Source organism: Gorilla gorilla, chromosome 22, assembly GCF_029281585.2.
Source record: "Gorilla gorilla gorilla isolate KB3781 chromosome 22, NHGRI_mGorGor1-v2.1_pri, whole genome shotgun sequence".
Lineage (NCBI taxonomy): Eukaryota > Metazoa > Chordata > Mammalia > Primates > Hominidae > Gorilla > Gorilla gorilla.
The window spans coordinates 33,542,490-33,686,668 of NC_073246.2; the positions used below are offsets into that span (position 1 = coordinate 33,542,490).

Sequence of the window (144,179 nt, forward strand, 5' to 3'; positions counted from 1 at the left end):
TCATACCTGTAATCTCAGCACTTTGGGAAGCCGAGGAGGTGGATCACCTGAGGTCAGGAGTTTGAGACCAGCCTGGCCATGATGGCAAAACCCTGTCTCTACTGAAAACACAAAAAATGAGCCGGGTGTGGTGGCAGGTACCTGTAATCCGAGCTACTTGGGAGGCTAAGGCAGGAGAATTGCTTGAACTTGGGAGGTGGAGGTTGCAGTGAGCCGAGATCGTGCCATTGCACTCCAGCCTGGGTGACAGAGCGAGACTCTGTCTCAGAAAAACAAACAAACCAAAAAAACAACTACCACAAACTGAGTGGCTTATATAACAGACATTGTCTCATAGTTCCAGAGGCTAGGAGAGATGAAGGTGTCAGCAAGGCTGGTTCCTTCTGAGGCTGTGAAGAATCTGCTCCATGCCTCTCCCCTAGCTTTTTGGGGTTTGCTGACAATATCCGGTGTTCTTTGGCTTGTAGAAGCACCACACCTATCTCTGCCTTTATATTCACATGGGGGTGTTCTCCCTGTGTGGTTATGTCCAAATTTCCTCTTTTGTAAGGACACCAGTCATGCTGGACTTAGGGGTTCATCCTACTCCAGTATGACCTTATCTTAACTAATTACATCTGCAAAACCCCATTTCCAAACATGGTCACCTTCCAAGTTATTGGGGGTTAAAACTTCAGGGCTGGGCGTGGTGGCTCATGCCTGTAATCCCAGCAGTTTGGGAGGCCGAGGGGGGTGGATCACAAGGTCAGGAGATCGAGACCATCCTGGCTAACATGGTGAAACCCAGTCTCTATTAAAAATACAAAAAATTAGCCGGGCGTGGTGGCGGGCGTCCCAGCTACTTGGGAGGCTGAGGCAGGAGAATGGCATGAACCTGGGAGGCAGAGCTTGCAGTGAGCCGAGATCGCGCCACTGCACTCCAGCCTGGGCGACAGAGCGAGACTCCGTCCAAAAAAATAAAACTTCAACATACGTATTTGGGGATGGGACACAATTCAACCCATAACACATCCAAATGTCCCTCAGCTTATGAGCGGAAAAACGATCTGAGATACAGTCTATCCATGTAACGGAATAGTATTCAGATATAGAAAGGCACAAATTACAGATAAGTGCTATAACATGAACTGAGCTCTAAAACATCATGCTAAGTACAATAGGCCAGATGCAAAAGACAGCGTATTGTATGATACTATTTACATGAAATGTCCAGAAAGGGCAAATTTATTGACAGAAAGCAGGTTAGTGGTTGCCTGCAGCTTGGGGTGGGAGAAGGGATTAAGCAAAAACTAGCATGAGGTAAGTTGGGCTGATGGAAATGTTTTAAAACTGCATTGTGCTGGTAGCTGTCAACTACATAAATTTACTTTAAAAATCATTAAAGTGCATGCTTACAAAGGATGAATTGTATGGTATGTAAATTGTATCTTAATAAAACTGTTAAAAAAAAAAAAACCAAACCAAACCTCCCAGGTTGCGGAGCAGCAATTTTTTTTAAAAGAACAATAACAATAAACCAATGCCTCTTTTTTTTTTTTTTTTAGGCAGGGTCTCACTCTGTTGCCCAGGCTGGAGTGCAGAGGTGCGATCTCAGCTCACTGCAACCTCTGCCACCTGAGTTCAAGCAATTCTGCCACCTCAGACTCCTGGGTAGCTGAGACTATAGGTGTGTGCTACCATGCCCAGCTAGTTTTTGTATTTTTTGTAGAGTCGGGGTTTCACCATGTTGCCCAGGCTGGTCTCAAACTCCTGGGCTGAAGTGATCTGCCCGTCTCCGCCTCCAAGAGTGCTGGGATTATAGGGCTGAACCACCATGCCCAGCCCCTTTCCTTAAAAACAGAAAGAAGTTGTGAAGCAGAATCATCCTGTCATGATAAAGGTATGACTAAATAACATTTACGTGAAAAACATGCAACTCATTAACTCTTCACAAGTGTAATGATCTCAAATAAAATATATTATCCTTCATCTCAACTTAAATATCAATCTTCATGCAATAAGTAAAATCTGCACTGATGAGACTTTTAAAACAGCAGCCCCACCACATATGAGGCCTATAACAAGCTTGTCCAACCCACAGCCTATGGTGCCTGTGGCCCAGGAAGGCTTTGGATGCAGCCCAACACAAATTCATAAACTTTCTTAAAACGTGAGATTGCCTTTGCGATTTTTTTTTTTTTTTTTTTAGCTCACCAGCTATCATTAATGTTAACGTATTTTATGTGTGGCCCAAGACAATTCTTCAAATATAGCCAATGTAGTACTGGTCCATGGCCCAGGTGATGGGGACCCCTGGGGTTTAAACTGCACAAACTTTAGGCATTATCATTTCAAGTTTAAGTCTCACCCAACTCCTACCCACCTAATAGGGTAGAGGTTCATTCAGAAAATTATGTGCCTTAAAGGGAATAGATAATTACATTTTTAAAAAACAACTTTGAGGCTGGGGGCGGTGGCTCATGCCTATAATCCTAGCACTTGGGGAGGCTGAGGCAGGTGGATTGCTTGAGCCCAGGAGTTCTAAATGAGCTTGGGCAACATAGGGAGACCCCATCTCTACCAAAAAATAAAAAAAATTAGCCGGGTGTGTGGGTGCTCACCTGTAGTCCCAGTGAGAGGTGACAGCGTGCTGGCAGTCCTCAGAGGCCTCACTCGCTCTCGGCACCTCCTCTGCCTGGGCTCCCACTTTGGCAGCACTTGAGGAGCCCTTCAGCCCACCGCTGCACTGTGGGAGCCCCTTTCTGGGCTGGCCAAGGCCGGAGCTGGCTCCCTCAGCTTGCAAGGAGGTGTGGAGGGAGAGGCACGAGCGGGAACCGGGGGTGTGCGGGCGCTTGAGGGCCAGCTGGAGCTCCACGTGTGCGTGGGCTTGGCGGGCCCCACACTCGGAGCAGGCGGCGGGCCCTGCCGACCCCACGCAATGAGGGGCTTAGCACCAGGGCCAGCGGCTGTGGAGGCCCCGTACTCGGAGCAGGGCCGCCTACCGGCACTAGGCTCGATTTCTCGCCGGGCCTTAGCTGCCTCCCCGCGGGGCAGGGCTCGGGACCTGCAGCCCGCCATGCCTGAGCCTCCCCCTCTCTGTGGGGTGCTGTGCTGCTGGAGCCTCCCCGACAAGCGCTGCCCCCTGCTCCACGGTGCCCAGTCCCATCGACGACCCAAGGGCTGAGGAGTGCGGGTGCACGGCATGGGAGTGGCAGGCAGCTCCACCTGCAGCCCAGGTGCGGGATCCACTGGGTGAAGCCAGCTGGGCTCCTGAGTTTAGTGGGGACCTGCAGAACCTTTATGTCTAGCTAAGGGATTGTAAATGCACCAATTGGCACCGTGTGTCTAGCTCCGGGTTTGTGAATGCACGAATCGACACTCTGTATCTAGCTACTCTGGTGGGGAGGTGGAGAACCTTTGTGTCTAGCTCAGGGATTGTAAACACACCAATCAGCGCCCTGTCAAAACAGACCACTTGGCTCTACCAATCAGCAGGATGTGGGTGGGGCCAGATAAGAGAATAAAAGCAGGCTGCCTGAGCCAGCAGTGGCAACCTGTTTGGGTCCCCTTCCATACTGTGGAAGCTTTGTCTTTCTTTGCAATAAATCTTGCTGCTGCTCACTCTTTGGGTCCACACTGCCTTTATGAGCTGTAACACTCACCACGAAGGTCTGCAGCTTCACTGCTGAAGCCAATGAGACCACGAACCCCCCGGGAGGAATGAACAACTTGAGACGCGCTGCCTTAAGAGCTGTAACACTCACCACGAAGGTCTGCAGCTTCACTCCTGAGCCAGCGAGACCACAAACCCACCAGAAGGAAGAAACTCCGAACACATCTGAACATCAGAAGGAACAAACTCCGGACACGCCACCTTTAAGAACTGTAACACTCACCGTGAGGGTCCGCGGCTTCATTCTTGAAGTCAGTGAGACCAAGAACCCACCAATTCCGGACACACCAGCTACTGGGGAGGCTGAGGTGAGGGGATCACCTGAATCCAGGAAGTCGAGGGTGCAGTGAGCCGAGATCACGCCGTTACACTCCAGCCTGAGTGACAGAGTGAGATCTTGTGTCAAAAAAACATAACAAAATAAAACAAGAACGTTGAATAGGCTGTGTGTTAATTCTGAGATGGAGTCCAGACTTAAGAATGATCCTGAGGCTTAGACCCATATCCAAGAGGACGATTCCAGCCTGGCACTTATAGGTTCTTCAGGCACTTCAGATGCACCCTGTCCTGAATTAAGCCCTTTGTCCTTGAACCTGCTTTCCTTGGTAAACAGCACCAAGGGGGCTAGAAACCTGGGGGCTGCCCTTACCTTCCCTCTCTCACCATGCACCTGCAATGGGTGGCTGGACTTGTGGTTGCATTTCCGTGATCTCCCAGCTTTCTTCCAGTGATGGCCTTAGGTGGGCTCTTATCCTGTCTCCCAAATGGCCTCTCTGCCTTGAGTCTCACCCCATCTGCTCTCAGTCCACCCACTCAGCTATTCCAGAGACCATTCTGCCTCCCTGTGGACACCCCTCTGGTGGCTTCTCATCTCTATCAGTTAGAAATTGCTTTTGACTGCATGTAACAAATCTGGTTACGCTATTTAACCAAATAAAGGTTTATTTTTCTCATGTGATGAAAAGTACACAGATAAGCAGCCTACTTCCATCGATAACCATTGAGGGTTTCTTATGACTCTTACAGCAATGAAATGTGTATTTACAGTATAAAGATATACAATTTTAAGGTTTTAATATAATTGGGCCTAAGCACAGTATTTTTTGTTTGTTTTAGTTTTCAACTGCCCAGGTGATTCTATTGTGCAGCCAGGGTTGATAAACACTGCATCTAGGCCCAGTGCCTTTGATTTTTAGCTGAGGTCTAGACAGAATTATTGAAACTGCAGTCCCAGCTACTTGGGAGGCTGAGGTTGGAGAATCGCCTAAGCCCAGCGGGGTGAGGCTATAGCGAGTCAAGACTGCACCACCGCACTCCAGCCTGGGCGACAGAGCAACACTCCATCTAAAAAAAAAAAAAAAATTCTGGTCTACCTTTTTGCCCACCTTTTAACCACAGAGGTCCCCAAACATGAATTTTCACTCTCAGGAAGGCTGGAATGACACATTACAAGCGGTTTAGTCATCTGCATGTGCCACCATCTGATTTGAGGCATCTATTCCTCCTCACCATCCCTGACAAAGTTGAACTGTCTACATGTGCCACATTCTCCTCTTTCTCTAATTCCTTCCCTCCTCCCTTTCTTCCCTCCCTCCCTCCTTCCTTTTTCTTTCTTTCTCTTTCTCTCTCTCTTTCTTTCTTTTTCTTTTTCTTTCTCTCTTTCTCTTTCTTTTTCTCTCTCACTCTCTTTTCTTCTTTCTGACAGGGTTTGCCTGTTCTGCTTCTTTAAACCCTGGGGTTCAAGTGCAAAGGTCCCTCTCATCTGATTTCCCTATTTTATTTTATTTAAGTTAGATACTCCACGATGATGACGATGATTATTGTTGAGACAGGATTTCATTCTGTTGCCCAGGCTGGAGTGCAATGGTGCGATCACAACTCACTGCAGCCTCAACCTCCTGGGCCCACGCGATCCTCCTACCTCAGCCTCCCAAGTAGCTTGGACTACAGGGGTGTACCACCATGCCCGGCTAATTACATGTGCCAGATTCAACCCACGTTGCAGGGTTCCAAACAACCAAGGCTCTATCATCCTGTCTTAACAAATATACCTTCATAAAGACCTGGAAGGCAGGTTGAAATGTGGAATTCTTGGACTTCTTTCAGTTCTATGTAGAAGGGTAGCAGTGGAGAGCCGGCTGCCTGCCCGCCCCTGACCTTTCCTCCTTTCCCCACCCCTGCTCCTTGTGGCACTGGGCAGGGCCTATGTTCAAGGCTAGCAGTGTACTCAACAAGGGACAGTCCCTGTGTGGCCTGTTCAGGATCCTATACACAGGCTCAGGGCTCTTTGGGCAGGAAATTCCAGGATCCTGGTACTCAAGTGGTGTTCTAAACAGTGGTTCTTGGCCGGGTGTGGTGGCTCACACCTGTAATCCCAGCACTTTGGGAGGCCGAGGCTGGCAGATCACTTGAGGTCAGGAGTTCGAGACCAGCCTGGCCAACATGGTGAAACCCCATCTCTACTAAAAATACAAAAACTTAGCCAGGCATGGTGTGCACGCCTGTAGCCCCAGCTACTCGGGAGGCTGAGGCAGGAGAATCACTTGAACCCAGCAGGCGGAGGTTGCAGTGAGCCGAGATCGCACCACTGCACTCCAGCCTGGGTGACAGAGTGAGACTCCATATCTAAATAAATAAAAACAGTGATTCTTAACTGGGAGTGATTTGGCAACGTCTGGAATTATTTTTGGTTATCCCAGCCTGGCAGGGAGGGACAGGGTATTACTGGCATCTAGCGAGTAGGGGCTAGGGATTCTACTGAACATCCCACAGTGTACAGGACAGCCTCCACAGCAAAGAACTGTCTGGCCCAAAATGTCCATGGTGCCCACATTTGATGCCCTGCATTAGGAAGATATAAATACTCTTAAATATCACAGAGTTAAAATCCTTACCCCTGTTCTAGCAGAGATGATATTCTTGGGGGGAGCATCTTCTTGGCTTCAACACATTCTTTTCTCCATGGGAGATGATGCCAGAAGAGGGACAGAACAGGGCCCAGTAAAGCATGGGGCCCGGGGCCGGGGACCCCCTTGTTCAGGTGTGATGACCGTCCTACGAAGGCACCACCCAGGCATCATTAGACCGTCTCAAAAGAAGAGTAATTCACTGTCCCAAAGCAGCTCTCTCGTGTCTGTGGTCGGCTCCCTTGGCAAGTTTACAATGAACTGAAATCTGCCGAACTTCCTGGAACCCAAAGAAACTTTAGCCTTGGGCAAAGGCCCTTTGGCCAGCATTTGCACTGTTTATGCAACCGTTTAGAATATACGAATTATCTGGAGGCTACTACCAAATACAACAGGCAAAACTGCAAATATGTATACTTCCTAGAGGATGATAAAAAAATGTGAATTGTGTTTCTCTGATACAGGATGCATCAGAGTCTGAGGGTCTAAATAGCGTACATAATAAATAAGCAAATAAATCGATAGTAGTGTACTCCCAACGAGGCTGGAATAGCTTCTATTGTTGTTTCACACTGGACTTCAATTAAGTCTCAGTATTTTGCCATGCTCAATATTAAGTACTAGGCTGGACGTGGTGGCTCATGTCTGTAATCCCAGCACTTTGGGAGGCCGAGGTGGGTAGATGGCTGGCTTGAGCTCAGGAGTTTGAAACCAGCCCGGGCAACATGGTAAAACCCCATCCGTACCCAAAATACAAAAATCAGCCAGGTGTGGTGGCACATGCCTGTGGTCCCAGGTACTTGGGAGGCTGAGGCAGGAGGATGGCTTGAACCCAGGAGGTCGAGGCTGCAGTGAGCTATGATGGTGCCACTGCACTCCAGCCTGGGTGACAGAGTGAGACCCTGTCTCAAAAATCAAATAAACAACCCCCTCGCCCCGGACAAAAGTAGTTTGCACTATTTTCTCATTTCACAATATGTTTTTGAAATATTTCCCTTGAAAGGTAAGTCATATTTATCATTCCTGTTGTATGGAGGCATCATAAATTATTTCACCATTCTACCCTCCTTGAGTGTTGTGGCCTTTAGGCCAGACAAAAACGCAGGCGATGCCTAGAAGCCAACTAGTTGCCGTTTGGTTATCTGTAGGGTTGTGGCCTTGCCAAACAGGGAAAATATAAAAAGAATACCGAATTCTGCCAACCAAATAAGAAACTCTATACTAAGGACTAAGAAAATTGCAGGGGAAGAAAAGGTAAGGCCCGGGATTGAGGTGTAGCGACTTTCTATACCCTCAGAAAACTAAAAAACAAGACAAAAAAATGAAAACTACAAAAGCATCCATCTTGGGGCGTCCCAATTTCTGAGTAACAAACGAGACGCTGTGGCCAAACTCAGTCATAACTAACGACATTTCTAGACAAAGTGACTTCAGATTTTCAAAGCGTACCCTGTTTACATCATTTTGCCAATTTCGCGTACTGCAACCGGCGGGCCACGCCCCCGTGAAAAGAAGGTTGTGTTTTCTCCACATTTCGGGGTTCTGGACGTTTCCCGGTTGCGGGGCGGGGAGAGTCTCCGGCGCACGCGGCCCCTTGGCCCCGCCCCCAGTAATTCCCGGCCACTCGCGACCCGAGGCTGCCGCAGGGGGCGGGCTGAGCGCGTGCGCGGCGATTGGTTTGGGGGCCAGAGTGGGCGAGGCGCGGAGGTCCGGCCTATAAACTAGTCGCGGAGACCTGGTGCTGGTTTGCGGCGTAGTCTCCTGCAGCGTCTGGGGTTTCCGTGGCAGTCCTCGGAACCAGGACCTCGGCGTGGCCTAGCGAGTAATGGCGACGAAGGCCGTGTGCGTGCTGAAGGGCGACGGCCCAGTGCAGGGCATCATCAATTTCGAGCAGAAGGCAAGGGCTGGGACGGAGGCTTGTTTGCGAGGCCGCTCCCGCCCGCTCGTCCCCCCGCGCACCTTTGCTAGGAGCGGGTCGCCTGCCAGGCCTCGGGGCCGCCCTGGTCCAGCGCCCGGTCCGGGCCCGTGCCGCCCGGTCGGTGCTTTCGCCCCCGGCGGTGCGGTGCCCAAGTGCTGAGTCACCGGGCGGGCCCGGGCGCGGGGTGTGGGACCGAGGCCGCCGTGGGGCTGGGCCTGCGCGTGGCGGGAGCGCGGGGAGGGATTGCCGCGGGTCGGGGAGGGGCGGGGGCGGGCGTGCTGCCCTCGGTGGTCCGTGGGCCGCCGCCGCGGGGTCTGTCGTGGTGCCTGGAGCGGCTGTGCTCGTCCCTTGCTTGGCCGTGTTCTTGTTCCTGAGGGTCCCGCGGACACCGAGTGGCGCAGTGCCAGGCCCAGCCCGGGGATGGCGACTGCGCCTGGGCCCGCCTGGTGTCTTCGCATCCCTCTCCGCTTTCCGGCTTCAGCGCTCTAGGTCAGGGAGTCTTCGCTTTTGTACAGCTCTAAGGCTAGGAATGGTTTTTATATTTTTAAAAGGCTTTGGAAAACAAACATACGCAACAGAGACCGTTTGTGTGACACTTTGCAGGGAAGTTTGCTGGCCTCTGTTCTAGGTTGTGATTGGACTGCAAGGGCAGAGAAGGTAGCCTTGAACAGAGGTCCTTTTTCTCCTCCTAAGCTCCGGGAGCCAGAGGTTTAACTGACCCTTTTGGGGATTTTTGAGGGCGGTGATCTTAACTTTGGGTGCACAGTTAGCTTATTTGAAGATCTTACTAAAAATACACCAGAGCCCAACCTCAGACCAATTACATCAAAACCTGTCCTAGTGCAGGGTGAGTATTGCTGTTTTTTAAAAGTTTCCAAAAGTGATTTTGATGTGCACCTACGGTTGAGAACTGTCGTTTGAGGACAGTGGGTGGGGTTTCGTATTTGGAAATTAGAAGACCTGGAGTTTCCATTACACCGAATTGGCACTTAATAACTGTTGTCGGAGCATTTCTTAAGCCACATTTTCGTAAAGTGGCTTTAAAATTGCTCTGCCAGTAGGCAGGTTGCTAAGATGGTCAGAGACAAACTTCTGAACGACTCTTGTAAAATATACAGAAATATTTTCAAAACTGTTAGAAGTAAAATTACAAAACGTGTTGCAAGGAAGGTGCTTGTGATAACACTGTCCCCAGAACCTTAGTGAAGTTACCAACTGGTGGAAAATTTTCTCTTGCGCTCGGCTTAAAAATCATGAGGGAATATTTACTATATGAATGAGATTCAGTCTTTAAAGGGGTTTACAGAAACGTGAGAGGACAGGAACAGTTAGTCTGTGTAAATGTCTGAAATGTATGCGAGGGAGATAATGAGTTTAGCCTTTTTCTTTAATAGGTCTCCAGATTTTCTGGAAAAGGTTCTTTGGCATTTGACTCCATTTTGCTGTTTCATTTGTCAGACTTCTTTTTGTCCCTCTTTACTTCTCCCCACATAATTCACCAGTACTAGTGTTTTGTTTTTCAGACCAAGTCTCGCTCTGTCGCCCAGGCTGGAGTGCAGTGGCGCGATCTCGGCTCACTGCAACCTCCGCCTCCTAGGTTCAAGCAATTCTCCTGCCTCAGCCTCCCGGGTAGCTGGGACTACAGGTGCGCGCCGCCACGCCTGGCTAATTTTTTATGTTTTAGTAGAGACGGCGTTTCACCATGTTGGCCAGGATGGTCTCGATCTGTTGACGTCGTGATCCACCCGCCTCGGCCTCCCAAAGTGCTGGGATTACAGGCGTGAGCCACCCCGCCCGGCCACCAGTGTTAGTCTTAAGACGCCTCTGAGGAATCCCTTCTCCCTGGCCATTGAGAATCCATGCATGAACCCAGGTTTCTGTCATTTTCCACCTTCCCTGAGCAGCTTGCGTAGTTCCTTCTTTTAAGCGCCTGACTTCGTTTTGTTTGGTGCCCGTTGTACCTGAGAATGAGCCTTGGATAGTGGAGCATTCCAGCTTTCCAGATATGCAGAGATAATACATTGGCTATAAACTACTTGGCTTGGCCTATTCCGTGTTTAAAATCTTGGACTCTTTGCTAGTTTTTACAAATCAGAATTTTTCACGTATTAATCCAGTTTTCCTAGCTTCTCTTGAAGAATTTTTGGAGATCTCTTCATACTGAGCCTTCCTTAGCCCAGGACAGTACTGCTGTAGCAGTTCATGTATTTTTTCGCTTCCCAGGCCTGTGTTATTCACTTAAGTTCATAGCCTGGTCCCTGTAGGGTTGTACCCAAGCACAGCTACTTACATGTCCCGAATGTATTACCGGTTAAATGGACGTTTCAAAGAACCTGCTGTTTTTGGCCCTGTGCTCTTGATAACAGAGTGTTTGAGGGACAGCTTTCACATTTGAGTTTTTCCAAAATTAAAGGTTATAGAAGAGTCACGGTATCTATTGTCAAAAAGAAAAGAATTTAAAAAGGCAGCAATTGCCAGGATACTTCATTTGAGCAATGGTATTTTCCAGTGGAAAGTCACATCTTAAGGGTTAATGCCCCTTAACTGTTGGCCGTATTTGAAAACAAACCAAGCTAAAAACAAGAGACACTGACATGTTGTATGACGGTGTGGTGTGGATGTTGTGTTTATTTTAGTCCTGAGATCTAGTTGTAACTTCCTTGATTTCTGTATGTAGCCACGGAGCACCATTACCTGTCACCATTACCTGAATGGCGATACTGCTTACTTTCATTTTGGTAGAGTGGAAAGGTTACCTAGGTTTCAGTGCTTGAAAAGATTTCAGAAAGCAGTAGTACCTCTGGTTAGACTAGAATCAGTCCTCTCCTGGGGGCCGTGGAATAGAATATTTTCTGACTGCTAATTAAAAATACCTGTGATAGCCGGGCGTGGTGGCTCACGCCTGTAATCCCAGCACTTTGGGAGGCCGAGACGGGTGGATCACGAGGTCAGCAGATTGAGACCATCCTGGCTAACATGGTGAAACCCCGTCTCTACTAAAAATGCAAAAAAATTAGCCGGGTGTGGTGGTGGGCGCCTGTAGTCCCAGCTACTCAGGAGGCTGAGGCAGGAGAATGGCATGCACCTGGGAGGCGGAGCTTGCAGTGAGCCGAGATCATGTCACTGCACTCCAGCCTGGGTGACAGAGCGAGACTCGTCTCAAAAAAAAGAAAAAAACTTATGATGGACACTTAAAAACACTCACTGAGTGGGGAGTGGAGAGCAGGGGTCCCAGGGTAGCCTGTTGGACATTTCCAGGGCGACTTTTTCTTTTTTTTTTTTTTAAAGTCAAGTGAGTATGCCATATGGAAAAGGGTGTATGTGGAGAAAAAGCAAGGGGCTCCAGAGTGTAGGGTGAGACATACACCTTTTGGGTTAAAAAGGCTGAGGTGGGAGAATGGCGTGAACCCGGGAGGCGGAGCTTGCAGTGAGCTGAGATCATGCCACTGCACTCCAGCCTGGGTGACAGAGCGAGACTCTGTCTCAGAATAAACAAAAAAGGTTTACATGTACATGTATATTCAACATGTACAAATATGACCTATTCAAAAGTATTTACTACATAAATAGGTACTTACATTACCTATTTACTGTAATAGTCAAAGCCTATGAAGTGTCTAACACTGATGTGTAGGTACTCACTTTGCTTGCCACTCTATTAGGTGCTTTTTATGTTATTTAATCACGAAGCCTGGCCACAGGGCGCTTGTGCATTGAGTGTGGGAACAAGATTACCGTCTCCCTTTTGAGGACACAGGCCTAGAGCAGTTAAGCAGCTTGCTGGAGGTTCACTGGCTAGAAAGTGGTCAGCCTGGGATTTGGACACAGATTTTTCCACTCCCAAGTCTGGCTGCTTTTTACTTCACTGTGAGGGGTAAAGGTAAATCAGCTGTTTTCTTTGTTCAGAAACTCTCTCCAACTTTGCACTTTTCTTTAATTAAAGGAAAGTAATGGACCAGTGAAGGTGTGGGGAAGCATTAAAGGACTGACTGAAGGCCTGCACGGATTCCATGTTCATGAGTTTGGAGATAATACAGCAGGTGGGTGTTGTGCTGTGCTGGTGACCCATACTTGTTCACCCTAGTTAGATAAACAGTAGAGTAGCCCCTAAACGTTAAAACCCCTCAACTTGTTTTTGTTTTTGAGAAAGGGTCTTGCTCTGTCGCTCAGGCTGGAGTGCAGTGGCGCTGTGCGATCACGGCTCACCTTAGCCTTGACCTCCCAGGCTCCAGTGATCCTCATGCCTTGGCCCGTAGCTGGGACTACAGGTACACACCACCATGCCTGGCTAATTTTTGTATTTTTTTCTAGAGGTGGGGTTTCATCATGTTGCCCAGGCTGGTCTTGAACTGCTGGGCTCAAGTGGTCTATCCTCTTCGACCTCCCAAAGTGCTGGGATTACATGTGTGAGCCACTGTGCCTGGGAAAACCCTCAACTTTTCTTTTAAAAAAAGAGGTCAACTTTATTGTATATAAGCACTGTGCTAAAATTGCAGGAACTGGGACCATATCTTGATTTTTGTAATAATGCCAGCAGAGTACACACAAGAAAAGTAACTGCACTAGATTGTGAAGACTGGGGTGGACCTGCTTCTGAAGGTCCAGTGCCCTTTGTCTTAAGATTTGGTGTAGTGTATCTTTAGAAACCAAAAAAAGAGAAGTCAAGTTAAAATATCTTTGAAGATCAACCTTAAGATTAGCCACAAAACTGGGCTTTGATACCTAGGTGTGGAAAAGAAAGGGAAAGAGTTGATGTTTTGTCTTACAGCATCATTGTAGAAGAGGATGTTTTTTTGTTTGTTTGTTTTTTTGAGACGGAGTCTTACTCTGTGGCCCAGGCTGGAGTGCAGTGGCGCGATCTCGGCTCACTGCAAGCTCCGCCTCCCGGGTTCACGCCATTCTCCTGCCTCAGCCCCCTGAGTAGCTGGGACTACAGGTGCCTGCCACCACGCCTGGCTAATTTTTTGTATTTTTAGTAGAGACGGGGTTTCACTGTGTTAGCCAAGATGGTCTCTCTCCTGACCTCGTGATCCACCCGTCTCGGCCTCCCAAAGTGCTGGGATTACAGACATGAGCCACTGCACCCAGCCAGAAGAGGGTGTTTTTTAAAGAAGGCAAATAGGAAGTAAAAACTTGGGCTCTTAACTTTTGTAATGATCCCAGGTGTTTGAGCTGGGGGTTGAGGGTGGGTGCCTCAAGCAAAGGGGCTGCATTTATTTGCATAATGCCATGTAAGAGTAGCTCTACACCCCAAACACAGGCTCCTTAGTGGGACCAAAGTATGATACAAACTGAAGATGGAATGCAGAGGATTACTGGTACTTTGGAATATGCTTTAAAAAAATTTTTTTTAAAGTATTTTTAAAAAAATCAGGCAACCCCTGAACCAGAGTAGGTTCAGAGAAACTGCCAAATTTTATTTTCTTAATTTGGGATTGGAAGCAAGTTAACAGAAGTTTATGAGTTAAGTTGCATTTAGTGATCTTTTGCCATATTTGAGTAATAATCTGATTTTTTTGTTTATAGATTTCTTCTTAAATTAACTTTATTCATCTTGCTAATTTAGTTTCAAATAGTGATTTGTAATGATCAGATTTGATCCATTTCTGTAATTGCTGAAATTCCCCCGAGTTGCTTTTAGGCTTTACCGCCTCTGGTCTGGGAGGTGATTGCTCTGCTGCTTCCTGTAACTTGCCTGCCTTTCTCCCTGTGTGGGACTCCTGCAGGTGAGAGCGCTGCTGAAGACAGCTGTGTTATGAAAGGGCCTCCTGTGCTGTCGAGGTTGTGCTCTGTGAATGTCATCCCCTGGTGCACAGGAGCACCTTCTACACAGGATACAGTTGGAATGCCACCCCCTCGAGTTGTGTAAGGCAGCAGCCTTGGCCCTTGCACATAAGATGCTGTTGAATATTCTGCCTGCACCAAGTAAAGGGCACAGATAGAACTGCTTGGCATATGCTGCTGGGGAGATGAGTTTTTTGTAAAGTATACTACGTTTTTTTAAGAATTTGGATCATAACCATGGGATTTTAATAATAGAAAAACTGTTGAAGATCAGTCTGGTCCCTTATTTTTACAGTGAAGAAGCCAAAGCCCAGAGAAGGGTGTTAACTTTACAAGTGTCAGACAGTAGTTAGAACTTGGTGGGAGTTTTTTTTTTTTTTTTTTTTTTTTTTTTTTTTTTTTTTTGAGATGGAGTCTTGCTCTGTTCCCCAGGCTGGAGTGCAGTGGTGCGATCTCAGCTCACTGCAACCTGTGCCTCCCAGGTTCAAGCGATTCTCCTGCCTCAGCCTACCAAGTAGCTGGGACTATAGGTGCGCACCACCACGCCTCGCTAATTTTTGTATTTTTTCAGTAGAGACAGGGTTTTGCTATGTTGGCCAGGCTGGTCTCAAACTCCTGACCTCAGATGATCCAGCCACCTCAGCTTCCCAAAGTGCTGGGGTTCCAGGTGTTAGCCACCATGCCTGGCCATAGACTTGTTTCTGTTCCCTTCTCACTGTGGCTGTACCAAGGTGTTGCTTATCCCAGAAATCATGATGCAGGTCAGCACTTTCTCCATGGGAAGTTTTAGCAGTGTTTCTTTTTAGAATGTATTTGGGAACTTTAATTCATAATTTAGCTTTTTTTTCTTCTTCCTGTAAATAGGCTGTACCAGTGCAGGTCCTCACTTTAATCCTCTATCCAGAAAACACGGTGGGCCAAAGGATGAAGAGAGGTAACAAGATGCTTAACTCTTGTAATAATGGCGATAGCTTTCTGGAGTTCATATGGTATACTACTTGTAAATATGTGCTAAGATAATTCCGTGTTTCCCCGACCTTTGCTTTTGAACTTGCTGACTCATCTAAACCCCTGCTCCCAAATGCTGGAATGCTTTTACTTCCTGGGCTTAAAGGAATTGACAAATGGGGACACTTAAAACGATTTGGTTTTGTAGCATTTATTGAATATAGAACTAATACAAGTGCCAAAGGGGAACTAATACAGGAAATGTCATGAATAACAGTACTGTCAACCACTAGCAAAATCAATCATCATTGTGAAACATAGGAAGCTTCTGTAGATAAAAAAAAAATTGATACTGAAAACTAGTCGAGACTCCATTTGTATGTGTATGTTTTCTGAAAGCCTTTCAGAAAAATATTAAAGGACAAGATTTTTATATCAGAGGCCTTGGGACATAGCTTTGTTAGCTATGCCAGTAATTAACAGGCATAACTCAGTAACTGAGAGTTTACCCTTTGGTACTTCTGAAATCAGGTGCAGCCCCATCTTTCTTCCCAGAGCATTAGTATGTAGACGTGAAGCCTTGTTTGAAGAGCTGTATTTAGAATGCCTAGCTACTTGTTTGCAAATTTGTGTCTACTCAGTCAAGTTTTAATTTAGCTCATGAACTACCTTGATGTTTAGTGGCATCAGCCCTAATCCATCTGATGCTTTTTCATTATTAGGCATGTTGGGGACTTGGGCAATGTGACTGCTGACAAAGATGGTGTGGCCGATGTGTTTATTGAAGATTCTGTGATCTCACTCTCAGGAGACCATTGCATCATTGGCCGCACACTGGTGGTAAGTTTTCATAAAAGGATATGCATAAAACTTCTTCTAACATACAGTCATGTATCTTTTCACTTTTGTTAGTTGCGGTTTCTAAAGATCCAGATAAACTGTACTTGCAGTTCAAATTAGGAAAAGCAATTTTATTGGACAATTACGGTGAAAATGAATTATTTTATCTAGGTCAGTTAAGAACACTGTTCTGCTGAGATGCAGTAAAAAGCAGGTTACATTTGACCATATTAGATCTGAGTTTGGAAAACAGAAGTAGTCTTTAGTTTTAAAATGGCCAGATTTTCTTGCCAGGATTGGGTTTCTCACTTGTTAAACAGAACATTTTGTTAGGTTTAAAACCTGGGATGGACTTAAGTATTCATGTTCATTCAGGACTGCAGGTTATCATGACTTGTTTAACTTGTGGGAAGCTGTTGTCCCAAGTTATCCTGGGGAACTGCATCTGGTTCATGCAAAACACCAAGTAGATAGGTTCTCTTTTACCTCCCCTTGAGGGCATTAACATTCAGTAGTCACTTCCATTCAGTTAACCCTTTATTTTTATGGTTTTCTTGAGGCATAGTTGTAAAGCAGAAAAATCATTTATAAAGGTTTGTTGAACAAAATTCAAAATACTGTTGCTAAAGTATTAAGATTTTTTAGGATTATACCTTAATTATAGGCCCGTCATTCATTTGGCATGAAATTTTGAGTTTTATTCACTTTCACTTTCCTTTTTTTCCAAAGCAATTAAAAAAACTGCCAAAGGAAGAGTGACTGCGGAACTAAGGTTACTGTAACTTACCATGGAGGATTAAGGGTAGCGTGTGGTGGTCTACAACAGTTATTTGGGTTTTAGTATTTCATTTAGACATAGCAACACTTACCTAATGTTTAAAGGTAATGTCTTTGCAACACCAAGAAAAAGCTTTGAGTAGTAGTTTCTACTTTTAAACTACTAAATATTAGTATATCTCTCTACTAGGATTAATGTTATTTTTCTAATATTGTGAGGTTCTTAAACATCTTTTGGGTATTGTTGGGAGGAGGTAGTGATTACTTGACAGCCCAAAGTTACCTTCTTAAAATTTTTTACAGGTCCATGAAAAAGCAGATGACTTGGGCAAAGGTGGAAATGAAGAAAGTACAAAGACAGGAAACGCTGGAAGTCGTTTGGCTTGTGGTGTAATTGGGATCGCCCAATAAACATTCCCTTGGATGTAGTCTGAGGCCCCTTAACTCATCTGTTATCCTGCTAGCTGTAGAAATGTATCCTGATAAACATTAAACACTGTAATCTTGAAAGTGTAATTGTGTGACTTTTTCAGAGTTGCTTTAAAGTACCTGTAGTGAGAAACTGATTTATGATCACTTGGAAGATTTGTATAGTTTTATAAAACTCAGTTAAAATGTCTGTTTCAATGACCTGTATTTTGCCAGACTTAATCACAGATGGGTATTAAACTTGTCAGAATTTCTTCAATTGTCATTCAAGCCTGTGAATAAAAACCCTGTATGGCACTTATTATGAGGCTATTAAAAGAATCCAAAGTCAAACTAAATTAGCTCTGATACTTATTTATATAAACAGCTTCAGTGGAACAGATTTAGTAATACTAACAGTGATAGCATTTTATTTTGAAAGTGTTTTGAGACCATCAAAATGCATACTTTAAAACAGCAGGTCTTTTAGCTAAAACTAACACAACTCTGCTTAGACAAATAGGCTGTCCTTTGAAAGCTTTAGGGAAATGTTCCTGCTTAGTCATTTTAGCATTTTGATTCATAAAGTACCTCCTCATTTTAAGAAGATATTACGATGTAAGAGAGCCATTTGATAACTTTTTAGTGAGCTTTAAAAGGCAAGTTACAGCCTCGGCTAGCTAGTAAGATTATCTACCTGCCAGAATGGCACAAATTCTACATTCAAGGGTAGACGCTGGCACAACCTACTTACAGATTAGCCCTTTAAAGCAATCTGTAGCATTAGAAGATGGAACCAAGGAAATGTTTGACTGTGGGTTCTGGCTGTTGATAAATAATTTACACACCGAATTAGTGAAATGAGTCACTTTCTCTTAATGTATTTATGTACCTGAGAGAATGCTTTTCAATGTTAACCTAACTCAGGTTTGGCTAAATTATTCAATTGGAAATTGTAGAATATTATTTCTGATAAACCAGAAATAAGTGAAATGCTGTTTGTTCATAAATATGTACTTTATCAAATGTAGGAGAGATCATTTAGGAGAGGAAAAGCTAAATTGGAAGACAAATCTGTAGTGTTTCCAAAGTTTTAAAATTATGGTAAACAACAGTATGTTCACAGTAAGTGGTTAAAACAACCATTCTTTAAATCTCAGAGAATTTTTAAAAAACAGTATTTAACACATTTCCCTAATGTAGTTTGTTGCCTATGTGGAATAACTCAATTAGAGACTCACGCCTTTTGAAACTTCAAATATAATTACACTACCAGTTTTTACATGTGCATATAGGATGGTCCCAATACTTTAAATTGGAAATACAGGCTGTAAGTCCTTCAAGTCTGGATGTTGGGTAATCACGTTTTCTTCCAGAAGCCATTTATTTGTTAGGACTTTTAAACTTCTCAGTGGGCCAGTGTAAAATTAAGGACAAGTTTTATAATTTAAATTTACAGATATAAAACAATTTTCTCTCATTTTCTAAAGGCAGGAATATTAAGGACATTGCCCTAGATATATTCTCCCCATCAAACCAAAGGTCTTGCTGCTGAGTATTATTTAAAAACCAGAGTAATAAAGCAGCTTCGCCTGAGGATGAAGGCAAAAAGACAAAGTTAACTGCTCAGCATACTGAAACCAGGAGTTTAAAAAAGTAATTCAAAACAACTTCAAGGCCATAAATACTTGGATACTGTGACATCAGGTCTTGGCACTGGATTTCCTGCAATTTCAGATGAAGGCTTGACTTGGCTTTGGATGTTTTCATGTGATAATTCTTGGATAACCTACAACGATTTTTCCTATTTAACCCACCAACTTTAAGCAAAAGAAATAAAGTATATGTGGGGGAAAAGTTCGTTTACCTCTGCCCAGCAGGGGAATTAAAAAACTGGTGAAGAAAGGCAACAGGCAAGGCTTATATAAGGAAACAGTAATAGGTTGCATTGAAGTCCTCAAACACAACAAAAAGCTTTTAGGTTGCAAATGTTAACCTTGATTCTTTTACCCTTTTGAAAAATTCAATGGGATGGTTGGAAAAAAAAAAAACACAGACACACACACACACACACGCAACCTTCTAACGTTAATACCCAGGCAGTCAGATAATTTATAGTACAACGTGTAACACTGGGATCCAACTTTTCACCCAGCAAAATCTCCTTACAAATTAGGGCAACATATACCACAAAGCCAATGGAAAAGAAAAGAAAACCTCGATTGAATTGCAAACACAGCTTTTCAATTGACATTAAAACAACTAACTTTTACCTTATGACTGAAACACTAAAAATCAAAAGTATTACATATGAAAGTGAGAATAACTACATAAAATGTCTATTTTCATCAAATAAGTCTAATTTAGACTCCAATACAGTATTAACAGCTCAAACTTTGATGGTGAACAATCCTTTTCCACCTTAATGCAGTGTAGGAAGAATAGCACACATTAAAGTTTGTTACGAAAATAGAGTTTATTAAAAACATCCCTATTGTTTTGAGGAGCTTTCACCGTTACCTTGTCTTAAATTAAAAAAAAAAAAAAAATAGCACTTCTAATTACGATTTGTAAACTTTTTAAAGTCAAAACTTTTAAAAAGTTACAGCAAAAAGGGTAATATTTATTCATATTTTCAGTATTTTTTGTTATTTTGTGGCTATTTTTAAATAGAAGGGAAGCAATCAAATTGCTTACAGTTCCCCACCAGCTGGCGCGGGGCTGCGGTACAGCGGGAGCGGATATAATACAGCATCTGTACACCTCAAGCTCTACACTCCAGGAAGTGTCACTGTCACATTTTCACAAATTCCAGTCTCTAACGAGGAGCCTCTGCTGCTGAGCCAGAATCCTTTTCGGGTTCAACGGATGAGGTAGCCTCAGCAGGTAACTCTTCAGAAGGCTTTAGGACTGCAGCCTCAGACACCCCCTTCTCAAGGTCTGAAGCAGTGTCTACATTTCCCACTTGGCTAATGGGAGGTTCAACGGTTTTGTTACCACCTGCCCTCTCTGTCACCTCAGGCTTTTCCTTTCCTCGGGCTTCTTCCTTCTCTCTACGAGACTCTCTATCTCTAGAATCTCTCTCTCTGTCTCGATGCCCACTAGAGCGTCTATTTCTCTCTTCCAAGTCTCTGTGCCTGTCCCGGTCAGGGCTCCTTCTTCCCCACTCTCTCCTGTCACGGTTACTATTATCTCTATCATCATTACGGTTCCCATACCGTTCCCGGTCATTTTCCACCCTATTTCCAAAAGATCTTCTTCCAAACCTTTCTTGGTCTCTACCTGAATTGAACTGCTGCCTGTTATCATTTCTAAACTGCTGTGGCTGCTGCTGTGTTGGTGGAGGCTGTTGTGATGGTGGCTGCTGCTGCTGCTGCTGCTGTGGTTGCTGGGGCGCCTGCGGCTGTGGCTGCTGCTGCTGTGGCTGCTGCGGCGGCTGTTGCCTTCCGTCTCTGTCTTCAGGACCCCCTGGGCCTGGCCCTGGGCCCCCGAGCCCTGGCATTCCACCAGGCCTAACAAAGGGGCCATGCGGTGGGAAGGGACCTTTCATTCCATGAGGTGGAGGCATCGCAAAGCCCCCTGGTCCTGGCGGTGGGCCTCTGTGCATCATGTGCGGTGGCATGGGACGGGGTGGCATCAAAGGGAACCGCTGTAAGTGAGGTGGGGGCATTCCTGGAGGGCGCTGGAGTGGGATGAGACCGGGCCGGGCGCCAAGAAGACCAGTAGATGGTGCCTGAAGTCCAATTACAGGACCAGGGGCAACTCCTTGAGTGCCTAAAGACGACAAAAATAAAAATGTAAACACCACTGAAGATGGCACTCCAGTTTCAGCTGTGTTCTGTGGCGCTTAAAGCAAAATAAAATTCAACCCACAATCTTCAAATTTCATACTGTTTGCCACTCTACCTGTCACAAACCCAGTGTGAGGCCTAGTAACAACCTAAGGCAAGCAATTGCAAAGACATTTTTAAAGTATCTAATACAGGTAGAGGCCAGAATAAACTGGGAAATAAAATAGTAATGGTAATACCAATTTTCAAAGAGTATGTCAAAATCTCCTGTAGCTTTCATTAGAAGCTGTTTTCCCACTCCAAATACATTTGAGAAACACAGTGTGCTAAGTCCTAATGAGATAAATACATTCACTATCAGTAACTATTCAAGCTAACTAAGCATACTGCACGTGCACACTTAGAAAATTTACACCCCGTCTTCTTATTACTAGAAAAAAATGAGGTCACTGACCTAGAAAACCCAGGAAAGAGGAAGATCTCTTTGACTTCATGCTACACTTAGTCCATATTATTAAAATGCCTCATGCAGTTATTATGCAATGTGCATCAAACAAACACTAATGTCTACAAAACAAAGATCCATACGCAAATGTGAAGTTTATTGTTACAGTTCCTTTTTCAAGGCACAGCACGATATTTAACTTGCGAGGCCATCACGACCTGAATAATGCTCAATGTTCAGCTGTTCACCTTCTATTCATTATTTCTATTCATTCTTCCAAAGGTGGCAAGTCTGGTAAGGTTGGTGCTGCTGAAATAACAATGACTTCTTGGTTTTATTTTCCCATCTACATGAGGGTTTGCTCATACTGATATAAGAGTCACGCAAGTTCAACAACCTGTCATTTTCTGCTTGGGGTTCACCACTTAGGTACAGAAAAGCATTGGAATCTCTCAATTTATTCTTTTGCAAATATAAATAAGACAAATACTATAATACTATGACTGAAAGGAGTTATTCTGATCATGGGAAACGTTCCAGGTACTGTTAAGAACATGCTATTCACCCATGTGCTGCAGAAAGGTCTTTGAGCAAGTTATGGGTTATGATCAGTTAGCAATGATAAGAAAAATACTTGGGTGACACTGACAGAAAAATGACCAATACTTTAGTACTAGTTTTCTTTCTTCCCCAACATCATGTTATTTTAGATTTACAATTTGAATAAACTTCTTCCCACCTACTTTAGCAAATTAACAAGTCCTGTTTCTAGATTTTATGTATTAATAATTACATCATGCTAAATAAGAACTTCTACTTTAGTTTTTGCTACCCACAACGTGTTGTCCAATAGTACTTGTCACACTTCAGCACTAAAGTGGACCTGAAAAGGTATGCAAACTAGTTTATAATACTCTTTTAACATAAAGACTCACCAGGTTTGGTATTTACATAAAAATATCTTCTTCTAAATGCTTAAAGAGAAATATACTATGTTCAGTGAAATACAATCTTGGACATGTGCCTCAGTATTCTGGCTTATAAAATGGGCATAGTAATAATACCTGCCACTTGTTGAGATCAAATAGGATAAAATACATGAGAGTGAGTTCAGTGTTTGGCTCATGTAACTGCTGAAATTATTCTGCATATCTATTTAGGAAAGTAATAAATATCCTAATACTAAACATTTGATTTTGCAAAAAACAAACACAACATTTTCCATTTCTGATAATTAAAATCTTAATCAACTCCTCCTGCTTCTTCGACACCTGCCATAGTTTAAAGTACTTCGGTAACCGGAAAAAATACATTGAGCTTTCATGTCAGCTCTAAAGTTGGGAAATGCTGATTACCACAGCAAAAGCGCCAGAAATTGTGAAATGGATGAGGTGATGGCTCTGTCCCTTCACAGGCTCTTCAGACACTTTGGGAAAATCCCAATGAACAAGTACAGGACACCAGCTACACTGTATCTCAGATCGAAATAAAACACTCTTCACATCATTTGGGAAATATTTACTGAGTATATACCATACACTGGGGCAACAGAAGCACATGTCCTTGCTTTCACTTTGTAAAGGAATAGTGTAGTTCCAACACCTGTGGACTTTAATCCAAAACATAAAATGTATATGCCCAGGCACAGTCTCTTTTAATAAAGGGATCATTATATAGAAACACCTGAAACAAACTGAACTTTACTTTCCCATCACCTTTTATCAGTAAAGATTTGTTTTCCAGGACTAAAATGACCAACGTTTACTGTTACGGAGGTCAGCATAGCACATTCTGGTGCCTATCTATAGGTTCAAGTGGCCAAGCCAAATTATAAAATAACACCAGAAAAACGGGGGAAACAGTTTCAAAGCATCTTATTATAACAAGAGAATTTAGTTGAGATGAGTCTTCAAAAGGAAAGTGATTCCTGAAGGGCAATGGGAAGGTCCTACTCCTGACTGCCCCATGACTTGGCTTCCTCAAGTATCTGACAGTGGCCAAAGGATGCAAAGCCATCTCAACTTTGTACAGAAGAGAGAAAATGGGCCCTGATGATAAAATACAAACCCCAGTCTGAAGGACCACATCTCTTAAGTACTTTACTGCATTCATTTGAGGGTATAAATTAACAGGGTTAAAATTTACAATAATCATAAACCTTATATAAAAGCACATTTTTTATAAAGAATTGCCTACTTGTTTGATACATGTGGATATTTGTGTGTGGGATTTGCTTAAAACATTATACACTCAAATCCTTTCCCTTCTTCGTAAATAAAGCTAAAAAGATGTGGCCAGCTGGGTTTCCTTACAACCCTTTGAGAGCCAACTAAATTTATAGATTTCTGATAGAATATGCCCATAGCCCCAGATGGCCTTCAGACCACAAAAAAATTTTATCTGTAGTTCCTTTTATTCCCTTTTGCAGTGAACATGTAATGCTTTTATAATCAGTTATATTAAAAACACATTAGGTGGCAGAAGACTGGCAAGCATGCTGGCTAGGAAGTCCTTATTAGGAAAGCTGGCATTAGGCATAAACCATCAGAGTATATTGTGAGTTACCCAGGTGAAAAGGGCATTCAAAGCAATTATTCATTTCATCTGGAAATATGACGTGTGATATCACTGACGAGTTTTCTAAAGTTATAAATTTTTTAAAAACCCAATTCATTCATATTATGTATTAAATATGTGAATTTTCTATTAACTCATTTAATAGTCCTTTCCTTCAAAAGGGACAAAGTTTGGTAGAAATAGACAAATTTCAATTGCTGTAGGAGATGGCACAAGCTAGCATGGTGGTATAGAGGTGAGACTCATAAAGCTGGTGTGTGAATCTGAGTGGCAGTCATCGGGGGTGTCTGAATTGGATCTCAAAGGAAAATGGACAAGGCCAGTGAGTTAAGGAAGGACGTTACTATCAAGACATTACTAGCAGCTTTTGAAAAGGCATATAGCAAGGTAAAGCAGTGGTGTGTGTGGTTCAGAGAACCACAATAAAATGACTTCATGAAAACTAAGAAGAAAGGAGAAAATACAGTGAGGTTTATGAAGCTGAAGAGATAAGTCAGGGCAATTCAGAGGCCCTATATGCCATAAGGAGGAACCTGGACTTTGACCTCTAGTGGTGCAGAAAACCAAGGAACTTTTAGCAGGGATAAATGATTCTATGATTGTTTTTGATAGATCCTTCTGGCAAGTAGTGTACAGGATAGCCAAGAGGGGAAGGCCCCTCGAGAGTAGTTAGGTACTTATTCGAAGAATCCAGCAGTGACAGTGATAGTGACAAGAGACTGAAGTGAGAGGTGCTAGAGATGGAGGACACGCTGAAGACATTTAGTGGACAGGAAGGACAGGGTGTAAGCGATGAAGGAACACAGCTCTCTGCCTTAACTGAGCGGATGCAGCTGTCAACGCAAGATCAGAAGAGTGATGGTGTTAACTCCCCTGGAATATAGGTGAAACAAAAAAGGGCTCAGACCTGGGAAACAAATTTTTAATACAGCGAGGCGTTAGGGCAGACCAAAACAGTGATGGCTCTAAGTGCCTGAATTCAAATTTGGGAAGTATGGAAAACACACTGGAGTTTAACTAAAAATAATCAAGAATCTGTAAATATTTCCTATGACGATCCAAAAAACAGTTGTTTTACAATTACAAAAGGGGGTGGGGAGACACCATTGCCATCTACAGCAAAGATGCCTGAAATGGTGTGAAATAAAGAACAAGTACATTAAAGGGCTACGGGGGAGGTGGGAGAAAGGAAGGTTGATTTCACAGTTGGAGTCCAACGTGGACCTTGAAATCTCCGGAGAATGTGCATAAGGGATACAAAAGGCATATAAATGAATAGGGTGGCTTTCTGTCAAAGACCACAGAGTGTACGCAGTCAGGGAGACAGATATAAAACATAAAATGTAAAAGGTCTGATTTAAATACTGTGGGAGTGACCAACTGCATCAGTTGCAGAGGATTTTGCAGAGGATGCAAAATTTCAGTGAGATCTTTACAGAAAAAGAGGAACGACTCAGTTCCTCTACCTGTTTTGGTCAACAACCCTATCTTCCATTCTACCAGAGCCACCATCTCTAGGAGCTCTAGATGTTTGATCACTAATAAAGTCATTACTTCCAAATTCCCAATTTCAAGTACCCCACTCTTTACCTGCTTCTCCTCTTTCCAGGTTATTCTCTCCAGATCTCCTTTCCCCAAACAATCTTCAGTCCCACCAGGCTCATGCCCCACAAGGCCCTTCATGTTTTTATCTTAATCCTTACCTGCTTTGGAGTCCATGGCTCTCCCTCACCATATCTGCCTGGAAAATCCCCAACATTGGTTTTAAATGCAACTCTTCTGCCTAATCTCCACCTGGACGTGGAGTATGCTGACTGCTCTCATTTCAAATTTCTGTAACTACAACCCAAGTGGACCCTTCATTCTGGCCAGTAATCTAACATTTTCCTAGTCAATCCACATTCTCATGTCCTGGATGAGGACACATGTTCAAGGTCCTCCTTAATCCTGTCTACTCTTAGTTGTTTTGTTTGGTTAATTTCAGTAAGGTAAAATTCACACAGCCTGTAATTTACCCACATAAATGTACAATTCAATGGTTGTAGTATATTCACAGAATTGGGCAACTATCACAATCAACTTTAGAACATTTTTATTACCCTAAAAGGAAATCCTGCATCCGTGGGCCATCTCTATTTCCCCAGCTTTCCCCTCATCTGTCCCAGCCCCAAGCAACCACGTAATGTTTTCTGTCTCTGTGGGTTTACCTATTAACATTCTGTATAAATGGAATCATAAAATATGTGGTCCTGTGTGACTGACTTTTGCTTGGCGTATCTTCTCAAGGTTCATCCATGTTGCATGTTTAAGTCCTCCATTTTTTATTACTAATATTCCGTGATATGAATATACCATATTTTAGTTACCCTAGTTGGCTTATCATTTTTTTAAAAAGGTCTTTAGAAAAAGACTTTTTCATTCACCCACATGCCACCAAATCTACCAATTTACCTGCACCTGAATCCACATTACTCCTACTGTCTGTGACTGTCCGTGCTCCAATGGTTACACCTGTTATTTGTACCCTGGATCTGTCCCCTCTCACCTAACATAACAACCGAGCACATAGCCCTTCTTGCTTGCACCAACATTCTCCCCTCTACTGGGCTTCCCAATGGTAAGTATGCCGTAGTTTTTGCCCATCTTTCAGAAACAAGAACAAAAATTAAAAACTCCCTCACCCTGCATCTCCTTTCAGGTATCACCCCATCTTGTTTTTCTCCTCTATAGCAAATCTCCTGAGATGTTCAAAATCCTTAACTGTATCCTTCATCTCCCAGTCTCTCACAACCCTATATAACTGGGCTTTTGAACTCATCAATCCAATGAAAGCACTTTTCTCAGTCACCAGGGGCCTTCATTTTGCTAAATCCAGCTGCCAAGTCACAGCGCTCTTTCTTGATCCATCAGTGTCATCTGATAGTTCACCTCTCTCCCCCTCTTTCCTGCCTAGAAACTCTACTTGGCTTTCAGATTATCTCCCTCTACATTTGTATCCTAGCCCACGGGCTGTACCTTCTCAGTATCCTTTGCTGGAGAGTACAGTATAGATAGTGGTCAAAAGCACAGGCTCCTGTTGGAGTGGGGCTACCTTGAATTCTAACACGGCTACTTGTAGCTATGTGACCCTTGGAAGGTTACTTCATCTCCAAGTGCTTCAGTCTCCCCATCTATAAAATGAAGATAACCCTGAGGGCTGCAAGGGTTAAATGATTAATATACACAAACTGCTTAAGAGTTTCTGGCACGTGGAACTATGTCTACCTTAGTGTCACAGCATCATATTCTTAGCTGCCAAATGCTGAAGAATTCTTGTCCTCAGACCTCTCACCACTTCTCTATTTACATTCTCTCCTTAGGTAATCTCACAGGCTCCTGCGGCTTTAAATATTATCTTTATCTGCTGAAGATGCCAGAATTTGCAGCTCTATTAGATGTTACCAGTAGTTTACTTGACATCTGTACCTGGGTATCAAAGTTAGAATATCCAACATTTTAATTTGATAGGCTCCCCTCAAACCCACTTCTACAGGTTTGCGCATCACAGGAATGGCAATTACATCTACCAGTTGCTCACATAAAAAACTTGAGTCATTCTTGACTCTTTGTCGCATTCCGTATTTAAGTAATATGGCAATTCTGAAGACTCTATCTTCAAAATATCTTCAGACTGTAACCACTTATCACCTCCATTGCACCAGCCCAACGTGGGCTAGCTCCCATCTCATCTGCTGCAACAGCATCAGAACCGGTCTCCTTTCCACTCTTACCAACTTCTAGAGTGTTTCTCTAACCGCCACAGTAATACTTTAAAAACTGCACATCAGATCATCATCAGATCATGGCATGGATAAAAGACTCTACACCATTTCCCACTGCACTCAAAGCCTAGTGCTCAACAACCTTCTCTAAGCTCATCTCCTGCCACTTTCTTCCCTTTGCTCTCCCTTCCTGCTGTGGTCCTTCAACAATCCACGCCCCATCTCAATTCAGGCCCCCTTTCCTTTGGTCCTCACTCTACATTCCTTTCCTCCGTATTTACATGAGGGTATTCTCTTCATTACTGGTTCAGATGCCTTCCCTAGCAATCGTATTTAAAATTGTACATATCTGTGTTACACCCTTATACTGCCTAACTGTCCTGTTTTACTCTCTTCATAGAAACGTCTCCATGTTAAATTATTAGCCCAGGTCTGCGAAAATATAAACTCCAGAAAGACAGGTTTTGTTTTGTTCATTCTGGTATTTCTAGTACCTAGAAGGGTGCCTGGCACACAATGGTTATTGATTAGATATTTATTGAACATATGAGTGAATGGTGTTTGCAGAGGTGATGACCAAACTCATCAAGGAGAAGATACCTCTCAGGGGATTAAGAATAGAGGCTACAAGCTCCAGGTCTTTTCCCAGGGTGGTAAGAATCTTTCCAGCATAAACCTAGGAGGACTTGAACTTTGAGAAAGGATGAGTTTTCTTTCAACCTCCTTTTCTGTTCTTTGTTGCAGTTCCACCGTTTTGATTTGATCTCTACAGAATGAGTGTCACTGTGGCATTTTGCATGAACTAAACATGAACTTTTCCCACATGAAGAAAAAGATGTATCAACCACTCATCTCTTTCATCAATGCCTGAAGATCCCTAAGCATATATCCCTAGTTTTTTTTTTTTTAATCAGCAAGTATTATCCTTTTTCCATTTCAGACCTGCAGAAAACTGAAATAACAGTACAACCAACATGTTATTTCCTTTGCCTAGATTCACCAATAACATTTAGGCCTATTTATTCTGAAAACACTCCTAGGTTATTCTTATAGAAGGCACTATGTTCTGAGAGCTGGGGAAAATGGAAGAATAAGGAGCCAATTTTCAAAGAATGAGAAAAAGCATCTTTCAGATTGTATTATACATTAAGATTATATTTTAAAAATGATGCTTAGAATGTTAGCAAGAGATTCTTAAGAGAAATTTGAGTTTTCAATAATATATAATGCAGATATACTGAGATGTGACTCATCTATTTTTGGCATAAGGGTATATTATGTTATAAGTGAAATTGGAGAATGATTATCTTTTTTAAATGCTTGGTTTTTTCAAAATAATGTACAGTAGGCTCTGCATGGTCAACTTCCTACAGATTTGCTTTTTGGAATTTCAGTTAGCATAATAATAATTACTTAAGTATGTTACTATAATTGACAAAGTGCAATAGCTATGAGTTAAAATTTCACTATTAGAGTCAATAAACTTGAAATCTAAAGTTAACTTTCTATCACTGAATGAGATTATCTGTAGGCAATTTTATTTTCAATATTAGCTGGAAAAAAAATCTTACCTGAAATTCTTTACAGCAATTAACTTTGTCTACCAAAATCAATCTAGAGCCCAGAGTTACTGCCCCTCCCACCTTCCTCAAGATGTCCCTCAGAGAGATTTAAATTTAAGACATTCTTCAGACTTGCACTCTGGAGCAGCCTAAGAAGTGACAGCCCAGGAGAAAGGGAGACAATGTGTTAAAATATTTCAAGGTTTTCTGCAAGACTTTCCCCACGTTTCATTTGAAGTGCTTTGCCTTGTGAGAAACTATGGTGTGTTCATGTGTAAATTCATATCCACGCCAAGTATTTGTTCTAGATTAATCACTATTTTGCATTATCCACTGTATCCAATGAACAATGTTATATACTAAGTTGAAGGTACTGTAATTCGTATTTAAGAACCATTTCTACTATATAACACTAATGGAATAACATAATACAATAATTAGAGTACCAATTCAAATATTTTAAAGCTTTCAAAGAAGAACACTTTTATAGGATAAGTAAACAGGCTTTTTGGGTACCAAACTAAATACCTGATATATCACTCTAGCTTATAATTTAATGTAACCAAACATCAAAATTCAAACAAAATTAAAACACAAAAATTGTTTTTTAAAAAATTACGTATTATGTTAGTACTTTGAAAACTCTACTTTCTAGAATTTTCTTCAGGCTTCCTTTTAATGTCAGTGGCTAACTAGTGCATTACTAGTAGACTGGTGCTTTAATATTCTAGTAAGTGTTGCTAAAAATGAGCTACTAAAAAATCTAAAATTCTAGACAGAAACTGGGCAAAGAAATCCAAACTTAAGTGAAATCATCAAAATCAAATTCCTATTGATATTGCTGGCAAAGTTATTCATCTTTTAGGCAGTTTCAGGGATCATAACGATAGCATAAAAACATTTGCGCTTGTTTAAATATAATTCACAAACCAATTCTGTCCCCACAATTTCCTGAGGTGTCCAAATCTGGAATCATCAACTCAAATGTCTACTGAAGCCATGCCAGGACTGCAGCGCAGCACACCCCTGCCTAGTAATTTAGCCGCAGGCCACCAACTTGTGACTCTTGCTTTAAAACCTTTGGTAACAAAAATTACAAGTAGGAAGTGATCTTACAAATACTCAACTCTTATTTATAAATTTTACCATCAGCTACAGTAGTGTGACAAAAACTGGTGGTAATCTCTTCATATTGATAATTAATGAATAAACATACTTGTCAAGAGGCTTTAATTTTCCATAAAAGGAATGAGTTCGACCTAGAACAGTTTTTGCTTGAAAAGATATTTTGGATATACTGGTAACACAGTAGAGATAGGTAACACAAACAAACATTTTTTTGTGTATTCTTTTTTATTGTTTGGAACACCAAAGTAACCCAAACTTTACATTTACAATGAACTTTTTAATAAAAATAGGTTGTACATATTAGAGATACATGTTATACAAAAGTTTTTGAAAAGTAAACACAAACACTTATACAGTAAAGAGAATGAACTGAATTGCTATCATTTGTAATATTCCTTCTCTCCTAAGTGACCAACAACTGTAGAATGTTACCTTTAGCTTTTATGAAACTACCACCACTGTAGCTACTTTGGTGTGTGAGATTTCTTTAAAATCAAGTAATAATCAATTATTGTGCATCAAGTAATTTTATATTTTCAGATTATCAGTATTACTAAAAGAATCAAAATCTCTAAAAGTTGGTTTTATTCCCTCCAAATTCAGTAGTACAACTCAACTAATTACTCCCAAACTAACACCCGCACTTAAGTCTGATGATACAACCAAACCATCCTTAAGGCACCCACTGCCTCTTTCCAGTATAATCAGGCTTCACTACAGAATTTTTGGAGACCCACTGAACAACTGTTTGGCGCCTAGTACTTTAAAAATATTGCCACATTTCACAAATTAAGATCCAAGAACTCAGTTAAGTCTCGCTCACTGGAAAAACTACAGATATCTAGTAGGTGTGCTATTTATCACTAAACTGACACGTTTTCTCATTAAGCCAACTGATGGAACTTCAATATGTGTAAATTTATGATCTAATCTATCTCGAAAATATCTGAGGCAACTATGTCAAGATAAATTTTTTCCTAAAAAGTAGGCCAGGTGTGGTGGCTCACGAGGTCAAGAGATCAAGACCATCCTGGCCAACATGGTGAAACCCCGTCTCTACTAAAAATAGAAAAATTAGCTGGGCGTGGTGGCACGCGCCTGTAGTCCCAGCTACTTGGAAGGCTGAGGCACGAGAATCGCTTGAACTTGGGAGGCGGAGGCTGCAGTGAGATGAGATTGCGCCACTGCACTCCAACCTGGCGACAGAGTGAGACTCATCTCAAAAAAAAAAAGTTTGCTTCCTCTGTCTGCCAATATAACAGTTTAAAACCAATCACAGATGAAGTAATATAATTTTAGAATTGCAAAAGATATTCTTCTCTAGGTCTTATAAATACCATCTATGACATTTCTTACCTGTAATATAAGCACCCACCATTCACTAAGTGCCTGCCCTACAGCAGGCCCCAAAGCAAGTGTTTTATAGATGTTAGCCCATTAAATCATCGTGACACCATTGTGTTTGTCATTTTTCTCCCCCTTTAGAGATGAGAAAACTGAAGTTTAGCATCAACTTCTAGACTTATAGTTTTCTGGTGAGCATAACAATTCCTTTTATTATCTTAAAAGAAAACATTAGAGCACCAAGAGGAAATACCAAAGCATCTTAGTTCTGGGATTCCATCACTTGTTATCCCAACCTAATTACTGATCCTTTAGTACTGCAATACTGCAGTGTGGTCACCACATTCCTTTATCAAAATGATAAAACTGGTTAGTCTTAGATGAACCCTTCTTAACTTGCATACACATTTAAAACTCATTCCTCTATAAGGTCAAAATTCCTGTGATATTCTTTTCAAGACTGCTGACGGAAGGCTTTCTTTCTCATGACTGAACTAACATATTGCATTTTAGTTCAAAGTGCTTATTTTAACAAAATTGTTTTCACTTTTCTTATGTCAAATTCTAAACCCTTCTGGATTTAGAATAGCCTTCAATTTTAAAATTTTGTTTTAGAACGAAGATAATCATCAGAAGTAAAATATGAACAGTCCTGCATTGAAAACCACCCGCTCATGTAACAAATGTTCCCCTCTCATGGGTCCATCTAGTGGGAGGAAGATGGACATGCAAACAGTATGTCAGGTGATGATAAACGCTACGACTGATTCAGAATTTAATTACTTTTCTAGCCATGCCTAGCTTACTATGTTTTTCCAAGCTCACCGACTTCTCATCTGTGTTTGGTTGCACATGTTGGATGCAGAGGTTAAATTGTATGTTCAGTAGCGATAAGAAATAACAGGCAGGGTCTTCAAGACCTAAATGTTAAATCACAGGCAGGCTACTTACTACGCTTCACAGTTGCTTGAAAGCAGTGGTTATTAAACTCCTGGAGTTCATGAGATCTTTTCACTCATTCAACAAATTTATTAAACCCAGTAAAAAACACAAATGCAGCAATTTTATAAATAGTTTCAGGTAGTCTAACATCCATGGACCTTAGACTAGGATTCATAATCAAGGGTGTGTATGTGGGATGTGAAGAAGGGGTTGCTATCCAGATTCTGTGATTCTTGTGCAATCATGTTAATATGAAAAAAAAAAAAGCATAACAAAACAGATGCAAAGATGTTCCCTGGTTCCTAGTCCAATGTTCCTTCTATGATATGACTTCTATTGGAAGGTAGACCTCTTAAGCAACTTCCTCATTAAACAAATCATTTTCCATCATTATGGTAACTGCACTCCTGTATCACTTGTGATAAATTTTAATCCCAAATCCTCTTTTACCATTACCCAATCTGTGTACTAAGGGAAATAAACTCAAGGCTATTATCAGCCTAAGCTTAGTCTAGGGGAGGGCAGAATACAGTATACCATTTAAAAACAAATTGTTTTTTATTATAAATATAGTACATGCAAAAAATAAAAAATTCCAACAGCACTGAATAGCATAGGTGAAAAGTAAAAGTCCTCCATTACAAACCAATGTCTCACAGTCCTACATCTCAGAGGTAATCAATAGGTTCTTTCCTAAAACAACTCAGATTATGAAAGCAAACAGGCATATGCATATACCTTTGAAAAATACTACGGGCTCACAGGACTAGAACACTGTAATGCTCTCAAGATATTAACTTCCAATTAAGGGATTCCAGTGTTAATTATATTTGGCAATACCACTTCAAATACAACAATTTGTTAATTTAAAAGATGGTCTACTGTAACAAGCATATGATGTATTTATTCATAATTTAAGCAGGCAAGAGTAAGCCTGCTTAAAGATGTAAAAGATCTAAGTCACATCGCCCTTGATCACAGTATTGAAGTTGTGGGTAAAAAGTACAACAGATAAACTCCAGCCAAGTAAACTGAGAGTGAGTGGGAAAGTGGTACCTCAGGCTGTGCAACTGTTACTTAGAAAACAAAGCCATTTTATTGGAATGTATCAAAGATGATTTCTTTGCTAGCCCACAAAGAACGCTACCCAAGTCCAGGGGTTTCAGATAGATAATAACTGCTCCAGACAGAGAAAAACCTATGCTGTTAAAGAAGTATCTCCTAAAAGCTGGGAAGAGACTAAGGTTAAGTGACTCTGTACCAATTCCTTTGCACAGAGATTACTTTTAATCATTTTTCTATACCAAATAAGGATGTGAAGATCCAAATTTTATTCAAGACAGACAAACATGATTTTGTCTTTGAGATTATCTCTTGGTAAAGATCAAGTACACATATTTGACTTTAAGAGGAAGATCTTCCTCAAAAACAAACAAAAAAAACAACCAAAAAAGCCAGTCTTGGAGATAATTTTACCAAAATTAACATTGTTTTTTAAAAACCTAACTTGGGGATGGGTGGGGGGTGGGTGGGGGTGGGGCAAGGAAAACTAATGATAAAAAAAAATAACTTACCAAGAAGTGAAACAGGCTGGGTTACAGGAGGGGTGGGCAGATTCGTGGGTGCAGCAGGTGGCACAGCAGAGCCATACATTTTCACGCTGTCACCAGACTCGGCGTTTCCTCTAGCCCCAGACACCACTGTTGGAATGGGATTTCCAATAGATAAGTCTTTTGTAGTGTCTTCATTTATACCAGCGATAGTAGCTAAGGAATATAATTATATCAACATGTGAAGCTGAATAATTAATTATCTCCGGTCAACATTCTTCTGCCATACTATAGATCCTATTACCGGTTCACTCTCCCTCCTACACCCAGCTCCAAGAGGATAAGCAAACACAAAGAAAAAAACATGCTTACAGTTTGGGATGCTTATTGGTGGAGTGTGAGGAGGAGGAATGGATACTGGTGGAGTTATAGGAGGTGGGGGTCCAGGAGGCAGAAAACCTAGAATAAGAAAAATAATGTCAACTTATGCTGTATCACTCCATCGCAGGCTCTAAAGTATGTTCACAGACAATTTAGTGTACCTGGTGGTAAATGCATTGGGTTGAATCCTGGGCGCAAAAATGGTGGAGGAGGAGGGGGAGGAGGAACACCAGGACCAAAGCCTGGAGGCGGTATTCCCAGAGGAGGCGTGAAAGCAGGTGGCTGGAGAGCACCAACTACAGGTGGACCCGGTTGATGTGGTGGGACCTAGAAAGAAAGATAAAAGAATAAACCACCTATCTAGACACCCTCCCATCCATGCAGTAAGCACAGATAAAAGAGCATACTGTTGAAAAAATAGATGTTTCTTAATTTGTGCTTATTAGACCAGTCAATTTATTAAATAGCAGGTGGTAGTTAACTTCTATTCATACCAACGGATAGATATCAAAGCTGTGGGCCGGGTGTGGTGGCTCACACCTGTAATCCCAGCATTTTGGGAGGCCGAGGCAAGCGGATCACCTAAGGTCAGGAGTTCAAGACCAGCCTGGCCAACATGGTGAAACCCTGTCTGTACTAAAAATACAAAAATTAGCTGGGTGTGGTGGCAAGCACCTGTAATCCCAGCTATTCCGGAGGCTGAGGCAGGAGAATTGCTTGAACTCGGGAGGTGGAGATTGCAGTGAGTCGAGATTGCACCACTGCACTCCAGCCTGGGCGACAGAGCAAGACTTGGTCTTCAAAAAAAAAAGGAAAGAAAGAAAGAAATCAAAGTTGTGCTCTTCACTTTATGACAGCAATTTCACACTATACTTCACCAGAGTTTATTGGTGTTCTGACATCATGTAATACATTTTAAAATGTTCCATGGTCCTTTCAGCAATACAGCTTTAAGACAGGCTACTTGGTAATTTACACAATGGCTAAGATCACAGGTCCTGGAGCCAAATTGTCTGCTTCTCCCACCCGCTTTAGTTAGCTGTGTGACCTTGAGCAAGCTATTTAAATTCTCTAAAACGGCAAAGTGCCAACCACACATAATTACGCAGATTAAATGAGTTAATACATACTAAGTGCTGGTGCCTGGCACTTAAATACCCAACAAACGTTAGCTATTTTTTTTCTTTTTAAAGATAAATTTTAACAACCCCCACCAGCCACGGACCGTTACCAGTCTATGGCGTTAGGAAATGGGCCATACAGCAGTGGGCAAGCAAGCACCACCGCCTGAGCTCTGCCTTCTGTCAGATCAGTGGCGGCATTAGATTGTCACAGGAGTATGAACCCTATCGTGAAATGCACATGTGAGGGATCTAGCTTGTGCAGTTCTTATGAGAATCTAACTAATGCCTGATGATCTGAGGTGGAGCAGCTTCATCCTGAAACCATCTTCCACTCCAGTCCACGGAAAAACTGCCTTCCAAGAAACCGGTCCCTGGTGCCGGAAAGGTTGGAGACCACTATCTGAACAAATCAGGCAGCTTTCTGTAAATGAGTGCTGACACACATTGAATTTTGCTTAGAACCTGCACTGGAGGGGCATATCCAGAAGGTCAGCTGAAGAGTTTGCCAACTAGGGGAGTCCATTTAAATCACAGCCAAGAATGTACCAAAGCATACAGTTTTCCCCTCACATTGAGAAAATGAAGATACAATTCACTTTCATGATAGCTCAGATTTATCTGATTCAGATTTAATGTGAGAAACTGAGGAAGGAAGACAAGAAAAATCCAGTAGATCACACATAGAACTATGGCTCAAGTTCTTATAATTTTCAAAGGGTTTTTCATTTTTCGGCTCTTATGACGTGACAAAAAACATACTGAGTACTTAACATGTGTTATCTCATTTAACCCTCAAAACAACTCTAACACATGAGGAATGCCAAAGCCAGGAAAGGGAATTTGCACATTTACAAATAGGAAACTGAAGCTTATAGGTGAAGTTACATGCCAAATACCATACTGCTGAATATAAACAACAGAGTTGAGAATTAAACCCAGTTCTACCAGAATCTAGTATTGCTTTTCAAGTAACAGGTTGGCTGACTAGACAGCAAATATTTTATAATAAGAACACATCTTCATGTTAAATGGCATTTATTATGAAGTTTTCAATCCATTTAAAAATTTCATAAGGATAGCATCCAAGGTGAAAATTAAGAAAATCCCTGTCCCTCAAAGCAGCAGCTTATTGGGTACATATCCAAGTTTCTTCAGGACACAAAGTCCCTGAAGAATGAAGACTCAGAAAAAAAGTAGGCAGAACCTATGAAACTTGATACTGAATAATCTGGATGGATAGATGTAAGACAATATACATTTATTTTGGTTGTATAAACATTTATGGGCCAGGCACGGTGGCTCACACCTGTAATCCCAGCACTTTGGGAGGCCAAGGCAGGCAGATCACTTGAGGTCAGGAGTTTGATACGAGCCTGGCCAGCATGGTGAAGCCCCGTCTCTACTAAAAATACAAAAATCAGCCAGGTGTGGTGGCAAATGCCTGTAATCCTGTAATCCCAGCTATTCAGGTGGCTGAGGCAAGAGGGTCGGCTTGAACCTGGGAGGTGGAGGTTGCAGTGAGCCGAGATCACCACCACATTCCAGCTTGAGCAACAAAGAGAGACTCTGTCTCAAAAAAAAAAAAAAAAAAAAAAGTGAAGAATATAAACTTTAAATCTGACAAAACATGAAAAATTTAATATGCACATATATGTACTCATGTTTTTTACTATGAATCCAGACATGTATCTACAGTAACATTTAGAAAGGGACCTTTCAGGCACTTTAAGTCATGTCCCAATATTCTCACCTGTGGAGGTGGCACTGTTATAGGTGCAGGAACAGGAATAGGAGGGACAGGCACAGGTAATGGTTTAGGTATGGGTGATACTGGTTCTGTGTGTGAGGTTTCAGCACCTCCATTTTGAGCAACTTCATTTTCAGGCTTCTTAGGAATTCCTTTCCAATCTGTGAGCGTGAAAGAAATTTAACAAGAGTTTACCATTTTCAGTTTGTAACTTTAAATCTAGAAATGAAAAATGTTGATTATAAAAACCTAGCCCAATTATTAAAGAAATTCCCATGCTAATTTTAGAAATAGTAATTATTTAAATTAACCACAATAGAAACATGTAAAAGAATGCATACTGTGTGCCAGGCACTGTCACAAGCACTCTATTTATATTAGCTTATTTAGTTCTCACAACCATTTACAAGTAGATACTACTATTATTCCCATTTTACAAATGAGAAAAGCAAAGACAGCTTGCCCAAGATCACATTCTTGGTAAATGGCAGGGATGGATTCAACTCAGACACATTTGGTTCTAGAGTCCATGTTCTTAACCACAAGAATGTATTATTTAAAGTATTAAAAATAAAGGATAATGAAACACCCAATATTTCCTGAACAAAATTTCACTAATATTAAAGAATAACTTAAACCTCCCACCTATTTCCACACATCTTCTAGTCAAGTGAAAACAAAACCGTCTTTCTGCTCTGTCCGCTGAGGCTCTGGCTCCATTGGATTCTCCTATATTCTTGAGCTTTTCAATACATTCTCCACTGGACCATGAGCTCCAAGATTACACCATCTTCTTCTTTTTACCACTGTCTAGCGCCTCCCAGATGTCCAGCACATAGTAGGCCCTCAATACCTGATTGCCTTAACACAAATCTAGCTCTATCCTTAGATGAAGGCTTTGTACATCCACGGAGGGAGTGGGATGTGGGAATAGTACAACATTGTTTCATCTCTTTTTGGGTCTCAAACCGTCACTCCTGCTTGAAGCTTCCTTTATTTTATTTTAATTTTTTGAGACAGAGTCCTGCTCTGTCTCCCAGGATGGAGTGCAGTGGCACAATCTCAACTCACTGCAACCTCTATCTCCTGAGTTCCAGTGATTCTCCAGCCTCAGCGTTCCAAGTAGCTGGGATTACAGACACCCACCACCACATTCAGCTAATTTTTTTTTTTTGTATTTTTAGTAAAGATGGGGTTTTACCATGTTGGCCAGGCTGGTCTCAAACTCCTGACCTCAAGTGACCTGCCTGCCTCAGCCTCCCAAAGTGCTCGGATTACAGGCATGAGCCACCGTGCCTGGCCTTGAAGCTTCCTTTAAATGTTCTTTCTGAGGGCAGTGAGGGTGAGCATGGTGGCTCACGCCTGTAATCCCAGCACTTTGGGAGGCTGAGGCAGTAGGCAGATCACCTGAGGTCAGGAGTTCGAGGCCAGCCTAACACGGTGAAACCCCTTCTCTACTAAAAAAAATACCAAAAAAATTAGCAGGGCACGGTGGCACGCGCCTGTAGTCCCAGCTACTTGGGAGGCTGAGGCAGGAGAATCACTGGAACCCAGGAGGCACAGGCTGCAGTGAGCCAAGATCATGCCACTGCACTCCAGCCTTAGTGACAGAGCAAGACTCCATCTCAAAACGAAACAAAAAACAACAAAAAACATTCTATACTGCCATGCCATCCTATGCTCCTCCTCGTTCCTCTGTCTAGCAATCTCCAGGTCATGCCCATGCATTCTGCGATTTTCCCCCCTGCAATCTCACTGTCAATCTGGCATTTTAAATATTTATGCCCACAAATAACTGCAATTCCTTGTCTTACACATTTACTTTAGATTGCTTCTCTGGACATCTAAAACTTTCCAAGGTAATTATCATGAAGCACTGGATTAAAACCCAATACCAGGCCGGGTGCAGTGGCTCACGCCTGTAATGCCAACTCTATGGGAGGTCGAGGTGGGCGGATCATCTGAGGTCAGGAGTTCGAGACCAGCCTGGCCAACATGGTGAAACCCCGTGTCTATTGAAAATGCAAAAATTAGCCGGGCAAGGTGGCATGCGCCTGTAGTCCCAGCTACTCGGGAGACTGAAGGAGGAGAGTGGCTTGAACCTGGGAGGCAGAGGTTGCAGTGACCCAAGATTGCATCACTACACTCCAGCCTGGGCTACAGAGACTCCACCTCAAAAAATAAATTAAAAAAAACATAATACCAAAGATCCTCAGTTAAGACCTATATGATTTATTAAGTTTCACAGGAAAAGTTCTACTTAATTTTGTAATTCATAGATCCCATAATCAGTTAAGTATTTCACTTGTGTTTGCATCTCTTTTGTCTCATTCACTATTTAACCCTCAGTTTATAATGGAGATACTGACACAGGAGGGATCCTAAAAAATCTCAAAAATCACGTCCTAATGCAAGGAACAGGACATTCGATTTGTCATATGTACTACCAAGCAAATAACTGAACTGTAAGAGAAATTAAATACTGCTTTACCTGGGTTAAGTGTGTCACTGTCCAACATTCCTCCTTCACAAAAACTCTCCAGTTCCTCAGGCTTGACTTTGTCCCATGGAATATAAGTAACACCAAGTTCTACATCCCAATACTGCTTATAATCTGCCTTTATTCCTTTGTTTAAGGCCCAGGCAATCTATTTCACCATTAGTGAAAATATAAAAAGAAAACAAAGCAAGGTCATAAGTCTTGAGAGTATTATTCTTTATCATTCTATCCATTCCGACTCGGGCAGCAAGGGAGCAATCTGGACCAGCTAGGCTTGGATCTCATTCAAAGCCTTATTCTCACTACAGAACTGGTTACCCTTTAATTCTCACTTTGTCCTAGGATGGAAATTTCACTGGCATCTTCTCCTTACCAACTCTCACCCAACCCAGCCAACATAAAACTTAGAGAAAAGGAAAAAGTTTAACAGGGAAAGGCTGAAGTTCCCTGAATAGCCTAGTAGTATACTGGGGACTACTTTTCCAAGTCTAGGGGTGCCTTGTAATTACTTAACATCAGACAAAATCTTTTTGCAGTGCAATCCAACGGTAGAATGGGGTGTTAAGACACTGAAGAAACACTGACTTTAGCTCCTTAGGGGAAAAATACCCATGTACCTATATGTTTTTCTCCACCTTTGGTGAATATTTTTCAGTTAATTCTAAGACGGCAAACTTTAAAAATACAGTATCCAAATTTTTTGAACAGGACAAAACATATTGCTAAAAGACATTATATTTAAAGCACTAATTTACCATGATGAACCCATCTACATTTAGGAAAAACAAAACAAAACAAAACAAAACAAATTCTACCATGCACGTAACATTTACAATTTTATGTTGAAACACTGGAGTTCTTTTAGGAAACAGTCTTTAAAAAAAAAAAAAAAAAAAGATGCACATGAAATGCCTCAGTGTTGAAAGTCATTTCGAAGACCCAAATTAGTTTTTATATGCCACATATTATTCCCCTTCTGCCTATTTAAAAAAAAATTAATTATAACATATAAGACTGTACCTTTATGGATTTCTGGTTCACTTTATAGTTTCCTCGGCTCAGTTTCTGCAGGGCACGATAGGCATCTTGCCTATGAACCATAACAATATAGGCACAACCCCTGGGAGGAATCATCTGCTCCAAAACATTTTAATATTATAAAAGATAACAAAATTGAAAAGCAACAAGATACAACACCAAGTAAGCAGTTCCAACAATCCCATCCCTCACCCCATGTTATATAATGTAAGGTTAAATTCATTTCTAAGTTGGCAATTCAAGTTTGGTCTCAACTGAGTTCTCCAAGCTTTGTTATATAAAGACTTACCTAGAAATGTTTGAAATTAAACTTGGTTATCCAAGAAATGTTAAATACAAAGAATTCTAAGAAATGTTAAATACAGATAATTCTAAACGTGGACTCTGAACACCTAAATTCTAGTCACATCTATAAACCTGGGCAAATTGTAACTTTGGTCTCAGGTCCTCCATTTCATAAAATGACATTAATCACACCTGTCCATCGTACTTAAAAAACTGAATAAACACTCACATTAATTGATTCAATTGGACCAAACTCTTCCAAGAGACTGGCAACATCCTGCTGAGTAGTTCTTTTGTCCAGCTGCCCCACCCAGAGGGTAGTACTGCAAACTTAAAATAAAATTACAATCATAAAGAGATTCACATTTGATAATGAGCAGCACTGTAGCTTACATTAAAAAATTACACAAAATATTCATGAACTATATTACAACACCACAAGTTTAAATAGTAAATCTCACATACATTTTAAAAATTCTAGAAAACTGCATTAGTACTTCCAGAAAGAGAACTGGGATAGTGAAAGGTATACATAAAAGTTGGAAAAAACTGGTTTTTTTGTAGATGGATCTAAAGATTACATCTATAAAAACTGAAGCCAGGGAAGCAATAACTTGCCCACCTCACCCTGCCAATGAACAGCAGAACTAGGACTGGAGCTCAAGTCTCTTGATTACCAACCAGCTCAGTGCTTTGTTCACTTGCATGTAACTGTCCTTTCTCCACTCTTAAGTGTTGACGGTTTTTCTTTTATGTTGTGTCCTAGGTGATAAGCCTTATGGAATCAGAAATCTTACATATGCCCTAGTCATATTATAAATTAAAATCTTAGTCATCTTAATAGTTACTGATTTATATCAAATATATGTCTAGCACACCTTACTAAATGTATTCTGAAGACATCTGATGAGATTCAGAAAATAACGCAAGTGAATACATTCTGTAAATTTTTGGTTCACTCCTTACTGCTGCTTTATAGCTGGTTTAAGGTACGAAAGCAAATCTAAGGGTATACATCAATGAATAAACAAGGCGCAAGAAAGCGATATTTCAAATAAAAATCAACACAGTGGTAACATTTCTTTTATAGTTTTGCTAACAGTTATAAAACACTTTAAACCCAAGACATGAAAAAATAGTACATGAGGTTTGAATATAAAGGTTGAGTTACCACTTGCAGTTTCCGGTTTCACTTGAGGGAGGCCTTTTTGTCGACGTTCTCTCTCTTTTTCTCGATCCCGTCTTTCTTGGGATCGAGATCGGGGAGAATGTCGGCGTCTATCCCTGGACCGAGATCGAGAACGTCGATGCCGAGACCTTCGAGATCTAGAACCAGATCTAGATCGCCTCCTTTTTGGTGACCTAATGTTTTCAAGAGAAGGGAGAATGCATAGCATATAGACAAAAACCAGAAAATACAAGCACATACTAATTAAAACAAAACAAAACAGAACAAAAACTAGGTAATTTAATGTTTGGGTATGTAAGAATGCAATACCTGAGAATTCATTTTACAAATTTAGTATGTCCCAAATTAGAAATCATGCACATTATTTAAATAAAATACACAATGTTGACAGCTTATATAAGTATCTGTCATCTTCAGTCCGTCTGGTACTATATAAAATTACATCCTTGTAATTTAAGTAGCTAATTTTCATAGTTGAGATACACTGCTACTACTGTTACCTATCTTCTTAGTAAAGTCTTTTCTGCAGCAATTAAAAACATTCTCTGATTACAGCATTACTGTGATCTTTCCACTTTTGCTGGCTGATAAAGCTGTAATGGAACTTTGAAAATATAGTTCTTCTAATATCACATACTGATTACCTATGTATAGAATTATATCTTCAAAATTCCGTTACATCTGAGCAACTCAAATATAGGGAAAAAAAGTAAGATGAACGATGTAGTTTTTTTTTTTAAATCAATACTTCACCTGCCCCCTTCTACACACATATACAAATACAAACATACCGACTGTTATTTTACTAACATTCTGAATATCTGAAAATAACCCAATCTAATTTTAATTTCTATGTCCCCTAAGACATACAGGGTTGGAAAAAACATTTTCTATAAATTACCTGGATGCTGACCTAGATCTTGACTTTCTGTTATCAGACATATGTCGCTTAACCTCTTGAATACAAGGTTGTTCTACTTCCATTTCCTTAAAAAACAAAAACCATGATAAAATGAGATATTTAAAAAGTATAAAAGCAAGAGGACAAAATCTAACAAAAGCTATATTAAAAATCTCCTGCCCTGAAGCAATTCTCTTTTGGTTGCCTGGGACCAAATTACTAGTAACAATTGGCCATCACTGGGGGAAAAAAAAAACCAAAAAACCACTTTTATATTGTTTAAAAGATTAAAAGAAATATTTCTCTACTTCTGGTAAAGTTACTTTGCTTAAATTACATACCATTTTAATAAACCATTATCTAATGCAGTGAAGTAGGCACTAGTTAAGCCTTCAACACTCTATATCAAACCTCACAGAATCCTATGGAAGTTGGCAGTATTAGTATGTCCACTTTCCAGATGAAAAACCTGGAGCACTGAGAGGGTTTAATATGTACCCAGGTCTTTCTTCATATTCAAAAATGAAGACAGCAAGCAAATAAGGAGAAATCTGCATATAAGTCAAGGCAACAAAAAAAGATACAACTATCTGAGAATATAATTTTACCTGCTGATGTGGCTTCTGTGTAAGTGGTTCATTTTGTGCCTGAAAAGAAGCTTGGAAAGGCTGCTGCACTGGTGGAGTTGGAGGAATCACAGGCTGAGCCATGGGAGGAAATGGAGGTGTAGGAAGAAGTCCAAATCCTGGCATTTGTCCATTAGGAGGAAGTGGAACCTTTCATTTTTAAAGAAAGTGTATGAGTAATAGCTATCAAAATAATTTGGAAAACCTTTAGTTATTATATAAAACTAAAATATCCTCAATAAAGTTTGATCAAGGAAAAGTTACAACGACATTCAACATTGTTTAACAATTTCCATATGTACAATTTCCATGCAAGAATTGTTACATACCAAGTATATAGGTTAAAAATCCTGTAACTCTTTTTAAAATTATGAACATACAGGTTTAGTTTTAAATATTTAAAGAAATACCTTCATTTACATAAGGAAGCAATGTGATAAACTGAACTTCAAGTCAGAAGTACTCCATTGCAAATGGTCTCTTTTCAGCTTTAAAGACAATTAAGCCTTTTGGGGGGAAAACTGGCTTTCTAGAAGCAATGACTTCTAGGTTTACTTTAAAAAAAAATAACCAAGGGGGAATTTCAACTAACATACCCAACTTTTAAGAGTTTCAAATAAAGTATCATAATAATAATGAAAGTAAACTACAATCTAACATATTTCTGCATGTCAGTTTAAACACAAATAAAACTATAAATATAATGCTTTAAGTATTCTTTCTAAATTATTTATGAACTTTCAGTAATTGTTAAACACTTGAAATAACAAAAATGCTTCCCATCCCATCCCCATAATTTAGATACAGAATCAAGTTTAAGAAACACTCAATGAGAGAATTTACTGGAACAAATTTATCTCTACTAACTTCCTGCAACTCTCCAGTGTGCTATGTATGCTCCTTTTATTGCGGATTTCAAACTATATTCCTGAATGTTCAGAGCTCAGAGCCCTCTAAAGTATCTAACCACACAAAATACAGAAGAAAGGCCCTTCCAAGGGAAAAAGCTGTATAACTAAACAGGTCGGTTTCTTCAAATAGAACTGTAATCTCTACATTATTTTAACTAAAAAAATGCCTATTATTAAAATATGAGCATGTGGTTTTGGCATCCTTGTTTTAATTACAGAAAAAAGCAACTCAAAATAGTTACGTGTTCAACAGCTTTTATCAGAGATATAGTACGACTTAGCCAATTACATAGCTGCAGAGTGTTCTGTGGAATGCAAACCATATGCTCTATAATTAATAGATCTTTCTTTCAACTGCAAGAAAAATGCTTGTACCTGATGGTGCATTGGATCCTGTTGTATTCCCATCATTCGTGGCTGGAACTGATCCATATTTTGATGCTGTGTGTATGCTGGCTGCTGCATGCCATCTCCAGGAAAACCACTAAAAAAAGTGGATAATCTTTTACCCATTCAAAAGCACAAGCTTCTCAGCCACACTTAAATTACAGAAACAGAGTGTTGTTTCATGAGTCATTAACATTTTACTGAACCATATATTTACCTATATATTAAATTTAATTTATAAACTCAGTATTATTCCCAACATAAAAGCCATTTTTTGGTTTTAAATCTTAGAGGATCCCTTCCTCATTCAAGAGAAAATACCACAAATTTTACAAAACAACTTCATAGAACATTGTTGTCATTGCTAAATGTTACTTAGGTTATGCCTTACAACTATTACCAATTTTCTATCTGCTGAGGAATAAAAAAAAACTAACAATGGTGCCTGTGGAGGAGGAGGAGAGGCAGCAGCGGGTGCAGCAGCAGCAGGCACGGTGGCGGTGGGTGCAGGGGGTACAGCGGCAGCAGGTGCTGTCGTGGTGACGGCAGTGGTATCCTCTTTCTTTGATTCTTCCACAGCTTCTGGCTCATCATCATAGTCAAATCTATCAAGCAACTTCTGGAATAATTATGTCAATATTTCATTTTAAAATTTAGACTGATTCACTGCACAAAAAACTTTATAAAAACAAGGGATGTTTACCACCATCTAGAAACCCACATTGTCAAGCACAATCTTATTTTCCCTTATGCCCCTCAGGACCTTGGTTTGTAGATATAAACAATTTTTACACAGATGCCAGTTTGGAAAACACACAGTGTTTTCATTCTGTTTTCCTTCCTCAATTGTAAGTACAGTGCTTTCTATTTTCTATTGGTGTATTTCACAAGTAATTTAGCAGCATACATGTTTTTCTAAAATACTCATTTCCCTAGACTAAAAATGTTTGGAACTTTGTGCACATGAAAATGGGTATACATTTTCAGTCAGCATAAAATGTACAAAAAGACTGTCTTATCCAATCACCATAATGCATATAGAAAAGTGTCCATATACTGCTTCCTCAAGAATATACTAATATAAAAAAAGAAAAAAATGGCAAGGACACAAAAAAGTCACTAGCAGTTCCTAAGAGGTTCACTTGCTTCTTTCTCATGACTTCACAGCTTACCAGAAACTTTCATGTAAAAAAAATTCAGGAGACTTAATGAGATCACATATCTAGAAGAACAATTTTAAGTAAGATTTATTCAGAAAAAAGATAATGCTTAAATACCTAATGTGTATCAGACCATACAGACTTCATCACAAGAACACTGCAATGTAGATAGTTTCTTCTTTTTTACAGACAAGGAAACAAAGGCTCAGGTGATTAAGAAACATGATTAAGATTGCACAGTCAGTGAATGGTAGAATCAGGATGCGGACACTAGTCCTTTTGACTTCAAAGCCCTCAGTCTCTGGCTTTCAATAAGCAATCTTTCCTTTCAAGCTGTGCTCATTCTGCTCATAGACTTCAACCTTAAATTCCTGAACCTTGTCATTCTATAATAGTTCTGCCTAGAGATTCTGGTTTTGCTTTATTGAACAACAGATTTCTAAATCAAATGAAAGTTCCATCCTTAGACAACACAGTATATAGGACTAAACTAAGTGTAAAGAGTGTTTTGGGATAGAGCTAACTTATGTTTCTTTGTAGTTCTAGGCCAAGTGAGTAAAGTTCTTACAAATGAGCAAGTTAGTATTTTCTGAACAGGAACCATCATAGCCCAGGTACCTTGCTGTTTTACATATTTTTATTTAACCCTCATGGCAACAATAAAATATTTTTACTACCATCTTTATTTTACACTACTGAACACTAAACATTAATTCAACAACAGGACAGTCTGTAAGTAATTGGAGCCAAAATTAAAATCTGGTCAAAGTCGCCTACAAAAAACAAAACCTATGATCTTCACAGTTTATTACATATTAATATGTTCTTTAAAGTTTGAAGAATACTGCTTTAAAATACTTAAAGCAATTAAAAAATTAAAATGGGGTCTACCCAAAAAGAAATTTTAGTTGCTTTTTAGGAAACTGAAGATCTATAAAGCAGCTGAAACAGACAAATTATTTCCGGTGAGAAGCCTGAAACAGACCTTTTTAGTCAAAGGAAAAGCACAGAATTCCTTTTTCTAAACTTATGGGCCAATCCACTTAAGGTTAAATACTAGAGGAATTAGAATTCACAGTAATAAGAGAAACATGCTCACTATCATGGCTTTTCCTAAATTTACCTATAAATTCAAAGGAATTCTATACACTGACATAGAAATGTACAGAGTTTTCCAGTTCATCTGGAAAAGTATGCTGTGACTGTTAATTTTGTGTCAACCTGCCTAGGTTATGTAGTGCCCAGCTGTACAGTCAAACACTAATCTAGGTGTTGCTGTGAAGGTGTTTTTTTAGATGAGAAGGTGTTTTTTAGATGAAAGTAACAATAAATCAGTAGACTCTGAGTAAAGCAGATTACTCTCAATAATGAGTGGGCCTCAATCAATCAGTTGAAGGCATTAAGAATAAGAACTGAGATAGAAGGAATTACCCTCAGCAGTGCAACAGAGAAACCCTGGCCTGAGTTTTTAGTCTGCTATCCTGCAAATTCAGACTCAGGCCTACAATGTTAACTCCTGAATTTCCAGCCTGCTGACCTGCCCTGCAAATTTCAAATTTGCTAGTCCCTACAACTGCGTGAGCCAGTTTCTTAAGATAAATCTATCTTTCATTCAAGAATCTAGATAGACAGATGCAGATGTAGATTCAATTGCTGGTTCTGTTTCCCTGGAACTCTTGACTAATACACTTCACGATAAATGAACAAAGTTTGAAAAAGTATGAGGGGGAGTTTGAAAAAGAGTGAAGTGGGAGGGGGAGAGACGGGATACCAGGAAATGAAAGACAGTCTGTTACAAGAATTATTATGATGCAGAAATAAACAAACATATTAGTAGGATAGAACAGTGTCCAGAGATAAGACACAGAAACATACAGGAATTTAGTGTATAAAAAAGTAGTGAGGGAGAACTGGCTATTTTCAAAAACATAAAGGTTTAACTATCTTCAACCATATTCTAAAACAGATTCCAGAGGGACTGAACAGACAATCATAAAAAAAACCTTACTAGAATATAGAATTCTTTTCTAATACAAATGAGGAGTTTTCCTAATCACAACATAAAACAAAAAACTAGGAAAACCAAATATGTGAGTTTATGTTCGTATGTGCATGCAAACAAGAGTGCAAGAATATACACAAACAAATCTGTTCAAACTGCAGTGTGGAATTCTTTCCTTATTTTATAACTTTCTGTATTATTTGTTTTTTTTTTCTGCAAGTATATATTTCCTTTTTACTCAAAAAAATGTACCCAACTTTTGTTTAATCAGTCATCACTCATAAATCACTAAGATATAATGAAAACTGGTATTTACTAGGTGGATTTTTAATTTAGACTATTGGCAATAAAGTCCTTCTGTTTTTACAGTTAGGATGTTGGAAAGAATCAGATATTTTAAAGATGATGAAACCAAAGTCATCAGTTCTGATTTTCAAACTTTTGAGTTTTTTTGCAGTGAAAACCGAAAAGTCAAATGAAGTTTTATAAAGCCATAAACCAAATAAAACAGACAAGAGTGGAGCTGTTAGGGTTAAATTTCAATGAGAAGCTCTAAGCTGTTCAGCATACCCATATCCTTAGCGGCAGCTTCTTAAACATGCCTAAGAAACCTATAAGCCCGACAGAGCAGCTGAGACACTGACCTAACTCAAATCCTCTTTTTTGTTGTTGCTTGTTTTTTAGAGACAGGATCTCATTCTGTTGCCCAGGCTAGTGGCACAATCATGGCTTACTCCAGCTTTGAATTCCTGGGGCCAAGCAACCCACCCACCTCAGCATCCTGGGTAGCTAGGGCTACAGGTGCACACCACCATGCCCAGCTGGTTCCCAAACCCTCATATTATATATATGGTAACTAAGGTTAAAACACACACACACACACAATATATAATTTTATATATTATTAATACACACACATATATATTAAAAATAAATAAACACAGACAGAGTCTCACTATGTTGCCCAGGCTGGTCTCAAACTCCTGGGCTCATGAGATCCTCCCTTCTCGACCTCCCAAAGTGTTGGGACTATAGGCGTGAGCCACCACACTTGGCTGTCAGGTTTTTTTAACAGCAAAAAACTGAAAGCAATTTGAATGTCTATTAGTAGTGGAATGGCTGAACTGTAATGTGCCCATGTAGTGGAATACTATGTATTACATGCATTCAGTAAAAATGTAGATCTAAATCCACTATTAACCTTAACAACAAAAAAGATACAAGAGTATTAACACCAAAACAAGTGGGTATGTATTATACTCAATTAAAGAAAAGCATATATCTGTAGGAAATTAATTCTGAAAAGATGTAAGGCAAAATGTTACACAGTAATCCCCAAGTATTGGGGTTAATGAAGAATTTTCTGTTTCCTTTACTCCCTAACTTTTTCTTTTTTTTTTTTCTTCACTTTTTTCATTTTACACTAGTAAATTCAGCTTCAAAGCCTGGAAATTTTTGCAGTGAGCACATATCACATTTAAAACCAGGGAAAATAATCGATGTTTTCATGTTGAGGGAGAAAATCTCTCAAATTACAAAACGACATAATGAACAATCCACAGAAGGGATACAGAAGTGATAATTTCCATAATTCAAGTTGAGTGATATAAATGGTGAGGTGGGTTATGTGAGAGAAATATACCTTGTCAAATGCAGTTTTCTGTTCAGGTGGGGGGAAAGCAGCTTTTTGTTCAGATGGTTGTGTAGGAGTTGTCTTTAACTGAGCTGTGATAGCCTGAACCTGAGCCATCACAGCATTGTCAAGGGCAGGAGACTGTGGTTTTGGAGGCTGCTGAAAAGTCTGAAGGATCTGCTGAAGCTTAAAGAATGGGAAAACCAATAAATCACAGAACAAAGTATAATCATACTATCAAAAGTTAATTTAATAAAAAATGTCTTAAAGGTGACTCAAAGTAGCACAGGCACAGAACAAATTGGGGAAAAAATCCTTTTATGAATGGTTAAATTTGTTGTGAATGAATATACAGAGATACAATGTGCATTGCTTAAGGTTAAAAATGTATGCTGACAATGTCAATGATATGATGGTCAAAAAAAGAGAAAATACACTAAATTGTGAACAAAGTAAGCATAAGTTTTCTAGAAAAATGGAAAAATTCTCTCATTAAAAATAATTTTGAAATCCATCAGAAATGCTAGAATTGTGAGCAACATGAGCCACTTAGTAGTTCTAAAGTCCTCTTCAAAGAGGTACTGTCATTTCTAAGTGTGTTGTTCCCTTGTTTATCACTTCTACATTTTCCCTATTCCTCTTACATTACTTCTCTTGTGAAGGCTTTTCTAGTTGAAAAGCAGACGTATTTTCTCCTTTGAATGTGCTTATTAATGAAGAATAGAAAACAAGAAGTGACAACAGTACCTAGTCCTGCAAACAATTTCACTTTTGAGTAGACAGTTTACCTGTTGGCCTTGAGTTGTCTGAAACAGCTGAGCCACAGCAGCAAAAGCATCAGAGCTGGGCAACTGTGGTACAGCTGGGACGGAGTTTGGAGTGGCTTGTGTGGGAGGTTCAGAAGAAACTTTTACTGGAGGTGGAGGTGAGCCTAAAAAAGAAAAGGGCATTAAGGCCTAAAAAAAAAAGTTAACCTACAAGTTTTCCTAATTAAGCTTCTTTGCTAAAATAACATTTTATCCAATTTAACAAAGTATAAAATACATAGATTGTGGCACTAGAGTTTATACTGTAACAACTACCAGAAGAGCAGACCTTTATTATAAACAGGAATTATGGAAAGAAAATCATACCTTCCAAGATGTAAACTCAAGTTTCCTTCTTATAGAAAAATTCCTTCAATACAGATAAACTCTAACTGTTTCATGTGCAAAAAATTATGCCATTGTGTGAGCTCACAGATACATTTGACCATACCTTCATTATTGGTAACATTTTCTGCTACTGGGGCTGCATTACTGGTTCCTGCTGCCATGTCCAAAAGAGGTTGAATAATTTCAATTTTGAACACTCCATTTTTTTGCCAAAGGTTCAGCACACGAACAATTTTACTCTGTTACGCATGAGGAACACAAATATACAATAAATATTTGCATAAATAACCGATTATACTCTTACAAAAAGAAGAGAGGAAAACTCCCTAGGCTAATATTTCCATACTATGTGTGTTTCATAAACAAGGAAAAAAAAATCAGAATTACAACCTGGTTAAACTAATTAGTCTTTCTTCAGTGGTATCATCTAGAGGAAGGAACAGAGACGGACTATAGACCCAGACAATAAAAAGAAATTTATTATTTGACATTTTCATTTTATTTTACTTATGGTTACAAATAAACTATCACTGACCCCCCCCCAAAAAAAAAAAAGCTACCTTGAAGTAAATGAAGGAGAATTTCTTCAGAGTAATTATAACAGCTAAAATATTTAAGCAACTGGCCTGTAATCAAAATTTAAATTATGTGGCCAAGCAAATATGAAGATCCAGAGAATATATGTTATTCATGGGCACAACTTTTATCTTTATTCAAGGAATCATCTTGGTTTTGGGTGTATTTTTCCCACAAGAGCATTCCTCCAAGAATATAAAAACAGCATCTATGACACTGAAATTTATATGCTGTTTACTGTAAATGTCTCCATTCTTCATTATTCTGAGTATGTTTACTAGTATAATTCCTCCTATCTACTTATAGTCAGCTACTATATCTGTAATGTTTTTCTACTTTTATATAGTATGTTGTAAAGCCAACTGTATATATAAGGAATTAAATACTGTAGTCTGATTGCTAATGAATACCACTTAAGCTTTAGTATCTCTATATGTTGGGGAAGAACATCTATTATTGGCTCTTTCTTTCTGGAATAACCAGCAATCAGATGATCGCTGTCTTTTCCTACTGCACAATTTCTTCCTTACTCAACTATACAAGCACATCTTTCCAACGATATCTTCTTTAAAGATGATGCGCCTTTCATATTATTTTTTAAAAATTTTACTTTACTGTGGTAAGAACACTTAACATGAGATCTACTCACTTAGCCAATTTTTAAGTGTACAATACAGAATTGTTAACTATAGGTACAAGGTTGTTCAGCAGATCTCTACAACCTATTCATCTTGCTTAACTGAAATGTCATACCTATTGATTAGCAGCTCCTAATGTTTCCCTTACCCCTAGTCCCCGGCAACCACTATTAAACTCTTTGATTCTATAAATTTTGTTCCTGTCATATTTCAACAGTATGACTGATAATCCTGAAGAACTCATAAGAAAATAAATGCGAAATGACCACTGAAGAAAAAAACTGTTTTGTTTCAAGCTCACAGACATCGCTACATGACAATCTTATCTAGTAATATGGTAGGCTACAAATATCTAACATACATTTAAAATAATATTTTTTAAAGAATACAAGTTTTAGTTTAAAAATTAATTATACCTTATCTTCAGATGGACAAAGATATAAATATTGGAATGTGGCAGTTATGTTTTTAGAGAATCTTGGCCCAAAAACATCTTTATCAGTTCCAAACTGATGACGAGACTGTCGCACAATTGAGTCAATTACATATAATCCCGGAACCTTGTATTCTGGTTTACACTGCAAGGATAAAGATGTAAGATCAGTACAGAAAAGGCAAAGTCACAATCTGACACCCATTATTTTCACATTTATGAAACTTTTATATATCCATCCAATGATTGCTTTTGTTTAAAAACTACTTGAATGTTTCAGCTCTCTAAATGGCTAACTTGTCAAATTTCCCATGTCTATAATGGAACTACCATTCTCTTGATACTACTGACCCCCAAGATTTTACTCTTCTTTGATTGCTCTACTTCCCTACACCCAATGTCCCAAAATCAACATTACTTTACCAATCCTTAAGCCAGTTCCATATAAATTCACTTATTATGATAGTCTCTACAATTCACCCTGCTCAAAAAGGTAATTTTTATCTTTCAAAATTAACAAAACATTTTTTAACATGTCAATTTTAATTCTATTACAGTACCAAATAAAAATTAAAAACGAGAAGTAGTTTTTGGCTAACCGAACTGACAACAGCAGAGAAAAGCAGAGAAACAAGACACCTATATATATTTCTGGTGGTAGTGGAAACAGGTATAACCCTTTATGGAAGACAATTTAGCAATAAAAGCAAAGTCTTATTTAATCCACCAATTCTACATCTAGGAATTTATGCAAAAAAAAAAAAAAAAAATTAGGTCTAACAACTCAGAAAATGGCTGTGTGCATCACTGCAACAACCGCAGAGGAGTATTTTGCAAATGTTTATGATAAACTCAGTGGGAAAAGCAGGCTAACAACCAGTATTATGTCCATTTTTACTTTTATAAATGTATATGTACATAAAAAATAAATCCAAATGTATTAATAAATATTGCAGTTAATTTGGTGACAGTGCCTATAGGTAATTTTTTCCATTTTATTTATTTGTACTTTGATGTACTACTATGCAAAGCATCTACTAACCATCTTTTTTGCCTGTTGGAACTTTAACTTTTATACCTAAGCCAGTATACAAGGGCCATGGATTAGAGACATTTTTATAAACACTGATTAGTAGGTACTACATGTCACAGCTCCAGGTCAGGGGTTAAGACAAAGATGTCTCAGTCTCTGTTTTCTATTTTCTACTGAGACAGATGTGTGCCAATCACACAGTTATAAAACAACAAACAACTGAACTGAAAATTTTATTCTGATGGGAAAAGGGAAAAATTGGGAAAATTTGACAAAGTAATTTCATTTGAAATACTCAAAGGTGACTTAAACACCTAAATGTCAACGGCAGTCAGGGAAAGGGGGTAGAGTAAGCACTTCAGGTTTCACAACATATAAGAAACTGCTGTGAGTTTAGTGCTAAGTTCACAGTAAGTTAAGTACCAATTAATGGTACTGCTAAAAATTTGTTTTTATAAACTTCTAGTGATTAAAAAGAACCTCTAGTGACTAAATTTTTATGAAGTGGTTTAGAAACAAGCATTGAGATTAAAATTTACAAAGTAAATTACAAATCATATTGTAACTAAAATGAGGTTATAATGAGAGATAGTTACCTTTTTGATGAACTTTTCTACTATTTGAACTACATGCTTATAAAGCTGAAAAGAATTAAGAGAAAATTACTGTTCAGTTTACTTATTTCTACATTTCCTATAATTAGAAAATTCTTAAATCTCTGAAATCTATACAATCTAAATATTATCAATACTGAATGAACCATGAGAAATACATAATAAAAAATTTTAAAAAATATTTAAAAACTCAGAGAAAAATAAACTAAAAACAGAAAACTACAAAAATTCCCCAAACAGAAGATCCCTTTTCTTAAATTTTACATCAATAAACCTTCATGAAGCAGAATATTTGGCAACCTTATGGGACAAAACCAATGGATTAGAGCTAAACAATGTAGTTTCTAAAATAAGTCACATTTTAAAGTGTGATTTTGGGTAAGACATTTAACTTCATGGAGCTTGAATTTTTTCTCTTTAAAAATGAAACTAAATAGTTGGTTTATGATAAGGAATAAATGAAAATTTAAAAAACTGCTTTGAGGCTGGGCGTGGTGGCGCACACCTGTAATCTCAGCTACTCAGGTGGCTCAGGCATGAGAATCACTTGAACCCGGGAGGGTGAGGTTGCAGTGAGCTGAAATCGCACCACTGCATTCCAGCCTGGGTGGCACAGTGAGACTCTATCCCCCTACCCCCACCAAAAAACCACACTGCTTTGAAACAATATGTTACAATGCAAATGTATGCTTAACATGTACCTTCAGCAAAGGCTGGTTAGGGCTCTTTGATTTAGGCCTGAACTAATTCACAAGTTGACTTCTCATGTTTAAAAGTAATAAATATTTTCAAAATTTCAAAAATATTTCTCAAATTGCTTTATTTTATCATTACCTTAATAGCTTTAATAGCAGCTTTAGTGATGAGAATCATCTTGGCTCTAGAGATGGGAGGTTTCATATCCATAAGCGAAAAGAGCTTAAAAGACAAAAAACAAACAAACAAAAAGTAAAGTTTAACTATTTGGCTAGTAAATAACCACCTTTCCTACATATCTGCATCACCACTTGGAAAATACAAACGGGGCGGGGGTGGTGAGGGGGGTCTTAGCAGCTAGGGCAGCAGGAAGAGCTTTGGTGGCCAGGCACCCAGCACACACCCTCCCCACTGCCATGATACCCAAGAAGAAGGTCAGCTTTGCCAAAGGGGTGGCGAAGGGGTGGTGAAATGAAGGAAAAGCCCAAGAGGCAATCGGCATGGCTGTCAGCTAAACCTGCTCCTGCAAAAGCAGAAATGAGGCTGAAAAAAGGCAGCAGAAGTATAAATCCTTAGACAAAGATGTGCAAACAAAAGGGAAAGGGAGGGGGAGCAAAGAGAAAACAGACTCAAGTGACTAACCAAGAAACTAAAGATTTACCTGCAGAAAACGGAGAAACTAAAACCAATGAGAGTCCAGCCTCTGATGAAGCCAGAGAAAGAAGCCAAGTCTACTCAGTACATACCATGTCTTATCAGTGGTCTCTGTCTCCCCTCTCTTCAATCCAGAGGAGTATTTTTATCAACTATTTTGTAAATGCAAGATTTTAGTAGGTCTAGAAACATTTTTAAGGAGGGAATCCCAGTTCATCCCATTTTTTATGTATAAATGCTTTTTTTTTTTTTTTAAGAGGTAAAATCATTCACTGGTTGTTTACTTTATTTTTTGGTACAACCAGAACAGAGTGTGGGATGTTGTATTATGGGAGGCTTTGACTGTCTTGGGTGTCAGCTTAACATTCCATAGATGGGGGGGTTACTTTTTATATCCTATAATGTCTCTACTAAATATACAAATATTAGCCAGCTGTGGTGGCGCACACCTGTAATCCCAGCTACTCAGGAGGCTGAGGCATGAGAACTGCTTGAACCCAGGAGGTGGAGGTTGCAGTGAGCCAAGACTGCATCACTGCACTCCAGCCTGGGCAACAGAGCAAGACTTTGTTTCCAAAAAAAACACAAACAAAAGGTGAAAACCAAATTTAACAAATCTCACAACAGTAAATCTACAGCCATCAGGTGCTTCCATGAGACTTAACCACATACTTCCCCCAAAGGGTTAAATCCAACCAAAACATAAGGAGAGTCCATAGAGGGTTATAAAGATAAAATCCTGACATTAAGAAACTTATCTAGCTTCTTAAATTATTGTTTTTGTTTGGTTTAACCATAAGCATACACTTACCTGGGACTTCCAAAAGATATTGTGAAGTAAGTTTCAGAGATCCCAACATTATGAAACTCATATGAATCACATTTCCATTCTTTCAATTTATGTCAATATTCCAAATATGGAGCCCTAGGGTATGAACCTTTACTAGACCACTAGCTAAGAGGCTAGCCTAAAATACGAGTGTTTTCTCAGAGTAAACAGCCCCACCTAGCAGTGTATCCTAAAAATTTAGACAATTTTCACATCTTTTCAAAACTACAGACATCAGTAACAATTTTAGAAAAGGCATGGAATGCCAAATATAATCAATAAAAAACCAGATAACTACTTAAGCAGAAAATAATATAATTTTTCCATAAGATACAGAAAACAGAGAAAACACTAAGCTATTAACACAGGAATTCATTTTAATAAAAGGATTCTCTAAATACGGCTGCAATTCTTCATTGTATTACTTCATTTACCAATGTAATAAAAAAATTATCTTTGAGAATAAAATGCTCACTAACTGAAAGGCAATTAGAAAAGAAATAGTAAGGCCAGGCGCGGTGGCTCATGCCTGTAATCCCAGCACTTTGGGAGGCCTAGGTGGGCGGTTCACCTGAGGTCAGGAGTTCGAGACCAGCCTGGCCAACGTGGCGAAACCTCATCTCTACTATAAACACAAAATGGTGGCGGGCACCTGTAGTCCCAGCTACTTGGGAGGCTGAGGCAGGAGAATCGCTTGAACCCAGGAGGCGGACAGAGGTTGCAGTAAGCCAAGATCGCGCCACTGCACGCCAGGCTGGGCGACAGAGCGAGACTCTGTCTTTAAAAAAAAAAAAAAAAAAAGAAAAGAAAAAGAAATAATAAATCCTTAAAATTATACAAACCAGTAAGAAAAAATTTAACATATTTCAACTTAAACACAAATTCTAAAAATATCAACACTGCATGATTTATAAATATGTAGCATACCTTTATAAAAGGTATATTCTGTTACAAAATCTATTAAGACAGTTGCCTATTATTGTTCTATTTTCTATACCTTAACACAGTGAAAGGGGATGCAAAAACAAAAACAAAAACAAAAACCCATGGGTCTTAATGAACACGCCCACACACATTTAATTCTTGGGTTGTCTCCACAACTCTTCAATGATTTATGCAAAAATCCTGAAGAAACTAGAAACCCTCCCTTCCTTGTTCTCAACCTCCTGAGTCAAGACCACTTCTTGATGTGATTCATGCCAAACACTTAAGACACTGCTATATTTTGGATAGATTAAATCTTTAATAATAAAGTAGAAGCAATAAGGGGCCTTTCCACATAGAAAGTCAAGAGGGTCAGGATGGCCAGGAGGCCAAGGAAGGGAATCTAAATGTATATCCAAGGCAGTCTGGAACTTTCATGCAGGTACAAGAAACTTATGTCAAAGTAGCCACAAGATTATTTCATAGGAGATGAACACATGTGACGCCCTGTTTACTGCTAAAAATCAAAGCTTTGTGTGAAATCTCTAATTTATGCGGAAGCTAGGTAAGAAAGCCTTCACCTGTCCTTTTCCTGATCCCTTCTCCTCATTTCCTGAAATGTAGAGACTGAGGCCCACTGGGCACTGGTATCCCCATCACTGCGGGGGTGGGGGGGAGCATCTATTTTGATGGTTGATTTTGCTGAGCCAGGTACTTCCTTTCCCATTTTCTAATGATTTTGTAACATACGAACTGACTCTTTTCCCTTCCCTTCTCCTTCCCCTGGGAAAATACAACAAATAAATACTTACTGGTACTGAAACTGTCAAAAAAAAAAAAAAAGAAAGAAAGAAATGAGCAACAGTAAGAACTACTTCTCTGGTCATTAAAAGCTTAGAGTAAATTTTAAGGAAACCTAAGCCAGAGCTAATATTCATCTAATGCCCCCAAAAAGCACTTCTTTATCATTTCAGCAGTAAGCAACTCACTAAATTAACAGCCAAATGAACATACAAGACAGACTAGTGTAGCTTTTAAGGAAACACTCTATAGTCTCTATTTAAATTATCATAATGTATTTAAAAAATTAAAAGTAAAGACTATACCACATAACAGTATAACCATCATTCAGACAAAAGACCAGCAAGAGAACAGTCAGGTACCATAATATGAGACAGCTGCAGAGTATTATTACATTCCATAAAAATATTATTTGGGAAGAGAAGAGGTAACCAACATTTGAGTGCTTACCAGGCAGCAATGAGTTTAAGTGATATGTTGTATTTTTTACTTAATCATGTTAACTAAGGCAGATCTGTTACACCTGTTTTGAGATAATACTTAAAAAAAAAAAGGGTCATATCTGTTTTAGATGATACCTAGGCCATGATCTGAACTAATATTTGTTGATTCTAAAGTTCACACTCCCTAACAACATACCCATACCTGATACAATGCTGCATACAGACTAAATTTGTGCAGAGACCATTAACTATGAAAACGAATATAGGGGGAAAAAAAATCCAGGAAGGCATCTGTGCCTGCCTGTATATTGTCTGGATTCAGGGATAACAATGAAACATACTGAATTTAATTTGGGATGCCTACTAAATATCTAGGCAGAGAAAGAAATATGGATCTTGAATGTGTAAGAGATCCAGGCTAGAAATGGAAAGGTTATGGAACTATGAGGATGGATTAGAAGGAGCCTGGAGTAAGAAGGGCACCAAGAACACATACACCAGGCTGGTGCGGTGGCTCACACCTGTAATCCCAGCACTTTGGGAGGCCAAGGCGGGCAGATCACCTGATGTCAGGAGTTCGAGACCGGCCTGGCCAACATGGTGAAACCCTGTCTCTACTAAAAATACAAAAATTAACTGGGTGTGGTGGCATGTGCCTGTAGTCCCAGCTACTTGGGAGGCTGAGGCATGAGAATATCTTGAACTCAGGAGGCGAAGGCTGCAGTGAGCCGAGATGGTGCCACTACACTCCAGCCTGGGATACAGACCAAGACTCCGTCTCCAAAAACAAAAACAAAAACAAAAAACAAACAAACAAAAAACCACAAAACAGAAGAACAACATATATACCAAAAATTTCAATGTAGCAGAGAAAAAACCTGCAAAAATGAGCACCAGGACAAAGTAGAATCCCAGAAATTAGAGACATCTGGCATAGCCAAACGCTACAAGAGGTTAATCAGGATGCAAAACAAATCTTGTTTATTTAGTTTGGCAATTAGGTGAATGCAAGTGACATCAGTTTTTGAAAGTGATTCCAAATTCCAACTGGTTAAGGAATGAGTGGCAGGGGCAAGGAAACAGAAATGCATTTTTGGCTCATTTTTCATTAATTCAACAAATATCTGAGAGCTTAGTAAGTGGCAACCTGAGTGTTTCGTATATAAAAAGGAGACAGGACCATGTTTCAAAGCTTTTTTATAAATGACCACCCTTACTTATATCTTATTTGTTAGCATTATAAAGTTTCCATCACATTTCTTTCTTTCTTTTTTTAAACTCCTGAGTTCAAGTGATCCTCCCATCTCAGCTTCCCCAGCAGCTGGAACTATAGGCATGTGCCACCCCACCAGAGAAGTTTCTTTTGGGATGACTTTTATTCTCCTTTACCAACATTTTTCTTAAAATTTCAAGCTGTGCATTTGCATTTGATATAATTTACGAAGAAAAACACTACAGGGAAATACAGATTTTTCAAAATTGGAGGTTTGCAAAATCACCTTTTAACATTCAATGAATGCTGTTAATATTTTATTGACTTATTTAATGCACAAATTCATCAAACGGTCTCCACCTTTTGCAAGACAAAAAAGTTCCCTGATACCTACAGCAATGCCTTCACTGAACAGATACAGAAATCCAGAAATTACGCTGATGTACTTTGACACAGAGGATATGAATTGATATACTTTGCTGGTAAGCATGTACATTGACACTGTCCATTTGGACAGAAATAGTAACAACCTTTATGGTGAGGCAGATGTTATCATTCCATTTTACAGATGATAGCACTGAGGCTCAACAATCTGCTCAGTTATAAAGTTAATTAAGTGGTAAAATTCAATCTGTAATCAACCATTCCCCAAAACTCTAATTCTTTTAACTACTACCTAACAATAACAAAATTATTTCAAATATATTAGCCCAGAAGAATAGTGTACAGATACTAAAGATAAAAAGGACTGTACAGCTATGTTAAGTGGGGAAAAATTGCAATGTGGACCCAAACTAGAAAGTAATATACTAATATATAATTGTTATGAGGAGTTGAACCCAAGAATTTTTTAAAGAAAAAAATTAAGTGGCACAGAGGTATAAAGTGATGTGCCTACCCAAGCAACAAGATAGAGGCGATATAAATTACTAAAATAGGGTCAATTTTTTGATGCTTTAAATGACCCTACAATACTGAATGTGGTGACTTAGGAAGAAAGTGTCAGCATAATTTATTTAGATGATCAAAATACTGATCAAATTTCAATTTCTCAAGACTAAAGATCAATACACTGTTTTTATGTTTTAGAACTCAATTTTACCTTAGGGCATGAGGGAAAGCTTTAAATAGCCAGCATGTTATACATTCAGAAATTCTTATTTCTGAATATTGACTCATCCAAATATTTCCAGGTAAGACATGGGCCCTCTACTGTTGCCAGTTCTGCTGAGTTTGATTCTCCCATTTGTTTGTTGCTTCTTTTTTTTTTTTTTTTTTTTTGAGACAGTCTCACTTTGTCTCCCATGCTGGAGTGCAGTGGTGGGATCTTGGCTCACTGCAACCTCTGCCTCCCGGTTTCAAGCGATTCTCATGCCTCAGCCTCCTGAGTAGCTGGGATTACAGACGTGCACCACCACACCCAGCAAATTTTTGCATTTTTAGTAGAGATGGGGTTTCGCCATGTTGCCCCGGATGGTCTTTAACTCCTGGCCTTGTGTGATCTGCCCACCTCAGCCTCCCAAAGCGCTGGCATTACAGGCGAGAGCCACTATGTCCGGCCTGATTCTCCCCTTTTTTTTTTTTTTTTGAGACAAAGCCTTGCTATTGTACCCCAGGCTGGAGTGCAATGGCGCGATCTCGGCTCACTGCAACCTCCGCCTCCCGGGTTTAAGTGACTCTCCTGCCTCAGCCTCCCGAGTAGCTGGGATTACAGGCGCCTGCCACCATGCCTGGCTAATTTTTGTATTTTTAGTAGAGATGGGGGTTTCACCATGTTGGTCAGGCTGGTCTCAAACTCCTGACCTCAGGTGATCCATCCACCTCGGCCTCCCAAAGTGCTAGGATTACAGGCGTGAGCCACTGTGCCTGGCCTGATTCTCCCATTTTTAAAATAAACACTGATGGCCTTCTTTATAAAACTGTTAATAGCATGAAATGAAAGCATCTAAAATAATCAGTGCTTAATAAATGTCTTGGCCTCTAACTCCTACCCCCTCTCACATACACCAATCCCCGACTTTTGTTTCTCTTAATTAAAAATCAATTATACTGCTCATTGCTATATCTGTTTTATTTTCCATTTATGCATGGTATATTTCTCTCACTCTAAAACAAAATGAACTTGTTAGTTGTAAATGATTTATTACTGAGTCCTTACTTGTGTCTAAAGCAAAGTTGCAATTTATTATTCTTAAATAAAAGAGTTAATTGTCATGGTCACCAATATTGTTTGAGGAATCTCTCAAGAGAAGTATATAATGTTGTGGTGATCTAAGATTTTGATTGATTTTCCACAATAATTTGTTAGAATAACGGTAAGCGCACGGGCTCAATTATAACTGCCCGAGAAATCTTGGCTCTACCACTTGCTACCTATGAGAATTCCTCCATCTGTAAAATGGGGATAACAGTAGTCCCTCCTTATTTAGTTAAGTCTAAGAATTAAATACAAACAATACATACAAAAGCACTTAGAGAAACACCTAGCACAGAGTAAATACACAATAGATATTAATGAGTACTACATGTAATTCTTTTGAGAAAAAGAGAGAATCCTGGAGTTAATCCAGAGCAGTGTTTTTCAAACTGTGGGTTGAGATCCAGGAATGAATTACATAATTCCTACTGTGTGTATTGTGGTCAAAAATATGAAGGACAACAGCCCAGGGAAAAATTATTTTGTTTTTGGAAATGACGAAAATAAGGCCCAAAATAACTGCTAGTCACCTTTCAATAATGTGTAGGTTCCTTCAAACCATTAATAAATTTCTCATGGGCAAACCGGAGCGGAGGTGGGGTGGGGGGGGGGGGCAGGGAAGAAGCACTGCCATGTCAGAAAAAAACTTCATGTTTTTCAATCAAGATTAGATACACGTAAGTATTATACACAGAGTGGACAACAGATTCAAAGATAATTCAGTTACTTATGACCAACATCCAATTTCAGTCAACAAACCTCAGGAAAAAAAGCTATTAGCTTTATATATCAAGTCTGAAAGCCACAAAATTTAATATAATTCCAACAAAATCTACTAGTGAGAAAAACCAGAAATTGTGGTATTCTATAGAGAGTGAGAAAGATTTGGTTTTGAATCTGGGTCTGGCCATGCAGATGACTCTGGGCTAATTAATTTCTCTAAGCCATAATGTCCTCATTTGTAAAAAGGGTATACCGATATCTGCTTGATAGGTATCAGTTTCAGTTAGAACTAAATGAGTTTTTGTATATGGAATGACTCGTACTATGTCACCCGGCAGAGGACAAGTATTCAATAAACACCGTTAGGTGCAGAGCTCCCCCAACATTATAGCCTGTATTCACAATTAATGTTATCTGTGAATGAATAAAAAGTGTCAAAGCAGCCAGAGAAAACCATGAAATCCTCCTGCATAAAAATAACAACAGCACCTCCAAATACAAGACTTCTTTAGAAGGGATAAGCATAGTGGAAAAGAATGCTACTTGTCAGCAGTAGATATGAGCTTGGCTCTTTGCTTTGTCACTAGCAGAATGACTATGAAAACGTCTAAATATGACCACTGCCCTGCTGCATGACATATAGAAGCCTGAGACACAAAATCCTCTAAAAATTATGAAGAACGATTCATCCTGATCCCTCATACCAGTAAAGAGTTTCAAGTGAAGATAAAGAAGAACGAGGGTATCTGGCCTGTGATACCCGCAGAATTCACAATGTTTAGGGATTAGTCAAAGTAACATGGGTACTCTGCTATTTACCAATGGCATAAACCTTAACAAGTTTAGTCAACCTTTCTAAACTTCAAGGATTTTTAAACTCTGAAAAACAGGGATTAATGGGCTCACCTCACCACACTGTTAGGATTAAATAGCATAATGTATGTAAATCTCTTAGCCCAGTACCTAACACATAAGTGCTGAGTAAATGGAGCAAAACAATGTGAAGATAACTAGTATTTCCTCTCTGTTCTTTAACTATTAGCCAAATGATAAGGTTTCTAGATGATCCTGGTTAATTCCCTTTAAGTATGATATCCTCAAATGGACGTAGTCCTGCATTGTGAATTGGCTTTTGTATTAGTTTCCTATTTCTGTAGTAAGAAATTACCACAAATGTACTGGCTTAAAGCAACACAAATTACACTTTTGAGGCCAGAATCTCACTAGCATCAGCAAGGCGACATTCCTTGTAAAGGCTCTAGGGAAGAATCTATTTCTTGTCTAATCTTGCTTCTACAGGGTGCCTACATTCTTTTGGCTCATGGCCTCTTCTTCCATCTTCAAAGCCAGCAGTATAGCATCTTCTCCTTCTATCTCTTCTGTTGTTTTATTTCCTTCTTTGACTCCTACCTCTCTAGTATAAGGACCCTTATGATTACACCGGGCCCACCCAGATAATCCAGGATAATTAACCCGTCTCAACATCCTTAACCTTATTCACATCCCCAGTCTCTTTTGCCTTGCAAGGCAATATATTTACAGGTTTTAGAATTAGATTATGAACATCTTTGGAGAAGGGGGCATTATTTATTACCTAAAAAAAAATAGGGCTTAATTCATTAACTCCAATTTGTAATCATCTGAAATCTTCAGGCTGCTTTCACCAGGATTCCCATCAAAACTAGATCTTCACATTGACTTTGTGTTGGTTTCTAACAGACCTTTCAACCTATTTAGCAAGTCTAGAAGTGATTTTCTGCTATTTGATGTAGCTCCAGCTATTCCAATCAGCTTGTAAATTTCATGAACTCATTTGGTATGCTTTCCTCCAAGTCAATGTTTTCTAAAAATTAAAATAGGACCTATTTGAAAGATGACCTTAACTGATATTCCTTGGGTATTTATAACCAGTCAGCTAAAATCCACTTAGCAATACTGTCATCCTGCCCATATTTTTCTAATTCATTCATAATGCAATCATATCCAATACCTTTCTGAAATATTTGGTATATAGTTTTCACTAGACATAACATACTTTACAAATGAAAAATGTTTAGTTTAGTCTGTTATAAATTGTTAGTAAATCTGTTCTGGCTCTTAGTGACTAGCAATTCCTAAAATTAATAAAAACTGGCAGACAAAAGTAAACTGGCCCAGAGTCTACAATTTCTAAGTATGCTTTTTCCTACTTTTTGAAATAAAGTTGCCAAGGCAATAAGAATTAGAAGACTATATACTAATCAAAGCCATTTTTTTAAAACTTAAATCTCTCAAGCAATATTTCTTTCTGAATCTTTCTCAATGGGATATCTATCCCTTTCTTTTTGAAACCTAAACTTTAAAAAATGTATTTTCCTAAATTTACTTTGTAACGGATTACACTGATTATTTCCAGTATTCCTTCCTTTGGTAGTATGACCTCCAAGATGACAAAGCAATTTTCCCTTAAGCTCCTATTACTATGTGAAGTTGAATTTAAAGAAAAAATAGAAATGTTTCCTAAAAGAAATACATATATACTCACAATGACAGGCTAGTATTCAAATCTCCTTCCTATTAGATGCAAATATCAAAGCATTTAGTTCTACACAGTCTTTCCTCCTCTTTCATACTCAACTTAATATATCAAAGACACTGTCTTAAACCAAATAGTTAAATCCAACACAACTTTTATGTTTATTAGCAACATATAAACACTATAACAAAGCACACGCTAAATTTCTTAACAAAAGATGATTTTAAAAAAGTTTTAAAATCATCTTTCCTGTAAAGATGCTTTATCCATCTAATTTAAACCTGAAGACAACTCCATAAAACACTACTGCTAGAACAACTAGGTAAGGGATCATGTACAGTCCTTTTCTTAACCTGGTATTTCATCTTATGCCTTTAATATATAATTTACTAAATGTGTGTCTGGGTTAATACTTTTTTAATATCAGGTAATATAATGGGGCGAGGAAAGAAAGCCAATCACATGTTAAACAAGTACCACTATGTCACTTTACCTGAAAGCAGAATACTGTGTATGAGTTAATCAATGGTACGTACACACAGTAAGAGGTACAATGAAACTGAAAAATGTACAGAAGCAACTCATTTAACAAACAAAATCCCAATATCTAATTAACAAACACAGGAAAAAGTGTTCAACCATACCAATCAATAATCAAAGTACAAATTAATACAAGGAGATAAAATTCTTACATTATCTAACGGACATGCATGTGGACTAGCATAAAGCAAAAAGAGTACTGGGCTGGTGAGATCTAATGGACGAGTTTTAATTCCGAAGAGAAATTTAAAACTATAAAACAAGAACTAAAAAATGTCCATGCCTTTTGAACCAGTAATTCTACTTCTAGAAATTTATCTAAGGCAATTATTAGATATTCTCAAATTTTCCACAATGATTATTGAGAAAATGACAGAGAATTTCATGCTATTAAAAAGATCTGGTAACTACATAAAAACTTCCAAACACAAGTGGAGGAGAAAAAAAGACAAAGGAAATACTCTAAAATGCTAATGGTGTTTGATGGGATTGTTTTATCTTCTAATTCAAATTTATCTAACTTGCATTAATTTTTAAATGAAAACAAATTCATGGATTTAAAAATGAACTTTTATTTATATCTGTCTGAGATACATCTTTCTTCAACTTTTGATTATAAATATAACTAAGTGATAAAGAAATATGGTTATACAGAATCACCATTATCACATAACTTGTCCACAGAGTAAACCTTGTCTTTGAAGCTCAGTTACTATGTTTAAATCAGTAACTTGCAAATCTTTAATAAAGCTTTTCAAAATTAGTAAATTTTTAAATTAAAAAAATTTAAAACACCCCTCCCCCCACAAATCCTTACAATAACTGAAGCCCTGTGGATAAAATGAACAACATACACTGTGCAAAAAAAAAATTTTTTTGGGAAATTGCTGCTATATATATATATATATATATTTTTTTTTTTTTTTGAGATGGAGTTTCACTCTCATTGCCCAGGCTGGAGTGCAATGGCGCGATCTCGGCTCACCACAACCTCTGCCTCCCAGGTTCAAGTGATTCTCCTGCCTCAGCCTCCTGAGTAGCTGGGATTACAGGCATGTGCCACCACGCCCGGCTAATTTTTTTGTATTTTTAGTAGAGATGGGGTTTCTCCATGTTAGTCAGGCTGGTCTCGAACTCCTGACCTCAGTTGCTCTGCCCACCTTGGCCTCCCAAAGTGCTGGGATTACAGGCGTGAGCCACTGTGCCAGGCCTATATTTTTTTCAACATCTCTTCATTAAAGAAAGTGTCCCTTTAATTATTGATATACAGCTTACTCCCATATAAATTCCACTTGCTTGTCACAGACTCAAACCTTTTGAAACCTAAACATTTAACCACTTTTCCACTTGCTTAGAGGAAGGTATGAAAACAAGATAAATCTGGCATTGTCAATATGAAATACTCCTAAGGTAGAGAAAATTTACAAAGCTTTTTCTTTTTGGTACAGATGGGATTTTGCCATGTTAGCCAGGATGGTTTCAAACTCCTGGCCTCAAGGGATTTGCCAGTCTCAGCCTCCCAAAGTACTGGGATTACAGGCGTGAGCCACCTCATCCCACCCCAAAAAGCTTTTTAAAACAAATAGGGGAAAGATGCTCTACCATTTTCCTGCTCCGACTGAGCAGAGTCTTGTTTGAATGTAAACATTACAAAACAGTTCCATCTACTTCTGTACAAAATTTACTCTTCAGATTTCAAGAGATTCCAAACCAGGTACTTTCATAAGCAACAAAACCGCACATAATATTCAAATTCAAAATTTTCATACTTACTTCTTCCTAAATTTCTTTACTATACCATATTCTCCTCCACAATCTTGTTGACTTTTCTTCTAGTCCCGGAATTTAAAGAAATGTTTTACCAAATAAACACATGGAACTGCTAAATTACATTTAATAATAAATATAACACCATTTTTAGGTTAACTACTTAATATTTCTATGTGCAGTAAGAACATTAAGAAAACAGAATATAGGTGGGGCACGGTGGCTCATGCCCGTAATCCCAGCACTTCAGGAGGCTGAGGTAGGCAGATTGTCTGAGGTCAGGAGTTTGAGACCAGCCTGATCAACATGGAGAAACCCCGTCTCTATTAAACACACAAAATTAGCCAGGCGTGGTGGCACATGCCTGTAATCCCAGCTACTCAGGAGGCTGAGCCAGGAGAATCACTTGAACCCTAGAGGTGGAGATTGCGGTCAGCCAAGATCACGCCATCGCACTCTAGCCTGGCCAACAAGAACGAAACTCTGTCTCAAAAAAAAAACAACAACAAAAAAAAAAACAGAATATAATAGACAATGGTTCAAACTTCATCTGCATTATTTTTCACTCTTTAATTGTATCATCGAGCCCTTATTCTATTATAATTTACTCCAGGCAGAACTAATTTTCTAAGTGCTAATAGTTAATTTCTGAAAACTTACTCTATAAAGCATGTCCTAATGTATTATTATTATTCTTTTTTTTTGTTTTTTTGAGATGGAGCTTCACGCTTGTTGCCCAGGCTGGAATGCAATGGTGTGATCTCAGCGCACCACAACCTCCGCCTCCTGGGTCTAAGCGCGTCTCCTGCCTCAGCCTCCCGAGTAGCTGGGATTACAGGCATGTGCCACCATGCCCGGATAATTTTGTATTTTTAGTAGAGACAGGGTTTCTCCATGTTGGTCAGGCTGGTCTCGAACTCCTGACCTCAGGTGATCTGCCCGCCTTGGCCTCCCAAAGTGCTGGGATTACAGGCGTGAGCCACCGCGCCTGGCCATGTATTCTTCATTTTACACTACCTCCCCTACAATTTCCAAGGGTCTAGCCTTCACTCAAACTTTCCACTTTTTGAATCAAGGCTGTATACCTCACCAGGGTTTTTAACCCTATTGGTTCCAGCTTATCACATTAGGTCATTTTCCAAATGTACTTCCCAAATCAATCCACAACTTCTTCCTTTTCACTTGCTTGAAAGACAGGCCAGGAGGTGATTTTAGGAAATGCCAAATGTTTTATCCATGCCAGTGCTCTCCTTTAGCAGTACAGGTGCCATACCTCAGCATCACATTTACTGTGCCTCACTAATGAACTTCTGGTCTCCCTCCCCTCACAGTTGGCTATTAAACATTTTTGTGAATTAAATACTTCTTCCTAGACATCAATACAAGAAATAAAAATTGATTCCAGGATATAAAATCATTTAATTAGAAAACAATGTTAGCATTTATAAAATCCTTAATGAGTTAAAATTTTTAATAAACTGGTAAAAAGAATAGACATCTTCAGTTTTAAATGCTGATTACACTTACTGCATTACTGTGGATGGCTCAAAAACTTAACCAAACCTTGTTATTCTTAAACTGTGACAAGTCCTTCCAAAAGTACACATTATTTTGATAGTTATCACTTGCTACCATGCTTCAGATGTATAAAAGCTGTTCACTGAGTCTTTTCCCCACATAAATGGTCCATTAGATAAGGACTCACTGCTCAAAAACTTCAGAGCAGCCATGTGGGGCTGTGGACTAGACTCAGATGGGCTCTTAAAAGGACTGTGTCAAATCTCAGAACTGTTACTTTTACACTGTGTGACCTCAGACCATTCACCAAACTTCTCTAGTTTCCTTACCTTTAAAATGGAAAGAATGCAAAGACATGTACACAACACCTAACTCATTAGCCAGCACCTGGTTATTTAATGGGCAAACGCAGGATTCTTTTCTTGTCCTTCCCTTAAACTGTTCCCACTGGATTACTCCTTAAAATAGTATGTCAAAACTAAACCTATCCTTTGAACAAACTTAGGATTCGGGATCAACAAAATAATTTACAGAGCTATGCAGAGGCCACTAGATAGTTTTCATCTTGATAGAAAATCAAATAAGGCAAGTAAACAACAAAATGGTTATGATATAACCTGACATTTCTGTGTATTTTACAACAGCTTTGTGATATAAATCACATACCATAAAAATCCATCCATTTAAAATGGACAATTCAATGGTTTTTGACATATTCAAGAGTTGTGCACCCAACAACACTTTATAGAGTATTTTCATCACCCCCAAAACAAATCCCATCCCCATTACCAGTCACTCTCCATTCCTCCTTTTGCTGTCTGCCAGCCAATAATCTACTTTCTGTCTCTACGGGTTTGCTTTATAAAATATATCCCTATATTTGTTAAAATAGATAGTGGTAAAAGACCTTCATAAAGATTTGGACTTATTTCAACTGATCCCCAAACTTGGCTGCCCTATCTAAAGTGATTTAACATTCAGCATCTTTTAATCAATGTAAACTAAGTCACGTATGGCCATTAAAGTTTAAAGACTATTATATATTTCTTAAAGGCTTTAAAACGGATATCACAGTAATTTTCAGTATTACAGGTTTCCTTTAAGCAGGGTATTATAATTCTACTTTAACTGAAAGTCAAAAGGAGGAAATACAGAGGAACACTCATGATAGAATGCATTAAGATACACTGGGCATATTGCAGAGGGAGACTTTACAGACTAGTGGATTGGTCAACTATTGCTCTTTAATGCAACTGCATACCTAGAGTGAGGCAAGGGGAGCAGTCCACCCAGGTACAGGCAGTAAGTGGGTGAACTATCAAGACTAAATAAAACAGCAAGACTTTGATTTTGTTCTTTTATTACCATCAAGCACGAGCAATTCTTTTTTTTTTGAGATGGAATCTCGCTCTGTTGCCCAGGCTGGAGTGCAACGGCACAATCTCGGCTCCTTGCAATCTCCACGTCCCAGGTTCAAGTGATTCTCCTGCCTCCTGAGTAGCTGGATTACAGGCATGAGCCACCACACCCAGCTAATTTTGTCTTTTTAGTACCGACAGGGTTTCTCAATGTTGGCCAGGCTGGTCTCAAACTTCTGACCTCAGATGATCCACCCACTTTCACCTCCCAAAGTGCTGGGATTACAGGCGTGAGCCACCACGCCTGGCCTGAGCACAGGCAATTCTAAATAACACCAGGGATAAAATATATTGCCCCCAAAATATTTTGGCAATACTCTTTAAGTTTTAAGGGGTTGCTGTGGTTACTGCTGAGTTTTAACAACATAAAAATGTCAAATCTGCACATTTTTATTACATATCCTTTAATAAGCAATCCATCTTAATTGGAAGTTTATTAGGAAATCCCCCAGTTATATAGTCAGTTCCCAACACATGCAGATTTGATATACCTGTTCATTTGGAGAGTAAGTACAAAAAGGTTCAGGATAGCTTCAGCTCTCCTCAGGCTCAGCATGACTCCAATCCTATTGTACCTATATACATTCCTGTGTTTAAATAGTATATTCAAAATTACAGCTGTGTCCAATTTTTCTCTGAGATAATTTTTTTCTGGCATAAATATTTACAAACAACCAGAATCGGCCTCAAACAAATATAGAGATAAATATAATAAAACTTTAAAAGTGAAGACCCGTGAACAAAAATTATAGAGATGCCATCACTAAGCAACAAAGTACAAGGAAGCTGTATTTCCTTGTACGTGAATATCAAAAGTGGTTATCAAATATAATAGACATTTACATTGAATTTTTAGGTGATAACCATTTCAGTAAAATTTTGACTGAGGCATTTCAAAGTCATTACACTCAAGGTCGGGTGTGGTGGCTCATGCCTGTAATCCCAGCACTTTGGGAGGCTGAGGCAGGTGGATCACGAGGTCCGAGTTCAGGACCAGCCTGGCCAACATTGAGAAACCCCGTCTCTACTAAAAATACAAAAATTAGCCGGGTGTGGTGGCACGTGCCTGTAATCCCAGCTAGTCAGGAGGCTGAGGCAAGGAAACCGCTTGAACCCAGGAGGCGGAGGTTGCAGTGAGCTGCGATTGCGCCACTGTACTCCAGCCTGGGTGACAGAGCAAGACTCCATCTAAAAAAAAAGTCATTACACTCAATGCTGAAAAAAATACATGGATAGTATTGTGATTTCTAGAATTTATTGTGAAGTGTGCTTATAAATCGCTGCCAAACACAGTATTATGTTTAAAACTTCCTATTTGTGTATGTGTTGCTGTATGTACAACATTTTGTAATTAAAATTAATTAAAAGTGCTCTTAACTGTAGGTGAAAACAGATGAATAAATCTGGTTGTAACTGTCTACTGAACACAAATATGTGAAGATCAATTTTAATAGTCATTGACAAACCTGCCTAAGACTTTTAAAGATAGTGGCCAGCCTGGCCGACACGGTGAAACGCCGTCCCTACTTAAAATACAAAAATTGGCCGGGCCCGGTGGCGTGCGCCTGTAAGCTCAGCTACTAGGCAGGGCTGAGGCAGGAGAATTGCTTGAACCCAGGAAACGGAGGTTGCTATGTGCCGAGATCACGCCACTGCACTCCAGCCTGGGTGACAGAGCAACACTCCGTCTTAAACAAAACAAAAAAAACAAAAAACAAAACAAAAAGACCCATAACATTTGTATTCATTATTGTGACATATCAGTATGCAGATAAGTTTTTCCACTATTTCAAAAAACATATATTAATGCAATTTAAAAGTCTGGTATGATTTATATGTAATGTGTGTGTGGTGGGGGTGTGTGTGTGTGTGTGTGTGCGCGCGCATATACAGTTCAAGTTTCCTTTCTGGCCATTTCCATTATTCATTTCATGATTATTTCTGAAAATAATTTTGCTATACAAAAAGGGTGTGTTTTAAAAAAATCTGCTCTGGATGTCAAATATGCCAGCTATACCACTGCTCTCTGGTCTCTTCCAACTGGGATTATTGACCCACATGGATTTACACCAAGAATCATCAATTACCCAAACATAAATTATAACTTTCAAGAGGTATTTGGATGGCCATCCACCTTTCACTGAGCCCTGCTGTTCTCCTCTACCCCCTAGTAAAAACCCGGGCTTCTAATTCTTAACTCCACTGCTGAGTTACACTGGTTTTCTTCCTGAATTTACTACTAATCTGGTACAGTGCACTTTACTGGAATATCGGGTTTCTGTATACTTACTTATCTATGTCTTAAAAAGCACCAATAAAAAGCTCAAACTACTCAGCAATGAAATGTAATCAATAAACGATGCAAATATTGAACAGAATGAAGGTGATCTGGGTATAATAAATTACAATATTGTTTGTAAAATCTCTTGTAGTTCTCAAAATCACAGCAGCACAGTATTAATTACACTTAATATTAACACAGAAATGTAGACATGTCTCTCCTAAGCTCTCAACAGATCCTGGTAAGGCCTCTTCTAACACAAATTTAACTATTACCCACCTCTATATTTTCTGTGGTTTGACAGAAACATAATACTAATTAATATACCAATGTTACCAAAATTTTGAACTGTTAATAGGTAAGCTGCTTATTCTGCTATATACCTGACAACACAGTGTAGTTTTCACCTTATCATGAAAGTTGTATGCTGTTGCTCTAAAGTGCGCTAAAAAAGGATTTGGCATATTGTCTCAACAAATGTTATGAATAACACTAAAGGTTCATTACTTACGTAACATTTTTTCCCTACTATGTTATCAAGGTGTATTTCAAATGAGATTTGAGTGTGCGCAGATATGTACAAAAAAGTTACTTCCAATTCTGAAGTAAATTATATTTGTTCGTGCCCCATGACACAGAACAACCTACAATTTTTACAGTGGCTTCGTATGTGGTAAAGAAAACAAACAAACAAAAACACTACCAATTGTGTCATCTCTCTAGTAGGTACAGTTTTAACCTGAATTCTGTTTCACAAGGTTTAGAAACCAACATTTCCATTATTCTAATTGCTCTCTGAATCAATTCCTCATGTGTTCATGTAATTTTTTCTGAAACAGAATACTAGACAAAATGATAGACTAGGGAGGGAAATACTTACAACAAGAACATCAGTGATAAACCCCGCTACAGAAAGCTCTGAAGAATCACTTTATCACAATCACTATAAAGCCAGACCAATACCCTTGTCAGAAACTAAGAATTCCCTGGGTCAAGAAAGTAGAGAAAGAAAACTCTGTATAACCAACTTTCAACATTCAAAAACTCCTGGGATAACAGCACAACATGGTCAACTTTTGCAAGGGAAATCTCCAATTTTACTGCCAATAATCGACCTGGTCCTCTACATCTTTTCCATACAGTAAAGAACTTTGAACCCTCTGTCTACATGTCTTTAGATAAACGTCTCAGAAATGATCAAACCCCAAACATTAACACTACAGGTTAAAAAAAAATACTTAATAAGGCATCCCCATCATATAAACTAAATTCTAGAAGACAATCATCCCTAGTAATCAACAATAGTCATACAGAACAATTTACAGTGAGAAGAGAAGGGAGTAGCAAGCTCCCACTAAAATGTAAAACTCAACTCTTCCTTCAGAATGACATGATTGACAGCCCAACTGGATAAGTGTACCAATGTCAATTCGTACATTAAGTATTCATAAAGCTTAATTTATGTCCAATTTTAAAGATAACCATGAATATACAAGTACTCGCATTTTTTTTCTGTACTGCAAAGTAGCATTATATGCATACCACCTCAGCACTGCAGTTCTCAAAGAGTAATCCAAGGACCTTTGAGAGGTCTTTGAGTCCCTTTCCGTGGTTTGAGGTCAGAACTGTTTTCATATGAATACTAAGATAGTTCTTGCCTTTTTGTTCGTTTTCTCAGAAGTATGTAGCAGTATATTCCAGAGGCTACCTGATGTGTGTTATTGCAACACTGAATAAAAAAGTGGAATGAGGATCCAGGTTTTATTAAACCAAAGTTTAAATGACATGTGCAAAAATGCAAAATGATGTCACTTATTAATTTTTTTGTTTTAGAAACGTTACTTTTCATTAAAAATGTTATTTATATTAACATATTGTAATAAGTTTATTGTTATTTTTAGTAAATTAATAAACACTTGCATTTCTCAGTTTAAATTTCTAATATGGTAAATATCAATAAATATAATAACCAATAGATAGATACAAAAGCTCTCTGTGGCCCTTAACTTTTTTTTTTTTTTTTTTTGAGATAGAGTCTTGCTCTGTCGCCCAGGCTGGAGTGCAGTGGCGCGATCTCGGCTCACTGCAAGCTCTGCCTCCCGGGTTCACACCATTCTCCTGTCTCAGCCTCCCAAGTAGCTGGGATTACAGGCGCCCGCCACCACGCCTAGCTAATTTTTTGTATTTTTAGTAGAGACGGGGTTTCACCGTGTTAGCCAGTATGGTCTCGATCTCTTGACTTTGTCATCTGCCCGCCTCAGCCTCCCAAAGTGCTGGGATTACAGGTGTGAGCCACCACACCTGGCGATGGCCCTTAACCTTTAAGAATTTAAAAGGATCTAGCCAGGCATGGTGGCTCACGCCTGCAATCCCAGCACTTTCAGGGGGCTAAGGTGGGCTAATCACTTGAGATCAGAGGCTTGAGACCAGCTTGGGCAACAGAGCCAAACCCCTTGTCTACAGAAAAAAACTGAAAAATTAGCCAGGCATGGTGGCAGAGGTTTGTGGTCCCAGCTACTTGGGAGGCTGAGACAGGAGGATGGCTTGAGCCCAGGAGGTGGAGGTTGCAATGGGTGGAGTTCATGCCACTGCCCTCTAGTCTGGGCCACAGAGCCAGACCCTGTCTCAAAAAACAAATAAATGGGTCTAAAACCAAAAAGTTTGAGAACAGCTGTCCTACAGAAATTCCTACACATGTGCCCCAGGAGACATGTTTGAAAAGTTCATTGCAGCCTGTCAGCAAAATATTAACTAATCTTAATAGACAGTATTAATATTTGAGCAAACAAAAAAAAGCAGGTCAAAGCTGCAGTAAGCCGTGCTGGTGCCACTACACTCCAGTATCAGAGAATATTATATATTGTTTATGGACCACAGAGATTAATACTAAATTATTTGATTGCCTCTCCTGCAAGTGGGAGGAGGGTTGGGGTTGGAGTGAGGATGAATGGAAGACTTTATATTTTATTTGTAAATTAAAAACACAAAATAGTAACAACCGTATATTCTTAACTGTTTTATTTTCTCTGCACTATTTTTGTACTTTTTTTTCTTTTTTTTAAGATGGACTCTCACACTGTTGCCCAAGCTGGAGTGCAGTGGCCCAATCTCGGTTCACTGCAACCTCTGCCTCCAGGGTTCAAACAATTCTCCTACTTCAGCCACCCAAGTAGCTGGGATTACAGGCGCCTACCACCAGGCCCAGCTAATTTTTTGTATTTTTAGTAGAGACAGGGTTTCACCATGTTAGCCAGGCTGGTCTGTAACTCCTGACCTCATGATTCACCCGCCTTGGGCTCCCAAAGTACTGGAATTACAGGCGTAAGCCACCGTGCCTGGACTATTTTTGTACTTTAAATGTCTTAAAACTGCAGATGATGCAAAAAAAGTGGGAGGAGCAAGATACAATTCTTCAGGATTTAGGCAAGATGGGTTAAAGACTAAAAATACAATCAATGGGTTAAAAAACACAATCTGACTGGGCGCAGTGGCTCACACGTGTAATCCCAGCACTTTGGGAGGCCAGGAGGGTGGATCACGAGGTCAAGAGATCAAGTCCATCCTGGCCAACATGGTGAAACCCCGTCTCTACTAAAAATACAAAAATTAGCTGGGCATGGTGGTGTGCTCCTGTAGTCCCAGCTACTCGGGAGGAGAGGCAGGAGAATCGCTTGAACCCAGGAGGCAGAGGCTGCAGTGAGGTGAGATCGCGCCACTGCACTCCAGCGTGGTGACAGAGCGGGTCTCCAACTTTAAAAAAAAAAAAAAAAAATTCCATACTCTTTATTCTATTCCACAAACTTTAGCAAATTCTTCACATTCAGAAGTATATAAACTATACAACAGACACCATTAAGTATCAGCCATAATTGATAACTGATTCTTTTTCACTACCCTTTTCATCTTTCACAACACTTAATACATGTCTTGCCATAAAAATTCTCCAAATATTCTGTTAAATGGGTATCTTTAATAACCTCTCTTTCTTATCTTCCTTTCCTTCTGTATCAGAGATGGACGTCTTTTACTACTGCTTCTGATTTGTCCCATTTCTCTTATCCATAATTTTGCTTCAAGTTAGCCATCCCCTCTTGCTGGTAAACTATGCTATTCTACACCCCCTTCCTTGAAAATGCTAAAGCCTCTACTCCCATCTAAAAGACTAGGGATTCAACACTACTAACTAAAGCTAAAGCCTTATATATATACATATAATACAAACAAACGTACTGCCTATCACCAGTGCCTAGTACATTGTTAACTGCCCTTCCTTCCCTCATCCTTAAGCAACGCTTCCCTCTAATCCCTCAAAACCAAACCTCTAAAGACTACTTTACACTAGCTACCTCTTATTTCCTTATCTCCCATCACCATTCAACCCTAAACCTCAAATCCTGTTATCCTCAAACATTTCAGTGGCCAAGTCCCCTCATACTACACAAAATATTATCTTCGGACAGCAATTAAATTGGAGAGATCCCAATTCAAATCCTAGTTCTGCCATTAACTAGCAATATGCCCTTAGGGGAGTTATTATTTATTATAATTTCTTGGAAAATCAGTTTCCTCATCTGTAATTGGACGTCTATGCAGGGTTGTGGGAATACACATTAAATTAGATATGTGTACATATCTAATGCCTGACATGCCATTGGTCTTACATTAATTCCTTTTTCTCCCCCTTTCAATTTTCCCCCATCTTTCCCATCTGAACTCCTGGATGTCTCCCTCTATCTCTTAGTTGCTTCCAAGTTTAAGTCCTATAAGCCCAACTACTTGCCAAAAATTTCCACGATTGTTCCACAATTAACTCAACCTGTTCAAAAATCAAACACATTTTCTTCTCTACTAAGTAGGCTTTTGATGACTTGTGATAAGGGTAGCACCACTCTCTCAGCCCTTAGGATGTGGGGACAAAAGGTGCTTATAAACCTATCAGATGCCAAGGTCCGTGGATTCCTTTGGCCCACATCCTTTCCCTATTCTCCCTTCCCACTATACACTTGCCAAGTTCAGGTTTTACTTATCTTTCCTACCAAGTCTCTGCCTCCTACAACACATAACACTACGAACGAAACAGTTTTGATTACATTATCCCACTGCTTAAAACCTTCAATGTTTATCCACAGCCTAAAACTGAAATTCAAACACATTAGGCAAACATGAAACTTGTCAGGCCCAAACTACTTTACCATCCTTACTTTCCAGTAGTCTTCAGAATCAAAATAGTCACTTTTCAGCACTACCGCCCTTCGATCACTGCTTCCTACATCTTCTGAAATCCTAAAACTGATACCTGCTCCTCTTCCCAAGCCTTCACTTATCTCCAATGGCTATGCCACACTGCAATGGAACGATCCCAAAGGAAGCTGTTCTACCTCCTATTAAAATTATTTGTCTAAGTCTTCTGTCCTCTATTGGATTAGACTTTTAGGTGACTGAAATCCTTGGCAGCTCTACAGTATTCAGGACATGGCTGTGCAGGTGAGCAGGCACTCAAAAGTTTAAGTGAAGATCAGATCTCAGAGATTCAAGATTATATGGGGAACGAATCAAGAACATTTCATGAATGGGGAGAAATAGTTGAGAAGCACTACAAATCAAGTAGGCACAGTAAGATGAATTTTAAACTCAGATTAATTTCTCTAGAGGAGTTTTAATTTAGCAGAAGAGAGCTGGCATTCTTTGCAGTTCATAAAGACTAGGAATAGAACTGAAATGAACTGGAAAATGAACAATGATAAGAAAATGCTCATTTTGCACATTTAAAGGTCAAATATCACTTCCCTTTTTCAAGGAATCAATACCATTCCTAACTTTGGTTTTTCAAAGTAAAAATTACTGATTGTGCCTTTTCAGGATTAATAGAAAATACTTTGCTTAACAATGTGCTTGATGTCAACTTCCATAATGCCTGAATCAGAATACTTCTGATCTTAAGAATAAACTAAAAATCCTCTTCTTTCATCAAAAACATTCATTCTTCCGATTCTGAAATAAATTTTTAAAATACACATTCATTGTTGGGAGAAAAATGTACTTGAAATATTTTAACTATTGTTGTGCCATTTGTTTAAATTCTCATTCAACAATTATTTGCGAGGCACCTGTTTTGATTGGTAGAGAAGGGGGGAAAAGAACTGAAACTTCCTGCCCTCATGGAGCCAGGAACCAACATGCCAGTGAATTCTACCTTCAGAAAACAATCAGCTTCCAACCCTGAAATGTTTGGAGCATTATCACAAATTCTCTGGCGATCAAAAACTAGGACATATTATTTTTATTGTTTTGAAAATCATCACAACTGAACTTTTACAAGACATTGTCCAATACCAGTTGCAACTTCTGCAGTTAGGGCATTTTATGTACCCATCAATTGAAGAAAATCATTTTTAGGATAATTTATATGGCAATAAATTGTCTCAACTGCAGTGTAATTGGAAAGTCCCATATATTATGGCACTGCAAATCTAAAGGAAAGTTATTGCACCATAATTGTTACAAGTAAACCTACAAAATCTGTGAGATGCAGCACGTTTTTAACGCCACATCCACACATCTCGAACTACAACATTTGATTTTTCAATGTTGCTTTATCTTTGGTATTTGGAAAGGGAAGACAATACAACTCAACCCATGACAATAGTTCCCATTCTGTAACTGCATTTTAAATCATCAATGGTCAAGTCTCCTCCTCCCAAATCGATTCTGACAAATAGGATGTATGGACTCTACACTCCAAAAGCAACACCTGGAATGATCAGAGAAACAACTAGAGAACTTTAAGGCCGCAGGCAGCTTTGTTCCCAGTTTGGAGAGGTTTTCACATGTAAATGTCCTCGTAGAAGGGAGCCGAGGATTAACTACCTCGGGAGGGGGTGCGAGGGTAGGGAACTGGAGGACAACGCCAGCTTTCTAGCGGACTAAGGCGGAGCGAATACTCTTCTCTCCCATTCAACTTTTTAGGCGTCACGTTGGGGCCATAGAGCCTATAAGAGGGTTATGTTCACGACTTTAAATTATAACGAGCCACCCCCTCTCCGTTTATTAGCCCTATTTCCCAAGTGCGTGAATCCCGGAGAAGGGGGATGAACACCCTCTTCAACTCCTCCCAGACCCGGGATCAGAGTCCAGCCGTCGACGCGCCCCGGCCTGAGCAACAGGAGAGCTGAAGCCACCTCTCCGCCAGCCCCACGACCGGCAGATGCTCCCGTTCCCCCGCCCCCAACCCCACACGCCCGCCCGCGCTTCTTTCTTAGCCCTTTGCGGGCTCCCGGCACTGCGAACCCGACAACGGGGCTCGCGGAGCAGAGAGCGAGGGCGCCCAGACCCAAAAAAGGGCCAAGTTAGAGGAACGGGCACAGACTTGGGCTATGGGAGGCCGCAAGGGGGCGAGGGGAGAAGCCCGAGGTCGCGGTCCGGGGGTGGGCAGTGGGGGGAGGGGTGCGGGGTCAGTTCCCGTGGTCGCCGCGACCTCTCCCGGGCCACAGGCCCCGCTCCGCGCAGGCCCCGCCGCCCCGGAACCGGGGCAGGAAGCGTCCCCACCCGGACCAAAGCTTTAAACCGCCGGCGGCGGGAGAAACGAGCCCCGGCTCCCGCAGCAGGCCCGGCACCCCCCTGCCCCAAACACCCCTCACCTCCTGGTTGAAGGCGTTGACGGCGTCCATGTTCGCGCTGCGGCGGCGGCTGCTCCGGGCCCGCCGGTCACATAGACCTCGCGCCGCGGCGGAGCGGGGCCGGAAAACCACCCGGGCCTGGTGGCCGGGGGGAGGCGACGAGCGGCGGAGCCCGAGGCCCGGGCAGGAAGAGGCTGCGGCCGAAGCGGCGAGGCGGGCGGCCGAGGCAGAGGCGGAGAGGTGGCGGGCCCCCTCTCAGTCCCGTTCGCAGGATGAGGAAAAGGAGGCGGCGGCAACGCTGGTCTTCAACATGTCCGTTTGGTGGTGGCGGCTGCGCTCTGCGTCTCGCTGACACGGCCCCCCGCGCCCTCACGCACTGGCTCACACTGGCCCGGCCGGCGAGCGGGCGGGCCTCTCTCTCCCTCTCTCCAGCGGGATGGCGGCAGCGGCCCGAGTCCACGCCGCGCGGGGCACCCTGGGACGGCTCAGGCCTCCCGGCGCTTCCTGTACCCGGCGTTCGCCCCGCCCCGTCGCGCTGGCCCCGCCCCCTCCCCGCCTCGTCCCGCCCTGCACCGCCCCGCGTGCCGGGCTGCTGGCGCGTCACGCCGGGACGCTGGGCGCTTTCCCGCCGGCGGCGGCCGCGGGCCGGGGAGACGGCCTTGCAGAGCGCGGGATCCCAGGGCTGCGAGGGTGACCCAGAGCAAGCCCTGGCGCACGCGCGCTCCGCTCGACGCGGTGCTCCCGGGGTGCGTCTCTGCGAAACGCTCGGCCCTAACCGGCCCTGCACCCGGCGGGGGCGGCGGGCACTGAGCCGCTGGCTCTCGGCTGCCGCGAACAAAGGGCGCAGGATTTAACCTCGGCTCTCTGGGCGTGCCTTTGCAGGCCCTCGTGCGCTCTGCTGGGGAAAAGAAAAAAAGCTTCTGCCAATGCCAGTGCAGCTGTGTGTCCGCTGTAGTTGTGCAGGTTAATTCTGCGCGAGCTAAAACACCGAGAAAGACGTTCAGGCACTGGATATCCACGCAGGCCTTAAGGAACCCCTGTGCAGCCTTGTGCCACGAGAGGAGTGGATTCACTAACTTTCACGCTGATTCCTCAAACCAAGTTGTTTCATTTTTGGCCAAAACTCTTTATGTTGATCACTTTCCTTGAGTACCTACTGTCTGCCTGGTGTTGGGGACATGGAAATAAACGATAATTGTTTTGCCTGAAAACAGCACAGTTTAGTGGAGAGGACAGACAACTGAGCAGATACTTATCAAAGCATGCTTAGTGTTAGGGCAGAGGCCCTGGGAAACAAGAAAGATGCGCCTCCGACAGGAAGTCCAGGAAAGCTTCCTAGAGGAAGTGGCACCTGAGCTACATCTGGAGGGAGGAGAGGCCTGCAGAGCCTGATGAGGACTGCCACCATCACCTCCCCCGAAGGAGGACCAGCTGGAACTGAGGAGCAAGGTGGACTGAGAGAGGAGAGTGAGACCATAAAGAGGCTTTGCTCTTCCAGAGTTTGGATTTTGCCCCCGTAAGGCAGAGGGGAGCCCTTGAAAGGGGAAGGTGGAGTGATGGATGCAGTGTTCTCTCAGAAGGATGGTGCAAAGTAGTAAGAGGGGACAGGGAAAGAATGACCCCAGCCCCCTGGGAAAATGAGGGCTGAAGGTGGTGGCGATGGAGAAGGAAGAACAGATGTTTAGGAAGTGGAGTGGAAGGGCTGAGGCAGAGTAACTGTGAGGTTAATAAAGGGGGTGTCAAGGAGGATGCCCACAGCCTGACTTGATGAATGACATGGGTGGTGGGTTTATGAGTCAACGTAGGGGATTTATGGGGAAGAAGGCGTGGGTTTGAGGGAAGACAGAATGATGGTTAACACTTGTCGCTTACCATGTGCCAACGTCTGCTGACATGCTATTCTGTACTCTCCGTAACAGGCTTCTGGGTGAGGTGTCCATTAGTAATGCCCTCATTTTATAATTCAGGGAGTGAGTTAATTAATGTGCCCAAGGTCACACAGCTGGATCATTTCCGTTTGGTGCCTGTGGTGTTTGAGCTGCGCCTGGGACAAGTAAGTGAGGATGTCTAGGAGGCAGTTGGGTAAACACTTGCAGAGTCAGGAGCGATGGCTGAGATGATAGAAATCTGGGAGTCATTAGTGCACAGCTAGTGGTGGAAGGAGCTGAAATAGATAGGGGGAAAAAGCCCAGGAACACGGGTATGTAAGGGATAAGTTGGAGGTAAGAAGAGGTGAAGAAAGAGCTCTGAAGTGATCAGCTCTGTCTGGTGCTGGGAGTAAAAGTCCAGCAAGATAAGAATTGGAAAGTGCCTGACGGGTGCTACATGCCAGGGAGCTTGTCCTGCGTGTAGGCTGGCGTGGTGAGGGCAAAAGCTAGACTGATGTGTATCAAAGAGGGGAAGGCAGGCAGGAGAAAGTTTATAGCAACTCGGCTGTGAAGGCAAGTTGTGAAGACAACAGAAAAAACCTGCAGGAGGAAGTGAGAGTGTTTGCTTGTGTGTTGTTTTGTTTTGAGATGAGAGTAATGTACTCTTTTTTTAAATTATTTTATTTTATTATTATTATACTTTAAGTTTTAGGGTACATGTGCACAATGTGCAGGTTTGTTACGTATGTATACATGTGCCATGTTGGTGTGCTGCACCCATTAACTCGTCATTTAGCATTAGGTATATCTCCAAATGCTATCCCTCCCCCAGAGAGTAATGTACTCTTAATTACTTGTTAAAGGAAAAAAGAAAGTAGTTTTCAAATTTTATTTTCGGGTCCACTCATCTTCTACTTCATTACCACTTCCTATCACTACTTTTTAATCTTCCAACTGAACTACCATTATATTTTCCAAATCCATCTTGTTTCTGTAACAGCTGTCATCCGCAAGACCACTAACATTGCATTAGAAAGTACAGACATGAGGCTCGCGCGGTGGCTCACGCCTGTAATCCCAGAATTTTTGGAGGCTGAGGCAGGCAGATCACTTGAGGTCAGGAGTTTGAGACCAGCCTCGCCAAAATGGTGAAACCTGGTCTCTACCAAAAATATAAAAAATTAGCCAGGTGTGGTGGCACGTGCCTGTAATCCCAGCTACTCTGGAGGCTGAGGCAGGAGAATCGCTTGAACCCGGGAGGCAGAGGTTGCAGTGAGCCGACATCATGCCACTGCACTTTAGCCTGGGCAAGAGAGCAAGACTCCATCTCAAAAAAAAAAAAAAGTACAGATGTGAGTAGATCTCTGTTTCCTACCCTTTGGCATTTGGCATTTGGCATTTCTGGAGATCTGCTGTCTACCAAATTCTGTCCAAGATCCCCACACCATGTTTCCAGCCTATTGCCAGGGCACAACCCAGGTTTTGTCATTCCCTGGACACATCTGGGAATTGACATGGCTGGGCCTTTGCTCTCATAGAAAACCCCTCTCTGCTTCTCTATATAGGCAGGCCCATTTAACATCTAGTTGATATTGAGATGTCACTGCCTTTTCATTCATTAATCATGTATTGAGCATGTACTTTGTGCCAGGCACTGTGCGGAAAAGCTTCCCCACTCTCCTTTCAGCCAGTCTTGGCATCTTCCACCATATGCTTCTATGACTCCACCATAGCACCTCTTACCTTGTAATTGCTGTTATCTGGAAAAAAAAAAAAAAAAAAAAGTCTGCATTATTCTGACACGATGTGCCCCCGCTGTATCTCTACCTGTTTCTGTGAAGAGTGGCAGAACTTAAAAATGGGTCCACAAAGCCAAATGGGATCCCCCTTCCCCAATTCATACAGTCTGCTTTCCTCTTGTGAGTCAGGGAAATAGATTTGGCTAAGGAAGGATGAAGTCTTAAGCTGGGGTTGGAAAGGGGGACTTGGGAGGAGAGTAGTGAGTTGAGCTTTGGACAGGTTGCCTTGGGACTCGGTGCTTTACAGCTATTGGGGCCTATAATGGTTGTTGAACGAGGAAGTGATAGTCCAAAGGGGCTATTTTCTGTGTACCATCCTACTGAGATTTGAATGCACAAGAAACAAGATTTGGCTTCTAAGATCTGTGTGCTTGAGGTAGTTAACGGATTTTGGAGGTTCTTTCCTGCATAGGATTATTTGGTTTTTATGTTGACAGTGTTTGAGAGGTCTTTTAGCAAGTAGTTGGTATCAGCTAGACTTTGGGTGCCTTGGCAGCGTTTTCTAGCATTTTCCTGTTCTGAAGACAGCAGCACCTGTATCTGTTCTGGAACATCTGGTGGCCATTTGCACAGCTACTGCTGGACTTCCATCTTTATCTCTCCAGGCAGACGAGTCGAACCTTCCAATAGGAAATTTTGGGTAAATGACAAAAACTTATGAGGGTTGTCCTTTGTGAGCAGACTTTGAAGCAGTAGGAATGTAGCCTATTGAAAAGATGGCCAGAGGTTCAGAAATAAACGTGATGGATAAAAATCAGCAAGACATTTAATACATCTGCAAACTTACCTTCTTTCAAAGAACACTGATTGAAACAGATTCGTTTGTTCATAATGTGGGTGTGAAAATAGTTCTGAAAAGCCATTCTAAACAAACTTATGTTTTTAAAAAGAGTAGATGAAATCTGTTTGCGGAGGAAGGAAAAGATGACATTCAGGAAGCAATATTCTGGTTAATTCTGTGTTCTTCAAAAGCCAGCTCATTTTCTTGAAAAGAATGCTGGCCACAATCCACAGGTATAGAGAATATGGAGAGAAAGCATCTCACGCCTGAAGAGTCCAATAAAACATTTATAGATAAGAATTTAAGAGAATATGGGTTCTTTCTGTTTTTTGTTTGTTTGTTTGTTTGTTTTTGAGACAGGGTCTTGCTCTGTCGCCCAGGCTGGAATGCACTGGTGTGATCATGGCTCACTGCAGCCTCGACCTCCTGGGCTCATACGATCCTTCCACATCAGCCTCCCAAATAGCTGAGACTACAGGTACAAGCCTCCATGCCCAGCTAATCTCCCTATGTTGCCCAGGCTGGTCTTGAACTCCTGGGCTCAGGCAATTCTTCCATCTCAGCCTCGCAGAGTTCTAGGATTACAGGCATGAGCCACCAAACCTGGCCTAATTTTAAATTTGTTTGTGGACAGGGTCTTCCTATGTTGTCCAGGCTGGTCTTCAACTCCTGTTCTTAAGCGATCCTCCTGCCTCGGCCTCCCAAAGTGTTGGGAATATGGGTGTGAATATGAGCCACTGCACCCAGCCTTGAAAATGAGTTCTTTCTAATGCTTTATGCCATATACTTTCTGGAGAGAGTATAAACTGGCTGTATTATATGAGACTTCTTTCTCCTTGGTCTGCTTTCCTTCTCTGGCCAGCCTCCTGGATTCAAGTCATTTGTCAGATATGTGTATTGTAAATACTTCCTCCCAGTCTGTGGCTTACCTTTTCATTATCTTGCCTCCTCCTCTCTCTGAAGCTTTCCCTGACACCTCTGTGATTCTTCTTCCTCCCCACTTAGGGATGTGACTGAACTCTCCTGGTTTAGAACTGCATTTCAACTGCCCACTGGGGAATTCCACATGGGGATCCCTCCATCCCCAAGGGACCCACCTGACTCCTTTTGTGCATCTTCTGTCTTCATGCCCTTTATGTTGTTGGGGCCAAAACAACGGAATGAAATGTGTGGAAAGCAGGAACTCCAAGAAGGAAGAGCTCAACGGCAGTTGGGCAATGGGATTTTAGGGAATTTTCATTTTCTTTTTAATTTTTCAGCATTTTTCATACTCCTCACAGAAGGCATGTATCACTTTTTTTTTTTTTTTTTTTGAGAAGGAGTCTCACTCTGTTGCCCAGGCTGGAGTGCAGTGGGGTGATCTCGGCTCACTGCAACCTCCACCTCCTGGGTTCAAGCGATTCTCCTGCCTCAGCCTCTTGAGCAGCTGAGATTATAGGCATCCGCCATCGTGCCTGGCTGGTTTGTTTTTTTTTTTTTTTTTTTTGTATTTTTAGTAGAGATGTGGTTTTGCCATGTTGGCCAGGCTGGTCTCGAACTCCTGACCTCAGGTGATCCGCCCTCCTCGGCCTCTCAGTGTACTGGGATTACAGGCATGAGCCACCACACCAGGCCAGTTTTATTGTCAGAAAGAGTAAGCTCCTTGAAAAAGTAAACATACAAGTAAGTATGCAGCAAACCTAAAATGTTCTGGATTTGTCATCTTAGCTATGATTGCAACAGTGAGCATATGAGTAACTAATAAAGGAAAACAATTTCTCTTCATCACTTCCTATCTTACTTAGGATTAGGAATCCAAGATTCTCTTTCCAAAATGGAAAGTATTAAAAACCAGTCTCATCTGAAGTGAAATGTCACCTTTTAGGACTAGGCCACGCCAATCCAACATTTGCTGTTTCATTCATTCAGAAAATAAATGTGTACATCTCTTGTGGACAGGCACTGTGCTAGGTGTGTGGAATACTGTGATAAGCCCAAACACAGATAAGTTCCTTCCTCGAGGAACTATTCCTCCAGAGTCTGGCACCTTGCCCTGATGTTGAGTATTTTCCATGTGTATATTGGCCATATGTATACTTTCTTCTCCTTTTTTTTTTTTTTTTTTTTGAGATGGGGTCTTGCTCTGTTACCCAGGCTGGAGTGCAGTGGCTGGATCTTGGCTCACTGCAACCTCCGCCTCCCAGATTCCAGTGATTCTCCTGCCTCAGCCTCCCGAATAGCTGGGATTACAGGCACATGCCACCATGCCCACCTTATTTTTGTATTTTTAGTAGAGACAGAGTTTCACCATGTTGGCCAGGCTGGTCTTGAACTCCTGACCTTGTGATCCCCCCACCTCGGCCTCCCAAAGTGCTGGGATTACAGGCGTGAGCCACCGCACCTGGCCATGTATACTTTCTTTAGTAAAGTGTTCAAATCGTTTGCCCTTTAAAAAAATGGATCATTTGGAAGCTTCAATAGGAAGCTATTGAATGATATGAGTCCTTTGTCAGATATGTGTGTTGTAAACATTTCCTCACAGTCTGTGGCTTTCCTTTTCATTTTCTTTTGAAAAGCAGATGTTTTTAATTTTGATGGATATAATTTATTACTTTTTTCTTTTATGGTTTGTGCTTTTCTGTCATATTGAAGAATTTTTGCTTATCCCCAGGATATGGAAATGTTCTCCTCTATTTTCTTCTTGACTCTTTATAGTTTAGCACTTTTGTTTAAGTCTGTGATCCATTTTGATTTAATATATGTGTATGAGATAAGATAAATGTCAAGCTTCATTTTTTTACATTAGGATATCTAGTTGTTCCAGCACTATTTGTTGGAAAAAAACGATCATTTCCCCCATTGAATTACTTTGCCTCCTTTGTTGAAAATCAGTTGACCACATATGTGTGGATCTAGTTCCACGTATGTGTACTCTGTTCCTTTATATATATCTATATACTTTTCTTACATATACATAGCCCACTGTCTTAATTTCTCTAGTAATTCAAGTAAATCAATTAAAGTCTCCAACATAGTTCTTTTAAAAATTGTTTTCACTATGCTGTAATCTTTGCATTTCTATATAAATTTTTAAATCAACTTGTTAATTTCAAAAAAAAAAAAAAAAACAAAACACCCCACACAACTGAAAACAAGACAAAATAGGAAGTATGCTGGCCAGGCGTGGTGGCTCACGCCTGTAATCCCAGCACTTTGGGAGGCCAAGGTGGGCGGATCACGAGGTCAGGAGTTTGAGACCAGCCTGGCCAACGTGGTGAACCCCCGTCTCTATTAAAGATACAAAAAATTAGCTGGTAATGGTGGCGCTCACCTGTGCACCTGTAATCCCAGCTACTTGGGAGGCTGGGGCAGGAGAATTGCTTGAACCTGGGAGGCAGAGGTTGCAGCGAGCCGAGATCACGCCATTGCACTCCAGCCTGGGCAACAGGGTGAGACTCCGTCTCAAAAAACAAAACAACAACGACAACAACAAAAATCACAAATGGGTGTTGAATGTTGTCAGATACCGTTGCTATATTCATTGGGATGATTATGTGATTTTGTCTATTCTATTATATTAATGAATTACTGTGATTGGTTTTTGAATGTGAAACCAACCTGGTATTCCTGTAATAAAATCCACTTGGTTATGGGATATTACTTTTTTTATATGTTGCCAGGTTCAGTTTGCAAAGATTCTGTCAAAATATTTCCTTCTATATTCATGAGTGGTATTGATGGTCTGTGTTTTCCTTTTCTTGTAATGGTTTTGGTGTCGGGGTAGCTTGCTCTCATCAAATTATTTGATAAGTGCTTCTCTCCTTCCCTGTTATCTATTTTTTTTTTTTTTTTTTTTTTTTAGATAGAGTTTTGCTCTTGTCACCTGGCTGGAGTGCAGTGGTGCGATCTTGGCTCACTGCAACCTCCTGGGTTCAAGCGATTCTCCTGCCTCAGCCTCCCAAGTAGCTGGGATTACAGGCAGCTGCCACCATGCCCAGCTAATTTTTGTATTTTTACTAGAGATGGGGTTTCACCATGTTGGCCAGGCTGGTCTCGAACTCCTGACCTCAGGTGATCCACCTGCCTCGGCCTCCCAAAGTGCTGGGATTACAGGCGTGAACCACCACACCCGACCTCCTTCTCTATTTTCTAAAATAGCCTGTGTGGAATTGATATTATTTCTTTCTTAAGATTTGTTAGAATTCACCAATGAAGCCACTTGGGCCTAAAGTTTTGCTTATGAGAGGGTTTTATATTAATCAATTTTTAAAATTGATATAGTGTTCTTCAGGTCTTCTGTTTCTCGAGGGAGTTTTGATCATTTGTATTTTTTTCAGAAAATTGTCCATTTAAAGGTTGTCAATTTATTGCATAAAGTTTTTCCATGATATTCTGTTATTACCCTTTTAATGTCTGTAGTGATATTTCCTCTTTCATTTCTGATATTGATCATTTCTATCTTCTTTTTTTTCTTTTCTTGTTGAGTGAGGTTAGAGATTCATCTATTTTGTTGTTCCAAAAACCAAAGAAACAGTTTTTGGTTTCATTGATTAGCTCTATTGTTTGTGGACTTTCTAGTTCATTGATTTTCACTCTTACTTCCTTTCTTCTGCTTCCTTTATATTTAATTTGCACTTTTCAAGTTTTTTTTTTTTTTTTTTTTTGAGACAGCGTCTCACTCTGTCGCCCAGGCTGGAGTGCAGTGGGGTGATCTCGGCTCACCACAACCTCCGCCTCCCGGGTTCAAGCAATTTTCCTGCCTCAGCCTCCTGAGTAGCTGGGACTACAGGTGTGCGCCACCATGCCTGGCTAATTTTTGTATTTTTAGTAGAGACGGGGTTTCACCATTTTGGCCAGGCTAGTCTTGAACTCCTGACCTTGTGATCTGCCCACCTTGGCCTCCCTAAGTGCTTGGATTACAGGGGTGAGCCACCGTGTCCGGCCTCTTTTCCGGTTTCTTAAAGTGGAGGCTTAGATCATTGATTTGAGCCTTTTTTTTTTTTTTTTTTTGAGATGGAGTCTCGCTCTGCCACCCAGGCTGGAGTGCAGTGGCACCATCTCGGCTCACTGCAACCTCCACCTCCCTAGTTCAAGCAATTCTCCTGTTTCAGCTTCCTGAGTAGCTGGGATTACAGGCACATACCACCATGCCTGGCTAATTTTTTTTTATGTTTAGTAGGGATGGGGTTTCATCATGTTGGCCAGACTGGTCTCGAACTCTTGACCTCAGGCGTGAGCCAACACGCCCAGCCGAGCCTTTTTTTTTTTTTTTTTTTGTATTGTAAGCATTTAAAACTTTAAATTTACTTCTCAAATTTTGGAGTGTTGTATTTCTTAAATATTTAGTTCAAAATATTTTGTAATTTCCCTTGGGAGTTTTTCTTTTCCCTAAGTCCTTATTTACGAAAGTATTGTTTAAATTCCAAATAGTTGGGAATTTCTCAGTTATCTTTCTGTGATTGATTATATTAATTGAATTCCATTATAGTCACATATCATACTTCATATGATTTCAGTTTTTTTTAAATTATTGAGACTTGTTTTGTGGCTCAATTCATGGTCTACCTAGATGATTGCTCCATGTGCACTTTAAAATAATATATATTCCGCTCTTGTTAGGTAGGATAATAATATATATTCCGCTCTTGTTAGGTAGGATAATAATATATATTCCGCTCTTGTTAGGTAGGATAATAATATATATTCTGCTCTTGTTAGGTTCTGTTAACGTCTCTTGGATCAAGTTGGTTGATAGTATTATTTAAGTCTTCTAGATTTCTATTCTTTTTCTACCTGCTTATTATGTCAATTAGAGAGGAGATTTGATGTCTCCTGATGTGATTGTGCATGTATTTATTTCTCCTTTCAATAGCTTTGTGTATTTTTTTCTTTGTTTGGTTGGTTTTTGAGATGGAGTCTCCCTTTGTTGCCCAGGCTGGAGTGCATTGGTGTGATCTTGCCTCACTGCAGCCTCCGCCTCCCGGGTTCAATCGATTCTCCTGCCTCAGCCTCCTGAGTAGCTGGGATTACAGGCATGTGCCACCATGCCCCGCTAATTTTTGTATTTTTAGTAGAGACAGGATTTCACCATGTTGACCAGGGTGGTCTCAAACTCCTGACCTCAAGTGGTCTGCCCACCTCAGCCTTCCAAAGTGTTGGGATTACAGGTGTGAGCCACTGCGTCTGGCTGACTCATGTATATTGAAGCTTTGTTACTAGGTATGTAAAAATTTAGCATTATTATTTCTCCTTGATGAATAGACTCCTTATCAATTGGAAAATTTTCTCTTTTTTCTGGTAACATTCCTTGCCCTGAATTCTCTTTTACCTGATATTGAAAAGCCACTTTGGCTTTCTTGTGGTTAATGCTTGCTTGGTATATTTTTTTTCCATCCTTTTGCCTTTAATCTATCTGTGTCTTTATTTTTAAAGTGGATTTTTTTGTGGACAGCGTATAGTTGGGCCTTGCATTTCAGTCCATTCTGACATGCCTGACTTAACTGAATTGTTTAGACCATTCACATTTAATGTAGTTGTCAATAGGGTTGAGTTTCATTCTACCATTTTGCTGTCTGTTTTCGGTTTGTCCTGTCTGCTCTACTATTTTTCTCTTCGTTTGGCTTTTTTTGGCATAGTTGAGTATTTTATTAGTATTTTATTTGATCTCTACTAGTTAACTTACTATGTGCACCTCTTTTTCTTTAGTGGTTGATCTAAGGTTTAAAATATGCATCTTTTTTTTTTTTTTTGAGATGGAGTGTTGCTCTGTGGCCCAGGCTGGAGTGCAGTGGCGCGATCTCAGCTGAGTGCAAGCTCTGCCTCCCAGGTTCATGCCATTCTCCTGCCTCAGCCTCCTGAGTAGCTGGGACTACAGGTGCCTGCCACCATGCCTGGCTAATTTTTTGTAATTTTAGTAGAGACGGGGTTTCACCATGTTAGCCAGGATGGTCTCAATCTCCTGATGTTGTGATCCACCTGCCTCGGCCTCCCAAAGTGCTGGGATTACAGGCGTGAGCCACCGCACCTGGCCTACAATATGCATCTTTAAGTTATTACAGTCCACTTTCAAATAAACTTATGCTACTCGACATATAATGTGTGATTCTTATTATATGTCTCTATTTCCTCTCCAATCCTGTGCTTATTGTTGTTTTATATTTTATTTCTACATGTATATTTTATAAGCCTACAATACATTAGTATTGTTTTTTCTTTAGTCATTATTTTGAAAACAAGAAAATACTTTTTATATTTTCCCACATATTTAACATTTTCAGTACTCTTCATTCCTGTGTATAGATCCAAGTTTCCATCTGTTGTCAATTTTCTTTTTCATAGGGAAGTTTCTTTCATATTTGTTTTAGGCCAGGCACAACGCTTACGTCTATAATCCCAGCACTTTGGGAGGCCGAAGCGGGTGGATCACTAGAGGTCAGTAGTTCAAGACCACCCTGGTCAACATGCCAAAACCCTGTCTCTACTAAAAATATAAATATTTGGCTAGGTGAGGTGGCTCACACCTGTAATCCCAGCTACTCAAGAGGCTGAGGCAGGAGAATTGCTTGAACCCAGGAGGGGGAGGTTGCAGTGAGCCGAGATCACGCCACTGCACTCCAGCCTGGGCAACAGAGTGAGACTCCGTCTCAAAAAAAAAAAAAAATTTTTGTTTTAGTGCACAACTGCTGTCAGTGAAACCTCTCTGTTCTTGTTGATCTGAAAAAGTCTATATTTTACCTGAAATTCTGAAAGGGATTTTCTGTGGGTATAGAATTCTACATTTACAGGGTTTGCCCCCTACCTAGCACTTTAAAATGTGTCATTCCATTGTTTTCTGGCTTGCACAGTTTCTCATAAGAAATCTGTGAGATAATTCTTATATTTGTAAATAATTGCCTTTTGTCCAATGTCTGAAAATTGTTATTTCCTGTATATTTTCCAGTTTTCTGGTTTGTTTCTTTTTTATGGTGAAATGGTAATTCTGTACCGTTACTACCTCATGATGAGAGACGGAAGTTCCCAGAAGTTTTTAATTATTATGGAGTAAAATGTATTATTTTCTTTTATACTTAGAGCCTTTTTGTGTTCTAAGAATTCTTTGCCTGTCCTAAGATCATGAGGATATCTTCTGTGTTTCTTTTAAAAGCTTTACAGTTTTAGTGCACAGATTTTAGGTCCATGGCCTATCTCAAGTAAATTTTTTTGTATGTGCGTGAGACAGGAATAAAGGTTCATTTTTTAAAAAGTTATTTCATCATCCTTTATTGAAAAGCTTTCTTCCCTCCATTGAACTGCATTGGAACTTCTGTCTAAAATTAAGTGGCTACGTATGTGTGGGCCTATTTCTGACCTCATTATTCTGTTCCTTTCATCACCAGTACCACACTGTCTTGATTGCTGTAACTTTATAGTAAGTTTTGAAATCAGGAAGTCTTCCAACTTTGCTCTTCTTTTGAGGTTATCTTGTCACAAGGACCCAAGTGGCAGTAATTTTTAAAGCTCCTCAGGTGATTCCAATGTGAAGCCAAGGTTAAGAAGTACTGTCTTAGGGGCTGAGGAGTCCTAGGCTGGTCCCGCTGGGTTTGTGGTTTTGTGGTTTTGTGTTTTCAACACATTTCCTTCAGGACAGTATGTTTATAGTCTATTTGCTTCTGAACAATTTCATGTGTAAGTAACCACATCCAAGGGCTTTGTGGAGAAATGGCCTTTAAGTCTAAGAACTCTTGGCTCCAAGCTGCTGATCATTGTGCCCTGTCCCGTCCCCTCTCCCATAGGTTCAGTGGCTATTGCATGAGATAATTTGATAGAAAAGAATTACATGGGGAACACTGCCCTTAGTCACCTCTTTGGTGTCTAAGTGCCCAAACTCCCCTGCTTAGACAGTCACTTTCCTGCGTCCCCTTGTATTAGCTTCAACTGAAGTAGAGGAAAAATTGCCTTTATTAACCCTGCCAGGCTTAAAATTATGGGACTCTCTGTTAAATTGGATTGGAGAAGAACTTCACATTTAGTAAAACTGATTTTCCCCCCACTCACCTCTCAAACCAGGTGTCTCTAAGTTAAGATCTCCTCTTAGCCGGGCGCGGTGGCTCACACCTATAATCCCAGTGCTTTGGGAGGCCGAGGCGGGTGGATCACAACGTCAGGAGATCGAGACCATACTGGCTAACATGGTGAAACCCCGCCTCTACTAAAAATACAAAAAATTAGCCGGGCGTGGTGGCGGGTGCCTGTAGTCCCAGCTACTCAGGAGGCTGAGGCAGGAGAATGGCATGAACCCGGGAGGCGGAGCTTGCAGTGAGCCGAGATCGCACTACTGCACTTTAGCCTGGGCAACAGAGTAAAACTCTGTCTCAAAAAAAAAAAAAAAAAAATTCTCCTCTCTTGGTAAGTTAGGGTATAAGATAAGCTGCTGAAACAAAGGGACCCCCCACCCTCTAACACAAATATTGTGTTTTAAAAAGTTTATTTCTCTCTCAGGTAATGCTCAAGAAGTGAGCAGTCCAGAGCTGGTGAGGTGATTCTGCCATCCCCAACATGTGAACTCCAGGGTGACTTTGCCATTTGTCATGATTTTCTAGCCACAGGATGGAGAAAGAAGAAGTAGAAGGCCTGCAGTTTCCATTTTAGGATGTTACATACTTCATGTTCACTCATATCCCATTGGTCAGAGCCTGGTCACAGGGCCTTGCAAGGTGCAGGGGAGGCTGGGAAAGGTATTTTTGGACCGGGTGACCATGTATCTTCCTGAATCTCAGAAAACTTCTATTATTAAAGGGACTAAAGTCTGAATGGATATGGGAGGAAAATCATTAATTTTCACCATGGCTCTCTTTTGCCAAGAGCCCAATAAGGTTTGGCTGTGTCCCTACCCAAATCTCATCTTGAATTGTAGCTCCTATAATTCCCACGTACTGTGGAAGGGACCTGGTGGGAGATAATTGAATCATGGGGGAAGGTCTTTCCCGTGCTATTCTTGTGATAGTGAATAAGTCTCACAAGATTTGATAGTTTTGTAAAGGGGAGTTTCCCTGCACAAGCTCTCTTCTCTTTTCTGCTGCCATGTGAGATGTGCCTTTCACCTTCTGCCATGATTGTGAGGCCTCCTTAGCCACGTGGAACTGTGAGTCCATTAAACCTCTTTCTCTTGTAAATTGCCCAGTCTCGGGTATGTCTTTATCAGCAGTATGAAAACAGACTAATACAGAGCTATAACAATGAATAAAAAAATCAACATTCTGAAATTTCATACCATTCCTCCCAATAGCACAGCATGTAGAGTTGGCCACATTTTACCTAAATCTTTTGCCATCACCAAATTACTGATCTGGAATAATTTAATCTTACTGCCTTCTATCCTACCTCTTCTGCTCAGCCAATTAATATTTTAGAGTCTATTTCTCATAGCAAACCACTTCAAAACATAAAATTCTGTCTCAAGTAGGAATGCTTATGACTGCAAGTAAAGACAACCTGATCAATAGCTTAAAAAGGGGTTTATTTTTCTCATTACATAAAAAGTCTAGAGTAGGTGGTTTCTGGCATTGGTTCCAATGCTGCAGCCGAGGACTAAGACTCTTTCTTTCATTCTGCTTGACTTTTCTTAACACGTTGGCTTTTTGACTTCTTCTTTGTTGTTTTGTGCTTGCAAGATTATTGCTATAGTTCCAGCCATCACATCTATTTCTTTTCTTTTTTTTTTTTTTTTTGAGATAGAGTTTTGCTCTTGTTGCCCAGGCTGGAGTGCAAGGGCATGATCTCAGCTTACCGCAACCTCCACCTCCTGGGTTCAAGTGATTCTCCTGCTTCAGTCCCCCTAGTAGCTGGGATTACAGGCATGCGCCACCAAGCCCGGCTAATTTTTTGTATTTTTTTTTTTTTTTTTTTTTAGTAGAGATAGGGTTTCTCCATGTTGGTCAGGCTGGTCTTAAACTCCCAACCTCAGGTGGTCCACCCGCCTTGGCCTCCCAAAGTGCTGGGATTACAGGCGTGAGCCACCGTGCCCGGCACATCGTATCTATTTCAAAGTGTGAATCAGGAGAGAGGGTGGTATCTGCTGGGTCTGCTCCTTACTTACGTAAAGAAAGGAGGTTATTCCACCAAGATCATGCCATTGCATTGCAGCCTGGGCAGCAGAGCGAGACTCTGTCTCAAAAAAACTAAACTAAACTAAAATAATAAAAATTTAAAAATTAGAAAAGAGGCTATTCCAGAAATGTCTCCCCACAGGTCTCCTTACCTCCTTATTGACCAGAAATGAGCCATGTGCTCATTCCTAAAGCAATGGAAAGAAGAAAGGGATTGGATGAACACCAGTCAGGATTCATCTGCTAGGGCTAGAATATGAGCAACTTTCCCTTAGAACAAGGGATCTTTGCCTTCTATCTGAACAAGTAAGTTCTATTAGCAAGGGAGAACAGGGAAGAAGGAAGCTAAGGTATGGCTAATGAGTGAGAACAAAGACTAACGGCCACACAGACAGGACACTATAAGTGTGAGTGTGGGCTATGTGATTGTGTAAGCACGCAGGAAGTGTGGAAGGATGTATACTTGGTTGTCAGCACATGCCACATCACAGTGGGAAAGGGGGCAGGGATACAGGTGAAGGCGGGAGGGGAAGCAAACAAAACTGAAAGGAAAAAGTGGCCTAAAAATATGGCGATCACGTTTATGCATTTATGTCCAATAGTGTACTTATGTGACTATCTAAATAAATTTGAAAAATGTTTAAAATAATCCTGATCCCATCCTAAATACAGGTAGTTTTTTGCATTATGTCAGCACCCTGGCTGAGCCCCTGCATTCAAGCAAAAAAACTAAATCAATGAATGATGAGTACATGAATAAATGAATAAGTCCATAGCAGCCACAGTAGGTATCCCATTGTCCACGTATTAAGATCGTTCATGCCACCAGTGGGAGGGACAGCCACTCTGCACTCACTCCCTAGTGTAGTTATCTAGTGCAATTCTAACATCTTGAATCTTCTTCTTTTTGTTTTAAAGTCCCAGCATATGAAAAGTAGAAAAATAGTTAAGGAGGCTACTAGAGATAGGGAAACTGACAGCAACTAGAGGTAACAGCTGACATGTTGACAGTGAAGGAGAAGACAGCCATCTATAGGAAGCAGACACAAGAACACACAAAGAACATACACAAGAACACACACGATCTATAGACAGCAATCTGTAGGAAGCAGACAAAAGAACACACAAAGACAACACTGTCAGGCCATTTTGTTTAGGAGGAACTTGTTCCAGGCACCTCCATAACCCCCGGTGGCACTGGTTTTACAGCAAGTCACAACAAGGCTGCTGTACACATCAGGCCCCAGTGAATGAGGAATGGGAGAGTATGTGCCACATTCTCTGTTTAAGAAGGCAAGGTGGTGTGTGATAGAACAGAGGACAAGGGCTATGCCCAGTTCATCCTTGTGACTTTCAAGGCACAACTTTCAGCTCTCAGCTGGATGCCACATCTGGACTCCGCAGCCTTCTCAAGCTCAGCACATTTTAAACTCTTCCTGCGTCCTTTCCAACTGAGATGCCAAGTTGTTATTGGCTACCAAAGCTATAGGCAAATCCATGTATTGAGATTTTCAAGGGAAATGTCTGAGAAAGTGTTTCTCAGCAATTCCTCATCCTTCCCTACTTGGAGATAATAAACATGATCAGGGTGCAGAGAGAGAGAATTTGGGATAAGGAGATCGGTAGTGAGAGTTTTGGGGGAAAGGAGTTGACTGTTTCAGGCTTCTAACCCCCTCTATTTGGGGTGAGAGGCCAGCAAGCTTTTGTCCTGTGAGCCAAATCTGGTCATAGCCTATTTGCACAAATAAATTTTAATTGGCACACTGCCACGATAATTTGTTTGAGTATTGTCTCTGGCTGTTTTCTTTTTCTTTTCTTTCCTTTTTTTTTTTTTCTTTTTTTTGAGACAGGGTCTCGCTCTGTCACCCACACTGGAGTGCAGTGGCTTGATCTCAGCTCACTGCAACCTCCACCTTCCAGGCTCAGGTGATTCTCATGCCTCAGCCTCTGGAATAGCTGGGATAACAGCCATGTGCCACCACGCTTGGCTAATTTTTGTATTTTTAGTAGAGACAGGGTTTCGCCATGTTGGCCAGGCTAGCCCCAAGTGATTCGCCCTCCTTGTCCTCCTAAAGGGCTGGCATTACTGCCATGAGCCACCACGCCCGGCCTCTCGCTGTTTTCAAGTATCAGTGGGAAGGTTGTGACAGAGGCTGAAGCCCATAAAGCCTAAAATATTTGCTGCCTGGCTCTTTCCAGAAAAAGTTTGCCATCCCTGATTGTAACCTCATGCCTCATGAGGAAGACCACAGGGGTCCCCAGGAGAGTTTTAAGATATGTCCCTGCTAGGTGGGCAACATAAAGGATGAGTACCTAGACTGTATCTAAGGCGGCCATGGGCTAGGCTCTGACTCTCCCAAGGGGAAGAGAAGGGTGAAGACCTGCTTTGGTGGCATACCCCGTGCTGTGACACTGGGATAGGAAGTGACGCTGAGTGTTTCCCAAGGACCACACTCAGGATTGAGTGGGAGAGAGAGCAGCCACCTGGAGACCTCAGCAGATAGAGGCTGGAGTGGATCAACTCCTGCCCAGAGATTAAAGACATCGCAAGAGACCACCCAGAATAGGTGCATTCTTTGCAGTCAAAGGAAGTGGGGGAGAAAAGGTTGCAGAAAAGAATCTCTAGGCTGGGCGCAGTGGCTCACACCTGTAATCCCAGCACTTTGGGGGGCGGAGGTGGGTGGATCACCTGAGGTCAGGAGTTCGAGACCAGCCTGACCAACATGGTGAAACCTGGTCTCTGCCAAAAATACCAGAATTAGCCAGGCGTGGTGGCACGTGCCTGTAATCCCAGCTACTTGGGAGGCTGAGGCAGGAGGATCACTCAAACCCGGGAGGCAGAGGTTGCAGTGAGCAAAGATTGCACCACTGCACTCCAGCCTGGGCAACAGAATGAAACTGTGTCTCAAAAAAAAAAAAAAAAAAAAGAAAAAGAAAAAAGAAAAAGCAGAAGAAAAAAGAAATCTCTAAAGAGCTCACCAAAGTGAGATAGAGCCTCCTCTAACCATCTGCCTGCCCTGAGACAGCATGAAGCCAGCCGCCAAGTTGGAGCTGGGCTAGACCCTTCCTTCTCCCTACCCACTGCTTCTGATGCACCTGGTGGGACTGCACCCACAACTGGCAAGTTTGGGGGACACATGAGCAAGGGAAGAGGAGGACCAGAAGACCGTGGTACCTTCCCCGCTGCAGTCTTCCAGCCAAACAGTGAGGGAGATTTAACACTGTCATGTTTGGGATTCTGACATTCTTCTCTTTTTTGAGAGAGAGAGACAGGGTCTTACTCTGTTGCCCAGGCTGTAGTGCAGTGGCATGATACTAGCAGCTCACTGCAGCCTCAATCTCCTGGGCTCAAGCGATGCTGCCTCCTCAGCCTCCCGAGTAGCTAGGACTGCAGGCATGCGCCACCACACCCAGCTAATTTTTTCTTTTCTTTTCGTTTTTTTTTTTTTTGAGACAGAGTCTCACTCTGTCACCCAGGCTGGAGTGCAGTGGCGCGATCTTGGCTCACTGCAACCTCTGCCTCCCGGGTTCAAGTGATTCTTCTGCCTCATCCTCCCGAGTAGCTGGGACTACAGGCGCATGCCACCAAGCCTGGCTAATTTTTGTATTTTTAGTAGAGATGGGGTTTCCCCATATTGGTCAGGCTGGTCTTGAACTCCTGACCTTGTGATCTGCCCTCCTCAGCCTCCCAAAGTGCCGGGATTACAGGCATGAGCCACCGTGCCTGGCCAATTTTTTCTTTTTTTGTAGAGACGGGGTCTTTCTGTGTTGTCCAGGCTTGGTCTCGAACTCCTGGCCTCAAGAGATCCTCCAGCCTCAGTCTCCCGAAGTGATGGGATTATAGGCATGAACCACCACACCCAACCCATTCTAACATTCCAACTACTAAATTGAAACTGTTTGTGACCTAATATGACTCATCTGTTCCAAGGAATGAGTGGAAAAGGTTTGGGACCTGCCAGAGTTTCCCAGCTCATGAGAAGGCCACTTCCACTAGGGAGAGCTTAGGGGGATGATAGGAACACACTGAAGTAAGGTTTGGTTTCTGGCATGACTCATGCTTGTTCAACATGCTGGATCCAGTAACATATAGAATGAGTGTCCCTAATCCCCAGATCCAAAATATGAAATGCTCCAAAATGTACTAGTTTTTGAGAACTGATGTGACATCACAAGTGCAAAATTTCTCATTTGACTTCATGTGAAGGGGTGGCAGGCAAAACACAGTCGAAACTCTGTTTCATGCACAAAATTGTTTAAAATATTGTATAAAATTTCCTTCAGGCTGTGTGCATAAGGTGTATATGAAACATAAATGGCCAGGGGTGGTGGCTCACGCCTATAATCCCAGCACTTTAGGAGGCCGAGGTGGGTGGGTCACCTGAGGTCAGGAGTTTGAGACCAGCCTGGCCAACATGGCAAAACTCCGTCTCTACTAAAAATGCAAAAATTCGCCAGGCGTGGTGGCACATGCCTGTAATCCCAGCTACTTGAGAGGCTGAGGCACAAGAATCGCTTGAACCCAGGATGGGGAGGTTGTAGTGAGCCGAGATTGCGCCACTGCACTCCAGAGTGCACTGCAACAGAGTGAGACTCTGTCTCACAAAAAAAAAAAAAAAAAAAGCAAACAAACAAACAAAAAAACCGTAAATGAAACAAACAAAAAACCGTAAATGAATTTTGTGTTTAGACTTGAGTTTCAACCCTAAGGTTGTGCAAATATTCCAAAAAGTGAAAACATCTGAAATATGAGACATTTCTGGTCCCAGGTATTTCACATAAGAGATATTCAACCTGTATTATTAAGCACATGCTGGACATCATGCTAAGCCCTTTTCATGCATTACACATGAAACCTCCCAACCAGCCTCTACTGTTAAGCCAATTTCACAGAAGAGGAACCGAAGCAAAGGAAAGATAGGCTATGGTCTAGAGGAAGCTTGTCCAACACACAGCCTGTAGGCTGCATGTGGCCCAGGACAGCTTTGAATGCAGCCCAACACAAATTTGCAAACTTTCTTAAAACATTATGAGTTTTTTGTTTGTTTGTTTGTTTTTTGTTCTTGTTTTAGCTCATTAGCTATCATTAGTGTTAGCGTATTTAATGTGTGGCCCAAGACATTCTTCTTCTCATGTAGCCCAGGGGAACCAAAAGATTGGACAACCTTGGTCTAGAGCCTCATTATTAAGTGGTGGAGATGAGATTCGAACCCAGGCAACCCAGGACCAGCCTGAGTTCTCAATCGCTATGTCATGCTGACTGGAAGTACAGCAACCCAAGCCTTGGTTCTCAAAAGGTTTGTTATTGGCTGAGAGGTCTTGACTTCCCCTAGAATCCTAGGGTTGCTGACTTTGTTTCTCCCGTCAGAGCCTGCCACAGACTCCTTATTGGATCTGAGTTGGCCAGAGACCCTTCAGACCTCATTGAATCAGCTGGGTCACAAGTGCTAAGTTGCTCGCAGTGCAGCCTGGACCGGCTCTGGAACTTCTCATTGTCAAAGCTAAGAGTCAATTGTGTCACCCACTGAGTCAGATGGCATACTCAAATGTATTGCACAAGTCTAAAATCCTGTGTAGGCCCACAAACATTGCACATGAGTCCTAGTGATAGGGCATACCAGGCACAACAACTTGCTTTTCATTTTGGAGAAAGAGCCCTAGTCCCCCAGATTATTGAACACCTTCCCCCACCTCTGCTCCAAATCCACTGTCCCAAATCTTCTGTAGCTTTGGGAGATTTCTCTTCTACCCATTGGTATGAATTTTCTTACCCAGGCATCCTTGGTGTCTGCTACTTCAGCTCCCTAGATTCTATCAACTTGATGTCCCTTGAGATGGTTCAGGTTCCCGCAGACCAAACTTAAGCCCAGCACCAGAGAGGTAACAATACTGAGGTAAGTAAGGAAAAGATGTACTATTGTCCTTGCCAGGTACAACAAACAAATGAACGAACAAATGAATGAACAATTAACCTGCTTCTGCTTCTAGTGTGTGTCATAATAGAGAAATATTTGGCAAATCCACGGATGCATACCAAGTGCCAGAGTCTCTGTATATCTGTTTTGGTCAAATGAAGCCACCTGGAACAGCAGATGTAACTGATTAAGTTTATGATAATGCACTGTCATTCCCCAAGCCCCATCTGGTTTTCTTCACTAGTCAAACTAGAGAGTTAAAAGGGAATGTGATAGCAATCATCACCTCTGGATCTTTCATGTCTATTAATCTCTGAAATTCTCCAAGGGATATGGTATCACTTGTGATGTGCCATTTTGTACATGAAGAGCCCTTTGAGTTTACACTTGGCCATTTGAGCCAATGTGGGGATTTGCTATTGGTACATGTATATGTTCCACTTATACCCTTATGAGCCGGGGAAATAAAGACAGATTTGGGGACTCTTTGGGCCTAGTGACAAACTTAAAACTTAGTTTCTTACCTAACTCACCATAAATCCCTTCTCTGACTGGTGGGCAACAGTGGTATTCCAGGTCCATAGGAATTAGCATTAGTAATGGATGCAGTTTTCAATAATCCTTCAAAGATCTAGGTTTTCTGTTTCTCTAGTACACATTTGCCTTGATTAATGGTGGCAGTGATTTTGGGGGCAGATGAGGATGAAGATTTACAGCAGAGATGTCCAATCTTTTGACTTCCTTGGGTCACGTTGGAAGAAGAAGAATTGTCTTGGGCCATGCATAAAATACACTTAACACTAACAATAGCTGATGAGCTAAAAAAAAAAAAAAAATATATATATATATATATATATATATCATAATGTTTTAAGAAAGTTTAAGAATTTGTGTTGGGCGGCATTCAAAGCCAACCTGGGCCACATGGTGCCCACTGGTCTCAGGTTGCAAAGGCTTAATTTAGAGTATATATCTGTGATCTTATTGTAACGTTCTTCATCAAGAATACCTGGTCTGTTTTCATTCAAGAGCCTCTGGGTCTGTGATATAATTCAGGTCTTGAATTGAGAATGTCTATCCCAGAAGCTCGATCCATGCCTCTTGTTAATCAGGCCTGAGTGGGCTCCTTAATGCTCTTGGTCCTAGAAATTCCTCGGTCAATTAGCATGGTGAAAGACCCCTGCTAGGCAGAGCAGTGGATTCTATTCTGGCCCTACTTCCTTGTGCACTAGGGGGTGGTTTGGGGATAGGCTGGGGAAATAAATACTGATTTGTATTTGCTATCTGGGGGTGGTTTGGGGATGGTGGTGGTTTCTAGTTAGCCAAGTGTAGGTCACTTATCCATACCCTTGCAACAGAAAGGCCGTGGAGTTGTGAAACAGGGATTTTCAGTTTCAACTGCCGGAAATAGTCTGCCTTTCAGCAGAATTTATAATCTGGGGAAATAAATTCAGATTTTCATTGTAAACATAGGAAGAAGGTTCAGAGGTTGCTCAGCCAAAAATGATGACAAATGCTTTTCCACAATTCATCTCACCTTCTTCTGTCATTTAACAACTGTAAGGTTTAGAAGATTAGTCTCAGCTTCAAACGTAGTTCATGTTTTATTCAAACCAAGTTGAATAATGCAATTCTCTTTGCCAGTGACTTATTCAGAAAATCAGACCTAAGCTAGTTAGGCACATGGCATGCCTCTGACCTCGGGGGTTGGTTCAGGAGCTCAGGAATAGACATCTGACACACTTTGGTCTAATGAGATGCAAGATGACATGTTCTGGGAGATTCTGGGGAAAAGTTTCTTATGTTCCAGAGAGCCAGAGAAAGACAATAGTATCTTCTGTACTTGATCCCTGCAGGCATCTTGATAGCAACATGGAGCTCCTGCAGGACAGCGGGCAGAGCTAAGAGAATCCTAGAGGAACTGAGCTGGATATGCTGGGGTTTCTTTATGTATTATTTTATTTTATTTTTTTAGAGACAGGGTCGCACTCTGCCCAGGCTGGAGTGTAGTGGAGCAATCGTAGCTCACTGCAGCCTCAAACTCCTGGGCTCAAGCGACCCTCTGGCCTCAGTCCTTTCCGCCTCAGCCTCCGGAGGAGATGAGATTAATGGCGCATGCCATCACACTCTGCTAATTTTTTTATTTTTAAATTTTTTGTAGAGGTAAGTTCTCACTTTACTGCCCAGGTTGGTCTCAAACTCCTAAGCTATCCTCCTGCCTTGGCTTCCCAAAGTGAGGGGATTTACAGGCATGAGCCACCCCACCCAGACTGGATCTTCTGGTTTAAACCAACCCTGAAGCCTTCCTTCAAGACTCACTAGATTTACTTCTACACATTTCCTCATTGTTTAAGCCAGTTTGAGTTGGATTTTCTGGTATTTGTGATTGAAAGCATCCTAATTTGATTCCATATAAAATCGTCTGTGTTTACAGCTCCTAGTAGCATCTTCCAGAACTGGTATTCCTTTATAATAATCACTACTGTCCTGACAGGTGGGAGTCTGGAATCTGGACTAAAATCGCAATATAACAAATGTAAATTTTGATATGAAAGGAAATAAATATCGATTAAATGAAATAATGATTACAATGTATAGTTTGTATAATAAAAGAAATAAGTTTTAGTTACCCAAATTTTTCTTTTTCTTTTTCTTTTTTTGAGATGGAGTCTTACTCTGTCACCCAGGCTGGAGTGCGGTGGCTCGATCTTGGCTCACTACAACCTCCCACCTCCTGGGTTCAAGAGATTCTCCTGCCTCAGCCTCCTGAGTAGCTGGGATTACAAGCGCCCGCCACCACGCCCGGCTAGTTTTTGTATTTTTAGTAGAGATGGGGTTTCACCATGTTGACCAGCCTGGTCTCGAACTCCTGACCTCAGGTAATCTGCCCACCTTGGCATCCCAAAGTGCTGGGATTACAGTAATGAACCACTGCACCCGGCCCCCAAATTTTTTAACATACAGACCATTCAATTCCATATAATACAAATAAATGAGGCACCATTAAGTGTTTAGAAAATAGTTATACAAGTAAAATTATAAGCCTATTTTCATCTCTCTCCACCCTTCCCCTCCCATTGAGCTGCTTCGTTATGCTGAGGCATTGCAAGTCAGGGGAGCTGGTTTGTAATATGTCCTTAGGCAGGTGAATCTGCTTTTCTCAATCTTAGGCTTCTAGTCTGCAAAACAATTTCTGTTAGTATCAGATTAGTTCATATGTGTGAAAAATCATCATAAAGGCCAGTGCAGAGAAGAGGCAGGTATTATTCTGGGTTCTGGAGGGATGAGATAGTCACACTGATCATTAATGCATTTTAGTTCTCATGTACATACTTTGTTTCCTACTTTGGTTGCTGATTTTAGTATTTGAAAAAAATAACAAGGCTGGGCACAGTGGCCCACGCTTGTAATCCCAGCACTTTGGGAGGCCGAGGTGGGTGGATCACTTGAGGTCAGGAGTTCGAGACCAGCCTGGCCAACATGGTGAAACCCCTGTCTCTACTAAAAATACAAAAATTAGCTGGGCATGATGGTGGGTGTCTGTAATCCTAGCTACTCAGGAGGGTGAGGCGGGAGAATTGCTTGGAGCTGGGAGGTGGAGGTTGCAGTGAGCTGAGATTGCCCCACTGCGTTCCAGCCTCGGCAACAGGGCAAAACTATGTCTCAAAAAACAAAACAACAGCAACAAAAAACAAATCAATTGGTGTATATCTTCATCTCCCATGGCATCATAATTAGTATTCCACATATATTTGATAGACAACTGAGTATTAATAACTAACAGTTTATGAGAGTGAGCAGAAGTAACAGAGTACTTTCAAATACATAATCACATTTGAGATATGCAGGAACTCTGCAGTTGGGAAAGAGGGCAGTGTTATGATCACAACTTTGTGTCTCAATTTGTATGGCTAGTTCGTGTTAGAAGCAGAATTTTAATCCTGTCTTCTGATAATATTTCTATGAGAGTCTAATTTCACATTTGTGTTTTTCCCTGACTACTAGCTTTGTGACCTTGGACAAGTTACTTAGCCTCTTCATGCCTTGGTTTTCTTATCTGTAAAATGGGGATAATAATAGCATAGGGTTGTTTTGAGAATTAAATGAGCAAAGAGTTTGGACTAGAACTTTGCACTTAGTAAGCACTATGAAAGTGTTTTTAAATAATATATAAATATTTGAGAATTAAATGAGCAAAGTGTTTGGACTAGAACTTTGCACTTAGTAAGCACCACGAAAGTGTTTTTAAATAATATATAAATATTTTTTTTCTTTCCTTGCTACTACATCATCACCATGGTTAATTCCCATCTTCAAGTATTTCTCCTCAAATACTTGTGTCATCTTGATCTAGTTGGTTTTTGCCTACTATGCATGAAATAATGTTTTACATTACAGTGTGTTGTTACTTTTCACACAGGGATTTAGATCAGGGTTGGCAGAATTATAGCCAAATCCAGCCCACCATCTGCTTTTATAAATAAAGTTTTATTGGACCCCAGCCACTGCCATCATTTACATATTTTCATATGCTATGATTGGCAGAGTTGTGTAGTTACAGCAAAGAACGTATGGCCTGCAAAGCCTAAAATATTATCTAGCTCTTAACACAAATAGTTTGCCAACCCCTGTTTAAGAGATACATATCTTTTTTTTTTTTTTTTTTTGAGATGGAGTTTTGCTCTCGTTGCCTAGGCTGGAGTGCGGTGGCGCGATCTTGGCTGACTGCAACCTCTGCCTCCTGGGTTCAAGGAATTCTCCTGCCTCAGCCTCTCAAGTAACTGGGACTACAGGCGCACACCACCATGCCCAGCTAATTTTTTGTATTTTTAGTAGAGACGGGGTTTCACCATACTGGCCAGACTGGTCTCAAACTCCTGACCTTGTGATCTGCCCAACTTGGCCTCTCAAAGTGCCGAGATTATAGGCGTGAGTCACCGCACCCAGCCCCAAATATATATATATATTTTAGACAGAGTCTCACTCCGTCACCCAGGCTGGAGTGCAGTGGCACAATCCTGGCTCACTGCAACCTCTGCCTCCCGGGTTCAAGTGATCCTCCTGCCTCAGCCTCCTGAGTAGCTGGGACTACAGGTGTACACCATCATGCCTGGCTAATTTTTGTATTTTTAGTAGAGACGGGGCTTCACCATGTGGGCCAGGCTGGTCTCCAACTCCTGACCGCAAGTGATCCGCCTGCCTCAGCCTCCCAGAGTGCTGGGATTATGGACGTGAGCCACCGTACTCGGCCCTAAGATACATATTTTTTAGAGAAATACTTGGAGTTTTAAGGTCTTCAAGAGAAAAGAAATTGTACACTTAAAAAAATTCAAAGACAATAAATATTTCCTTTCTTGTTCCTACTGAATAACAAAGGACAAATATAAATGATTCCCTGCAAAACTGTTCACTTACCTTACCTACATCACAGACGAGGGGCAATTAATATTATCATTATTAATCTGTTACTATTATAACAATTGCAAATTGCTCTTGCCCAGCCCCATGCCTGCCAAGAAGCTTATGGATTCTCCTCTTTTAAAGAGGCTCATTTCCCTCCTCAAACATGACTTACAATTAGAGACTGTCTCTTGCGATCAAAGGAGTGATTTATTTCCCCCGAGATCAGATCAAAGCCAGCTTCGGAGCGCTAGGTCTTGTGCTGTCGTCCCCCCACCAGCCCTCATCACCTCACAGATACTTCCTGGAGGAGAGCAGTTTCTTCTAAGTTTGATCCTGGGTTATACCAGGCAGATTTCTACATTGTCATGACTGCAGGTCACCTCCCTTAATCTTAGATATTTGTCTTCTAAGTTGATGAGAAATTCCAGGAGAAGAATTGGGATGGATCAGACCCAATCCATTATGATTTCTTCCCTGGGGAAATATTTCAGGGCACATGACAAGCGCCCGCTGCGTAAACAGGACCAGATCAAATGCCTGGCATGGGACTGTATCATTGTATATTTCTACTGTTCTGATGTTTTATGTTTTAAAGTGATCTGTGACACAGTGGCTGCCTCAGTTCTGTCCCATCTAGTTCTTGCAGTGGAATTGCTTTTTCTCAGGGCCTCTGCCTAAACAGATCACTTTGAGCAATTTGTCTTTAAAGCTTCTTGAAATGATCCTAATATTCTCCTGCAATTCTCACTGCTCTAAGAATCTGTCTCCTCTAGACATAATTCCTATCATTTTATAATGCAATGATATTGCTTAATAAATCCTTAATGCATGTTACTATTCAGATTGACAGATTGTATACCTATTATGTATGACATTTTCATTGACTTCTTTTGCGAAGTGACATTATTGCCATCTCAGCCTGGGAAAGATTTAATACCTGATTCTTCCTCCGTCCATTTATCAGAGTCATTCAGAACTCCCTCCTTTTTCCCTCCCGCCTCAAAGTATAAATTCAAATATTTTTCTTTCAAACATATTTCCTTGGATATTTTTCTCTAGTAATCACTTTGTTAAAGAGATATTACTACCTAAAGGACAGTCACCTTCCCAGTCGCTGTCTGCATCCTGATTTATTGAGATAGCTTATAGGCATTTTTTTTTTTTTTTTTTAGACAGAGTTTCACTCTTGTTGCCCAGGCTGGAGTGCAATGGCACGATCTTGGCTCACCGCAACCTCCGCCTCCTGGGTTCAAGCGATTCTCCTGCCTCAGCCTCCCGAGTAGCTGGGACTACAGGCATGCGCCACCACACCTGGCTAATTTTGTATGTTTAGTAGAGACGGGGTTTCTCCATGTTGGTCAGGCTGGTCTCGAACTCCCGACCTCAGGTGATCTGCCTGCCGTGGCCTCCGAAAGTGCTGGGATTACAGGTGTGAGCCACCACGTCTGGCCAGTTTATAGGCTTTTAAAACCAAATTTCCCTCCCTTCCTCTTCCCTCCCCTCCCCTCCCCTCCTCTCTCCTCTCCTCTCCTCTCCTTCTCCTGCCTCAGCCTCCCGAGTAGCTGGGATTATAAGCTCCTCTCCTCTCCTCTCCTCCTTCCTTCCTTTCCTTCTTTCTTTTTCTTTCTTTCTTTTTTTTTACTCCAGACATGTTTTATTATAATCTTATACAGCCTACTTGTATTTATTTGGGTTCAGTTATAACATAGCATAATAAGAATGAAATACCTGGGTGATGAAATAATATGTACAAAAAAATCCCCGTGACATGTGTTTACTTATGTAACTAACCTTCACATGTATCCCAAACCTAAAATAAAAGTTAAGGCCGGGCGAGGTGGCTCACACCTGTAATCCCAGCACTTTGGGAGGCTGAGGCGTGCAGGATCACTTGAGGTCGGGAGTTCGTGACCAACCTGGTCAACATGGTGAAAGCCTGTCTCTACTAAAAATATGGAAAAAATTAGCTAGGCATGGTAGTGCACATCTGTAATCCCGGCTACTCAGGAGGCTGAGGCAGGAAATATTGCTAGAACCCAGGAGGCGGAGGCTGCAGTGAGCCGAGATGGCGCCACTGCACTCCAGGTTGAGTGACAGAGAGAGAATCCATCTCAAAAACAAACAAACAAACAAATAAATAAATAAAATAAAAGTAAAAAACCAAAAAACAAAGCACTGGTCCTCTGAAATAAAGCAGGCAAACACCATTCAATAAATACACTTGATTGATTTTGTATAGAAGGGCTAAGTTTACAACTAAACTTTTATAAAAAGTTTAGCATGAATAAGTACATCATTACACCTTTTGATGCAGAAATATACATCTTTGCCACTATACAAGAAAACTCTAAAGAGTTTACAAGTTTTCACTCAATAGATATATATTCATGTATAAATATATAAACAGCATTCAGCAGGCTTGTGTCGAAAAGGTAATTTGTGACCAAAAGACTTCATTTAAGTGACTGAATCCTGGATCCTTCTGTTATTCATGCTCCACTCTTGAAAAAAGGCAAAGTCTGCTTATGTTGTGCAATTCCTTGTGATTTTAACATTTTTTTTTCATTCCCCGTGGTGGGAATAGTGTATAAAGAAAACCTTCCAACTGCAGAAAGGGCATTTAAATGTCTCTTTCATAAATAACAAATATCACAGTCCAAGTCAGAGAATACCCTGCAAAGATGATCATTCTTAGTTTTCCTTCCATATTTTTTCTCCCTTCCTTCCTTCCTTCCTTCCTCCCTCCATCTCTCCCTCCCTCTCTCCCTCCCTCTCTCCCTTCCTCTCTCCCTCCCTCTCTCCCTCTTTCTCTTTCTCTCTCTCCCTTTCTCCATTTCTCTCTCTCTCTCTTTCTCTCTTTCTTTCTTTCTTTCCTTTTGAGATGAGTCTCGCTCTGTCACCAAGGCTGGAGTGCAGTGGTGGAATCTCGGCTTACTGCAAACTCTGCCTTCCAGGTTCAAGTGATTCTCCTGCCTCAGCTTCCCCAGGAGCTGGGACTACAGGTGTGCACCATCACGCCTGGCTAATTTTTGTGTTTTTAGTAGAGACAGGGTTTCACCATGTTGGCCAGGCTGGTCTCGAACTCCTGACCTCAAGTGATCCACCCACCTCGGCCTCCCAAAGTGCTGGGATTACAGGCATGAGCCTCCATGCCTGGCCACTAAACCAAACTTCTAAGGTATTATCCAAATATATTGCTGATGACAAAGGACCATTGTTTGATTAATTCCTTACAAATATTATTTATAATGTCTCTATTAGAAACATTATAAGTGGTTTCTAAGTTGCTTCTATTTAATGTTTATGGAAATTTAAAACCTTAAACTCTATTTTTAAAGAGACGATTTTTAACAGCCTTGAAAGCATCTTCAATTTTGATGACAAATTGTTAAACTTGAAATATTAATTTGTTTCTTAATTCAAAGGCAGTGGGATGCAGATCAGAATGATGCAGCGTTCCTGCCCACATGAGGTTTGCAATTTCAGGTGAGAGTCCGACACATTTTAAAAAATATCACAATGTGGGAAATGCTAAGGGAGCTACTGTTCTGGGTGGATTCTACAGGTTTTACTGGAGCAAGTATGATGGCATCATCTAGGAGGACTTCCTGGAAGAGGTAAACTAGGTCTTAAGGGAAGCATCAGATGTCACTGGCTTGGGAAAGATATTCCAGAAGGAAGGAACAGGTTGTACAAAGTTAGGTAATTTTGTTTGGGGAAGCTCCAGCAGGTCCACATGAGGACACAGTTGAGATTGTCTAACTCTATGCTCATAACTGTAGGTGCTTGGGAAAAGCTGAACTAAGCCAGTGTTAACAGACTTTGTCTGGACAATGCAGTGGGTCTAGAAGCAGGTTAGAAGGACTAGAAGAGGTTAAAAAACAAAACTCTGATGTAAGAAATGAATATAGCTGCAGATAAAAGTAGTTTGGCGCTATCTGTATGGTTCCTATCTAGGTTTATTTTATTTCATTTATTTATTTGAGATGGAGTCTTGCTCTGTCGCCCATGCTGGAGTGTAGTAGCGCGATCTCGGCTCACTGCAACCTCCACCTCCCAGGTTCAAGCAATTCTCCTGCTTCAGCCTCCTGAGTAGCTGGGATTACAGGCATGCACACCATGCCTGGCTAATTTTTTTTTGTATTTTTAGTAGAGATGGGGTTTCACCATGTTGGCCAAGCTGGTCTAGAACTCCTGACCTCAGGTGATCCACCTGCCTCAGCCTCCCAAAGTGCTGGGATGACAGGTGTGAGCCATGGCACCCAGCCTCCCAACAAGGCTTCTAACAGGGCAATCAGAATTTTCTCTAATTTTCCTCTATGGTTCTATTGGGTAAGATCCTTATTGAGTGTACAGGTCTGCAGATAGAAAGAAACAAGCCAAGGAGAACACTGCTTCCTCTGTTTCTGTGGGTTATGTCTAATTTTAGGAAGCAGCACAACAAATAATAAAAAATGGATGTTTCTAAGTAGATTTGTGTGTGTGTGTGTGTGTGTGTGTGTGTGTGTGTGTGTGTGTGTCCTTTAATGCTTTTACCCCCATCCTGGCCTCATGCAATGTCAAAAAAAAGTAAGTGAGCAAATTGACACTTTCTTCTTTTAGTGATTATTATTATTAGAGATAGGGTCGCACTTTGTCACCCAGGCTGGAGTGCAATGGTGTGATCTCAGCTCACTGCAGCCTCAACTTCCTGGGCTCAAGTGATCCTCCCATCTCAGCCTCCCAAATAGCTGGGACTACAGGTGTACACCACCACGCCTGGATAATTTTTTGTATTTTTAGTAGAAACAGGGTTTTGCCATGTCGCCCAGGCTGGCAGTGATATTATTTTTATCTCCAACATGCACCTATGGCAGGTTGGCCTCTGCTCTCTCATCCCCAGAACCAAGTTATTTGCTTAAACTCTCTCTAATGCAGTGGCTCTGAGGAGAGTCCCTGGAGCCAAGGCGCCTGGATTTGAATCCTGGCACTACTACTTAACTATTCACTGGGATGAGTTATTCAACATGGCTACATCTCAGCTTTCTCACCTGTACAATGGGGGTATTAATAACAGTACCAACTTCATAAGCATCTTGTGAGGATTGAATGAATTGAACATATATAGGTGCTTATAAGAGTACCTGGCACGTGCTAGTACAGCTTGAGTTTGGCCAGTCTCGTCTCTCAAACAGCATCTAGGGACATATGCCCAGAGCCGCAAGAGCACTGATCTTCAGTACTCTCCCTCTTCCTTCTTTTCCCCACTCTCTTAATCACCGTTCAGTGTGTACACCCCTATCCTCACCCCAGTTAGCTCCTGGGGCTCACACTTAATTTGTTCAGAGGAGAAGTGGCCTGGGCAGTGTCAGTCCCTGGTAGTAACGAGATGTGTTACGTGTTGATGCCTGGCAAAGAGGGAATAAGAAGAAATCCTAGGTCTGCAGCCATAAAAAAGGATGAGTTCATGTCCTTTGTAGGGACATGGATGAAGCTGGAAACCATCATTCTGAGCAAACTATCGCAAGGACAGAAAACCAAACACCGCATGTTCTCACTCATAGGTGGGAATTGAACAATGAGAACACATGGACACAAGAAGGGGAGCATCACACACCGGGGCCTGTTATGGGGTTGGGGGAGGGGGGAGGGACAGCATTAGGAGAAGTACCTAATGTAAATGATGAGTTGATGGGTGCAGCACACCAACATGGCACATGTATACATATGTAACAAACCTGCACGTTGTGCACATGTACCCTAGGACTTAAAGTATTAAAAAAAAAATAAAAAGAAATCCTAGGTCTATTTCTCCATCACTGCTTACCAGCTTTAGGAAAATCTAAAAAGCCTATGGCCCTCAGTTTCCTCATCCTTAAAGTTGGGATGATAATAATTATCCTCATCCCCCTTGGTCCTCGTGAAGGTCACAGGAGAATACTGCTTATGGAAATCTTTTGTAAACTGTAAAGTGCAAATAGATATACAGGATTGTTTTCATTCACCCAAACACTTGTCAATGAATAGCATTAGCTTTTCTTGGTCTTAATATATTATTGAGTACCAGCCATAGAATGTCAAATAGAAATCTTGTCTTAGTCCTGACTTTTATGGGAGGGATTTGTAATATCTGACTTGTAAAATCATGCTTGCTTAGATTGCTAACGTGCTTGATTAGGTTTAAGACATTTCTTTTCTTGGGTTGCTATCATGAATGGATGTTGTATTTTAGCAAATGCCTCTAAAAGATCTGTTAATACCACCAATGGTTTTTCTACATATATATATATTTGAGACGGAGTCTTGCTCTGTCACCCAGGTTGGAGTGCAGCGGCACGATCTCAGCTCACTGAAATCTCCATCTCCCGAGTTCAAGCGATTCTCCTGCCTTAGCCTCCCCAGTAGCTGAGAGTATAGGTGTGCATCACCAGGCCCGGCTAATTTTTGTATTATTAGCAGAGGCAGGGTTTCACCATGTTGGCCAGGCTGGTCTTGAACTCATGACCTCAAGTGATCCACCCGCTTTGGCCTTCCAAAGTGCTGGGATTATAGGTGTGAGCCGCCATGCCCAGCCTCTACCTTGAACTTTTTAATAGACTCTTAATATGGAAACATCTTAACATTCCCAGAATGATCCTTTGTACCTTTAATACACAGCTGGATATGAAATTTTGTATCTTTGTTTTTACTGATATGTAAATATATATATTTGTATACACACATATGTACACCATATATATTGTGTGTATATATGTGTGTGTGTGTGTGCTGATTGATAGATACAGATAGATATAAGGTTGATATGGTTTGGTTGTGTCCCCACCCAAATCTTATCTTGAACTGTAGTTCCCATAATCCCCATGTGTGGTGGGAGGGACCTGGTGGGGCAGTTTCGTCCATGCTGTTCTCATGATATTGAGTGAGTTCTCATGAAATTTGACAGTTTTATAAGGAGCTTTTCCCCTCTTCATTCTGGACTTCTTCTTGCTGCTACCATGTGAAGAAGGACATGTTTGTGTCCCCTTCTGCCATAATTGTAAGTTTCCTGAGGCCTTCCCAGCCCTGTGGAACTGTGAGTCAATTAAACTTGTTTTCTTTATAAATTACCCCGGCTTGGATATGTCATTATAGCAGCATGAGAATGGACTAATACAATAAGTTGGTACCAGGTAGTGGGTGCTGCTGTAAAGATACCTGAAAACGTGGAAGCAACTTTGGAAGTGGGTAATAGGCAGAGGTTGGAACAGTTTGGAGGGCTCAGAAGAAGATAGGAAAATGTGGGAAGGTTTGGAACTTCTTAGAGACTTGTTGAATGGCTTTGACCAAAAAGCTGATAGTGATATGGACAATAAAGCCCAGGCTGAGGTGGTCTCAAATGGATATGAAGAACTTGTTGGGAACTGGAATAAAGGTCACTCTTCCTATGCAAAGAGACTGGTGGCATTTTGCTTCTGCCTTAGAGATTTGTGGAACTTTGAACTTGAGAGAGATGATTTAGGGTATCTGGTAGAAGAAATTTCTAAGGGGCAAAGTGTTCAAGAGAAAGCAGAGCATAAAAGTTTGAAAAATTTGCAGCCTGACAATGCAATAGAAAAGAAAATCCCATTTTCTGGGGAGAGATTCAAGCCAGCTGCAGAAATTTGCATAAGTAAGGAGGAGCTGAATGTTAATCACCAAGACAATGGGGAACATGTCTCCGGGGCATGTCAGAGACCTTCATGGCAGCCCGGAGACCTGAGAGGAAAAAATGGTTTTGTGGGCCAGGTCCAGGGCCCCCGTGCTGTGTGCAGCCAAGGGACTTGGTGCCCTGTGTCCTAGCCACTCCAGCCGTGGCTAAAAGGGGCCAAGGTACAGCTCGGGACATGGCTTCAGGGGGTGCAAGCCCTGGGCCTTGGTAGCTTCCATGTGGTATTGAGCCTGGGGGTGCACATAAGTCAATAATTGAGGTTTGGGAACCTCCACCTAGATTTCAGAGGATGTATGGAAATGCCTGGATGTCCAGGCAGAAGTTTGCTGCAGAGGCAGGGCCCTCATGGAGAACCTGTGCTTGGGGAGTGCAGAAGGGAAATGTGGGGTTGGAGCCTCACACAGAGACCCCGCTGGGGCACTGCCTAGTGGAGCTGTGAGAAGAGGGCCACCAACCTCCAGGCACCAGAATGGTATATCCACCAACAGCTTGCATGGTGCACCTGGAAAAGGTGCAGGCACTCAATGCCAGCTGTGAAAGCAGACTGGAGGGGGGTTTTACCCTGAAAAGCCACAAGAGCAGACTGCCCAAGGGTGTAGGAACCCACCTCTTGCATCAGCATGACCTGGATGTGAGACATGGAGTCAAAGGATATCATTTTGGAACTTTAAGGTTTAATGACTGTCCTACTGGACTTTGGACTTGCATGGGGCCTGTACCTCCTTTGTTTTGGCCAATTTCTCCCATTTGGAATGGGTGTATTTACCCAATGCCTGTAGCCCCATTGTATCTAGGAAGTAACTAACTTGTTTTTGATTTTACAGGCTCTTAGGCCTTGTCTCAGATGAGACTTTGGACTTGGACTTTTGAGTTAATACTGGAATGACTTAAGACTTTAGGGGACTGTTGGAAGGGAATGATTGTGTTTTTGAAACGTGAGGACATGAGATTTGGGAGGGGCAAGAGGTGGAATTATATGATTTTGCTGTGTGTTCCCACTCAAATCTCATCTTAAACTGTAGTTCCCATAATTCTCACATGTGGTGAGAGGGACTCGGTGGGAAAATTGCATCATGGGGGCAGTTACCTCCATGCTGTTCTCGTGACAGTGAGTTCTCACAAGATCTGATGGTTGTATAAGGGGCTTCCCCCACTGCTTTTCTCAGCAATTCTTCTTCCTGCCACCATATGAAGAAGGATGTGTTTGCTTCCCCTTCCATTTTGATTGTAAGTTTCCTGAGGCCTCCCCAGCCCTGCAGGTATGTCCTTATAGCAGGATGAGAATGGACTAATACAAAGATATCAGTGTTTCTTTCTTTTCAGAGACAGAATCTCACTCTTATCAGCAAGGCTGGAGTGCAGTGGCATGATGGCATAATCATAGCTCACTGTAACCTTGAATTCCTAAGCTCAAATGATCCTCCCACCTCAGCCTCCTGAGTAGCTAGAACTACAGGCATGCAACACACATTCCTGGCTATTTGTTTTTTAATTTTTGTAGAGATAGGGCCTCGCTTTGTTGCCCAGGCTGGTCTCAAACTCCTAGCCTCAAATGATCCTCCTGCTTCGGCCTCCTAAAGTGCTGGGATTACAGGTGTGAGCCACCATGCCTGGCCAGGTATCAGTGGTATACTGAACCTCTAAAACGAGAAAATGAGTTAGGTAAGCTTCCCATGTTTTCCTAGGCTCAGAGGCAGTTTATATAGAATTATCTCTTCCTTAAAGCTTTGTCAGAATCTACCCGAAAAGCCCTGTGGACTCAGTGTCTGTTTTAGGGATAGATCTTTGAGTATCTCTTTAAGTTCCTTGATAGTTATGATTCTATTTAACATTCCTAATTTTCCTTGAATGAATCTTTGTAATTAATATTTTTCTAGGATATTAGTCTCTTCATCCAGTACTTTTCAAAACGCTTGCCATGAAGATAAACATTCTTAGTTTTTGACTTGTGATTTTTTCTTGAAAGATAAGCCAAAGGTTTGCCTTTCTATTACTTCTCTCAAAAAACAAGTTAATTTTTATTTTTTAACTTGTATTTTAAGTTCAGGGGTACATGTGCAGGTTTGTTATATAGGTAAACTTGTGTCATGGGGGTTTGTTGTACAGATTATTTCATCACCCAGGTATTAAGCCCAGTACCTATTAGTTATTTTTCCTGATCCTCATCTCCAGCCCCTGATAGGACCCCGTGTGTATTGTTCCCCTCTCTGTGTCCATGTGTTCTCATCATTTAGCTCCCACTTAAAAACGAAAACATGCGGTTTTGGTTTTCTGTTTCTGTGTTAGTTTGCTAAGGATATTGGCCTCTAGCTCCATCCATGTTCCTGCAAAAAATATGATCTCATTCTTTTTTATGGCTGCATAGTATTCCATGTGTATATGTACCACATTTTCTTTTTCCAGTGTATCATTGATGGGCATTTAGGTTGATACCGTGCCTTTGCTATTGTGAATAGTGCTGCAATGAACATACACATGCATGTGTCTTTATAACAGAACAATTTATATTCCTTTGGGCATATACCCAGTAATGGGATTGCTGGGTCAATTGGTATTTCTGCTTTTAGGTCTTTGAGAAATCGCCACACTGTCTTCCACAATGGTTGAACTAATTTACACTCCCACCAACAGTGTATAAGTGTTTCCTTTTCTCTGCAACCTTGCCAGCATCTCAAAAACCAGTCACCACATGCTATCACCTCTTTATTTTCTATTTTTATTAATTTCTACTCTTATCTTTCTTAATTCATTCCTTCAACTTTCTTCAGGTTTATTTTGTCTCTCTCCATCCCCTGCCAAGCTTCTTGAGTTGAAAGCTTGGTTGATTCATTTATTTTCAACGTTTCTTATTTTCTGTCACATGCACATAAGGCTATGTATTTTCCCTGTGAGTGCTGTCTTAGCGTGTCCCATGGGCCTTGATATCCATGGCAGCTTTTACTGTGATTCAGTTCTAAATGGCTTGTAATTTCTGTGCTTATTTCCTGTCAAACCTAAGACTTATTTAGTGGAATGTTTTAAAATATCCAAGAGGATAGATTTTTGTTGGTTATCCATCTTTTATTATTTTCTAATTTTATTCCATTATAGTTCATGAATGTATGCTGTCACAGTTTTACTATTGGGGATTTGTTGTGATTTTCTTTGTGGTTTAATACATTCAGAGAATGTCTCATGAGAGTTGGAAAAAAAAATGTGTAATGTCTGTTGGATAAAAACTTGTTTCTCTCCATATGCCTATGAAGTTATAAATGTTAGTTTTGTCAGCCAGGACTTCTTAAGACATATTCATTTGGGTGGTAGTTGATCAGCCTGTTTTTGAGAAATGTATTTAAAGCCACCCATGATGGGGACTTACCAGTGATTCCTTGCATTTCTATCAGGGCTTGTCTTACAGATTTTGAGGCCAAGGTTGTAGGTACATAAAGGTTTATGACTTATATTTTTGTGGATTATAAGGTTATAATTATGATATATTCTTTTAACGCTTTTCATTTTGAATTTTATTTTGTGTGAGATGACTACTATTAATATATACCTGGCATACCTTTTTCTTTTCTTTCCTTTTTTTGAGACAAGGTCTCACTCTGTCATCCAGGCTGGAGTGCAGTGGCACAATCTTGGTTAACTGCAACCTCCCTGCCTCCCAGGCCCAAGTGATCCTTCCACCTCAGCCTCCTGAGTAGCTGCAACCACAGGCCTGCACCAGCATGCCCGATTAAGTTGTGTATTTTTGTATTTATTTATTTATTTTTTGAAACAGAGCTTTGCTCTTGTTGCCCAGGCTGGAGTGCAATGGCATGATCTTGGCTCACTGCAACCTCTGCCTCCTGGGTTCAAGTGATTCTCCTACCTCAGCCTCCCAAGTAGCTGAGATTACAGGCATGCACCACCACGCCCAGCTAATTTTGTATTTTTAGTAGTGACAGGGTTTCTCCACGTTGGTCAAGCTGGTCTCGAACTCCCGACCTCAGGTGATCGGCCCGCCCCGGCCTTCCAAAGTGCTGGGATTCCAGGCGTGAGCCACCGTGCCTGGCCTAATTTTTGTGTTTTTTTTTTTTTTTTTGAGACGGAGTCTTGCACTGTCACCTGGGCTGGAGTGCAATGGTGCGATTTCAGCTCGTTGCAACCTCCGTCTCCCAGGTTCAAGCGATTCTCCTGCCTCAGCCTCCCGAGTAGCTGGGATTACATAATTTTTGTATTTTTAATAGAGACGGGGTTTCACCGTGTTGGTCAGGCTGGTCTCGAACTCCTGACCTTAGGTGATCCACCTGCCTCAGCCTCCCAAAGTGCTAGGATTATAGGTGTGAGCCACTGCGCCCGGCCTAGCATGCCGTTTTCGATGTCTTTTCCATCTTTCCTGTGTTCTTTTCATTAGGTGTTAAGATTGCTGATATGTTTGGCCTTCTTTCTGGCTGTGGCAGAAAAGTCACAATGGTCTTTCCCAAGTATATGCCATTTGGCTACCAAAAATGCATCCTCCCTTTCCTAGCGTGGAAAGTGAGAGCCCAGTCAAGGGCTATTTTCTCAACCCTCCTCATGCCCAGTTATGGTCATGTGATTAGTTCTCAGCAATGAAATGTGGGCAGCAGTGATGGGAATCACTAAGGACTTAATGTTTTTCTCTGCTTTGATTGAATGCTCACTTAATTGGTGATGATTTGCAGAGAAGTGGAGAAAGCAGGGAACTAAGGAGTTGCTATTTGTTTACTGATTCTAAGCTCTGAAAATGCCAGGTGATTGGGGATGATCAGAGGTGTCTGAATCACGTTGGTGGTGCCAGTGACTTGCTTGATGTTTGCCTTCCCCATCACTTCAGCTCCCTGAGGCCTGGGACTGTGCCTACCAAGTGCTACATGGTCTCCCTAAAGCTTGGGTTATAGTAGACACTTTATTAACATTTATTGTATGAATAAATGAAATGCTTTACATTTACTGGTGACCTCATCAACTAATTCTTTTTTTTTTTTTTTTGAGACGGAGTCTCGCTTTGTCACCCAGGCTGGAGTGCAGTGGTGCACGTCGGCTCACTGCAAGCTCCGCCTCCCAGGTTCACGCCATTCTCCTGCCTCAGCCTCCGAAGTAGCTGGGACTACAGGCACCTGCCACCACGCCCAGCTAATTTTTTGTATTTTTAGTAGAGACAGGGTTTCACCATGTTAGCCAGGATGGTCTCGATCTCCTGACCTCATGATCTGCCTGCCTCGGCCTCCCAATGTGCTGGGATTACAGGCGTGAGCCACCGCGCCTGGCCTTCATCAACTAATTCTTTTGGTAAATGAATTTCTGCTTAAACCAGGCCAAGACCTTTCTTTATAAGAAGCCAGGCCAGTGAATCAGGGAGTGAGATCAGAGGAAAGGAAGTCTCCCTTTTGTGTCTTTAAGTCATGTATTGTGCCATGAGTAGCTGGAAAAGCTGCAAAATAGTATAATAGAAGCTGTATATATCAGCAATAGCAAGGATTACTTGTCTGAGAACCTGGTTTGTGCCAGGCACTGACCTTGATGCTTTTCATACATTGCTTCATTGAACACTCATAAAAGCTACCACATAGGTGTGATTCTCCCTATTTTACAGATGCATCAGCTGAGGCTCTGTGCGGTAAATAAGTTGTTCAATGACAGAGACCAAGTAAGTGGCCAAGTCAGGACTCATATCCGTCTTCCTGACTTTGAGCTTGAATTCCCTTCTGCCATACCTTATAAAAAGAATTCAGCAGCCTGAGTTTCAAGGTTCAGCTGCATGATATTGAGAATTCATTTAGTTTCTCTGAGCCGCCATCTCCTTATTTGTGGAATGAAGATAATGATGACACTGATTGATTCTCAGCTCCTCACAGGGTTATCGTAAAGACAAGTGAGAGAATGACTATGTGTTTTGCAAGCGATTAAATTCGCAAACACAAGTCACTTTACTTACAGTATACTGGAGACACTTACATTAGACTTTTAAAAATTTATATATATATATGTATTTTTTTTTGATACAGGGTCTCACTTTGTCACCCAGGCTGGACTGCAGTGGTGCAATCCTGGCTCACTGCAGCCTAGACCTCCTGGACTCAAGAGGTCAGATCCTCCCAACTCAGCCTCCTGAGTAGCTGGGACTACAGGCGTGTGCCACCATGCCTGGCTAATTTTTTTTGTATTTTTTTGTAGAGATGGGGCCTCACCATGTTACTCAGGCTAGTCTTGAACTCCTAAGCTCAAGTGATCCATCCACCATGGCCTCGCAAAGTGCTAGGATTATACGTGTGAGCCACCTCTCCTGGTCAGACTTTTTTTTTTTTTAATTTAAAAATCTTTATTTTTAAACTTTAATTTTTGAGACAGGGTCTCACTCTGTCACCCATGCTGGGGTGCAGTGGTGTGATCATGGCTTACTGCAACCTTGACTTTTTGGGCTCAAGGGATCCTCCTGCCTTAGCCTCCCAAGTAGCTTGGGCTACAGGCATGTGCCACCACACCTAGCTAATTAAAAACATTTTTTTTGTAGAGACGGTGTCTTGCCATGTTGCCTAGGCTGGTCTCGAACTTCTGGGCTCAAGCTCCCACCTTGGACTCCCAGTGTTGGAATTACAGGTGTGAGTCAATGCGTTGGGCCGCATTAAACTTTAAAGTTTCTGAATTTGAGGACACAACTTTATGACAGGCAACCTCTCAGTTTTTCAGAATGGAAATAATCCTTTCAGTCACATGAGAGACCAGTGTCTTCTATTTTAAGTAGTCAACTTTCTCTTTAGTGTTGTTTGTATGTGGGCAAACCCTACCCAAGTTTCTGTTCCTGAAATCAATTTCTTAATTTGCATTAGGCAAAAGTGTTGCATAAGCTTATTTTATTATCATCCAGCTTTTTATAGATCTTTGCTGAGAGACAATACGGGCTTGTTGAAAGAGGCCCTGTTTGACTGTCCCAAGCCCTGGGATGGAGTCCTAGCCCTGGCACTTAGCAGCTGTGGGATCGTGGGTGAACTACTTCACCTCCCTGCTTCTCAGGCCTCTACATCTGCAAAGTGAGAACAAGGGGAGCTCTTTCCCTAAGGGCCCTTTCACTGTACTACTTAAAAATGATTGCAAAGAGTCTTGCGTTAAGCAAAACTGAACACCTGCTGTAAATGTCTGCACCTCAGCAACATGACCTACAGTGGAATCTATATTTAGTTGCATCTGGATAATCTTCCTTTCCCCTTTTGCTTTAGCACTTTCTACCTTCAATTATTTCTTTATTACAGCAATGCCCCCTTTTTGCTCTACTGATGTGGGTGAGATGCAAATGGGCCTTTCGAGACTCTTGCTGTGTCCCCTGGGCCCCAGATGGACAAATGGGAGACAGAACGATTGTGGAGTTCATCTTGGAGCTGACAGGTTTTGGGGGCAGGAAGTATTAGTCAACACATGAAAAAAATGGGGTCAACAGCTGGAAAAGGCTGAGCATTAGCTGACAGGCTCTTTAGCCAACTGTCCTAGGACTGGATCAGGGCCTTGTGCATGGTGGGAGAGGCACCTAGGACCTGTGGAAAGCACAGGAAGCCAGACCCAAGAAGCCTCAGGCTGCAACCTGGCCCTCAGTTATTACCACAAAACTTACAAAGGTGTGAGCCTTGTGAATCAGCTGCAATAGATTGTTGCCTTGAGGACAAGACAGTCTAAACAACTAAAAATTAGCCAGGTGTGGTGGCTCATGCTTGTTATCTCAGGGCTTCGGGAGGCTAAGGCAGGAGGATTGCTTGAGGCCAGAAGTTCAAGACCAGCCTGAGCAACACAGTGAGAAACCGCCCCCGCCCCACCCCTCAACTTCTACAAAAAAATTTAAAAATTAGCTGGGCATGGTGGTGCACACTTGTAGTCCTAGCTACTTGGGAGGCTGAGGTGGGAGAATTGCTTGAGCCCAGGAGTTTGAGGTTGCAGTGAGCTATGATTGCGTCACTGGACTCCAGCCTGGGCAACAGAGCAAGACTGTGACTCAAAAAAAAAAAAACCCAAAAAACAAAAAACAAAACCAAAAACCACACATACACAAAGAAAATTATTACAAAATAGCCTGAACTTGGTAGATCCGTTTCTTACACCAGGCATGGCGGCTCACATCTTTAATCCCAACATTTTGGGAGGCTGAAGTAGGCAGATTGCTTGAGCCCAGGAGTTCAAGACCAGCTTGGGCAATATAGGACACCCCATCTCTATGAATTAGCCAGGAGTGATGTCATGGGTCTGTAGTCCCAGCTACTTGGGAGGCTGGGGTGGGAGGATGGCTTCATCCTGGAAGGTAGCGGCTACAGTGAGCTGAGATTGTGCCACTACACTCCAGCCTGGGTGACAGAGAGAGACACTGTATCAATCAATTAATCAATAAATAAAATAAAAGAAATAAAAGAAAAGAAAGCATTTCTCGAATGCCAAGAAACCCAAGATATGACAGCTGATGCACATGAGGCTGTGTCCCTTCGTGCAGTGAGGTGGCAAGGCCTGAACAGGCAGATGTGGCCTCTCAGGAAACTTGTCCATGATTTCTGCCTTCCTCCCCTGGGGCAGTCCTGCTTGGTTGTGTAGGAGGCAAAGGAAACTGATGGCTTGGGAAAAGTCCTGTTGATATGAAACTAACCTGTTTAAAATTTAGTGAGATTCAAGTTGTCTCTGAAAAGTAACATTTAGGCTAGTCCCGTTGGATCGTGCTTCCACCCTACTATATGCGTAACCTGTTCCTACTATAAGCAGCACTCAGCATTTACATCTGGTTTTACAGGGACCAAGGACCCATTACCATTAATGATCTGCCAAGCCACACAACAGTTCTGTGGAGGCAGATAATGATGTCCAATTTACAGACAAAGAGGGTTAGATTTGAAGATGCACAGTACTTTTCCTGGGGCCAGATCCTTTTACCAGACACAGGGAAATACATTAGAATTTTCAAGTGTATAACTCTTGGCTTTTTTGCAAGCCATGCATCCTGTTGGGTGCATTCCAAAGATTGTGGATTCTATTGGTGGATACCAACTCATACACAAAAGAGAAACTGTAGGAATTCTGCCCAAAAAGGAGGCCGTGTCTTGCTAGACCCTCGGGTCTCTGTAGGGATGCACCTGTTGATGTCCTGTGGCCTCTTGTCCATCTTACCTGGTAAGGGGCTTCTCCCCTCCAACCCCCCCTCCCCCCACCTAATGGATCTTCCCTAAACCTAGCTTTTATCTGGTCAGTCCTTTGCTTGGAAGTTTCCAGAGTAAGAAATATGAATAAAGGGAACATGTGTACACAACTAGGGGGACAGTGAGTCCATTAGATCATTTCAGAAAACAATTTCAGAGAACCTAGGAAAGCTGGAGGCGCCCTGCCATCCAGAAGCCCTTGCATGTTCGCAACAGGCAACACACATAAGAACATCCTGGCAGCATTTTTATTAGAGCAGAAATATGGAAATCAATCCAAAGTTTCATTAATCAGATGAAAAAGTATGAGATATGTTCTCTAGTGGTGCTAGAGAACAATGGAGATATGTTCTCTAGTGGTGCTAGAGAACAATGGAGATGATATGTTCTCTAGTGGTGCTAGAGAACAATGGAGATGATATGTTCTCTAGTGGTGCTGGAGAACAATGGAGATGAATGAACCAGAGCCAACACCTCACTGTGGGTGAATCTCTAGAACACAAAGTTGAATGAAGAAGGAAAGTCATGGAAAAATATGCACAGTAAGATCCTATTTATATAAGGTTTGGAAATAGGTGAACTAAACAGTATCTGTGGGGAACAGACAAATGCAGTTAAACTATCAAAATATACAAGAGAATGATGAGTGTCTAAATCAGACTGAGTGGTTTCCTTTGAGGGGATGGGAGGGAGAGAGACCAGGGAGGGGTCTGCAAGGGTTTACTTCTTTGGTGATGTTCAGTTTCCTAAGCTGGGTAATAGGTCCCTAAGGATTCATTTTATTATTATCCTGCAAATCTTGCATCTGACTACACACAAACACCTGCATACATAAGTATTCTTTACTTTGCATGACATATTTTGTAATGAAAAAATACACAAATAAACCACCTCTAGGAAAACTTGCCTTTTCCCATAGCACCTCTGTCTAACTGGAAGACCCTTCCCAGTCTGGCAGCTCTGGCCTTGTAACATCAGCCAATGCTAGTATTACATTGTGCCAGGAACTCTCTTACGTTCTCTATGTCGTATTGCCATATTCAGTCCTAACAACTCTACAAGACAGGCATTATTATTATCCACATTTTATACATGAGGAAGCTGAGGCCCAGAGAGGTGAAGTGACCAATCCGAGTTAACGTGGTTAGTTCATGGCAGAGAGAGTATTGGAACCTATATGGCCTGATGGAAGAGTAGGAATATTGCTGATTTTTTTCCCTCTAGCTTTCCCTTCCTCTCTGGCTTTGCCTTTCCTCTTACTATTTCATGCACATTCCCACCTTTCCCACCCATACTCGCACGTGCCTGGTTCTCTTTGATCAGAATGGTCTTTCTCAAGTATATGCCACAAAACATCACAACCACAAGATCCTCCGTTTAAAAAATGGGAGTGCCACAGTCAGATAAATGGAGCAAACATTGAAAAGTAAAACCCACTCTCAGAAAGTTACAATGGTCATCAGCGATTAGATCTTCTAAGATGTTCTAAGAATCACTTGAGCCTAGGAGTTAGAGGCTGCAATAAGCTATGATTGCACCACTGTACTCCAGCTTGGGTGACAGAGTGAGATCCTGTTTCAGAAAACAAACAAAAAAACAAAACAAAAGAAAAAGGCATGCAGAATACACACACACACACACACACACACACACACACACACACACACACACAGAGTATATGTGAGGAAAAGATTTTGGATTGGTGAAATATTGAATATTGTGCTCTATTTGCTCTCCCCCCTCCTTGGATTTCTAATGTGAGGAGAAAAAATCTTCCTTCTCGTGATGGTTAATATTGAATGTCAACTTGACTGGATTGAAGGATGGAAAGTATTATTCCTGGGTGTGTCTGTGAGGGTGTTGTCAAAGGAGATTAACATTTGAGTCAGTGGACTGGGAAAGGCAGACCCACCCTTAATCTGGGTGGGCACAATCTACTCAGCTGCCAGCATGGCTGGAATAAAAGCAGGCAGAAGAATGTGGGGAGACTAGGCTTGCTGAATCTTCTGGCCTCCATCTTTCTCCCATGCTGGATGCTTCCTGCCCTCAAACATCAGACTCCAGGTGCTTCAGTTTTGGGACTAGGACTGGCTTTCTTGCTCTTTAGCTTGCAGGCAGCCTATTATGGGGCCTTATTTTGTGATCAAGTGAGTCAATGCTCCTGAATAAACTCCCCTTTTATATATACATTTACCCTATTAGTTCTGTCCCTCCAGAGAACCCTAATACACTTCTTCAACTTCATTTCTTTATACCCTCTAAGATTTTCCTATGTCTACCAAATTTATGCTCAGTGCAAAAATATAATTCATTCCTCTGTTCTTATTCCTTGTATTCATCTTCTATTGCCACTGTAACAAATCACCACAAATGTCGTGGCTTAAACAATACCAATTTATTATCTGACAATTCTGGAGGCCAGAAGTCTGACACAGGCCTCCAGGGGCTAAAATCAAAGGGTCAGCTGGCCTGTGTTCCTCCCAGGAGGTTCCAGGAGAGGCTCTGCTTCTTTGCTTTTTCCAGTGTCTGGAGGCCTCCTGGGGACCTTGGCTCCTGGCCCGTTTCTCTGGTTTCAAAGCCAGCAATGACCAGTCAATTCCTGATGCCGCCATCTTTCTTTAAAAACTCATGGGATTAGCTTGGGCCACCTGGATAATCTGGGATAATCTCCCCATCTTAACATCCTTCACTTAATCACGTCTGCAAAATCCCATTTGCAGTGTAAGGGAAAATATTCGCAGGCTCTGAGGATTAGGGCATCCGTATTTTTGGAGCCATTAGTCTGCTTACCACAGTGCCCCAACTTTCAGGAAGACTTTGAGGAGTGAGCAGAAGTCATTGTGTGACCAGGGAACATAATTCGGTGCAGAGTCAGCTGTGTTCCTCAAGCTCACTATGAGACCCTGAAAGTCCTAAGTCCAAGGAAATCCATGGGGAGTGTCGGTGATCTGGTTTGCCTCTGTGTTCCCACCCAGATCTCACCCTGAATTGTAACAATCCCTACGTGTCATGGGAGGGACCTGGTGGGAGGTAATTGAATCATGGGGGTGGGTCTTTCCCATGCTGTTCTCATGATGGTGAATAAGTCTCATGAGAGCTGATGGTTTTATAAAAGGGCAATTCCCCTGCACACACCTTCTTGCCTGCTGCCACGTAAGATGTGCCTTTGCTTCCCCTCTGCCTTCTGCCATGATTGTGAGGCCTCCCCAGCTATGTGGAACTGTGAGTCCATTAAATCTCTTTCCTTTATAAATTACTCAGTCTCAGGTATGTCCTTATTAGCATCGTGAGAACAGACTAATACAGTTGGAAAGGAGAATTTTGGAGGAGCCGTGTTCTTCTTGTCTTGGTCTGTGGATGTCTCATTAAGTATGGGAGGGTTTGTTCTTTTAGGAGAAATGTTGGTCTGTACTTTCAAAGTATTTGTGTTGCTTGGAAATTTGTATTGTTAACTTGTTAAGTAGGAAATTTGCTTAGTTAACTGTTACTGAGTGGGGCAGACCGAAAGTGTCTGGGTAGAGGCAGTTCCCTGGTGGATGCTAAGGAAGGGCCTGTATTTGGGGCTGGCCAGAATGCTAAAGGATAGGGCAGAGTAGTCTGTGGTCAATGCCAGCAGATGAGTCGTAGAGTATGATACAGGGATTGGCGTATCTGATGGGCGTGAAGAGGATGGCCACTGGGAGCACCAAGTACCCAGCAGGTGGGCAGTCAGGCAGCAGGCCACAGGGAAGCCTGTGGAGAAGGACTCTGGTCCTTAAGACAAAGGGGAGTAAACCAAGACAGCACCCAAGACCTACAGGGATGTTGCTATAAGGCCCTTGGCTGAGACACGAACTCGGGCACAGAGAACACAGCAGCAGCCCGTTTATCAAACTGGGATCCAGGGGGGATTGTGGCAGTGTTCCCCAATGGTGGGTCTGCTGGGTTACAGATAGTTCAATTCTGCATTATGTGGCTATTTCCTGAATATTGCAGGATGTTTGGTATCCCTGGTTCCCACCCACCAAATGCTGGTAACAACCCTAAGTCATTTTATCAATCATTTTGGGATAGTGCTCTAAGACATTTTCAAATGTCTCCTTAGGGGGTGGTAATGCTCCCAGGTGATACTGAAATATGACCAGCCTAAGGTTGGAATGGATCCCAGGACTAGGGGCAGCTATGAGCCTGGGGAATAACCCGCCAGCCCTAGGAGTGAGCAGATGTGTATATAGAGGTAGGCCTCATAAGAACGAGAGATACTGTTGTTGTTTTGTTGTTGATACAATGGAACTTATTTTTCAAGGTTTTTTGTAGTAATTTATGCTCTGGTTCCTCCATTCTCTCAACCATCTTCCTTTTTTTCCCTCCCTACTTGCAATGTTATTATTTTTTCTTTTCCATGGTGACTACCTTAGCTGTTGACTACCCTACCCTTGTTGTGTCTGTGGATGGTTGTAAGAGGTCCGTAAATGACTATTCTTTATCCTGTCCCTTCGTTGCATCAGCTGCTCTCCCTTTGCCTTCTGGAACATTCTTTCAAGCTCAGATCTGATCATTGTTGCCCAGTTAATGAGTCTTTTGGGGTCCCTACTGCCAGCCCAGTGAAGGCCAAACTTGGCTGGCACTGAAGACCCTTAGCCAGTCTTGCTGGGTGGTCTTCCAGCTTTATGTCCCAGCTCTAGAATCTACGATTCTTTTGGTTTCAAGGTCTTCATTCCCCCTGGCACACCCTTGGCCATTTGCTTCCACAACCTCTACATCATTAACGACCTATCCCATCTTTCCCTTTATGCATCTCCATCTTTTAAGGACTGATTCAAATGCCACCCTATCCATGAACAGTAAAGCACACTAATAGATATGATAAGGCTTCTCAATTTTTTTTTTTTTTTTTTTGAGATGGAGTCTCACTGTGTTGCCAGGCTGGAGTGTAGTGGCACGATCTCGGCTCACTGCAGCCTCCACCTCCCAGGTTCAAGCAATTCTCCTGTCTCAGCCTCGCAAGTAGCTGGGACTACAGGCGTGCACCACCACACCTGGCTAATTTTTGTATTTTTAGTAGAGATGGGGTTTCACCATGTTGACCAGGATGGTCTTATCTCCTGACCTCGTGATCCGCCCTTCTCAGCCTCCCAAAGTGCTTGGATTCCAGACATGAGCCACTGCGCCTGGCCTCAAAACTTTTTAAAAAGTATTAAATTACTGATTTTATGTGGTGTTCCTATGAACAGACATTATAAAGGTTTAGATGCTTCTCACCTTCTTTTAGCCATGAAATGGCATCCACGTTGATGCAAGGACCATATCTAGATTTGGGTAGTTAGTGGTGGAAAAAAGTAAGTCTTAAACATGAAACCACTTGGTTTCTCTCTCTCAATGTTGTTTTCTTCAAAAATAAAATATTGAGTTTTCTAATATGAAGGTGGTATTTTTTTATGTTTTTTTTTTTTTTTTTTTTTTTTTGAGACAGAGTCTCACTTGGTCTGTCACCCAGGCTGAAGTGCAGTGCTGTGATCATAGCTCACTGCAGCCTCGACTGCCCGGGCTGAATTGATCCTCCCACCTCAGCCTCCCGAGTAGCCGGGACTACAGGATGTGCCACCATGCCCTGCTAATTTTTTATTTTTGTTGAGATGGAGGTTTTGCTATGTTGCCTTGGCTGGTCTCGAACTCCTGGGCTCAAGTAATCCTTCTACCTTGGCCTCCCAAAGTGTTGGGATTATAGGCATGAGCCACCATGCTGGAGGTATTTTTAATTATGACAAGTTAAACTATTTTTAAAATTGTTGCTCATTATGTAAGATATCTACCCCAAGAGCATTTTACAAAAGTTAAAGAGAAGTCTGATTCAATAACTTTCATACTGTTGAGCTGGAAAATCTCGAGTAATAGATAAATCCACTCTGAACAGCAGAGGGCTCTTATGTACACAAAAAAATCTGACTGCTTTTAAAGAGCATCAGCACAGGTGTGTGAATCATATGTTCTCATCTGTGTGCCTCTATAGGTACGAGTGTCAACAGGTGTAATGACTGCTCACGGCCACCATCACTCATACCTTTCTATTTCCCAGTGTTGTTAGAAAGAGCAAAATGAGACAGCCTGTGGGAAAGTATTGTAGCAACTTTAAACCAAGATGCAAATGGGAAATATTATTATTAATCAGTAAAACTACGGAAGTAATAATTTCACAAGATTGCTGTAAGATGAATGAGCTAAGGCACACAGAGGTGTCTGTAAGCTGTAAGCTGCTGCACAAATGCTTATTTATTTTATTATTTTTTTAACTGCAGCCTCAAACTCTTGGGCTCGAGTGATTTTCCCCCCTCAGCCTCCCAAGTAGCTGGAACCACAGGCACGTGCCACCACACCTGGTACAAATGCTTGTTGTTTGTTGCCTGCTTGCAAGGGGCTCTCAGCTCTGTGTTTCCAGGCCTGGGCTCTCTCTAGAATTCCAGAGCTGCATCTATAATGTTCTGCTTGGAATCCCTTCTTAATGCCTAATAGGCATCTCAAAATTAATGGAGCTGAAGCTGAACTCTTGATCCACTCCCTACCCCACTTCAAAAAGAAAAAAAATCAATTAGTCCATCCCCAGTCTTCCCCATCTCCGTCAATGGCACCCAGCTGCTCAGGACACACATCAAATTTTTAATTCTGCTGTTTTTCTCATTTTGCTGAATCCAGAGTAGGTCTTGCCCACTCTCATTCTGAGGCACATCTCAACTCTGCCCTCCCTCTCCGTCCTCTGTGCTTCCAGCTAGCACGAGGCCCCACAGTTGCATCTGGACTCCTGCCAAGAGCCTCCTAATGGTTCTCTCTTCCTCCTCCAATCCATTCCTCAAACGCAGCAGGGTGTTCTTTCAAAACAAATCACATCATGCCACTCCCTTGCTTAAAACCCTCCCAAGTCTTCTCCATTGCACTTAAAATTAAAACCACCATCCTTTCCTTGGCTGAGAAGGTCCCACCTGGCCAAGACCCTTCCTACATTTGCAGACTCATCTCCCACCATGCTCTGTCCTCTACCCCACTCCAGCCCCTCTGTCCACGCTGTGGACACAGCAGGCATGGATTCCTCATCTTTTTGTGGCTGATTTCTTTGATGCATCCCATTCTTGGCTTAAATATCACCTCCTCAGATAGGTTCTCCCTCACCCACCAGTCTAAAGCAGTGACCCATTCTCTCTTTCTTTATTCACCCTACCTGAACTCTCTATGAAACATTTCCCAGTAGTTGGTATTACACACCAACCACATCATGTCCTTAATAAACCATTTATGTTCATATTTCATCTAGTGACATAATTTCATTAATGAGATCATTGAGCTGGTGTACCATACCTCTTTGGGATTACAGAATACAAGAAATGAATACAGAAAATGCTTTAAAAAATAAGCAATGACATGGGTTGTAATAGAAATAGCCACAACCTGTTAGTGTTCCCCCTCCACTCAGAGAATCAGTGACTTTAGAATGTTGGGGAAAAAGGTCAGTTGCGGTGGCTCACGTCTGTAATCCCAGCACTTTGGGAGGCCAAGGCAGGCAGATCACCCGAGGTCAGGAGTTCGAGACCAGCCTGGCCAACATGGTGAAACCCTGTCTCTACCAAAAATACAAAAAATTAGCCAGCATGGCAGTGGGCACTTGTAATCTCAGCTACTCGGGAGGCTGAGGCAGGAGAATCACTTGAACCTGGGAGGCGGAAGTTACAGTGAGCAGAGATTGCGTCATTGCACTCTAGCCTGGACAACAAGAGTGAAACTCTGTCTCAAAAAAAAAAAAAAAAAAAAGAATATTGGGGAAAAAATCCACGCAAAATATGACTACAAATGAGTTATCCATCAACATCACCAGTGTTGAATCAGACTTCTTACTTTAGGAATATCCCTGACTTATTTTGTGTGCTCTTCCCTCCAGTTATCATCAAATATTTATCAAGCATCTACTCTACCAAATGCAGAGGAAATCATGAGAAATAACAGCAGCCCGCTAGGACCACTTCCCCTGCACCTTTTTCTCTCCCCTCTCCATCACTCCCCTCTTCCTTGTGTGAAAACATAATTTGTGAATACATAGAATGTTCTAAGCCTGTTCCTAAATGCATGTTTTGCTTATTTGGGGAGGCAGCAGCAATTACTAGGCAGTTGAATCAATTATGATAATGATTTGAAGTGACTATTTTAACTAATACATGGTCTTGGGGAAGTGCTATATTCACCTTTTAAAAAGTGAATCCATTGTAGTCCTGGAAAAATTAACCAAGTCTGTACATGCCAATGGCAGTCTCTTGGAAAATTTGCAAGGCAAGTAACCCACATGTTTGGGACCCGCTCACCTTCAGACATCCTCTTCCTGGCCCAGATGTGTCTGCCTTCTGGTAAGCCCCTCCAGCTGTAAAATCCCCTCCACCCCCACCCCCGAAACTATCCTTCTTCAGAGGCTTCTCCTCCAGTGCCACGTCTCCCTTTCCATCTTCAATGAAAACTCCTATGTATTTGCAGTAATGTTTGATAAAGGTCATTTATACACATGTGTGAATGACTGATAGTCTTAACTCACCAGGTTATACTTTTTCTTTGAAAGAGAACTTTAACGAAACTCTAATTCGGAAAAAGCTATTAGCAAAATATTTTAGAGCAAGGTATTGGGAGCCTCTCTTTATGAGCCGTATTACCTTGGGCAAGTGACATAACCTCTCTGTGCTTCATTTTCTTACGTGTAAATGGGGATTGTAAAACTCATAAGGTTGCTGTCAGGATTAAATTAATGTATGTAAAGCACTTAGAATAGAGCTGGGCACAAAGAAATGCTACGTATATATTAGCTATTACTGCCACTGCCACCCCCACCATCACCACCACCACCACCACCATCACCATCATAGTCACAGCCACCACCACCATCATCACCACCACCACTATCACCACCATCATCACCATTATTATCAGCACCATCACCACCACCATCACCATCATAATCACAGCCACCACCACCATCACCACCACCACCACCACCATCATCACCATTATTATCAGCACCATCACCATCACCATCACCATCATAATCACAGCCACCACCACCATCACCACCACCACCACCATCACCACTATCACCATCATAATCACAGCCACCACCACCATCACCACCACCACCACCACCATCATCACCATTATTATCAGCACCATCACCATCACCATCACCATCATAATCACAGCCACCACCACCATCACCACCACCACCACCATCACCACTATCACCATCATAATCACAGCCACCACCACCATCACCACCACCACCACCACCACCACTATCACCACCATCATCACCATTATTATCAGCACCATCACCACCACCATCACCACCATCATCATAATCACAGCCACCACCACCATCATCACCGCCACCACCATCACCACCATCACCATCATAATCACAGCCACCACCACCATCATCACCACCACCATCACCACCATCACCGCCACCACCATCACCACCATCATCACCACCACCATCATCACCATCATCACCATTATCACCATCACCACCACCATCACCATCATTAGCAGCTATTTAATCACCACCACCACCACCATCACTGCCACCACCATCACCACCATCATCACCACCACCAACACCATCATCACCATTATCACCATCACCACCACTACCACCATCACCATCATTAGCAGCTATTTAATCACCACCACCAACAACAACAACAACACCAACATCACCACTATCCCCATCACCACCACCACCGTCATCATCACTGACTACCACCATCACCACCACTATTATTATCATCACCACCACCACCATCATCATCATTACCAACTATTACCATCACCACCACCACCATCATCATGACCACCATCATCATCACCAACTACCACCATCACCACCACCATCATGAACCCCCACTACCATCACCACCACCACCATCATCAACCCCCACTACCACCACCACTACCACCATCATCAACCCCCACTACCATCACCACCACCACCATCATCAACGCCCACTACCACCACCACCACCACCATCATCAACCCCCACTACCATCACCACCACCGCCATCATCATCACCACACCACCACCATCACCACCATCACCACCACCACCACCACCACCACCATCACCACCACCACCACCACCATCACCACCACCACCACCACCATCACCACCATCACCAGCATCACCACCACCACCATCATCATCACTGACTACCACCATCACCACCACTATTATTATCATCACCACCACCACCACCACCATCACCACCATCACCATCATAATCACAGCCACCACCACCATCATCATCACTGACTACCACCATCACCACCACTATTATTATCATCACCACCACCACCACCATCACCACCATCACCATCATAATCACAGCCACCACCACCATCACCACCACCACCACCATCACCACCATCACCATCATAATCACAGCCACCACCACCATCACCACCACCACCACCACCATCACCATCACCACCATCACCGCCACCACCATCACCACCACCATCACCATCACCATCATTAGCAGCTATTTAATCACCACCACCACCACCATCACTGCCACCACCATCACCACCATCATCACCACCACCATCAACACCATCAACACCATTATCACCATCACCACCACTACCACCATCACCATCATTAGCAGCTATTTAATCACCACCACCACCAACAACAACAACACCAACATCACCACTATCCCCATCACCACCACCACCGTCATCATCACTGACTACCACCATCACCACCACTATTATTATCGTCACCACCACCACCATCATCATCATTACCAACTATTACCATCACCACCACCACCATCATCATGACCACCATCATCATCATCACCAACTACCACCATCACCACCACCACCATCATGAACCCCCACTACCATCACCACCACCACCATCAACCCCCACTACCACCAGCACCATCATCAACCCCCACTACCATCACCACCACCACCATCATCAACGCCCACTACCACCACCACCACCACCATCATCAACTCCCACTACCACCACCACCACCATCATCAACCCCCACTACCATCACCACCACCGCCATCATCATCACCACCACCACCACCATCACCACCATCACCACCACCACCACCACCACCACCATCACCACCACCACCACCACCATCACCACCACCACCATCACCACCATCACCACCCCCACCACCACCACCACCACCACCACCACCACCATCACCACCACCACCACCACCATCACCACCACCACCATCACCACCATCACCACCCCCACCACCACCACCACCACCACCACCACCACCATCATCACCACCACCACCACCACCACCACCACCACCATCACCACCACCACCATCACCACCATCACCACCACCACCATCACCACCACCACCACCACCATCACCACCACCACCACCACCATCACCACCACCATCACCACCATCACCACCACCACCATCACCACCACCACCATCACCACCATCACCACCACCACCACCACCACCACCATCACCACCACCACCACCACCACCACCACCACCACCCCCACCACCATCACCACCATCACCACCACCATCACCCCCACCACCACCACCATCACCATCATCACCACCACCACCACCATCACCACCATCACCACTACCACCACCACCATCATCAACGCCCACTACCACCACCACCACCACCATCAACCCCCACTACCACCACCACCACCACCATCATCAACCCCCACTACCATCACCACCACCGCCATCATCATCACCACCACCACCACCACCATCACCACCACCACCACCACCACCACCATCACCACCACCACCACCACCACCACCATCACCACCACCACCACCACCATCACCCCCACCACCATCACCACCACCACCACCCCCACCACCATCACCACCATCACCACCACCACCACCACCATCACCACCACCACCACCCCCACCACCACCACCACCCCCACCACCATCACCACCATCACCACCACCATCACCACCACCACCACCACCATCACCATCACCACCACCATCACCACCATCACCACCACCACCACCACCACCACCACCACCATCACCACCACCACCACCACCATCACCACCACCACCATCACCACCACCACCACCACCACCACCATCACCACCACCACCACCACCATCACCACCACCACCACCACCACCCCCACCACCATCACCACCATCACCACCACCATCACCACCACCACCACCACCATCACCATCACCACCACCATCACCACCATCACCACCACCACCACCACCACCACCACCACCATCACCACCACCACCACCACCATCACCACCACCACCATCACCACCACCACCACCACCACCACCATCACCACCACCACCACCACCATCACCCCCACCACCATCACCACCACCACCACCCCCACCACCATCACCACCATCACCACCACCACCACCACCATCACCACCACCACCACCCCCACCACCACCACCACCCCCACCACCATCACCACCATCACCACCACCATCACCACCACCACCACCACCATCACCATCACCACCACCATCACCACCACCATCACCACCACCACCACTACCATCACCACCACCACCACCACCATCACCACCACCACCATCACCACCACCACCACCCCCACCACCATCACCACCACCACCACCACCATCACCACCACCACCACCATCACCATCACCACCACCATCACCACCATGACCAGCATCACCACCACCACCATCATCATCACTGACTACCACCATCACCACCACTATTATTATCATCACCACCACCACCACCACCACCACCATCATCATCACCATCCCTGCCACCACCATTATCACCCCCCCAACTACCACCGCCACCACCACTGTATTAGTCCATTCTCATGCTGCTAATTAAGACATACCCGAGACTGGGCAATTTACAAAGGAAAGAGGTTTAATTGATTCATAGTCCAGCATGGCTGGGGAGGCCTCAGGAAACTTACAATCATGGTGGAGGGGAAGCAAACACATCCTTCTTCACATGGTGGCAGGAAGAATTGCCGAGCAAAGAGGGAAAAGCCCCTTATAAAACCATCAGATCTCGTGAGAATTCACTCATTATCACGAGAACAGCAGCATGGGGGTGACTGCCCCCATGATTCAATTACCTCCCACCAGGTCCCTCCCACGACATATGGGGATTATGGGAACTACAATTCAAGATGAGATTTCAGTTGGGACACAAATCCAAATTGTACTAACCACTATCATCACCCCCCACTACCACCACCACCACCACCACCATCATCATTACCATCATCACCACCACTACCACCATCATCATCAAAGCTTCTTTTCTCCATTACTTCAGAAGGTCTTGGGGCAGCGGCTTTATTTTCCCCTTTCCTTCGGTAAATTCAGTCTTGTGTGTCTGCTGCTTATTAACATCTCCACCAGGGGGCAGGCTGTGGAAGAAAAAGGTTCAATGCAAGACTTTTACTCTGTCCTTGAATTTCGGAGCTGCCAGTGTATGAATTCTTCCAGACTCTCCCTGACAGAAACCATCTTTATATATCCGCTAAGCAGTTCTATTTTTTAATTTCTCTATCACAGAGAGTTCCTCTTGTTCCGTGAAATATGTATGGTTTTGAATATTTGAACCCGATGTTTTCGTCTTTGCTCTAACTTCTGAAATGTTTTGCCAAATGTGGGAAAGTGAAGCTAGATATGAGTCAATTGCATTTTTTTCCTGCCAAAAAGTGATTTCAATTTTCAGCTGCAGACATAGGCAAAAGGTGTCTAGGATAAGAGAGTTTACACTTCTGGGCCAGCAAACATGGTGGCATGCAGGCCACACTTCCCTCCTCTGTGCTCACAGATGGCATGGTTGATAGATGATGGCAATCTTCCTCGCTGAGTCCAAAGGCAGTTCTAGACACTTTCTCAACACACCACTTCAGTCAGCTTCTAGCGATCAATGGCACTTGAGATAAAACCAACCTGGCATTTCTGAGATGTTCTACGTCACACTCCTTCCATCACTCTCCATTTGAAGCATAGTGTTTGGGTCAGGGCATTCTATTTTCAGAAGAATATTTGTGCAGTGATGCTTAATGAGGGCAGCTCTCCTCCCAGGGTGTGCAAATCTGTGGCCATTTCTTAGTAATCACAGCCAGTGGGGACACACCTGGCACATGGTAGGTGGGAGCCAGGATTGCTTATTCACCCTGTGAGGTGTGAGGTTTTCCCTCATGATGAAAACTTCTCTCCCAGCCTGTGCTAGTTTTGAGTATCTTGTTGGTCATTTATATAGGTGAAAAACCTGTTGATAATAATCTAATGCCAGACCTGAACTCTATTTTGTATCTAACACACATTATTTTCCTGTGCTTTTAATACACACAGAATTTCCCAGTTGTATAACTATCACATAAATTGAAATCTAGCACTCTGTTTTGCAGAAACTTCCCCAAGAGTTGCTTACCGTTTCTGAAAATTGCCTCACCAATGACAGCACTGCCCCTGGGATCTGAGTTGCCAAAGCAGCACACTGGGTTCAGCGTGCACGGGTAGTGGTCCTGTTCACAGGGATTTTACATGCAAGGCATGCATCTGACTTCTTACTGACGTCTTCTATTGTAGTCACATTGACATGGATGTGTGGTGGTTATTTATGGATTCTAGTTCAGACAACAATAAAAGAGGTGGTTCCAATATTTGGTCTAGAAAGAGAGTCCACTAGGCTGGGTGTGGTGGCTCACGCCTGTAATCCCAGCACTTTTCAAGGCCGAGGTGGGTGGATCACCTGAGGTCAGGAGTTCGAGACCAGCTTGGCCAACATGGTGAAACCCCGTCTCTACTAAAAATACAGAAAATTAGCCGGATGTGGTGGCAGGTGCCTGTAATCCCTGCTCCTCAGGAGGCAGAGGCAGGAGAATCGCTTGAACCTGGGAGGCAGAGGTTGCAGTGAGCTGAGATTGCGCCATTGCACTCCAGCCTGGGCAACAAGAGTGCAACTCTGTCTCAAGAAAAAAAAAAAAAAAAAAGAAAAAAAAAGAGAAAGAGAGTCCACTAGATAGAGACAAAGGGTTGCTTTTCTTATCTCTGTTGAAGAAGGGGGTGCAGGCATTATATGCTGGCCTTCGTGTAAAATGCTAAGCTGGGGGTGGATGTGCATGAGTGAATGTGTGTGTTTAGTGTTTTAGTTTTTTTTTTTTTTTTTTTTTTTGAGACAGAGTCTTTCTCTGTTGCCCAGGCTGGAGTGCAGTGATGCAATCCCAGCTCACTGCAACCTCTGCCTCCCAGGTGCAAGTGATTCTCGTGCCTCAGCCTCCTGAGTAGCTAGAATTACAGGCACGTGCCACCACGCCCGGCTAATTTTTTTTTGTATGTTTAGTACAGATGGGGGTTTCACCATGTTGGCCAGGCTGATCTCAAATTCCTGACCTCAAGTGATCTGTCGGCCTCGGCCTCCCAAAGTGCTGCTATTACAGGTATGAGCCACCACGCCCGGCCCTAGCGTTTTTTTTTTTTTGTTGTTTTTTTTTATAATAGTGGTAACTGACTTAGGCTGACCCACTTCCACTCTTTCCAGATCCAAAAAATGCCAGAAGCACAGATTTTGGGGAGACACATCATTTGGAAGAGGCATTGCCCTGGTTCATGATGGGCCATGTAAGATTCACTGATCTATGTGGGATCCAAGAAACCAATGGCCGTTCGTTTCTATCATGCTCTAAGAATTTTGGGTCTTCAAATCACTTTTAAGTTTATGACCTCTAAGAATAGATTTAGAAATGACATCTTATGGCCGAGTATGGTAGTTCATGCCTGTAATCACAGCACTTTGGAAGTCTGAGGTAGGGGGACCTCTTGAAGCCGGGAGTTCAAGACCAGCTTGGGAAACATAGCAAGACCCCATCTCTAAAATTAAAAAAAACAACTCACTGAACATGGTGGCACATGCCTGTAGTCCCAGCTACTTTGGAGGCTGAGACAAGAGGGAGGCTAAGGCAGGGGGACTGTTTGAGTCCAGGAGTTCAAGGCTACAGTGAACTATGATTGCAACACTGCACCCTTAAGGGTATCAAAAAACAAGTCATCCCTTATGGTATCAAAAATCTGGAAACAGCATTCTTTTTTGATACAGCAACCTCCTAGGTATTTATTCTGAAAAAAATATTGGGAAAATGTGCAAAGATGGATAAACAGTTTGCATTATCAGTAAAGAAACAGGAAGAAAAATCTAGCTGTTGAGCAATAGAGCACCGATTAAGTGAATTAGTTACATTTATCTATCTATCTATCTATCTATCTATCTATCTATCTATCTATTTATTTATTTGAGATGGAATCTCACTTGGTCACCCAGGCTAGAGTGCAGTGGCGCGATCTTGGCTCACTGCAAGCTCCTCCTCCCAGGTTCACGCCATTCTCCTGCCTCAGTCTCCCAAGTAGCTGGGACTACAGGCGCCCGCCACCATGCCCGGCTAATTTTTTTTTTTTTTTTTGTATTTTCAGTAGAGATGGGGTTTCACTGTGTTAGCCAGGATGGTCTTGATCTCCTGACCTCGTGATCCGCCCCTCGGCCTCCCAAAGTGCTGGGATTACAGGCCTGGGCCACCGCGCCCGCCCTAGTTACATTTATTTATTTATGAGATGGAGTCTCGCTCTGTCACCCAGGCTGGAGTGCAATGGCATGATCTCAGCTCACTGCAACCTCTGCCTCCTGGGTTCAAGAGATTCTCCTGCCTCAGCCTCCCAAGTAGCTGGGATTACAGGCATGCGCCACGACACCTGGCTAATTTTTGTATTTTTAGTAGAAACGGGGTTTCGCTACATTGGCCAGGCTGGTCTCCAACTCCTGACCTCAGGTGATCCACCTGCCTTGGCCTCCCAAAGTGCTGCGATTACAGGCACGAGTCACCGCACTCAGAAGTTACATTTAGATACTGGAGAACTATCCACCATTAAAATTAAATTTATATTTAGTAAAATGGAAGGGCAAAACTAACATATTTAGTGGTGATAGACTATATGTATATTATTACTCAATTCAAAACTTTTATATATTTACATATAAAAAGTTCTGGAAGGACATTGATCAATGGCAAGGGGAGAAATTAAATGCCATTAAATTTCTTTTCTGTTTCCAAAAAATTTTCATAATAGTTATGTATTAAGTATATAATTTCAAAATTAATATATTTTCCCCCAAACATTTAAAATAAACAAACTTAGTCTATATGCTTGCTGTATTAATTTGCTAGGACAGCCCCCACAGAGTACCACAGCCTGGGCAGCTTAACCAAGAGATCATTTTCTTGTGATTCTGGAGGCCGAAAGTCAGAGCTCAAGGTGTCAGCATGGCTGGTTTCTTCTGAGGCTTCTCTGTTTGGCTGTAGATGGCTGTCTTCCTCATGTGTCTTAACACTGTCTTCCTCCTGTGTGTTCCAATCTGTTCCTAAAATGACAAATGTAACTTTGGATTAGGCACCCCCCCCACCGATGACCTGATGATTTAACTTAATGATCGTTTAAGACTCTATGTCCAAGTCCAGTTACCTTCGGAGGTACTCGGGGTTAGGACCTACACATATGAATCTTAGGGAGGACTCAATTCTGCCCCTACTCTTGCCTTCTAAATAAAATATGGAAGCCTTATAGTTTTCACAGGAAACACCTTCTGTTAATAAATATTAGCATGACTTTCTCCAAATGTTGAAAGGCCTTGGAGGGGCAGGAGGCCCAGGCCTGGAGAAGCAGGTGTATTTTGCAAACACACCCCAGGAGGTTCTGATTCAGCCTCACTCTCATTGTGATCCACTGGTTTAAATGTTAGCTTAAAACAGCATTTATCTTTTCACAAATAGCAATGACAGAAAGGACTTTTGTGATGATTTAACCCGTTCATTTTTATTCATCAGGAAAGGGAGAGCTCAGCTGGTGAAATGACTTCTCCAAGGTCTCCCAGGTTGTGAGGGTAGAGCTAGATCACCTACCAACATCCTCAAAACTCCATCCACTGCTCTTCCTATGGTTAGATTCGTCAATTTTACAAGATTATTTATTTCCCTGCCTTTTCTAACCAAGAGAGATGTGGTTTTTGTGGATAAGATGCTTACATGGTTTTGTTGCCTTTGCTGCCGGAGGCACATAATGGGTTGAGGAGGTGAGACCCAATGTAAATATGCCTGGTATTCAATCTGGAGTGTCGTGGTATCAAGAAGATGCAGATAACTTGGAAGAGGTTTACAGGAGATCAGCTAAAATGATGAAATGAGGGAAGAGTGAAGCAGATAAGGAGGGAATCCTTCACGAGGCAGCCGGTTGGCTGGAAGAAAGCAGACTGCAGGACTTCCCTGAATATTTTCAAGCTGGGACAAAGAGGGGATGTAATTACTTTTGCATCCTGGTGGGTCTAAAAAAAATACACTGAGAGTAGATACAAAGAAAGAAAACTACTTTGTGCCAACGCGGAGGGCAGCCAATCATTTTACCTTAACTTTGTTGACTTCAGCTTGGAGACATTCTGTTTTTCACTTTGGCTGGCAGCTAGGATGATCCACTGTCCTAGTTTGCCTGGGATTAAGGATTTTCCTGGGATGCAGGACTGTCAGTGCTAAAACCAGGACAGTCCAGGGTAAAACGGGACAGTCGGTCACCCTAGTGATCACACTGATCATTGCCTTGCATGTGAAGATCGTAATCTAGGTCCTAGATTAGATCCACCTCAGGGACACTAGAATATAAGAGCAAGTTTCCAGAAGTTCTATTTGCATGAGAATGCCAGATCTACTTAGAGACACTGTAAAGAGATCCCTCGGACTCATGAGTGAGCCTCAGAACACCTAGTTGAGCAGTTCTTTTTTTTTTCTTTTTTTTGGGGGGTTGGGGGGACGGAGTTTCGCTCTTGTTGCCCGGGGTAGAGTGCAATGGCGTTATCTCTGCTTGCTGTAACCTCCGCCTCCTGGGTTCAAGCGACTCTCCTGTCTCAGCCTCAGCCTCCTGAGTAGCTGGGATTACAGGCGCCTGCCACCATCTGGCTAATTTTTGTATTTTTAGTAGAAATGAGCTTTCACCATGTTGGCCAGGCTGGTCTTGAACTTCTGACCTCAGGTTATCCACCTGCCTAGGCCTCCCAAAGTGCTGGGATTACAGGTGTGAGCCACCACACCTGGCTTAGTTGAGCAACTCTGCTCATAGAGTGATGAAGCCTGCCATCAAGGGGCATATGAATGTTTCAGAAGGTGAGGGAACATGGCTTGAGGTTGCCCAGAATGACTTGTCCTGGGGCTTCTTTTCAGGTGTAGTGACCAGCATGTTTGATGCAGTACTAGATGGTCTTCCTCAGATCCCCTTTGGCCTACTCAAAAAGAGTGAGTCCACCTCTAGGGCTCTGACTACGGAGGGAGGACAGCGTCAGTGTTGAGGGCTCTGCAGTAGCAGTGAGAGAAGGGTTTGCACAGTGGAGCTGGAAGCGGGGGGATGCCTAGTCACTTTTCAGTAGCAAAAACACCAGCCATCAAGCCAGGCCATCAGATGATGGAAAAAACAGAATGAAAACAAAGAGAACAGCAACATCGCATGAGAAAGAATATGAGGCTTCTCTGGAAAGGGAGGACCTTTGGTGGAAACTTAGAAGCACAGTAATAAAACCTTGCGAGCTTCCTTCAAGCCAGATCAGATCTCTAATCTTTACCCAAGCTGTAAACGTCTAAACAAGCCCTGATCTTCCAG

At 41.8% G+C, this 144,179-nt stretch overlaps 2 protein-coding genes, 1 long non-coding RNA gene and 1 other non-coding gene across 5 annotated transcripts; 2 read left to right on the forward strand and 2 right to left on the reverse strand.

Annotated features, from left to right (window-relative positions):
- Positions 1 to 1,969: 1,969 nt before the first annotated feature.
- On the reverse strand, positions 1,970 to 8,156 carry LOC129529332 (uncharacterized). The gene is made up of 3 exons (XR_008674817.2): positions 8,008 to 8,156; positions 6,547 to 6,838; positions 1,970 to 4,029 (listed from the first exon to the last, which is right to left on the reverse strand). It is a non-coding gene; the product is annotated as an uncharacterized lncRNA (long non-coding RNA).
- On the forward strand, positions 8,063 to 17,341 carry SOD1 (superoxide dismutase 1). Its single transcript, XM_004062687.3, has 5 exons — positions 8,063 to 8,455; positions 12,420 to 12,516; positions 15,125 to 15,194; positions 15,931 to 16,048; positions 17,129 to 17,341. Exons 1-5 carry the CDS (start codon positions 8,384 to 8,386, stop codon positions 17,234 to 17,236), a joined length of 465 nt encoding a protein of 154 aa, XP_004062735.1. The 5' UTR covers positions 8,063 to 8,383; the 3' UTR covers positions 17,237 to 17,341.
- Positions 12,937 to 13,113, forward strand: LOC115931898 (small nucleolar RNA SNORA81). The gene has a single exon (XR_004068320.1). It is a non-coding gene; the product is annotated as a small nucleolar RNA SNORA81 (small nucleolar RNA).
- A 2,349-nt stretch (positions 17,342 to 19,690) lies between the features above and the next one.
- Positions 19,691 to 81,332, reverse strand: SCAF4 (SR-related CTD associated factor 4). 2 transcript variants are annotated; one of them, XM_031005267.3, is made up of 20 exons: positions 80,822 to 81,332; positions 55,500 to 55,583; positions 54,648 to 54,692; positions 53,002 to 53,163; positions 51,475 to 51,610; positions 51,006 to 51,148; positions 50,227 to 50,403; positions 45,860 to 46,041; positions 45,411 to 45,519; positions 44,107 to 44,274; positions 43,499 to 43,584; positions 42,580 to 42,770; positions 41,638 to 41,738; positions 41,106 to 41,219; positions 40,077 to 40,233; positions 37,589 to 37,746; positions 34,876 to 35,041; positions 34,706 to 34,792; positions 34,358 to 34,549; positions 19,691 to 21,007 (listed from the first exon to the last, which is right to left on the reverse strand). In XM_031005267.3, the coding sequence occupies exons 1-20, from the start codon at positions 80,849 to 80,851 to the stop codon at positions 20,052 to 20,054; spliced, it is 3,444 nt and encodes a 1,147-aa protein (XP_030861127.2). In that variant the 5' UTR covers positions 80,852 to 81,332; the 3' UTR covers positions 19,691 to 20,051. The 2 variants fall into 2 exon arrangements, with proteins under 2 accessions (XP_030861127.2, XP_030861129.2); XM_031005269.3 differs by having other exon boundaries at positions 34,358 to 34,483; positions 80,822 to 81,301.
- Positions 81,333 to 144,179: the final 62,847 nt, after the last annotated feature.

Coding starts and splice junctions, on each gene's coding strand:
- SOD1 (XM_004062687.3), top strand. CDS start 8,384: ATGGCGACGAAGGCCGTGTGCGTGCTGAAGGGCGACGGCCCAGTGCAG. Junction 12,517..15,124: donor GTTTGGAGATAATACAGCAG/GTGGGTGTTGTG, acceptor TCCTGTAAATAG/GCTGTACCAGTGCAGGTCCT. Junction 15,195..15,930: donor GGGCCAAAGGATGAAGAGAG/GTAACAAGATGC, acceptor TTTCATTATTAG/GCATGTTGGGGACTTGGGCA.
- SCAF4 (XM_031005267.3), bottom strand. CDS start 80,851: ATGGACGCCGTCAACGCCTTCAACCAGGAG. Junction 43,585..44,106: donor CACAGAAGCCACATCAGCAG/GTAAAATTATAT, acceptor TTGTTTTTTAAG/GAAATGGAAGTAGAACAACC. Junction 35,042..37,588: donor TAACAGTGCCACCTCCACAG/GTGAGAATATTG, acceptor CTTTCTTTCTAG/GTCCCACCACATCAACCGGG.